At 32.1% G+C, this 144,179-nt stretch overlaps 2 protein-coding genes, 1 long non-coding RNA gene and 1 pseudogene across 3 annotated transcripts; 1 reads left to right on the top strand and 3 right to left on the bottom strand.

Moving 5' to 3' along the window:
• The first annotated feature begins 28,651 nt into the window (after nucleotides 1–28,651).
• LOC140954873 (uncharacterized) lies at nucleotides 28,652–114,339 on the top strand. The gene is made up of 2 exons (XR_012168492.1): nucleotides 28,652–28,967; nucleotides 113,986–114,339. It is a non-coding gene; the product is annotated as an uncharacterized lncRNA (long non-coding RNA).
• On the bottom strand, nucleotides 56,706–58,995 carry LOC118042739 (receptor-like protein kinase FERONIA; annotated as a pseudogene).
• On the bottom strand, nucleotides 77,465–78,431 carry LOC140954878 (uncharacterized). Its single transcript, XM_073405860.1, has 2 exons — nucleotides 77,878–78,431; nucleotides 77,465–77,786 (listed from the first exon to the last, which is right to left on the bottom strand). Exons 1-2 carry the CDS (start codon nucleotides 78,429–78,431, stop codon nucleotides 77,465–77,467), a joined length of 876 nt encoding a protein of 291 aa, XP_073261961.1.
• Nucleotides 102,379–105,293, bottom strand: LOC118042697 (receptor-like protein kinase FERONIA). The gene has a single exon (XM_035050415.2). It carries the CDS (start codon nucleotides 105,196–105,198, stop codon nucleotides 102,496–102,498), a length of 2,703 nt encoding a protein of 900 aa, XP_034906306.1. The 5' UTR covers nucleotides 105,199–105,293; the 3' UTR covers nucleotides 102,379–102,495.
• Nucleotides 114,340–144,179: the final 29,840 nt, after the last annotated feature.

The following is a 144,179-nucleotide window of genomic DNA, read 5'->3' as shown; positions in this document are numbered from 1 at the left end:
TAAGTCATTTTTGTTATTTTTCGTAAGTTTTGTGGGATTTATGATTCAATTTCGTTTTTTTATTTAATTTTCTTTATGATTTTGGATTTCTAGTTATTTCCTAGTAGATGTAGGGTTTTTTTAATCTATTTATAGATGTTGTAAACATTTAAGAAAGCAGACTTTATTAATTTTATTTTTAGATAAATAAATTATGAATTTATAGTTTATATCTAATCTTTTTCGATGCTTAAATTTATCCTTATAGTTCCTGCCTGCGTCAACCATGCTTTGAGTTGGCTAATTATTATTTTGTATTTCATATTAAGTATAAACAGGTAGAAAGTGAAAGGGAAATTAAGAATTATGCAAAGTTGAACAAAAAATAAAGGGTCAATTTTTAATATAGGATGCCCACTCCGGCGTGGAAACTGGAATATGAAAGGCAAATAAATGTTGTTGGCAAAGTTCCAAGCCTTAGAAATGTCTAATGCACGTTATGAGGCAACAAATAGAGGGGACCAGTTGGAAATGGAAGAAGACCTTTGAAAGGTCGTCTTGTCTGTCTGTGCTGTGTAGCAGTGACCTTTGAAAGGCATCAAAGACTTCCAAGTCGTTGGCGTTATGCAATCAATAGTTTGGTGACTTTTAAGTCATCATAATCATACTTCTGTATATTTCCTTAGAATTGTTTTTTTTTTTTTTTTTTTTAAAAAAAAAACAAATGATGGAAATATATTGGTAACGTTCTGGAAATGAGACGTCAGATTTTTCGTCCTTAACATGTGGACCTTTCTTTATTGATTTTAATAAATTTAGATATATATAACTAGTAAATTCACGTTGTTTTATCTTATTAATTTATACAATCATTTTAATTATATTCTTATTTAATTTTTTTTCTTATTTTCTCTACAATATCACTTGATAAGTTGGCAAGGATAATGATGTCCAATATATTTCTGAAAATAATAACATGAAAGTCTTACAATGTTGTTATCAATTTACTATTTTACTATTTTACTAATACCATATATATATATATCTACATGCAATAAATATATTTTTTATTTTTTTTTTATTGTGTGTAAAGAAAATTTTATGGTGCTCAGAAAATAACTATTAATATTCTATTAGTTACTTCTTGAGTTGATCTTTGAAAAAAAAATTAACCAAAAAAAAATCACCATTAAAAAATATTTTATTAAACTAAATAGAAAATAATAATAATAACTAAGAAATTTTATTTCCATAAAAATCCTCGGCATCAACAATAATGTTGTTGAAGGTGCATTTTAGGATTGAACGAACAAGGGTGTTTGAAGAGATTAAGAATAATTTATAAGGTAGGAGTGTGGACTAGGTGACGCTGATGAAAGGATTCAAAATTGATTATTTGAGGCAATTAAAAACTAGCCTCACAATAGGAGGTCATAACCTCCTTAAAATATCTTGAATGCTTGATGTTGTGGCTTGAATGGTTTTAATGGTGTAAGAGTATATGATTCTTTTGACTTCTTGACTGAGATGCTCGTTTTGAGCCTAGTAAAGACTCTTTAACTTCTTTTATGAATTCAATCTTGAAATCAGATTTTGATATATTATCTTGTCACTTGACAAAGATTTGTTTTGACACAATATTTTCTTTTTTCTTTTTTTCAACAACATATTTACAGTTTGACAATTTATTCGTGAAAGAAATTTTTAAAAAACAATTCATCTTGAAAATATTAGATGCATAAAAGAATTAATAAAATTTTCTTTTTAATAGTTGAATGATTTTCTCGAGGAACTAACCAGATACCCAAATAATATTGTACTATATGTTCTTGATTTTAAAAATTTTGTTTGAGAATACTCTTGTAACCAATATCAAAGACATCAATTTCAACTATAAAAAAATCTCTAGAGTAGGAAGCCTTAAACATGAAAAACTCTTGAGTCGACTTTTAAGAGTTTTCACAATTTTGATCATTCCATGATTCTAGGCTGAAGAGTTTTTCTTAAGTCTTTTGTACAAAGGTTGTCATATGGTTCTAAGATTTGTAAAAATATCTAAAACATAATTGAGGCATCCCATAAACCTTTAAAGCTGGGTTTTACCCTTCGTTTTTATCTATGGATTTATTAATAAATTTTATTTATCTAATGATAAGGGTTATTGATCCTTAATATATATTTGTACCTTAAAAAAAGTATTTTTAATTGACATCATCTTTAAGGTCGAGACAACTAATTCAATTTATTTGATGATATTTAGAAACTTTTGTAAGTTGTTGAAATGTTTGGTTATTGATTTTAAAAATAAAAGGGCATTATCTATGTATACAATCATAAATTTTGAATACGAATTAAAGATATCATTCATGATGGTCTGAAGTTTTGAATGAGTATTTTGTCATGAATAAATGTAACAGTGAATGTTGTTTTGTAATGATGTTATTTATTTATTAAATTAGACTTGTTAGAATCCGGATTTTATATCAAATTTTGAATATATTGAAGCATTTTAAAGTCTCTTGATAAGATCTCTCTTATTGTGTATTATTGGATATTTAATATATTGAAGCACTTTGTTGAGAGGCTTGTGATTCTTGACATGTCTTAGTGCAATTATTTCTATTTCAGCTTTTACTAGGGCTTATAAGACACTTTTTGAGAAATTCATTAATTTAATTTTTTTTTATATAATATGTTAGTATTTTTTTATTCATTTGAATTGGTCTTTCCTTTGTAGGATTTTCTTTTCATTAAAACCTTTTTCATAGCAATCAAGTTCATTATAAAAAAAGTAGATAGATGATTGCTATTAAAAAACTCATTTTTTTAAACTGGGAAAAATAATTACTATAACTACTTATTTCTTGCATCGTAAAAAATAAACATCCATATTTCAATGTTATGGTTTTTTACTAGTGAATGAAAATATTGATCTATTAATACTAAATAAACATAAAGCGAAATCGTTACTTATTTTCAATCATTCTAATTAATATTCTTTATCCAACTAGAACAAAATATTAAGAAAGAGAAAAATCATGGTGAGGAATAGCAACAAAAATCAACATGCAACCACAATTTCAAGAAATTACAAAAAAGAAATAATAAAAGAGCTTGGTTTTTTACTATGCATACACTCTTATTTCATCGTGGATTTGCACAATAAAATTATTTTTTTTTCTTGAGAGAAAAACTCATTTAACTTGGTCCTAAAAGTAGGAAGGTATTTTCTATTAGATGTATTAGTCATTATCATTTTGAATAAGAGCAAGTAAGTCTTTTTACATTTCAAATGAATAATTTAATGACTTACATGCTCTTAAAAGTTATAAAAAAAAATACGGAGAAGGGCTTTGTAGCTTTTTTGCACTTTAAATGCATAGTAAAAGAATTATAATAGAACTCATGTTTGGGGACACTTGGGCCTTTTCAACATAGTTATTTTATAATTATCTATTTAGATGGAAGACAATTAAGTCTTTGATCATATATAAAATTAATTTTAAAAAAGGTGGTTGGTGCATGCCACTCACACGCCAGCAAGTAGGAGGTATTCGTGTTTTTTAGACGGCACATATAGCACCTTGCATTGGTGAATTGTCATTGTCCGCTACAATGTGTAAGTCAGAGCATTGACATTTTCATAGTGATAGGGCATGTATTCACGATGGAGGTGAGGTTAAGCTCCGATGAACCTTTGTTTCTTCTCTTTCTTTTCTCTCTTCTAGCCTCAAAATTTGCACCAGCCCTTTCAAAAATTAATTGTGTCCTCCAGATTGTATTTATATCAATTTTGGTTGTATTTATTTTATCTTATCTTTTTTTTTTTCAATTTTCAATTTTTATGCTAGATTTGGTCCTTATTTTTTTATTATTATTGATATTTGTTTTGTTTATCTAATTTTGGATGATTATGGATTTTGCTTGGTATTTTTTAGAGTTTGTCGTCTATGGTTTAATCTTGATATCATGACTCAGGTCACTAATTTCGAGAATTAGCCCGATTTAACTTTGATATTTTTTATGTTGTTTTCTTAAAATTTATTATTTTTCAATTTTATCATTTCATTTTAGGTTACTGGATCTTGAGTTTCATGGTTTTTTCCACTTTTCTTGTTCTATTTTATCCTAGGTCATGAGTTTGCTAGGTGAACCCAGATTCATTCGAGTTTTAATTTTTATTTAGTCTTGAGTTTCATGGTTTTTATTTAATTTTTTTATTTCATCATTCGACATTAAGTTATTGGGTCGTGATCTTTGTAGTTTATTCCTCATTCTTTTATGTAAGTTTATCTCGATCTCATATCACATGCCTTAGACTTTTTTATGGTTTTTTTAATTTTATTTTTTTATTTCATCATTTGAAATTATATTATTATGCCTTAAGCTTTGTGATTTCTTTTTATTTTTCTTTTTGTGGGGTTATCCTGAGTTTCAGGTTTGTTAAGTTAACCTGAGTTGACTTTGGGTTTTTTTTTATATTCCTTTTATTTTTCTTTGATCTTTTTTTCTAGGTCCTTTTTATTTTAAATAATTTTTTTATCCCGATCACATTCTGTGAATTGCGTGTTAGTTGAGTGAATCAACGCTATCTCAATTTTTTTTACATTGTTTTTTTTTAATGATTTTGTTATTTCAATTTAATTCTTTGACATTAGATTGTTGGGTCATGATCTTAGTGATTTTTTCCACTTTCCTTTATATAAGGTTGGCCCAAGTTATGAGTTAATCAAATTAACCTGGTTTAAATAAGGTTGACCCAAGTTATGAGATAATCAAATTAACCCGGGTGGACTCAATTGTCTTATTGGCATTCACTTCGATTTTTTTTAAGGTTTTTTTAATTTATTTTTTTATTCTGATCTCATATCGAGGGTTGCAGGTAGTTGGGTGAGCTCAGGTTGACTCGTGTTTTTTCTTTGATGTTTTTATTTTTAAATTTTATTTTTCAAGTTTCATTTTTTGATATTAGGTTATTGGGCATTCACTTAAAAGAGAAAGGGGGGAGTTCATTGGAATCTAAAAGTAAGTTTGACATATTCATGATGAATAAAAGTACAAAATTAGATTAATTGAAATATTATTAGTTTAGTTATATAAATATAAATATTACGTAAAGTTCGATGTCATTTATCCACGCACAAAAAAAAATCTAAAATCTCGGTAGATTAGAAATTTTTTTTTTTACAGCACAAATTTTTTTTTTTTTGGCTAGAAGTGGTAAAAAAGAGATATAGAGAGGAGATGAGATTAATCACCACCTTTTAATATGTAGAGATTCATACCACTGATGTAATCGAGCTTATAATAATTAAAGGTTCTGAGCAATCGGGTAAAGATATGATACAATAAAATAGGGATTTTATACAACTAGATAGGGATCTGACCTAGACAAACTATATGGATAGCCTAACATATGTTTTTTATGAATAAATGAGACACATGTTTAGACCTAAGAGAAGGTTTTGTCACGTCAGATTAGGTTAACACATTAAGACTACGTCTCTTATCAGAATCTCCTAGAATTACACTACCAAAAATTCATTTAATAGTAACGGATTTACCGATAAAATATTTTAGTCGGTAATTTGAGGTCAAACTTACCGATGAAACTTTTTCCATCTGTAATTCAGTCGGTAACTACCAATGGACACTTTTTGTCGGTAGTTACCGACCAAATTACGAACAGAAAGTTCAGAATTAAAAAAAAAAAAAAAAAAGGTTCACTGACGTGGAGGTTTTTACAGGTGATTTTTACCGACGGAATCATCGATGGATTTAAAATGACAGCTCTGTACAGTGACGTGACCGGTTCACCATTTAAAATGCCAACGGAATTACCGAGGGATTCAAAATGGCAGATTCGTAGGGTGACATGTTGATTTTTCCATCAAAATATCTGACGGACACACCAACGGATTATTCCGTCGGTAAAACCGTTAGAAAAAGTTAATATATGCCCTCTCTACCAACCCTCTCCTCCCCTATTTCTCCTTTTTCTTCCTAATCTCAACTCTCCCCATCTGTAAACAACTAGCCCCCCCAAACAAAAATCTCCCTCATCTAAGCACAATAAGTTATATTTCTTTAAGTTTTGTGGTCACATCATCCGTGTTCCGATTTACCGATGAATTTTATCAATTTTTTTTAAGTAATTCTATATTTTTAAATTTTAACATTTAAATGTTAATTTTATTGTTTTTTAGTATATGTATTTTGTTAGTAGATGTACATGTTTTATTGTTATTTCTCAAATAAATGTTTTATTGTTATTTCTCAAATAAACTTGTAGTATATGAATGTATAATTTTATACCTATTATGGTTTGTTTTAGATTTTATAATATTGTATTTGTTTGTAAATTGTTAAAACTTGTTTAATGGGTCCGTTTTAATACCGAATTACATGTGCTGTTTTGAAATAATTAATAGCTTGTTTAATGGGTCCGTTTTAAGTTTTATTAATGGTATTGTGGAGTGGTAATTTCTGTAAATTTATATATATTAATTTGTATGGACGTTGATAAATGATAATGAATATTTAATATTTATGAGAAGTTGTGATTGGTTTGTTGAATAATCTCGAGGTAAACCAATATTTTTGCAAGTTTATTTACCTAACTTAGTTAATTAAAACATGATATCATCATAATTTTATAGAGGTTCTATATAAGTCATGGATGATCGTTCATGGATGTATCGAGATTCACCCTAAGGATTGCGGAGGATGGATTATTGTAATGGGGTTCAGGGTTTTATTAATTTTGCAACATCTATTCCCATAAATTTTTCAGGAGGCGGTATTAGGTGTCTATGCAAGAAGTGTCAAAATAAAAAGTATTTGCATTCAGATGTTGTAATGATGCATCTTCTACACAAAAGGGTTCATGGAGAATTACCAATGTTGGTATGCACATGAGAAGTATTTGTTAGTAAAAGGAGAATGGGAGAAACGATGGTTGGGTCAACTTCTAGTGCTAGCAACGTGCATGAAGCGACAAATGACAACATTAATCCTTACATAAATATGGTTATGGATACAATGAGAATGAATCAAGTTAATGTTAGTCAATGTCCAATTATAGAAGAAGAGCCTAATGCAGATGCATCTAGGTTTTTTGATTTGTTGAAAGATTCTGACAAACCTTTATAGGATAGCTGTACAAACCATAGTAAATTATCGGTCGTAGCACAGGTGTTCACCATCAAGTCAGATCATGGGTTGAGTGAGGCTAGGCATGACAAAATTATTGAATGGGCGAGAAGCATTTTACCTGAAGGGAACATGCTGAAAGAGAACTTCTATACTGCAAAGTCCATGATGAAACCTCTAAGTTTAAGATACCAGAAAATTGACATGTGCCCTAACTTCTGCATGTTAGATTACCTTGAAAATGCTGAGATGATGGAGTGCATGATATGTGGGCATTCCCATTACAAACCCAGAACTAGTAGGGGAAAGACTGTAGTGGTATATAAAGAACTTAGATACTTCCCAATCACACCTAGACTGGAGAGGTTATTCATGTCACCAAGGACTGCTGAGCACATGACATGGCACCAAGCACATGATGCGGTTGATAGAGTGATGATGCTTCCTTCTTACGGCGAAGCGTGGAAACTCTTTAACAGTGTGCATCCTCACTTTTCAGCTGAATCAAGGAATGTGCATCTTAGGTTGTGTACAAACAGATTCAACCCATTTGGGTCATTTGCTGCTCCTTATCCTTGTTGGCCGGTCATACTCACATTTATAACTTGTCACTGGGAATGTGTATGAGGCTGGTGTTCATATTTTTATCTACTATCATACCCAGTCCAAGCAGCTCAGGATAAAATATAGATGTTTGTCTTCGACTGTTGATTGATGAGTTGGCGCAGTTGTGGTCCTCCGGAGCTCTAATTTATGATATATCGAGGAAATAAAATTTCCTTATGAGGGCAGCTTTAATGTGGACTATCAATGATTTTCCAGCTTATGGAATGCTTTCTGGTTGGAGCACGTATGGGAAACTAGCATGTCCATACCATATGGAAAACAACAAGGCATTCACGCTAGCAAACGGAGGTAAAGCTTCTTTTTTTTACTCTCACCGTTGCTTCTTGCCACTTAATCACAGGTACAGAAAGAACAAAAAAGATTTCTTTGTTGGCAAAGTTGAAAAAGATGTTGCATCCCCGCGTCTTTCTGGTGAAGAATTGCATAATGTTGTATTAGAGTATAATGACATTGTGTTTGGCCTTCAATTAGGTAAGCAAAAGTTTCCTGGTTTTGGTTTGACCCATAATTGAGTAAAGCAAAGTATCTTTTGGGAGCTTCCTTATTAAAAGACCAAGTTGTTCCGCCATAACCTTGATGTCATGCACATTGAAAAGAAAGTGTTTGAGAACATTTTCAACACTGTCATGGATATGAAGGGGAAGACAAAGGACAACATCAAAGCTAGATTGGATATAGCTTTATACTGTAACCATAAAAATATGGAGTTAGTTTATATGAGTTACAGGTCACAAAACCAAAAGCAAGCTTCGTGTTAGAGAAAAACACACAACTGTTAATCTACAAATGGCTTAAGAGTCTGTGTTTTCCAGATGGACATACATCGAACATATCAAGGCTGGTTAATATAGAGGATTGCAGATTATATGGAATGAAGAGTCATGACTGCCATGTGTTTATGCAAACACTCATCCCATTAGCTTTTCGTGATTTGTTGCCAAATGGAATATGGGATGCACTCACGGAGATCAGTCATTTCTTTAGAGATATATATGCTCCAGCAAGTTAAATGTTGAGCACATTGAGAGGTTTCAAACGAATATCATCGAGATACTATGCAAACTTGAGATGATATTCCCTCCATTATTTTTTGACTCAATGGAGCATCTCCCTATACATCTACCGTTCGAGGCAAAAGCTGGAGGACCAGTCCAGTATAGATGGATGTACCTATTCGAACGGTTAGATATTATAGTTGTAATTTAATTCATATATAAAAGTATTTTCTATGTTTTTCTTAATTGAAAATACTTGATTAATTCAATGCATGTACCTCTTTAATCTCAAGAAAAAGGTTAAGAATAAGGCGCATGTTGAGACTTTGGTATGTGAGGCCTATATTGATGAGTAGATCTCAATATTTATCTCGTATTATTTTGAACCTCATCTGAGAACGAGAATCAATCGCGTTCCATGATATGATGATAGAGAGTAATCAAAAATTTTGGTGCGAAATTAAAAAATTATAGATGGATTTTTGACACTTCACCGACGGAATAAATTAAAATTAATAATTATTTTATATTCCATCAGTGAATCCATCGGTAAAATTACACTATAAATCCCAACGACCACCCTTTTAGTTCATTTTTTTCCTCTCCTCTCAGTTCTTAATTTCCCCTTCCCTCTCTTCGATTTTTTCGTGGCATTTCCTTAATATTTCTTGCAAAGGTTACTAGTTTTTTGTTTTAATCTTCATCAATCTAAAAGGTATATGTTTCCTCTATTTCATTTTACTTTAAGGATTTTTTTTTTTTTAGCTATTTTATTGTTGTTATGCCTTTTGTTTTGGTGTATTTTTGTAATTTAGATAAAGTCTTGAAATAAACATATTATTAAGGTAAGCATATTTCATTCCTAAAGTCTATAATTTTTTTTTTTGAATATATTTTATTGTTGCATTAGCATAATTATTGAATAATTTGTTGAATTGTAATTGTTAATGTTGAATTTACCTTAGAATTAGTAATTGAATATGTTGGAATAATTAGTAATTTTACTTTATTATTGCATGATTTATGTTTAATTATTTCCATTGATTTTAATTGTTAGTCTGGAGTTTTTTTTTAATTTATTGAATATATTTTATTGTTGCATTAGCATAATTATTGAATAATTTGTTGAATTGTAATTGTTAATGTTGAATTTACCTTAGTATTAGTAATTGAAGATGTTGAAATAATGAGTAATTTTACTCTATTATTGCATGATTTGTGTTTAATTTTTACATTTATTTTAATTGTTCTAGATTTTTTTTTTTGAATTTATAGAATATATTTTATTGTTGTATTGGCATAATTATTGAATAATTTGTTGGATTGTAATTGTTAATGTTGAATTTACCTTAGAATTAGTAATTGAATATGTTGGAATAATTAGTATAGATTGGGTCAATTGGTTGTTTGGGTCAATTGGCTATGGCTATTGTTAATATTTACATGTTTGTGGATTTGGGTAGTATCCAGTATAGGGGAAGTGCTGTCAAATTTAGTTTTTAACATTTGAATTTAATTATATAATTAATTGTATAAAATTATGTAGATGCGTAGAATAAAAACCAGAGCTGGTCGCTCACGTATGGTCGCAGCTAGTTCATCTAGCAGCGAGGATGATATTTTCTTAGATGCCTCTCAAGAAAAGGCACCTACACCACCTGCGCCGTCAACCGATGATGCCTCTTCCAGCGGTAGTTCACAACGTAGAGACGGCGTGCCTTCACAGCAGAATCAATTTATCCTCAAGTATGAGGCATAGTGGAAGGACGACCTTTCAATGTAAGTTTGTTAAGGTTTTAGTTTTTTTTTTTTTTAAAAAAATATATATATATATATATAACATAATTTATGAAGTAATCACTATTTCATTAATTTCATTTATTTTCAGGTTCAAAAACATTGAGGTCGCCGAGTAATATTATCGGCGTTTAAATCATTGATGGAGATTCCATTGTTTCAATGGAGTCAGATATCCATGCATCCTGAATGGATGCCTCAAATCAATGCATGGTTTGACAGATTTGAGGTTAGTGTTAATTTATAATTTTCAGCTTATTACTAATAAATTATTAATATAATTGTAAATAAATTATTATTTTTATTTAAAATTAATTATTTATACATATGATAAATTCTGCTGGGACATTAAGCATAACACTGTTGTGAGAAGGGTGTGAAAAAATCACACGGCAACTAGGTAACATGAAAAACAATACAAGATTTTTTTAGACAAAAATTTATGTTTCGAAATGTAATTTTTAGTTGCGTGAAGTAGGTTACATAATCTTTGGTATGAAGCACAAAAAAGGTCAAAAACAACTGCGAGAGATAGGGGTTTCCAAGGCTGGAACAATGTTGTAGTTTGGAAGGACTTCAAACCGATATACATCCCGGAAGATATATGGCTTCACTATCTTGAGCACGTGACATCTAAGCGGTTCACATGATGCTCACAGTCCAATGCTGGCAACCGGAATCAACCAATTCATGGCTCGGTGACAACACACACCTGCGGCTTCATTCCGTTTGCTGCACATGCGAAATGGATGCTAAGATTAATTTAAATGAAATATATTGTTAAACTAATTTGTTGTTAATAAATCTTTTTTCATTATAGGCTACGTCTCTTGGACGTGAGCCGAGCCCGATTGAACTATTTATGGAGACACACGTGCGGAGTGAAGACCGCCAAAAGGGGGCGCAACAGTTCGTTGACAACCGTGCTCAACATTTCGTGGTATGTTTGTTCAACCATTTTATTTTGTAAGTTATTATGTTTATTGAATTGAATATGATGATTACTTTATTTATTTTCAGGAGACCTATAATAATCGGTTGAGGGAGAGATATGGGGACGATCTTTTGACCCATCCGGAATTTGATCTGGATTTGTGGATGGAGGTTGGATTGTTTGGTGGACCCGATAAAAATCGGGTTTATGGGCTCTCCAACACTACGGCCGACAACTTGCGATCGGCCCATAGTGTTTCAACCGTTGGGAGCTCCCAATCAATATCGAGCTCCCAATCTAAGGGATTCATGGCCTTGCAACAACACATGGCTCAGCTCACCAAAAAATACAACCATCTATCAGTGGAGTACGCACAACTCAAAGCGGCTCATGCACAACAAAGAGCGAAGTATGCACAACAAAAAGCGGATCATGAACAGCTTCGCGAAATGGTCATGAACATAGCATCACAGAGTGGAGCATGTGCACCTAATCCTTTTTGGCCATATGACCACCAGTCTCCTCCCCCTCCTCCTCCAACTCCACCTTTATAGTAATTTGTAATAAATATTATTTACTTTTAAAATTTCATTTAATATGTTTTTTGAAACACATTCAATTTGTAATGAATATTATTTAACTTTTTTTTTTGTTTTTGATGTTTAATAGAAAATTTTATTTGCATAATTGGGTTTTATTACCATTAATTTATATAATTTTATATTATCTATTTAAATAATTTTTTAAAAACAAAATTTTAAAAAATATATTACAAAGGGTTTTACCGACGGAATGAATCCGTCGGCATTTGACAGTAGCTGCCACAAGTACCGATGAATTTACAGACGGATATCTTCGGTCGGTATTTCAAGCACTCACCGATAAATTTACCGACAGTATATGGCCGTCGGTAAATCACACTATCACCGATTGAATAAAATCCTTCAGTATATTTCAAGTGAGAAATTTTTTTTTTTTGGTGTACAAATTCCGTCTGTAAAACCATCGGCAAATAGTTTTTTTGTGTTTCCGACCGATATAGCGACGGAATGTGGAATTATCGATGAAAGGAAAGCCGGCGGATGTATTCCGCCAGTGACGACGTTAGTAAATAAATTACTAACGAACTCGTAATCACAAACTGACAAAATATTTCTATCAATAAGACTATGAAATCTTGTAGTGAGAATTGTAAGTTGTCCTTCTTGAGATGGAGTTGATGGGGATGCTTGCAGCTATGGAGTTTGATGAGATTGTAGCAGAGCATGAGAACAAGCTTGAGTTTTTCTGAATTGGGTCCATCATTTGACTTTGATTATCCTCGTGACATCTAAAGAGTAACCAATATCTTCATCTACATCATTTATTATAATGAACTCCCAAGATAGCATGGGATACCAAAGGTTGAGATGAAATAAAAAGAGGCAGGGATTGAATTCAAAGGTATTTTTGTTGTCAACAATTCCTATCTTTATATGAATTTTTAGGGAGAATCTTACTTATTGAAGAAAAATATTGCCACCAATTGTTTGAGAACTAAGTTGGAAAATTCTTTGGACAATGTTTTATCAAAACGAATGAATGATGAATGGTCATAGTTTTTTTAGAAAAAATGATTTAAATCAAGCTTATTAATAATCGAAATAACTGGATCTTTGAAGTTGGTAGTTTTGAGAAAATCTTTTAAGGTGCAGAGGTTTTGATTCATGTCTTGAAAGGTTAAAATCTTTTAAATTTTTATTTTTGAAAAAATAGGATTGTTTACATCTTAATTATGAGTTATTTTAATAGAGTCAATGTCAACGAGAATAAACTCATAACATATTTTCTAAAATAAATTGAAAATCGAGAGAGCGAAATATAAAGAATGATTATATTTAGATCTTCGTTGTAAAAATTATTTTTTAATTGGACAAAAAAAAGAAGATAACAGTTTCTTAACTTGAAAGGGTTAAAGCGTTTTTTTAAGGAAGATTTGGAGGGTAATTAACACAAGTGAAAGTACAAGCAATAGAACAATAACAAGAAAAAGAAAATTAATAGTTAAAATAGGGTAGAGCATAAGAACCCTAATTTATAGTTTTATTAATGAAGAGAAAAATTCATTATTTCTTTTGAATTCTTTAATATGTTTACAACTCTTTATATAAGCTCAAAAACCAAACTAAACAAACTAGGAAACCCTGAAATAAAGAAAATGTAATAAAATTTCTAAACAAACTAAGAAAGCAGACTTTATTAGTTTTATTTTTAGATAACTAAATTATAAATTTATAGTTCATATATGTAATCTTTTTTCTATGCATAAAATTATCCTTATAGGTCACGATCGGCTGCATCAACCATGCTTTGAGTTGTCTAATTGTTATTTTTTTTTTCATGTTAAGCATAAACAGGTAGGTAGTGAAAGGGAAATTAAGAATTATGCAGAATTGAACAAAAAATAAAAGGTCAATTTTTAAAATTGGATGCCCACTCCGGCGTGGAAACTGGAATAGGAAAGGCAAATACATGTTGGTGGCAAAGTTCCAAGCCTATGGGCCCAGTTTCATGTAAACATTAGGCAACAAATAGAGGGGACCAATTGGAAATGGAAAAAGACCTTTGAAAGGTCGTCTCGTCTGTGCTGTGTAGCAGTGAGTAGTGACCTTTGAAAGGCATCAAAGACTTCCAAGTCGTTGGCGTTATGCAATCAATAAAATAAAATAAAAATAAAAAATAAAAAATAAAAATAAAAGAAGAAGAAGTTATGCAATCAATAATTCAACATTAAAAAAAAATCCGCACTTTCCAAGAAAATTAATTTTTAAGACATCAGAATCAGACTTCTTTATATTTCCTTGGAATTGTTTTTTTTTTTAAAAAAACAATTATGGAAATATTTTGGTAACGTTCTGCAGGAAATGAAACGTCAGATTTTTCGTCTTTAACATGCGGACCTTTCTTTATTGATTTTCATAAATTTAGATATAACTAACTTCTTAATTACTAAGCATTCACTTGTTCATATTGTTAGCTTGAAAGAGTAGTGATGTTGCGGCTGAGTGGCCAAATAACATGAAAAATTGGTTCCCCTTAATGCTGAATATGCAGAGTGCTCCGGAGTGAAAACTGAAAAAATTGCTTGAAAATTAAAATTCAATGACCAAATTGAATGGTCCAAAAACCCAAGACTGTTGTGTAAAAAGCGCTATAACTCAAGGATTCAATTGAATTTAATCCAAGGGCACAATTAGAAATCAATTATTTCTGATTAGGGTCCCAATTGTTAAGTTTAAACTGTCTAGGGACTAAAGTGAAAAACAGCCATGCCCAAGGACACAACGGCGCCGTTTTGGAAGCATTGTTCATCGTCTCCTACGCTTGCGCGGATGAAGCCAAGGGGGGAGGGGCCATCAACCAGCAGACCTGGTGCTTAGACCACCATCATCTTTGTCTTGAACAGAGAAGATCGGGCAGAGGAGCAAGGGGAAGGAACAGGGAAGAACAACCAAGAACATAGAAGAAACAAAAGGATGATCATTTTTAGCAAAAAGATCCCCTTTATTCAAGATTCAGCAAAAAAAGCCTCCTTTCACATTCTTTTAGACCCAATGTATCAATTAAACTGAAAGAGAACTGATCCATCAAAAACATGCAAGAGATGATCAAACCAAGAACACGCAACAAGATCATGGATTCAAATTTAAGACTTGTACAATCTAGAGCAAACAACAATAAAAACTAAAAAAAAAAAACCGATGATTGTTCAATGAAAAACCAAAACAGAAAAACCCCACAAACATTTATCTTCATAAAGCACAACAGAAAAACAAACAAAAAAGGAGATTTCATTACCATTGTTTTGGTCTCTCTGTGTGAGATGCAGGGGTTCCTCTTTTCTAACAAGGAGAAGACTTGTCGCTGGTGGTTGATTTTAGAGGTGAGATCTGACACCGAACAGCTGTCTCATACAGCAAACTAATTGAATTAAAATTGTGTTAATTGTTTTTTAATTGCCTTCATCTGTTAGAGCTAATAGGAGGGAGATACGTGGCAGCAACATTGAATTAAAATTTCAAACGGAAAAACTCGTTCAATCGGTGGTGAAATCACGATTTTATGTGATTTTATTCAATTTTAATAATTTTATCTAATTTTAACCTGATTTTACTCATTTTCGAGTTTTATATATGATTTAACATATAAACCCTATATTAACTCGTAAAAATATATAATTTTATGAGTTAAATCGGGATTTTAACAACTTTGACAGTGACCTTTGAAAGGACAGCAAAGACTTCCAAGTCTTTGGCGTTATGCAATCAATAATTCAACATTAAAAAAATCCCAAGTCCAACGCACTTTCCAAGAAAATTAACTTTTAAGACATCATAATCAGACTTCTGTATATTTCCTTGGAAATGTTTTTTTTTTTTTTTTTTTAAAAAAAATTATGGAAATATATTGGTAACGTTCTGCAGGAATTATGGAAATGAAACGTCAGATTTTTTCATCCTTAACATGTGGACCTTTCTTTATTGATTTTTCATAAATTTAGATATAACTAGTAAATTCACGTTGTTTTATCTTATTAATTTAGATATAACTAGTAAAATTCACGTTCTTAGGGAAAGAAAATGAAATATTTGGTAAAAGAAATAACATACCACCAATAGAAAAATCATATATCATCCTATTGATGATTTTTATTTGTCCATTAGTATTTTTTTTAAGTGAATTTGACATATAATCAAAGAAACAGATTATCTGTTATTCTGTCTGTGAATAAACAATGATAATAACAATTGTAATAATTTTTTTCTAACTCTTTAGAATATACCGATGAACATAGACCATCAGTAACCCCGTTAAAAATAATTTAGATTTTTTAATATTAAAAAAATAGAAAATCAATGGCATTTGTAGTAATTCTTTTCCAATTTTTTGGAATATACCAATAAACTAAGCCTGTCGATAACCCCCGTCAATAATAATTTTAAAATATATTTTAAAAAAAATCTATTGAAATAAATTAAATTAATATCAAATGAAATATTTAATTACAAATTTAAACATTTATAAGTTCAAATACAATCAATCTAGAATAGAGGAGCTGAAGGAGAAGGAGGAGGGGGCGGGTCTTTGTTGGAACCGTGGGGCGAATAAAAGGGAGCACATGTACCACTCATCTATGATCTTATCTCCATTACTAATCGATAAAGTTTAGTTATCTCATCTCTGAGTTGTTCATAATTAGCAGCAAGAAGGGTTGTTTAAGCCTGAACTCATTGGTCTAAAATCACCTTAAACTCTGAAGTTTGAGTGCTCAGAATCAATTGCGAGCATCTAATGGTTGAAACACTAGGGGTCATCAACAAGTTCCTAGTCTTATTGTTACAGATACCATACACATGATTTCTGTAGGGTCCACCAATAATTTTTCTTCCAACCACAAATCCAAATTGAGATCCAGATGGGTCGAAAGATTGTCACCATACATCTCCTTCAATAAGGTGTTATATGTATCCTAGAAAAACAAAACTTAAGAAAACAAATAGTTGAAAACCAACATACCATAAAATGCTGAGCCCGACTATCCACGAGCTGCTGCACCACTTTTTGGTTGTCATTAATCCGCATGTGCGTTTCCATAAAAAGCTCTATTGGGCTTGGCTCGCATCTAAAAATCGTTGCATGTAAGAGAAAAGTATTGTTAGTTAAATCTATTTATAAAAAATGACAAATAAAAAAATGGATGTAATTGATACCATCCAGTTCGCATGTAAAATGAACAGAATGGACCTATCGATGTACGTGGTAACGGAACCGTGAACACACCGATTATAGTTCTCCGTACCGAGGGTAATCGTCACAAGAAATGTTTGGACAACACGAGCTGAATATATTTTGCCCACACGGCCTCCGATACATACGGTGGTCTAAAATCCTTCCAAACTGCCACCTCTTTTCAACCTGGAAGCTTTCGTTCTTTCATATATTTTGTAGCTTTTCTTTGTACCTTATACCAAAAATCACGCAATTTATATGGTACAAATGAATTATCTATTAGTTAATAAAAAAAATGAATAAAAGGATTAAAACCTTTCATCTTGATTCCAATCTTACCTAGTTATAATGTGATTATCTCAAACCCTCCTTGCAATAGCTTTATTAACTCTATCTCATTCAAAATTTTCCTTGAAACAATGACATTTCTATCTACGATTTCATCGTTGATGTTACGGTTATGGCAGACTCAATGTGTGTAATCCTAAAATCACATTTGTTAATTGTATGTAATTTTCATCAATGATTTCCTTGTCATTTAATAATAAATTAACATCACAGCCACTACATTAAAGTTAATTTAGTTTGGAAATATTACATTATAAGTTATGGCATTATACATTCGTATGGTGCAAATTAATTGTGTTACACATCTCCATTACGATCTTCTATGTTGATTTCGTTGTTATCATCATCTTCATTGATTTATGTATGTCTGTTGGTTCTCAAAACATCATTTAACTCCTCAACATCAACATCAACCAAAGTATTCTCGGCAACGTGAAAATCTAAGTTTTCTTTTTAAGTTATTAGATAGAGCTGCTCGATATGGATCAAGTAACTCATCAAGTTGAAAGACATCATCTTCCGTAATTAATTCATCGTTGCTATCTTGAACAACTTGGACATGACCCCTGAGTTTGGTTTTTACTATGAATAACCAATTAACTTTTGAACGATCATTTCTAAAAAAAGGAGTATATGTGTCATAAACTTGTTGGCATTTCATAATGAAAATAAATACATTATCGACATTTCAGAGTCTAACCTTTGTATTAATTTAATTAATTATTTGTGTATAAATAATAATTTGTCATAAATTAATTTCTGAATGTATTTTGTATTTTATTTTCTCATGCATTTACAATAACAAAGAAAGTCCTCTTTTAGAAAAATTATACTAAATATTCACCATAGAATTCAACATCATGGTTTAGAAATTCTTTGCAGTTCTTATAACGTTGGTAATAATATCTAAGATTTTTCTTAATTGATTTCATTATTATTTTTCGTTGGTTAAATATTCTTAATAGATTATTTTTAAAGTTAAAGAAAAAATAGATCAACTTCTTGTATTTTATTTGAATCTGAGTATGCATGTCAAAAAAGGATTTTGAAAATCAAACCTTTTTTATATGTTAGACATAGAAGATGATAGACATTGCTGTAAATTTTCATATAATAGTTGTAGAGGAATGAGTTAGCTAACATTTGGCATTGGCCTTGCTTTAATGGGAGTCATAGAACTCTAAATATAGGCAAAATACTGTTAAGAGGTCAAGTTGTTCGTAACAGAATAGTTTGGTGATCAAAATTAAAACTATTATTAGACATAGAAGATGATAGCAATTGATGTAACATTTCATATAAAAGTTGTAGAGGAATGAGTTAGCTAACATTTGGCATTGGCATTGTCTCAATTGGAGTTATAGAACTCTAGTTATAGGCAAAATACCATTAAGTGGATAAGTTGTTTGTAACATGACAGATTTTACAACCTGACTTCTAACTAGTTTTATAATAGATGAATAACTGAATTTTGGGCAACCTTATACATGAAAGTTGTACTTAATGATGTTAAATTTCACTAGGATTTGTCCTCACCTGAATTGAAACTCTAGAATTCCATTTAGGGACTAAAAACTATAGACTGGTCATATTGTGAATTGATGGATAGATTTACATGTGTGTAAAAGACGAGTGATTTTAGGCATGCTAATAATTCATGTTGAAATTAATTCTTCCAAATCATGGGAGATGTATATGTCAACATTAAAAAAAAAAACATATAAAAGGGTCTAGACGAAAATAGATGTTGAAATTCATTGACGCAAAACTGAGTTATAGATACTGAAATATTGTTGATGCAAAACTAAGTCAAGGACACTGAAATTTTGTTGATGTAAAAAAAAACTAAGTCATGCAGACACTTTCATATTGATATACTAACTCTAAAAATATACTTGATACGTATATGTATGTTATGATAAGAAAATGAACATGTATAGAAAGTATCATATGTATAATAAATGAATATGAATTGCCTATAACATTTAACTTGAAGGAATCATGACCAAATACTTCTTTGTGATTTAAGAGGAGCGACTAGGATTGGATCTTCTGTTGGAGAAAGTTACGAGACATGTGGAGCAAGTACGTGGTTTCCCTCTCCTTTACAATTATGCAATTTAAAATCTTCATGATGAATGCAATTACCCTGATGTTATATTCAATATAAATAATGTCTGGTGTATTAGTGAGATTAGCTTCGACTAATGACATCGGATTACCGGGAAATGAATTACAAAATTAGCTTTGACTAATGGCATTCGTGATAGGATTGCCAATAAATGAATTACAAGATTATCTTTGACTAATGGTGTCCACGTTGGGACGCCCAAGAATTATCGATAAGGCTCGATTTGTAAAGGGTATCCGTGGTTGGATGACCTGGAAAAATTGATAAGTATAATTGCCTAAAAATATCCAAGTTGGACTATGCAAAGTTGAATATCTAGTAAAACCAATTAAACAAAGTTACTAGGTTCATGTAAGAAAATAAGAGTGTTAAATTAAGAACACGTAAATGATGTGTAATTGAGTTTTAAATGATTCCTGAGACATTCATAAGTTGCTTATTAGAATTCCTAGGAAACCAATAGAAAACTTATGCTTTATTTGTATTCATTACATGATCATTTATAATTTTACTGTCAATATAATGGTATGTTTATTAAGTTATTTTTGTAACAGATCCATCTAATACCTAGAGAGCTCATTAGTTTTTAGGACTCTACTTTATTAAGCTTATGTAAAAATTTAACTTAAGCATAATAGTAATAACTAGATCATGCAATGTGCTTTTTGTGTAAACTCAGATATATATTGTATGAACCAGAACTCCTTAGTTATCCGGTATTTAATCCTTTTGAAACCTTTAAGAATACTTATGTTATGTTTTAAATTCTCTTGTTACATGTTAGTATCCCTTTTTCTTTTAGACTTTATAATATGATACATGGGCTATGTTTATTTTGATTTTGTTTGTAAGGCATATATATATATAAATTGATTTTGTTTTAAAATTGATTTTTTTTCATAAAAATAGAAACACAAAAAGAAAAAACAAAAGCAAAGGTCACGCGTTACTAGACATAACAAGCTAACTCAGACTGCTTGGCCTATTTTGTTAGGGCCCACACGTACTGATCTTATTTTTTTGTTGCAAATTGTGTATGAAAAACAAATAAGATGATGAGTTGCTGCGGGTAGAATATATATATTTTTTTCTCTTACAAAAATGTTATACATGCATGCTTTTTCTATGCATTTTTGTACATAAAAAAATTTTAAAGTTTAAATTAAAAAGTTCATGCATACATGTGATCAAATAAATCGACAACTATGTGAATTAAAAATAGAAAAAAAAGGTATGGATGATAACTAAAAATAAAATTAGAAGATTCAGATGTGTTAATAAACAAAATATTTATTTGGTTGTGTTTTTTTTTTAATTTTTTTTATTAAAATCAAATGATAATAAAAATAAACACACATATTAAATTGATTTAAAAGTAGAAAAAAAATATTATGCAAGGTTATACATATAATGTTATTTGAAAATAAATATATTTTTTATTTTTTAAAATAAAGTTCTTGTATACAAAAAGATAAAATAAAAATTGTTAATGAATTAAAATGAGTTTTCAAAAATTAAATACGAACAACACCATAAAAAAATAAAATCTAATAAAAAAAGAAGTTAAATCAACAAAAGAAAACCACAAATGAGGGATATTAACTGAAATATAAATTTTTAAAAAAGACACATAAAAAATACGAAAAAAAAGCAATTTCTAAAACAAAATTATTTGGTTGTTATGGCTTAATTCGTTAAACTCATGACTTAGACCATAAACTTAACCTGGTTCAAAAGTTTTTCCCCTTAAATATATATTCAAATTTTAACAAAAAAAAAAAAAACTCTTGTCACCCACACCATGACCTTAACTGGACTTAATATTTATTTCACTTAAAGTTTTTTTAAAAAAATCCTTCACTCAAACCATGAACTTAACATCATTTAAAAAAATTTCCCTTAAATTTATATTCATTGTTTGGAAAAAAAAAAAATTAAAAGCACATAACACGATTAAAAAAATATATCAAAAAAACGTTAAAAAGTAAAAAAAAAAAATCACAAATAAATAATATTAAATAAAATATAAATTCAAATTATCTAAAAAAAGATACCAAAAAAAAAAAAACAATTATTATCCACTTATTGTAATTTAACTCGCTAAACTCATCTTTCTGGAACTTAATTAGATTCAATATTTTTCATTTACATTTATATTCAATCTTAAAAAAAAAAAAAAAAATTAAATCCGTGACCGGACCTACAGCTGAAACAGGTCAAGTATAGTCTTATCTCCTTGTGATGTCATGTAATTTCATATAGAGGAAAATATGAGCTAACCAATCAATCATTGCCACATTCCTCATCTTATCTCCTTCAACACCGCCACCCTATCCCATATATTTGTATAGAGAGTTAGATGCTTGCTTTTATATATATTTGATTAGATAGACAGCGTTAAGAAGAGCTAGCTAAAAATAAGAGAGATACCATGAAGAGCCTTTCCTTGTCAGCTCTAACATTGTCGTCGTTGTTGTTGACGATGATGCTGCTCAACACAAAAAGTTGCGGTGCTAGTATTTCACTGCCGGAAATGGACGGTGATGTCCCCTCGTACACCATAGCTGATTCCAACATCGATTTGGAGTTCATGATGGATTCTGAAATTAACAGGATTCTCACCAGCTCTCGCGCTGGCGGCACAACCGGAGGTACTCTAGATCGTTTTAAAGCATTGTTTGCTTGCGGCCGAGGCAACCGATACTGCGTGCCGGGATCTGATGGTAAACTGATGTGCCGGGATCTGCACAAACGCGACTGCTAGTAGTTTCTTTCATCTACTAGCAGTTATTCCATGCTCATGTTATGTACGTATTTAATTTTTAGGGAGCTTGTTAATTCCCTTTCTACTACTGTCATTATTATCTATTGGAATCGAGTGGGTGTCGAATTTAATCATATAAGTTTCTCTACAATGGGTAATATTTATATTTTATTTCCCTTTAATATTATTTTTTATTTAATATAATTAATTGTTAATACATGTTTACATGGAGGGAGCTTCATTCAAGTTAGTTTTAAAATGATATATCATGTTAGTTTAATTTTAGCCCTTCGAATTATTAAATCAAGGGCTAGGAATTTAAGAGACAATTTTCTCCTGCCTAACTCAATTTTTTTCCTTTTATGTTTCAATTAAATAAAAAATATATATTTAATGTATAATTTGTAAAGACAAAAACCTTCTCCCATCTCATGCGTTAAGGAAAAAAAAATCTTCTTTAACCATTCAAATTAGTATGGAAACCTCTTCTGCCTGTGAAAAACCCAAATCCAATAAAATATATAATTTTTGATATTTTGTCCTGTATATTCCCGAATAATTTATCTTTTGAGGTAAATTTGTTATTAGGTTGATATTTTGATTATTTTATATTTGATTATATATTAGAGTGATAATAAAATTCAATATTTATAACAACAACAACAATAATGCAAGGTAAATGAGCTTCTTGAATAAAAGTCATGGGCCATTCTTTGGTGAACTTGAGAAATTCCCTTAGGATGGTTTTATTTGTTGCTTGAAAAATCCAATGGCCTTGATGCCTTTTAGTAAGTCAGTCATTTTTTCTATAAAAAAGGGTATACGATCATTAGAAAGCAAGAGAAAAGAGGGAAAAAGTAATTGGATAATATTACTACCACTAGAGAATGATTGTGATATTGAGAAAAAAAAAATACGGTTTGTGTGTCTATTTTCCCTATATCTCGGATAAGAGAAAGACAATGAGGGTATACAACCATTAGGAATCCATTGATTCAAAGCTACTTCAACTATATTTTGCTCTCCAATCTAGGTATAATCTTTATCACTGCCTTTTACTTCAAGTGTCATTTTGAATAATGATGATGTCCGTTGTTGTGTATAAACCTTAGCTATTAATATGGCATTACCATATGTACGTAAGAATGTTTAAAGTTGTCATTTTTAGTAATCTTGAGTTTGTTGTTGTGTGGGTTTAAGCTTGAATTTGATTTGTTGAGACTTTAGGGTCATTTGTTTGATTTATTATAGTTGTTTAATGCCATTCATGTCTTAAAAAAAAAAAAATGTTTTGAGGTTGTGATAAGATGTCATGAGCAGTGTCATAATTTATTTTTGAGTTATTTTTTAAAATTCATTTTTTTTCAAAATAAAAAACAAAAAATAAAATAAAAGTTGGCGATGTGGAGAAAGAAGGTCGGGGAGAATGCCAAAATAATATATAAAATCAAGCTGTAATTTTGAAGAAAATTTGAGGTCTAATTGTACCTCATTATGCCTAAAAATAGAGAAATAATACAAATTCAAGGTTAAATTAAATTATTATTGGACGGATTTGCATAAAACTAAAGTCCAAGAACATAATTAAATTTTTAAGAGGCCAATTTAATTTAATCATGGGCCAAATTAAAGTTTAGTTATGTTTAAGAATTAATTTGGGTTCAATTGAAGGATTTAATTAAGTGCAAGGACTTAATTATACTTAAATGGGTCAAATTAATTTTATTAGGGGCTTAATTGATGAAAAATTAAGTTTGTGAGCCCAATTTGACCTTAATTGAGAATATTGGAATTTAAGAGATCAAATTTAATTTTTACCAAGTTAATTGATTGAAATCAGTGGCAAAATTGCAAGAAAATTAAAATTTTAAGGTCAATTAGGGGTCAAATTAAAAACTTTTGCAGCCAATGATCATTTTGCAAAAGACGTTGAACTATAGGGGCTTAATTGACAAAAAACAAGGGTGAAATTAAAGAAAATTGAAAGTTTCATGGTCAATTGAGGGTCAAATTGCATAAATCCAAAACCAAGAATCAAAGTGTAAAAGCCGCTGAAATCTGGGGTTCAAATTGAAGTTCGGCAGGAGCTAAATTGTATTAAAGTAGAAATTTAGGGTCAATTGCGAGTGCAATTAAACTAAATTAGTTTTTTGGAGGACTACATTGAACTTTGGCAAAAAATGAATCAGATGACGTGTCATCTGATGCACTGTTTATTATCTTCTTCTTTTTTACACAGAAAAGCTGCTCAGGTTACCTACTTTGCATGTGCATTTAATGCTTCTAACATTCACCAAATTTGACAAAACGTGCATGCAAATAATCACCTGACATTTCCTTTCAACCCGGAATGGTTCGTTCAAGCTGATTAACACCACAACGGTTGTGGTGCCGGCCTAAAGTGTCCACCCTAGAATGGTCTGTTCAAGCTGATTGAAACCACAACCGTTATGGCGCCGGCCTAAAGTGTCCAACCGAGAATGGTCTGTTCAAACTGATTAACACCACAATAGTTGTGGCGTCGACCTAAAGTGTCCAACCCGACTAGTCATTTTCCTGCAGATTTGACAGCTCACGATGCACACTTTTAACTAACGGTTGGGATCATTTTCAGCCGAACCAAAGGCCACAATTTGGCATAGTTAAGTACAAAATGTTCCTCTTCCACCCCTTATAAATAAGGGTGGATTTCATGGCTTGAAAAAGAAGAACATTTGGTATAAAGTCAGCCAAAAATCAGACCCTCTTGGTTTCTGCACATTTTTTCTCTCCCTCTCTCTCTATTGTTCTAGTCGCCAACCAACGCCACCAAAAGCTTGTCCGTCACAAGCTCCACCATAGACCGCTGGCCCTACCAATTACCGCCTACTGGGAGCCGTCGCCACTCACTTCCTCTCTCTCTCTCTCTCTCTCCCCTACATAGTCGTTTCTTCTTTTTTCTCCCTCTACCTCCGACTATCAACTCCTCCATCAATGCCGCCACCAACCTCACGCCAGCCCCTCCTCGTCACGACTAGTTAGACCTACAGCAAGGCATTCTGGTGCCATATAGTGCAGCCCCTCAATTGCTGCAACCGGGTTATTGAATATAGAATGAGAATTCGTTCTGCATGCAACATAATTAATTAGCATGCTTGTTAAGTCGGGCGAGCAACCATGCAAGCCTAGGCTGGAACTGTTTTGGTCCGGCTCGACCTAAAAAAGAGAAAAAAAAGATATGTTAGATCGAGATCAGCCCAACCCAACCTTTTTTGGGCTGAGTTCAGCCTAGTTATCTGGACCGACCCAACTCATATATTTTATAATAATAAAAAAAAGTGAAACAAATCCAAAAAAAATTCAAAAATCCTTTCAAAAAAATTGTGATTTTCTCACATGTTTTTCTACCAATTTTGGATAATATCAGGTTGTATATTTACATTGTAAGATATAAATCTAGTATTAAAATACCCGGTTTTCTTTGAAATATTTCTAAAACAAAATTCAAAAAAAAAATCAAAACTTTTAAATTAATTTCTCTTTTTAGAAAACAAAAAAAAAATGTTTTGTTTCCATGCATATGACCAAATCCTAAAATGTTTTCCATTCTGGTGCCATGTAGTGCAGCCCTGCTGCAACCAGGTTGCTGAATATAGAATGAGAATTCGTTTTGCATGCAACATAATTAATTAGCACGCTTGTTGGGTCTGGCGAGCAACCATGCGGGCCTAGGCTGGAACTATTTTGGTCCGGCTCGGCCTAAAAAAGAGAAAAAAAAGATATGTTAGGTCGAGATCAGCCCAACCCAACCTTTTTTGGGCTGAGTTCAACCCAATTATCTGGACCGACCCAACTCATATATTTTATAATAATAAAAAAAGTGAAACAAATCCAAAAAAAATTCAAAAATCCTTTCAAAAAATTTGTGATTTTCTCACATGTTTTTCTACCAATTTTGGATAATATCGGGCTGTATATTTACATTGTAAGATATAAATCTAGTATTAAAATACTCGGTTTTCTTCAAAATATTTCTAAAACAAAATTCAAACAAAAAATCAAAACTTTTAAATTAATTCCTCTTTTTAGAAAACAAAAATAGAAAAAAATGTTTTGTTTCCATGCATATGACCAAATCCTAAAATGTTTTCCATGCATATTTTCATTTAAAAATTTGTTTTTTTTCTCATGTTTTAAAATGTAAATTGGATATTATAACCAGTTTATGATTATCTATTAGGATTTAGCCAACATGTCAAAACCTCTTTACCAATCATTTTTTTTAGGGATTTTGATATAGACTTTAATATCTGAAAGTGTAAAACTGCACAGTAGAGTACACTCTCAAGAACTAAAGATACAAAGTGTACAATAAATGCGATGGTAAAATTTTAGATTTTAGAATGGTTAGAATTTAACCTGATAAAATAAAGACTCACACAGAGGAAGATTTACCTTGAACCTTAGACGAGAGCAATGAATAGAAACTTACCTAGAAAAATAATCAAACAATAATGCAGTTTACCTTAGATATATTAATACTAGATAGTAACACCTGAATCTTAATCATAATTTTATTATTAAATCCAAAATCTTTTCCTTCCCAACAGCACACACCTCTTTAGGAGGCACAATAAACCTCATTGTTGCCTCTATTGTCACGTTGCACCCATGACAAGCAGCAAGGAAAGGACTTAAAATGTTTTTGGCTGCAATATTCTAATACTAATGTTGGATGACCTTACGTGTATGATATTGTTCTTGCTTTGTGTAGGTTGCTGGTGTGGGTGTGGAGACTAAATTACACATTTTTAGTATCCTATGTTCATAGTGATAAGGTTTGGAAGCCATTACTGGATCTTATAGTTGTTTGTTTCATTTAATTGTGTTAATGTGTTTGTGCTGCACTGGTATGGTTTAGTTTGTTTTCTTCAAGTCATCCATAAAACCAACTAAAGCAGGTCTTCTCAAAGATCTATATTTCACCATGTCCTGTATTTTCCAAATTGTTTTCTTTTATTTTCAAAATTGCATCTGCTCAATACCTATAGAATAGTTTTCATCTTGTATTTTGATGTGTTTTTAATAATTACTAGTGTTGTTTTAGCTTGACAACATCTTATTTCCTCCTATATTTCATTCTTGCCTAGGAATCTACGTTTTGTCTTATTTATTTTTTCAATAAAAATAATCAAGACCAGCGTATATTCATTTTTAGGCTTTAGAACTAGTTTGCAAATTCCAATCGGTCTCAATCCACTTCAAAAAGGCTTATTGAGATGACATTCCATATCAAAACAATAAACTCTCTTTTATTTTTAAACTGTGTCTAAAAATCAAATGTATTTGATTATTTTTTTCGTAGTGTTTTGGGTTGTCTTGAACACTAATAGAGAGTAACACCTCTTGTCTTGGCTTTTAAAATTAAGAAATAAGTTACCCAAGTCAATAGGTCTAATATTCATCAGTGGCACTCAAGTGTTAATTGGGAGCATTGTTTAATGAACCTAAATGCATAAAATTAGATAGATATATTTATTATCAATTCAATGAGCTATTAAATAAATATAATTAATGTTTTGGATTGATGTTTATATATCAGTTGTTAAGCACAATCATTGACTCTTAAGAATTGTCCTTAATCTTTTATTCTCTTCAACATAAACTTTTAAATAACCTCTTATAATAGTGAAATAAAAAGGAACATCAAATTTAAATTGTATTGTTCTAGAAAATAATCTAAATCTCTAACTCTTTATAAAATAAGAAGAGAACTCATTAATTATAACTATTTTTTTTAGTATTTGTCTTCATTCATTCTAATTATAACCTATTGCTTTAAGAATTTTCACATTTTGATCTCCAGATTCACTCTTCTCTTTATCTACATTCATCATAAAAAATAAAAATATTTAACCCGTACGTAGCGACGTATATTAATAGCTGATCTAGAACACTGTTTAGAACCTTTCGTTTTAGAACACAGTACAGTGCCTTTCGTTTTGTCAAGAGAAATTAATTGTATAGTGCTGTTGATCCACTCAATTAATTGTATAGTGCTGTTGGTCCACTCAATTAGAGCATGAAAGGGATCTCTCGTGATGTCATTTTTTATATATGAGCTAACCAATCCAGCGTTGCCACATTCCTCGATCATCTTATCACCTTCAACACCTCCGATCACTGCCACCCTATCCCATATATACAGTGTTAGCTGCTCGCTTTTATCATAGATTAGCATTGAAGAGCTAGCGAAACATAAGAGAGATACTATGAAGAGTCTTTCCTTGTCAGCTCTAACATTGTCGTCGTTGTTGTTGATGATGATGCTGCTCAACACAAAAAGTTGCGGTGCTAGTATTTCACTGCCGGAAATGGACGGTGACGTCCCCTCGTACTCCATAGCTGATTCCATCTTAGATTTGAAGTTCATGATGGATTCTGAAATTAACAGGATTCTCGCTGGCTCTCGCGCTGCCGGCACAACCGGAGGTACTCTAAATCCTTATAAAGCATTGTATGGTTGCGGCCGAGGCAAACGATATTGCGTGCCTCATGGTCGTTTTAAAAAGGACTACTTGTCGGTGTACAAACGCACCTGCTAGTTTCATTAATCTACTAGCAGTTATTCCATGCCCAAGCGTGATGGAGGGAGGTCTCTCTCTAATATGTACTCTTTTTTTAGGGAGTTTGTTAAATTCCCTTACTACTACTGTTATTATTAGCTGTTGGATCGAGTGGGTCTTGAATTGAATCATATAACTCTCAAGCTAGAATAAATTGGCGTTAAACTTTAAATTACGTTAATTGTGGTTGAGAATTCAATCTCGTACCCCTAATTTTAATTTTTTTATGTACAAGGTTTTGGTTTTGAATTTCTTCAATTTATCTTTAACTAACCCCTAAACTTTGATTTGCTTGTAATTTCACCCTTGATTTCATCTTATTAATCTTGTAAAAATTAAGTCTGGTCTTTCAAAATTCCAATCTTTTCAATTAAGCTTTCAAACTTAGTTTTTCACTAATTAAGTCCTTCGTAATATTAAGTTGACCTATTAAAAGTATAATTAAATCCTTGCACTTAATTAATTTTTTTAATTTTGGTCTAAATTAATTTATAAACTTAATTCAACCTTTAATTAGACCTATGATTAAATCAAATTAACTTATTAAAAAATCTAATTAGGTTCTCAGACCTAATTTTTATGTAAATGTTTCCAATATTCATTTAAGTTAGCCTTGAATTTGCATTACTTTTCATATTTAGGTCTTTAAATGGTGCAATTGAGTTTCTAAAAAATTTCAAAGATCCAGTTTGGTTCCTCCATCTCTTATGTATACATGTAGATCCCCTTCTTTATATATATATATATATATATATATATATATATATATATATATATATATAAAAGATAATTTTAAGGTACCTAAAATTGGGTTGTGACACAAACCATTCAAAAATCTTGTCATTGTAAACTTTTAATCATCCACAACATTAGCTATAACCAATCAATGTTCATCTTCTTGTGGTAATCCTCTATACTTTTATGCCCTTGAGTTAAACTCTAGAATCTCTGGAATAATTATCTATAATAATGTCCAAGAAAACACCTTTTTTTGTTTTCATGATTGTTTTATCTCATCCCAAGTTTATACGGGTCTCTCTTAACTCCTTCTTCTACCTAAAACAATTTGATCCAACAACATAATAGTGTCGCACGTCAGAAAATCCGCGCGGCATCGGCTGATGATTTTTTGTTGTTGTTGCGTTTGCTTTGATTGGTTCATTGGAGTCGCCACCTAGTAATTTATTGAAGGCTACTAGGAAACCGAATATACTGGTCTTGTCAGAGATTCCCGGGTAAGGGACTGATTATGGTTAGGGAAGGTATTAGCACCCCTAACGCACCCTACCTGAGGTAAGCTGCTTTGCGAATTTCATGTGTTAAAGAAGTTTTAATAATTGTCTTTTCATCGGATATTAGAAATACAACTTACGTATAAGTTAATAATTCTTGACCATGACACAATCAAAATATTAAATTCTTCTTTAATCCTTACACTTTAATCATAAAAAAATATATATATAAAAAATAAAAAAAATACAACTCACCCATTCACTTTTACTATATTTTTTCTTTTCTTTTCTTTTCCTTTTTTTGGTTACATCCACATTTACAAAATACAAAAAGCCTAAAAATAAACAAATATTACATTAAACAATTTGGAAATTACAAAATGACCCGGAATAGTGCTGGAAACCTCTAAAAAATCATAGAATCTGCTGGGAACGTTTCTATGAAGCCATGGACACCAGGAACAGTGGCAGCGCATCCTCTCCACGTGCCACCGTCACTGGCGGCGCGTGGGTTCACGCGCCGCCATGAAGTGCAGGCAACAGGGGGATTCGAAACAGCCGCCTCCTCTCTTCTCTTCCTCGCCGGCGGTGACCTGTAAACAAGAAAAGAGAACACACGCAACAGTTGATTTTAATTTTTTTTCCTTTAATTTCAATCTATTTTTGTTCTTTCTTTCTTCTCCGTTTTGGATCTGCTCCCCTCTCGGTTTCGCCTTCTTCTCTGTGGGTGTTCTCTGGTGGTTGCAGGTCTTGCTGTTGATTCTCGGTGGAAAATGGGGTCGCTTCTGTAGGCGCCGCTAGAGGAAGAAGGATTGTTGTTGGCTAGCTGTTGTGGGGAGGAGCTATTGCGGGGTCGTCTTTGCTGCGAGAGGCAGAGGACGAGCAGATTTGTGGTGTCGGCCAGGTGAGGGAGGAGAAGGAAGGCGCTGCTGCTGCCACCGCTGGGGGAACAGCTGGAGGAGGGGAGCTTGCCCGGTGTGGGAGATGACAGTGGAGATGGGGAAAGAACCATGGCTTTCCTCCTTTGTAAAGGTTGGGGTCGCCGGCTGGGAGAAGGAAATGAGGGCAGAGGTCAGAGGGAACTGGTGCAAGCTGGGGAAGAAGAAAGGAGAAAATGAGGGTTGTGTGAAGGGGACGACTGCTCTGTGTTGATGAATGGAGGGGAGCTAGAGATGAGAGTGTGCGGCTGGAAGCTGTGGGAAAGAAAAAGAAGAAAAAATGGCCAGAGGAAGGGAGGCGGCTGCTGGCTTTTGGTTTCAAAGGGAGAAGGAGATGGTGGGACTGGCCGGGTCAGAAAAATGAAAGCCACTGGGGGGGTTGTGTGCAGAGAAGAAAAAAAATTTCTAGTAGGCGGCGGTAGCTGGGTTTTAGGGTTTCTCTTTTTTTTTGTCAAAATTGCCCCCCCTTAAGTGTGTGTTGAAGGCTGCTATTTATAGGCAAAATGTATGCTTGTGCCTCAAAATTGGTCCCTCAATTTCTTTGTTTTTGTAAATTTGATTTTTCTTAATTTTTTTGTATTTTTTAAAAACAAGCAATATCAACGTCGACTCGATGAGGAAAATCAATGATTTAAAAATGACGCATGAAAAAGTCGAACGCGTTTGAAAGACCCTTAAAAATTTAAATTCTTTTTAGACGACGTTGAAAATGCTAAAATGACGAGAAATATATTAAAAAAAAACATATTTTTGGATTTTCATTGTTTTTCTCTATTTTTGGACTTTTTTTTGAAAATATATCAAAAATAGGTCAAAAATTGGGGTAGCAACAAATAGCATAGTCAAAAATCCCAATAACAAGTGTGGAGTGCGTCAAGGAGACCCATTGTCTCCGTATCTTTTCATATGCTGCATGGAATATTTTTCAAGGATGCTCTCCCTAGCATCTCAGCAGGATGGGTTCAGTTTCCATCCCAAGTGTGCGATTCAAGGTATCTCTCACCTTGCCTTCGCTGATGATGTCCTTCTTCTTTCTCGCGGGGACCTCTCTTCAGTCTCTTGCTTTCTCCAGCAGCTTAATCTCTTTGGCCAAATTTCTAGTTTACACATTAACCCACAGAAATCGTCCATCTTCTTTGGAGGTGTGGGCACAGAGCAAAAGCATTCTATTCTTTCAGCCACTGGATTTAGTGAAGGGCAGTTTCCTTTTACTTACCTTGGAGTCCCTCTTAGCCCCCATAGACTGCTAGCAAGCCAATTCACTCCTCTTCTGCAGGACCTGAAATCGTTTATCCAAGGCTGGATGGGTAGATATCTTACCTATGATGGGCGCTTGGAGCTCCTTCGATCGGTTTTATTTGGGAAGGTCCAGTTCTGGTTGAACATATTCCCTGTCCCTGCAATTGTGCTCAAGCAAATCATTAGCATATGCAGAAATTTCCTCTGGACTGGTGATGCATGTCGTGGTTCCTCTGCTATTGTTGCTTGGAAGACTGTTTGTCTTCCTAAAAATGAGAGTGGCTTGGGTTTGTTTGATCTCTTTGCCCGTAATAGTAGCTTTCTCAGTAAGTAGTTGTGGCACATTCATCTCAAAAAAGACTCGGTTTGGATTCGCTGGATACATCATTTCTATTTGAGCAGTGGCTCCATCTGGTCAGTCCAGGTGCATCACTCTTCTTCCCCTCTGTGGAAGGCCATCATCAATGTTCGGGATGCTATCTCTCAACATTGTGGGGGATCAGAGGAGGAGTGTGTATCCTTGATGCGAGCCTGGTCTACTTCAGCTGGTCCTTTTCTTGCTCATGCATATGATTTCTTCAGGCCGGTTGGTTCAATTGTCCCATGGGATCGGGTTGTCTGGGAGCAGTGGTCCCTTCCAAAATACAGCTTTATATTATGGTTGGCGGTTTTGGGAAAACTCAAAACTCGAGATAGGTTGTGGTTCATTCCGCTTGACCCCTCTTGTGCCTTCTGTAGGTGTGAAGCTGAGTCCCATGCTCATTTGTTTTTCGCTTGTAGCTGGACGGGCAGGCTGTGGGGAAGGATAAAAGATTGGCTTCGAATTGGTAGAAGGATGTTGTCCATCAATAGTGCTCTTCGTGGGTTATTCCCTAAGAGGTCCAATCTTGTGGCTCGCATGCGCAGAGTCTCCTTGGGTATCTCTGTATATCTTATCTGGGAAGAAAGAAATAATCGGGTCTTTGATGACAAATCTAGGGAGGTTGATGTCATTTTCAGGAGATTTCAAATTCTGTTTTATACGGTGTTCCATTTTCATGAAAAGGATCACCTCCAATTGGCTGTAGGGTGATTGTCTGGCATCTTAAGGTGCCCGGTGTTGTGCATTTGAGGTTTCCTGCTCTCTGTGTTGCTTTGCATGGCTCTTTGGGGTGCATTAATTTCCTGCATGCTTTATGTCGGGCCCTCCACTAAACTCCTGTGGTGCATGTCCCTTGCTTTTCTATCTTTGGTTTCTCAGCTGCGTTGGTTGCATGTCCCATGTAGATGATGTTCTCGTGGCCTTCAGCTATGGGTATGATGCCACGTTGCCTTGTCTATTTCCTGTTGCATTGGCTCTTGGCTTTCTCGTGGAGTCCAGCTTATGGGATCGTTGCCTTGCTGTCTTCTTCTGTCGCCGTGCTCTCGGTTTCTCCTTCTACTGCTGCATGGCTCACGCATTACTTCACTTCTCTTTGCTGGCTGTTGTATTTTGTTGGCTTTTGTGTTTGGCTTGCTAGGTTCTTGGCTTGCTTTGTTGGTTTGTCGTTATTCCTGTAATAACTGTTGGCTTGGCTTTTATTTTCTTTTGGTTTTCTTTGTGCCGGTTGGGAGCCTGTTCCCCCTGGCTTGCTTTGTACAGTTGTTGTATTGGCTTTCTGGTTTCCAGTTAGTCTAACTTTTTGATCTATATATTTCTAACATTTGATCAAAAAAAAAATCACAATAACAATAAGTTTTACCTTCATTTTCTCATAGTAATGGCAATAATAAAAAATCAACTATCTTTTTTTCTCCTATTTCAAATGTATTTGAGAATCGTTTTTACCCTGAAAAGTCAAAATCTTTATTTTAATTCAAATAAGCATGAAAACCATCCTCCTTATCTGCTTTTCTATGGTTGGAATAATCTTGTGGTCGAACTACCACATGTTTGTGAGTCTTATATTGCCAAAACCTAGCACATGCCCATTATCAAAATCTTCAACCTCCTCATCTATATTTTTTGCTATGGACTCCTTTGAAGGTGAAATAGCTCATCTCGCCAGCCTTCTACCCTCAATACCTCTATAAATTGTCCCATTTTGAAGGCTAACTACTTTAGTTCTCAATCCAACCATCATATTCATAACTTCTCCAAACCTAATTTTTATTATCTACAATTTTTGTTACATAGCCAAATAATCGCATTCTAAATTATTATTATCCTTTGATTGTGATTGTCATACCAGGACATCGTGGTGATCGATTAAAAACTTTTCATGGAAAAAAATAGATATTATCACCCCTTAAACGTGATTCTATGGTACGAGACTAGTTACATAAAAAAAAAGAAGATATTATCACCCCTTAAACGTCTTACCTAAGACAAGCTGCATTGCTTGTTTTGTTTAAAATTGTTAAGAATTTGTTTTCCTCTTTGTTTTTTTTTTCGTCTTCCTACAATGTTCCTGACTCTGGCGTCCATGGACATTTACTTACAAATATTTCCAACTCTAGCATTGGTAAATATTGCACAACCCAAAAGTGTGGTACTCCTTACTATAACGCTAGTAAATAAATCCACAAGATTTGAATTTAAATGAAGAAGAAATAATTTTTCTATGCATTTTTTTTTACCTTTTTTTCTATTTTTTATTGTTTCTCTTTTTAGACAAGAAGAAAAAAATGCATTGCATAACAAGTTTCCGTTAGCAGTAAAGGTTCGTAGATTGAACGTGAAATGAAAAACAAAATATGCAAAGAAAAAAAATAAAAGAAAATGCGAGGGGCTCATAAATAAATCAATGAAGATCCCCAAATTTATCTCGTTTGATCAGATATCAAAACAAAAAATGAATAAAATACCATGGGCAATCCTTTGTTAGTATTCTGAAAGGGAACCCAAAAGGTCCCTTGTTTTTTCGGTTTTAGTTTTGTCTTTTTTTTCGTCCCTTTTTCTTTCTTTCCTTTACCTTTTATAGGGTTGCCAACTACTTATCTCCCCAGGACAATGATGAGGCCTGGGGACATTGTATTTCAGTCAGATTAGGGCACCAACAGTCCCGCACATGTCGAACTGTTGGTGGCGGTTTCCTCGGTGTTTTAATGAAGTTGTGTGGGACAAAAGAAAACCGAAAACACTGAGTAAGCTTGGGTGTGTTTTCTGGTAGGATGGGGACACCCTCATTTCTCCCTTCTTTCTTTCTTTTTTTGTTGCAGACAGGCTTCCAGTTTCAGAGGAAGAAGAAGAAGAAGAAACAATGTGTGTGGAAACCACGTTGTTTTGGACTTGGGAATGACCATTTTCAATTTGGTCCTTAGAGTTTTGAATTTTCTAAACAAGTCCCTGATCTTTTAACCCCCTAAAATTAAATTAAAAGCAAATGGGTTAAAAATTAGATTATGACAGTGATGGTCATCTTTTGGTTGACATCTACAAGATCTTGAAATAACATTAATATTAATAGAAAATATATCCTCACTCTCTCACATGTTTACACTTAATAAATATCAATCCTCTTATGCTTCATATAAATTTTTGGTTGTTCATTATAACAAGCTTATATTTCACTTTTTACCATCTAATCTAAAAAATTTTAGTTTTTTAAGAAATTAATTCCCAAAAAAAAAATAAAGACTTAGTGAATCAATTCAAAATAATATATAGTCCTAAGAACCAAAAAACAATTATCAATACAAAACTATAAATACAAAATCATGAATAGAAAAACAAATTCTTATGTAATATAAATGATATTAAGACAACAAATAAACATTAAAAAATTATGAAAACTAATGAAATAAGATTTAAATAATTCAAACTAAGTAAATACACTATTTTTAGACTGATTTTTATGTATCAAACTTGAAATCAATAACAAATTTTTTTCCCTTATGTGGTTTCATTTATCTTTTTTTTTTTCTTTTTCTTTAATTGTATTCAACTATATCAAAAATAATCTTCCTCTTTTTTTCTAATTTTTTCTACAACTAGGTTCTATATGCGAGGGACAACGATGAAATAACACAGAAACAAAAAGATAAAGAGATATAACATGATTTTAGCACTTACTCTGATACCAACTAATTTGAACTCCATAGATATAAAGATCCAAAAAGTCATAGTTAAATCGACCTTTTCTAAAAAAATTAAATTTACGCTTGTAATTGAACACAATGATATTCTATATTAAAACACCAAAACTAAATCTAAACTAAATAATCCTATTTATAATTCTTATTTATTTCTTCTCTTCTCTCTTACTCACTCATCTATTATCACTATTGCTTTCTTGATTTTTCTTTGGTCAACATAAATATAAGCTCTCCTATCAATATATTTATAGCAGCATCCCACAAATAATAGCTCTCCTATTATTTGTGCAATAATTAGTGGGGTCCAGTTCCTCTATAGATGAAAGCGAGCGCCCAAAGCATCAGAGGTCGTCTAAGACACTTGAATGGATTTTTTTTTGAAATTTTATTAAGGATTTCCATTTAAGAAAGTAAATTTATCTTTTTTTTTTTATTTGAATATAATTTTAAAATGTTAATTTTTTATTGCATATTTTTGTAGTATATGTATTTTGTTTACGTGTTTACTTGTTTTTTTTTTTTTTCAAACAAACTTGTTGTATGGATTTATGATTTTTGTACATGTTATGGTTTATTTTAGATTTTATAAAATTGTATTTGTTTATAAATTGTTGAAACTTATGTCGAATTACCGACTTAGATGTGCTGTGATGAAATAAATAATGGCTTGTTTAACGGGTCCGTTTTATATTTTGTCAATTTTATTGTCGAATTGTAATTTTTGTAAAAGTGTACAAATTTGTATCTATTTAGATAATTGATAATGAATTAAGAGAAGTATTAAAATAGGCTGAATAATCTTGAGCTAAACCAATATTTTTGCAAATGTATTTAGTTTTACATAGTTAATTAATACATGTTTTCATTATTATTTGATATAGGTTTGATAGAAGTGATGGATGATTGTTCATAAATATATCAAGATTCACCCCAATGATTGTGGAGGATGAATTATTGTAATGGAGTTTAAGGTTTTATTAATCACACAATATCTACTTTGAGAAATATTAATGGAGGTGGTATTAGGTGTCTATGCAAGAGGTGTAAAAATAAAAAGTTTCTCGATCCAAATGTTGTAACGATGAATCTTCTATTAAAATAGTTCATGGAGAAAAACTTGTATTGGTATGCACACGAAAAACCAATTGTTCCTCAAGAGACTATGATAGAAAGGATGATTAAGTCAATTTCTAGTTTTAGCAACGTGCATGGAGTTGTAAATGACAACAATAATCCTTAAAGGACAATGGTTTTAGATGCGATGAGAATGAATCATGACCACATCGATCAATGTCACGCACGTACCAGCAATTGAGAGGCATTCACGTTCTTCAAGCGGCGGGTGTGGCACCTCCTAGTGGTCAAATGTTGTCGTCCATTACAGCGTCTGAAGCAGAGCATCATCTTTTTCGCAATGGTGGGGCATGTATTCACGATGGAGGTGAGGTTGGGCTCCGATTAATCTTTTTCTTCTTCTTCTTTTTTTCTCTTGCCTGACCTTAAAATTTGCACCAACAGGTTATATTTTTATCAATTTTAGTCATTATTTTTTTTTATTTCTATTTGCTTTAGCTTTTAATGCTTTTTGAACTTTAGTTTCTTCAATTTATTCCCTAATAATTTTATTTCATTTAATTTTTATATCCAATTTTGGTCCTCATTATGTGATTGCTATTTTTTTTAGTTTCTTAATTTATTTTAATTTTCAATTTAGTCCCTTATTGTTTTTTTTTTCATTTAATTTTTATGCCAGATTCAATTCTTATTTTTTTATTGTTATTTTGTTTTGTTTTTCTAATTTTAGATGATTAGAGATTTTGCTTGGTATTTTTTAAAGTTTCCATTCTATGGTTTAATCCTGGTCTCATGACTTAGGTCACTAGTTTTAAGGATTAGCTTGATTTAAATTTGATATTTTTTTATTTTCTTTTCTTAAAATTGATTATTTTTCAATTTTATCATTTAACTTTAGGATATTAGGCTTTAAGTTTCACGGTTGTTTTCATTTTTTTTTTTTATGGAGTTATCTCGGTCTCTTATCCTAGGTCATAGGTTTGTTGGGTGAACCCAGGTTCATTCGAGTTTTTTTCTTATTTATTTATTTTATGTTATCCTTTGACATTAAGTTATTAAGTCTTGAGCTTCGTTATATTTTCCACATTCCTTTATGTGGGTTTCTCTCTATCTCATATCACAGGTCTTAGACTTTTTTATGATTTTTTTTATTCTTTTTTATTTCATCATTTGAAATTACATTATTGGACCTTGAGCTTTATGATTTTTTTTCATTTTTCTTTCTATAGGGTTATCCTGGGTCGCAGGTTTGTCAAGTTAACACGGGTTGACTTTGATTTTTTTCAATATTCCTTTTATTTTATTTGGGTTTTTATTTTTTTATCCCGATCATATTTTGCGGGTTGCGAGTTAGTCAAGTGAACCTCGGCTGACTCAATTTATTTTTTACATTTTTTTTAAAAATGATTTTTTATTTCAATTTAATTCTTTGGCATTAGATTGTTGGGCTATCATCTTAGAGATTTTTCCACTTTTCTTTATATATGGTTGACTAGAGTCACAAGTTTGTCAAGTTAACTCGGGTGGACTTAATTGTTTTCTTGGCATTTTATTTATTGATTTAACTTTGGTCCCTTTTTAAGTTTTTTTTAAATTATTTTTTTATTATAATCTCATATCAAGGGTAGCGGGTATTTGGGGGTGAGCCCAGGCTGACTTGTGTTTTTTCTTGAACGTTTTTATTTTTGAATTTTATTTTTTGAGTTTCATCTTTTGACATTAGATTACTGAGCCTTGAGTTTTATTATTTTTTTTCGTTTCTTTTCTATAGCATTATCCTAAACTTTTATCCTGGATCATGAGTTAGTCAAGTTAACCTAACTTAACTTAGATTATCATCACCTGATTTTTTTTTTCCATATGTGATGTAGCGTGGGTCACCGTACTAGTAAAATAAAAGAGAGAAATGAGTACCAAATTCTTTTATTTGTCATGCATATATATATATATTGGAGAACATATTCATGATTAATAAACGTACAAAATTAGATTAATTTAAATATTTTTATTTTAGTTATATAAATATTACATAAATTTTGATGTCATTCATCCACTCCAAAAAAAAAAAAAAAGCTAAAATCTTGGAAGAGATTAGAAAGGGAGATATATAGAGGAGAGGAGATTAATCAAATACTTTGAAAGTGATTCAAAGGATTGATGTAATCAAATTTGTAGTAATTAAAGGTTATGAGCATTCAGATCAATATAATATATAATTAAATTAAAATTTTATATAACTAGATAGAGATTTGAACTAGATACACAATGTGGAAGGCCTTACATATGCTTTTATGAACCAGAAAAAACACGTCTAGATTTAAGAGGAGGTTTTGTCACGTTAAATTGGGTTAACACATTAAAACTGCATCTCTTATCAGATTGTTGAATCTTTTGGGATTAGGAGTCGAGCCTGGATGTTGTTGTTTGGGTTAATTTTGTTATTTTTCCTGGGTTTTTTTTTTTAAATTTTATTATTTAATTTGATTTTTTATTTTAATTTCCTTTGTGCTTTTGGATTTCTAGTTTTTTTTAGTAGATGTAAAGTTTTTTGTAATTAAAGAACTCTAAAACGCGTGGGGAAAGTACTGTAACTTTCCCCGCGGTTTTCCCCTGCCATCGTCTTTGCATTATTATTGGATGTCTTCCTCGCTTTCCCACGAAATATATTATCACTGTATAAGTTTTAAAAAAATGGCATCATGATGGTGTCTTAAATGCTTTGAAAAATTAGGTTGCAGTTGTTTTTTTTCCCTGTACTCGGGTCTTCTTTTCCTTGAATGCTGAATTGTCTGCCATCTTATCACCTTTAAAATAATTAAAAGGCTTAGAGAATGTCAAGTCAGCCACTCTTTTCAATGCTGCATTAAATACTTTAAGGTTTCGTTTAGATAAAGTGGCCAATCTTCTTAGTGGTGTATTAAATAAATGTGGCGTTGACATCATTATACATACATGCTTGCCTTTCCATTTTCATTGTTTCCTGTTCCATTTTGGTTGGCATTTCTGTTATTTGAGCATATTGTTACGTCTCCTTTTCCCCAGCCAAAAGCCACACTAGCAATCAACATCCACCGTTGTTTTTCTGCCTTCTCCAGTGGCTGAAGTGGATCACCAGCAGCTCCATCGTGGATCACCATCCTTACGACAGACCAGCAACAACAGCAAGCACCTCCCGCAAGCTAGGTAGCTTCTTCTCTTCTTGCTTTTCCACGTAAATCATGCATCTCTCAACTCCCACCTCTCTTATAATATTTGAACACATTGTCACCTCTACTCTTCACCAGCCAAAAGCCACACTAGCAATCAACATCCACCGTTGTTTTTCTGTCTTCTCCAGTAGCTGCAGTGGATCACCAGCAGCTCCACCGACGACCACCAACAGCTCCATCGTGGATCACCATCTTCACGACAGACCAGCAACAACAGCAAGCACCTCCCCCAGGCCAGGTTGCTTCTTCTCTTCTTGCTTTTCCACGCAAATCATGCATGAATACTGTAAAAAAAAAAAAAAAAAAAAAAAAAAAAAAAACCTGCAGAATACATGAGTAATTAATTACCTGTTGCTTGCAACCTGCTTTGCCAAAGGAAATAGCCATTTGGTTAATTATTAATTTCTAATTATTATTAGGAATTGGTTACATATATTTGGTGCTCCATTTCTCCCTTTTGCAATCCGGCTCAATGTAAGATCATTTAATTCCACTGATTAGTCTCCAAGGGGATTTTCATAAGCTCTGCCGATGCAAAAAGTCTGCTTGAAGTTGTGTTTTTTTATTTCGTTAGGCATCGAGTGTCTTTGCGTTTGTGTCTGATTCTGCAGTTTGGTGGTGCATCGTTTGTGGCTCTTTTCATTGTTTGTGTCTTCTTTCTGGTTTCGGCACATAGCTGTTATGCTTATAAACTATCACATATTAGAATTAATCCTAAAAAAAAAAATTCAACTCCAGAGGGAGCAGACTGCAAATTCTTCTACAGTAATAAACTTTTAAAAATCTGTTCTCAAACTCGGTTCCTTCTCCTCCTTCGCAGATCGTCGCCTTCGTCTACCAATCAAAATTATTAATAAATAATAAAAAAAAAACTCTTTAAAAGAAGATGAACTTACCTTGACAGTGATGTCGTCTTTGCGAGTTTTCAAAGCGATGGAGACGACTTTCGGTGGATCATCTTCCTCAACATGAGGTAGCCACGCATCAGGGTTCTTGAAGCAAAGGAACACGTTTCTGTCATAAGGACCAACAGTTCCAGCGAGGTCGCCCTTGTGGAAACATTCTCCATCTTCTCCATCGAAAATTGAAAGACACGTCGTGGTGGTCTCTCGGTTGCTTTTGAAGTCAGAGAGTGAAAAGAGAGGTTTTGCTAGTGGAGGTGAAGATAAATTGAGGGATAGACTAAATTAGCTAGGAAAAGCTAGTGGTATCATGCTCACGAAAGCTGAGGCAGGAATCAGTGATAAAAGCAGAGCAGAAGCGGCTTATGATTTATTCTACTGAGTTATGCATGATTTCGAGTTACATGAGTTGTAAAAGAAAGACCTTTCTCTTCTGGGAGTGTTTCACTCTCAGAAGTGATCGAGCCCACATCTCTCTCGGCGTTGAGTCGTGGTCCCTGCATTATTTGCATGAGAGATAAAAGAGAGAGAGTTGACCGAAACATGGTCTTCGATGTTGTTGATGGGTTATTTGAAACAGAGCAATTTGGTTATTGGCGCCAATGATGATAAGAGAAATTCAACGTATGAAAACGAAATTAAATTTTAGTGGAAATTTTACTTCTTTTGATGCAGGATTGGGACGAGATAGTGGGCTGTCTCCCATCATGCATTATTTATATTTCCCATCGAGCAATGAGCCAAAACAGTGTTATCTTGATAACAGCCCCACAAATAGTCCCATGATATAAGTTAGCAAGAGATTGGGTGCACATTAGCACTGGCCAGGACACACAAAGCAATAAATTTAGATTGCCCCATCCCTGGTCTCCTTGCCAAGTTGCTAAAAATTACACCAAGCACTTATTTTTTGATCACAATAAACTTTCCGCTTTCTACCAAACAACAACTCATAAAGTTTAATCTTTCAAAGGCAAGCTACAAAAAGCATAAAGCAAGGTGTCCATAATTTAGAAAAATGGAGCTCGGTAAAGAAACAAAATTTAAGATTAAAGAAATTTAGATTTTAACACCCGCAAAAAATTTGAAAGAAAAAATAGACTAACAAAAATTACAAAGATTATAGCCCTTATTCTTTGCAGCTTAAAAATTAATTTTTTTAATATTTTAAATTGTTTTGATGCATTAATATTAAAAATAATTTTAAAAAATAAAAAATTTATATTATTTGAATGTATTTTCAAGAAAAAATATATTTTAAAAAACATTATTTACTACACTTTCAAACACTCACTTTAATTATATGAAATATAAATATATTTATTTATTGAGGTAAAAAAAATTACAAAGATTATAGCCCTTATTCTTTGCAGCTTAAAAATTAATTTTTTTAGTATTTTAAATTGTTTTGATGCATTAATATTAAAAATAATTTCAAAAAATAAAAGGCTGTTAAAAAATAATAGGTATCTGTAAAATTTAAATTATTCAACTCTACCAACTCATTAAAGTTAATTATATAGATATTATAAATAATAGTATATCAAATAATTTAATAAATACATATCATAGATCAATTTAAATATTTAAAATCCATTTAACCCAACATAACCAGTATAACTTGCTAAATATACGTAATTCTAAAATGTTTTTATATTTTTCTTTTTCCTCACCGCAGCTACTTATTCTTTTCCTTTCAATTCTCTCCTTCAAACTTCAATAACTTCCATACTTTAAATATGTTGAATGCTTTTGCTTCTATCCAGCTATTCCTTCCATCTCTTCTTATGGTGTAATCAGAGCAGGGAATGTAGGCCATGTCAGTTTATTTATATGCAGAGTTTCCAACATGTTTTTTTACATTAAAAAACATTAAATGTTAATAATAATATTAATGTATATATTTAATAAAATAAATTCAAAATTATATACAACAAAAAATTTTGAGCGATAATTACAAATTAAAATATTTAATCATGATGAGTTTAATAATTTTATTTTATTACAATCAAATATCTATTTAACTAAACGGTAATAAAAATATATATTCAAAGTAAAGCAATTAAAAAGAATAAACATAAAAGGAATCCTTGCTAATATTATAAAAAATATATATAATTTTATTTGAAAATCAAGTAAAAATAAATGATTATATATATATATATATAAAACTATCATAATTTTTTTTATTAAATTATTGTAATTCAAATTGATTAGCCGGCATGCATATTGGGTATATAGGACATCCCACACATGTATTTAAATAATTTATTTTAATTAAATTAAAAAAAAAACTAAAGTAAAAAAAAAAATCAGATGCCTAGGCCGCCCACCATGATTGGCTTATTCTTTTCTCTTTTTTTTTAAAAAAAAAAAAAAAAAAAAAGCCACTCATTTAGGTTTACAAGGCCAGGTCAGCGTGCGGTGGCTTTTCTTCTTCTTTTTTTTCCTCTAGAAAAATAATTGGATGGCATCTTTTTTGCAAAAACATCCTAAAGCTAGGAAGAAACTCTCCATAGCTCATGCCACAAGCTCGATAACGTCTGTAGAGAGCTGCACTTATTCAGCATAATGAATGACTAAGCTGAAAGGCAAATAGGAATTGATAGTAAGAATTATGGGGTGCCGTTACGAAGCAGTGGCTGGCGTTCCTTATGTTTTCATTTTTTGGGTTGGTAAGAAGAAGAAGAAGAAGTTTAGTGAAAATTAGGAGTAGCAAAAACAATCTGATTTAGGACAGGTTCCCTGATAGATAAGTTTAATTAAGCAGTTTTCATTGTGCCCTGATCGATAAGTTTAATTAAGGAGCTTTCATTTCTTTACTTTACCTATAGTAAATTAATATACGGAAGAGAGACTAAAATATAAGAGATTTGGTAATTATTTGAGAATAATATAAATTATATTTTGAGATTTTATTTAATAGATTAAATTATTGAATTGAAGTGAAATGTAAATATATTTATTTATTGAGATAAATATAAAAATAAAATTTATATAAAATAATTCTAAAGTAGATTTTTAAATTTTCAAAAGCAAAAGATACATGGAGTTCATTCTATCTACATTTCTACATTGTTTTCATTTTGCTTTTCTCAAGTATATCCAAACTCCATATACTAAGAGATAAAAAGCTAGAAAATTATTATTATTTTGAATATATTAAATCGATATAAAAAAATTAAACTCTTAAAATTATTTAAAAAATATATTTAATTTAATATACTATTTCAGAAGAATTGAATTTTGATATAGTCAAGCAATGTAAATGCAATTGAAATGTATAGAACTTATATACCTAAGAATAATATGCATAAATTAAATAATGTAATGATATATTAAGATTGGTATTTACATAAATTAATTAATGGTTAACTATAACATAAACCAACAAAATGAAAATAATTTCTTTTTTTAAAAAAAGATTTAATTCCTTAGAGTGTTACAACATTCATTGAAAAATATCAAAATTAATGTATGTGACATAACAAAATATGGTTAACTATTATGTACTAAAACATACATGGTATTCTTTTAAATAAAGCTTTTCAAGATTTTAATTATATGATTTGTGGATTTATTTTCCATATTTTTATTTTTATTTTTTATCATTAAAGAAAATATTTAGTTTGTTTTAGTGTTTCAAAAGTGTTTCTAAAAAAATTAAAAAAATTGTATTTTTTTTCATTTAAAATTAATATTTTTTAATTATTTTTGATATACTAATTTCAAAAAACAATTTTGAAAAAAAAATATTTAATATATTTTAAATAAAATATATTTTAAAAAATAATCATAAATATAATCTCGGGACATAAGTCGTATATTGAAGGCTTGCTCAAGAATTAATGGAAGCACTTGGACTTACGTAAAAATCGATAAAATTAAATAACACCTTATTGTTAAAAAAAATAAAATAAAAAATGAAGGGTGAAGATAAGAGGTCTTCTAAGTTGTAATTGCATTTACCAGGATTGTGATAGATTGTGGAAATTATTGCCCTTATTCTTTGCAGCTTATACCATTTTGTTCTGGTTTTCTTACCCTTTTTTTATTTGTGTTTTTTGGAGCACTTGCTTGAGTTGTGATACTAATTTCTTTTACCTAAATATGTTGCCTCATCTTTTATTTTAATTTTTGTTTGTTCTTTCATGCCTGATTCTCCAGATCTTATGCCCCATGTCTGTTTATTTTTATCCTTGCACATATTAATCAGAATTTAACTTTGTTTTTAAGGTCTTTTGATCAAAAAAAAATTACAAATATTATAACCCTTATTCTTTGCAGCTTATACGATTTTGTTTTGATTTTGTTACTTTCCTTTGTTTTTTTCTTTTGCATTTACCAGGATTGTGATAGATTGTAGAAATTATTGCCCTTATTCTTTGCAGCTTATACCATTTTGTTCTGGTTTTCTTACCCTTTCTTCATTTGTGTTTTTTGTAGCACTTGCTGGAGTTGTGATACTAATTTCTTTTACCTAAATATGTTGCCTCATCTTTTATTTTAATTTTTGTTTGTTCTTTCATGCCTGATTCTCCAGATCTTATGCCCCATGTCTGTTTATTTTTATCCTTGCACATATTAATAAAAAATTAACTTTGTTTTTCAGGTCTTTTGAAGTGGCTACTTTTTTTTATCATCAGTATTTTCTCAGGTTTATTTTATGCATCTCTCTTATTTACTCTATCCATTTCTATTTCCTTGCATGCTTAATCATGATTATGGTATTTCTATGTTTAGCAACATATAATGTCTTTTTTTAATCGCTTAACATTTTATTGTTGTATCTTCATCCTTTCCTGAACCAAAGAGTTATGTTTTTAGCTAAGCCTACCCTATCATCATATCTTATGATATATCAAACATTTCAGTTTAATATCATTCCTTCACCTTCCAAGATAGTTAATCTTTGGCCAGCACCTAATTTCATTTTTTTTTTAAATTATCCCTGTGTTTACATGGTTTCTTTAGAAAGTGCATGCCATTAGCATTTTCTCTATCCCTGTGTTTTCCTTCACGTAGCCATGATCCTATACTAATCATGGTTTTTTTGTGTTTTTCTTTCATTTACTTTGGTGTTTTATTTGCATGGTTTATTTAGAGCAACAACATGACAAGTCCTCACGGACATGTTCAACCGGATGAGAATGTGCCATCTTCTCCATACTCACAATTTGTCTTGAATGACTACGAAACCCCTGTTGATAGAATCTTGCTATCCGATAACCCGAGCTCTTCAAATACACCATCTGCTCCACAACATACTCAAGGGGTTGGCACTTTGGTTTGTTCACGCCAGCACATAGATATACAAACCACCTTCTCTTTATCAAGCAACATAGTGCAAACTGAAAGTAATGAAATTAATGCAGCAAAGTTATCCAATCCTCCACAGTCTACCGCCCTTGCTTCATCTCACTGTAATGAATCTGAAGGATTCTCTGAGCAAACCCTTAATCATCAATCTACTATAAGCCAGGCATCATATCAGAAAAAAAAAAAAAAGCGTATGTAATCCAATCATGTACCTTTTGTATCCATTTCACCTGTATTTATGATTGCCTCTTTTATATCATTCGTTCAACTCTCTTAACTTTATTTTTTACAGGTTATTTAATTGAATACATTGATTTTGGGGATAAAACATACAAGTGTAACCATTGCAATGCTCTTTTTTGGTTGCAAGAACGCTTGGCCCGTTCAACCAAAACAAACCCATGCTTTACACTTTGTTGTAATAATGGGAAGGTGGTGCTTCCTGCTCCACAAGAAACACCTAACTATCTTGATAACCTCCTTAACCCACACATTGGTTCATCGTCCAAAAAGTTTCGACGTCAAATTCGTGCTTATAACTCAATGTTCGCTTTCACGTCCAAGGGGGCTATGGTAGATCATTCTGTTAATTCTCGGCCTGGATCTTATGTTTTTAAGGTCAATGGATATTGCCACCATCTTATGGGTTCTCTTCTTCCCATGGATAATAGAGGCCCCAAGTTTGCACAACTTTATATTTTTGATACAGATAACGAGGTTTCTAACCGGCTGCAACCATTCTGCAATGAAAATTTTCAATCAAGCTTGGATAGTCAGATTGTTGTTGGTCTAATCAATATGCTTGATTCATCTAATCAATTGGTTCGTTTGTTCCGTCATGCTGGGCAAAGGTTTAGGGATGTCGAGGTTCCAGAATTCAAACTTCGGTTAATTGGTAAAAGAGATGATGACTCAAGGCAATACGATGATCCTTCTTTAAATGACATTGGTGGTTTGGTTGTTGGGGACATTGGTCATTGTCGATCTGATCAGGACATAATTATTGATAGTTTATCCGGAACACTTCAGAAGATCTCAAAGCTTCATCCAAAATTTATGTCCCTTCATTATCCACTTCTTTTTCCATATGGTGAGGATGGTTTTCATACTGATATTCCATTAACTCATCAAGAGCAGCAACCACCTAAAAAAAGGCAAAAGGTTTCAATGAGAGCCTATTACGCTTATCTCATTCATGAAAGAGAAAAACAAGAAAGCACTCTCATAAAAGGCAGACGATTGTACCAGCAATTTTTGGTTGATGCATTTGTTAATGTTGAAGAGGAACGTTTGGATTTTATACATGCAAACCAAGAAAATCTTAGAAGTGAGCATTACAAGGGAATACATGATGCTGTTACTAGAGGTGATATTGATGGATCAACTACAGGGAAAATTATACTTCCATCATCTTTAACAGGAAGCCCTCGGTATATGGTTAATAATTACCAAGATGCTATGGCCATATGTAGGTGTTATGGGAATCCTGATCTTTTTATCACATTTACCTGCAATGTTAATTGGCCTGAAATTCGCCGAGAAATTAAAAAAACAAGGAGCTATCAACCTGAGGACAAACCTGACATCATAGCAAGGGTATTTCATTCCAAGCTAATTGATATGATGTCATTCATCAAGTCCGGAAAACCTTTCGGACGGACAATTGATGGTATTTCTATTTGATTTCTTAAATTTCAAGTTTCTATTTTTATCCTTCTACAAACATCCATTTTTACTTCTTTACTTGCATTTTCTCTTTTTAGATGTGTCTTTGCGTTTGTGTCTGATTCTGCAGTTTGGTGGTGCATCGTTTGTGGCTCTTTTCATCGTTTGTTTAGAGGCGAGGAGCTTCGTATCACTTTATGGGGTGACATTGCTCGAAGCTTTGACGACGCTTCTTTAGCAGAACAAGATTCTCCTCTTATCGTTGCTTTTGCTGGTTTTCGTGTCTCTGAATTTAAAGGTTTCCTTAGTTCTATCATCAAGCCTACCATCATTCAATGTTATTAGATTTTCGGTTCAAATTTCATAACCTCTTCACATTAAATATACACCGATAAATATGTGGTTGTTACATTTTTTATAGGATCTGTAAATCTAATTGGCACCGCAGCTTCAGTTTGGTATTTTAACCCGGACATACCAGAATTATTAGCATACAAGCATTAGTAAATTTCTATATTCTTCGAACCTTTTGCATTTGTTAAAATCCAATTTATGTATTAATGTTTAAATTAATTCTCAACACCTTTTTCTTTCTCTTTTTGTAGCTATGCTCAAATGGCTGTTGACTTACACCAGCTGCCTCCATCATCAGGAGCTGTCCTCTCATTGGAAACTCAGATAAATGAAAATAGAAGAACAATAAGAGAGATCCTCTGTATGGACCCATACGAACACAAGGTATCTATTATGTTATTCTTTAAATGTTACTTATTGCAATTCATGTCGTGATGCCCAAGCCCAGCAATTGTCTGATAAAGATAGATCGTCAAATATAGTGTCTAGGATCAAGAATCATGACATAGAAGTTAAGGCCTATAATTTTATATTTGATGGCTGGTTCCAGACCCCTATAATATTATGATTACACTGTTGTTGGCAATCACCAACACTGCATAGCCTTCATTTTTATGGAAAAAAAAATGTATGACTTTGTGCTTTAATTGACACCTGCAGAATGAAAGATTTACATGTAAAGCTTTCATAGTTGATTATGATCTCTTCAAGGGATGGTGGTGTCAAAGCTGTCCAGATTGCAACAAGCCACTCTCTGGACTCCCTAATAATTTGCGATGCATGGAGCATGACTATCCATCCTCTGCACCAGTCCCATGGTTCAACTAATATGCATACCAAAACATCCTTGAATTTTCAGCTGAAACATATATTAACCCATGCTTTTATTTCATTCTTAACTGGAGCTCTTTTTCATATCTTTTAGGTTCAGACTTAACTGCATCGTCAGCGATGGTCAAGATGTCACGAATTTTCTTCTCTCTGGCAAGACAGCTGAGTATTTTTTTCAATGCTTCAGCTCATCATTTGGTGTTCGACAAACAATTCACTGACCCATTTACTGTTCCACCTCAAATGATTGAGAAATTAAACAAGACAAAAATATTTCAGCTTCGATTTGGAGCATACAAATCTGTTCTCGGCAGATGTGAGATATATGTTTGCAACATCTTTGATGAAATACCAACTGAAGCATCTGTTAGCCCACCTAGCCCCATTAAAAACATTGACACGCCAGCCTCAATAACCTTTGCTGCTGGAAGTTCAAGGACTTTCACCCCTCCAACACCAAACGTTGCAGATCCCTTGGATGTAGATCAATCTCAGATTCAGACTCCAGCTTCACAGCAGGACTCCTCTCCACAAAAAAGACACGTTCCATGACAGCTGACATCGCCAGTCAAAAAGAGCACTAACCTTCAATGATGCTGAGCCACACGACAGGTTTGCTTTGCCTCCCCACACATAACAAATAATTCCAGTGCAAACATGACACACCAGCGGAGGCCACTATCTCATTTCTTTGATATGCATTCCTTTAGTAATTATTCATTGCCTGATCAACAACTTTATAAATACTCTTCCCTTTCATTCTTAATATCTTATTTGGCATGCAAATATCATCCCGTGGAATCTTTTTTCAGCTATATCATTATTTTTATTCTTATTTTTTGATTTCAAGATATTAACTTCCAAGACACCACTATCTCATATTTGCTCTACATTCATCCTATGAAAGTTATTACTTAATTGTTTTACTAATAAATAAATTGTTTTGTCTTTCATTCACATTGTTTACATTTCCCATTCCTTAAGTACTTCCTTTCAACATATGATTCAGCACCCAGCTTCCCCACCCAAAACCCTTCAACGAAGACTCATCAAAGGAGCATCTCTACAAAAATAATGACAATCCTGCACCTCAACTTTCAAAGAAGCAGCGCCTCTCCGTTTCATAACCTGAAAAAGTAAGCATCTACTTCTAATTAGTTTCCCTTCTTTATGAACTCACATGCTCAACAATAATGACATCTTCATTTCTCATTACTGATTTATCTTTAAAAAAATTTAATATTTGTTGCTGTATAAAATTTATAACTTACAGTTACACTGATTTTTTTCAATAGGAAACCAATTAACATTGGGTTAGTCAATGCTTGCTTTTCCAACATCACAACCTGATTGGGCGTCTTCATCATCTGCGTTGTTGATACAGCTTGCTGCTCATTCACGTCCAATTCTCTACCTATATGTATAAAATATTTACCTCTCGTTGTTTTTGTTATGCTTGAACTAACTTTTGCAACTAACTTTGTTAACTATCAGAACTTGACTTTTGCAACTAACTTTGTGAATATACTATCTATTCCCATATAACATGTGCAAAAAAAATTATTACAGATTTTGACACCTGCGGCATCGCGCGGGTATCAAGACTAGTCTATTTATAAGTCTTGTAAACATCTAAAAAAACAGACTTTATTGGTTTTATTTTCATATAAATAAATTATAAATTTATGCTTCATATCTTGATTCTTTTTCCAAGCTTAAATTTATTCTTATAGTTCTTGCCTGCGTCAACGATGCTTCGAGTTGGCTAATTATTATTATTTATTTCATATTAAGTATAAACAGGTAGTGACAGGGAAATTAAGACTTTTTTTTTTTTGGTAAGCTAGGGAAATTAAGACTTACGCAGAATTGAACAAAAAAAATTAATATAAGTCAAATTTTAAAATAGGATGCCCACTCCGGCGTGAAAAGTAGAATATTAAAGGCAAATACATGTTGATGTTGTTGGCAAAGTTCCAAGCCTTTGGGCCCAGTTTCATGTGAACACCTGATGCACGTTATGAGCTGATTGGAAATGGAAGAAGTGACCTTTGAAAGGTCCTCCGTATTGGGTAGCAGTGACCTTTGAAGGCATCATAGAATTCAAGTTAATTTTAAGGGATAGCTCAATTAATTATATTTTGAATTTTTTTTAATAATTATAAATTTAAATATTTTCAGATTATTAGAGGATTTATATAATTATTAATTTTAAAATTTGTAATATTAATTAAATTAAACACAAGCTCATCTAAATCCACGTCAAAAAAAAAAAAAAAAAAAGACTTCCAAGTCGTTGCTGTTATGCAATCAATAATTCAACATTAAAAGAATCAGCCCTTTCCAAGAAAATTAACTTTTGAGACATCATAATCAGACTTCTGTATATTTCCTTAGAATTTTTTTTTTTTTTTTAAATCATGGACATATATTTGGTAACGTTCTAGAAATGAGACGTCAGATTTTTCGGCCTTAACATGTGGACCTTTCTTTATTGATTTTCATAAATTTAGATATAACTAGTAAATTCATGGACCTTTCTTTTATTCATGAAAAAGATTACATAAAGGTTGTGAGAAGAGTGGGAACATAACATAAATTATAAGGAAGGAATTTGTTTTTTATTTAAAATATAGGAAAGACTTATTTATAATAGGGCTTTTCGACACCCATATATATCTGTGAAAAGTTATTCTAATGTGGTTTTCATTAAAAAAAAAAAATTGAATTAAACATACCATGATAGGAAAAAAGAATTTTTATTTACAAAAAAAAGTCGACTCTTCTTTTTTGGTCTTCAAAATAAACATTTAAAAAATATCTTCTTAATCTCTTAATTTATTTTCATGCCAAGATCGATTGAACATCCCTAAATAACTTTTTTATCGTAATTACTTACTTAAATAAAGTACTGGCTCAATTAGTTAGCACTTGCAAATATCTCCAGCTTGAAGGAATAGGGATGTTCATTCGGGAAAAAAAAAAAAAAAAAAAAAAAAAACAAAGAAGAAGAAAGAATGGGGAATAATGATGTTGCAGCCGAGTGGCTAAATAAAAAGAAAAGTTGGTAACCATCTAGCAGGTGTAAGCTTGGGACTAAAAAAATTTGCTTCTTATTTGATTTTAGATTTAAGTCATGTAGTTGCTAATATTATAATCACTAAAAGATTATATATTTATTAATTTTAGGATCCATAAAATTAGTTAAAATACACGCAAGTTAGTTTGAATATTCATATTAATAAAAAAAAAAAGTTGTTAGAATCAATGCAACTCATGCTACAAACTTTTTGGAGTTAATGATGTTGTACTTCATTATCAAACAAGTAGAAAGATGAGGATGATTTTCGTTAAAAACTCATTCTATAAAACTGGGAAAACAATTACGATACTTATTTATTGCATTGTAACAAATATTATTTTAAAGGATCCATATTTCAATGTTATGATTTTTTACTAGTGAATGAAAATATTGATCTATTAATACTAAATAAACATAAAGTGAAAACGTTACTTATTTTCAATCATCATAATTAATATTCTTTATCCAACCAGAACCAAATATTAAAAAAGAGAAAAATCATTGTGAGGGATAGTAACAAAAGTCAACATGCAACCATAATTTGAGGGATAGTAACAAAAGTCAACATGAAACCATAATTTCAAGATATTACAAAATAATAATAATAAAAAAGCTTGGTTTTTTACTATGCATACACTCATATTTCATCATTGTAAAACTATTATTTTTCTCTTAAAAGAAAAACTCATTCACTAGGTCTATTAGATTTATTAGTTATTATCATTTTGTATGGGTGTAAGTAAGTTTTTTTACATGGAAAATAAATAGTGTAATAGCTTACATGCCCTTAAAAGTATATAAAAAAAATACCAGGAGAAGGGATTTCTAATCTTTTTGCACTTTGAATGCATAGTGAAAGAACCATTTTGTCTTTGTAAGAGAAACTCATGTTTAGGGGCACTTAAGGCCTTTTCAACATGGTTATTATATATATATTTGGATGGGAGTCAATTAAGTCTTTGACCATATATAAAAATTAATTTTTTAAAAAAGTAGTTGGTGTTGCCACATACACCATCAATTAAGAGACATTCATGTTTTTTAGACAGTGTGTGTAGCACCTTCCAATGATCAAATGTTGTTGTCCGTTACCGTGACTGAAGCAAAGCATCATTCTTTTTGCAATGATAGGGCACATGTTCATGATGGAGATGAGGTTGGGCTTCAATGAACTTTTGTTTTATGCTCTTTTTTTTTCTTTTTCCTAACCTCAAAATTTGCAACATGTTGTATTTTTTTTAATCAATTTTAGTCATATATTTTTTAATTATTTCTATTTGTTTTTTCTTTTAATGCTTTTTTAACTTTACTTTTTTTCAATTTTTCCTCTAAGAATTTAATTTCATTTAATTTTTATATCCAATTTTGATCCTTATTCTGTGATTGCTATTTTGTTTTATCATTTTCTTAATTTATTTTAATTTTCAATTTAATCCCTCATTGTTTTAATTTTTATGCCAGATTTGGTTCTTTTTTTATTATTATTAATATCTGTTTTGTTTTTCTAATTTTGGATGACTAGGGATTTTTGCTATGTATTTTTTAAAGTTACCCTTCTATGGTTTAATCTTAGTTTCATGATTCGAGTCACTAGTCTCAAAGATTATCCAGATTTAACTTTGATATTTTTATGCCATTTTCTAAAAATTGATTATTTTTCAATTTTATCATTTAATTTTAGGTTATTGGGCTTTGAGTTTCATTGTTGTTTCAAGTTTTTTTTTTTTTTTAAGTTATCCTGGTCTCTTTTCCTAGGTCATAGGTTTTTTTCAATATTTTTTATTTAAGTTTTTTTATTTTATCATTTGACATTAAGTTATTGGGTCTTTAGCGTCATAGTCTTTTCCGCATTCCTTTATGTGGGTTTCTCTTGATCTCATATCACAAATCTTAGATTTTTTTATGTTTTTTTAATTTTTTTATATCATCATTTGAAATCATATTATTAGGCCTTGATCTTTGTGATTTGTTTTTTATTTTTCTTTTTATAGGATTATCCTGGGTTACAAGTTTGTCAAGTTAACCCGGGTTGATTTTGGTTTTTTTCGATATTCCTTTTATTTTGCTCCGATCTTTTTTTTCTATGTGCCTTTAATTTAAAATAATTTTTTTTTTTATTTCGATCACATTCTGCAGGTTGCGAGTTAGTCAAGTGAACCTCAACTAACTCAATTTTTTTCATATTTTTTTAAAATAATTTTTTATTTCAATTTAATTCTTTGACATTAGATTGTTGGGATGTGATCTTAGTGATTTTTTTCACTTTTCTTTATATGAGGTTGACCTGAGTCACAAATTAGTCAAGTTAACCCGAGTATACTCAATTGTTTTCTTGGCATTTTATTTATTGTTGGGCTGTACCAAATTCTTTTATTTGTCATGCATATATATATATATTTGGAGACCATAAGTAAGTTTGACATATTCATGATGAATAAAAATACAAAATTAGATTAATTAAAATATTATTAGTTTAGTTATATATGAACATTACGTAAAGTTTGATGTCATTCATCCACACACACATACAAAAAAAGAAGCTAAAATCTTGGTAGAGATTAGAAATCCTATTTTTCTTAACACAAACAATTTTTTTTTAAAAAAATAAAATTCATATGAATTTATGATTCACATATGTAATTTTTTTTGCTCATTAAATTTTGCTGCGTCTCCTATAATATTGTTATTATCCTTATAGTTCTCTCCTGCATCAACGATGCTTTGAGTTGGCTAATTATTATTTTTTATTTCATATTAAGAATAAGTAGGTAGTGAAAGGGAAATTAAGAATTATGCAGAATTGAACAAAAAAATAAAAGGTCAATTTTTAAAATAGGATGCCCACTCCGGCATGGAAAATGGAATATGAAAGGCAAATACATGTTGCTGGCAAACTTCCAAGCCTTTGGGCCCAGTTTCATGTAAACATTAGGCAACAAATAGAGGGGACCAATTGGAAATGGAAGAAGACCTTTGACAGGTCGCCCCGTCTATGCTGTGTAGCAGTGACCTTTGAAAGGCATCAATGACTTCCAAGTCGTTGGCGTTATGCAATCAATAATTCAACATTAAAAAATCCGCACTTTCCAAGAAAATTAACTTTTAAGACATCAGAATCAGACTTCTGTATATTTCCTTGGAATTGTTTTTTTTTTTTTTTTAATTATGGAAATATATTGGTAACGTTCTGCAGGAAATGAAACGTCAGATTTTTCGTCCTTAACATGTGGACCTTTTTTTTTTTTTTTTGATTTTCATAAATTTAGATATAACTAGTAAATTCACGTTGTAATTTTTAATTAATATTTTTTTTCTTATTTCTATACAATATCACATGATAATTTGGTAACGTTGTAATTCTTATTTAATATTTTTTTCTTATTTCTCTACAATATCACATGATAATTTTTAATTCAATCAATATTTTTAGTCTTTCATATTTTTTTTATAATTCATAAGATGATAGTATTATAAGCTAAAATCTTCAAGTATCAATTATCAATAATAAGAAGCCTTGTTTTTATAATTAGTAATTAATTATAACACTACTAGAATTTTTAGATTTATTAATGAAATTTTATATTGATATTTATACTCACAGTCTATCAACACAAATAGAAATAATCGGTCAAAAAAACTCTAGTCGTTAATTTATGATCTATCAATAATAATTTTACCGATTGATTTACTTACAGAAAAAGCATAAAAAAAAAATTAACCTATTTTTTTCCATCAAAATTTCCATCAGATTTTTGAACACACAATACCTCGAACACACAATACCTCGAACAACACAACCCCAAATGAATAGACATCAGATTTTTCTGTCAATTGCTGGCGTTGACAATATTCGGGATCCAAGTACCCTATGCTACCTTTCACAACGGTGCTCACGTGGCCCTTCGATGTGCTCGTAGGGCCTGTTTTGGACAATCCGAAATCCGAAACTTTGGCCACCCATTTCTCATCCAGCAAGATATTTGTTGTCTTCACATCACGATGAATGACAGTGTTCTTGGCACCTGTGTGAAGGTAATGCAACCCACGGGCAGCACCGATGCAAATCTCTAGGCGCTGAGTCCATGAAAGTGGAGGATTATCAGTTCTGTAGAGATGATCACGAAGCGTCCCCCGAGCCATATAATCATACACCAGGATCATCTCATTATTCTCATTACAGTAACCAATTAGAGAAACCAAATGGCGGAATCTAAGCTGGGAGAGCATCTCAATCTCTGTCCTGAACTCGGTTGCACCCTGCCGTGAACTTGGATTCAATCGCTTGATCGCAGCACGATTGACTCCACCATCAAATAATCCTTTGTACACGTTACCAAAGCCACCAACACCAATAATGAATGAATTGTCGAAGTTATTTGTAGCTGCTATGATCTCAACTAGCGAGAAACGGTAGCATCGATCAGAAGGTAGAGATGGCCTATGGGTCTTTGTTGACTTTCTTGAAGAGGAAACAAGAGGGCTTAAGTTTGAAGCTGCATCACCAGAAACCAAGTCCTTGAGTTTTTGGACTCTTTTCCAGAAAATCAAGAAAAATAGGACAGAGACGACAACAATGCCCGAAACAGCAGCACCAATAATGGCGACTGTTCTTCTTAGACCATGATTTGGCTTTATTGATGTCGGGCTAGGAGGAGTATTACTAATGGGTCTATCCTGATATACACCAGGATTTGGTCCGGAAAGACTGTCTGATTTGCTCAATTTGATGATTTCAACTCCATTCAACATTGCATCAGAGAAAGTAAATGACTGTGGACTAGGGTGCAATGCAATCGACAAATTCCGTACCTCCTCGATTCCTCGGGCATGCATCATCACTACGTAATCTTTGTATATGGGAACCCCATTTCCATCAGCCCAAGAAATTATATCTGCGTAAGGCTCGGCAGTTTGATTAGCGATATATATTTGAAAGATTAGATCGCCTTCCCGCAATACATTCGGCATAAACTGAGAGAAATGAAGCCTAACAAGATAGGTGAATCTGGAGTGGACCGGAAATTCCCAAGTCATATTGTATTTATCATTTACAGTAGAATTGGGTCCCATGGTCCTCCCAGTTCGATAGAGTACGTCAGGTGCAGCATAGCGAGTGTGGTTATTATACTGAAGTTGAATAGTGTCATTATATTGAAAAGCGCTTGGTCGAGCATCCGTCAAGTAATCGACATCGTTTAACCAACTTCGAAACATGCCATTGTCGTCGGGCGGTGTGATCTCTTTCCCAGCCACATTTACTCGGTACATGATCTCTAAAGCAGTTTCATTTTGAAGGGGAAGATAGGCCTCCTGGTCAAAACCATACATCCCTCGGTCATCTCCTGCAGTGTAATAAAGATTGGTGGGCATGGATACGATTTCAATCCCGTTGATGAAAGCATATGCATCAGCTACATGAGGGCTCGGCGTGAACGTTATGCTCAGATTTTTCTGCTCATCTTCAACATTTAAGATGAATTCTCTGGCGTAACCTCCTTGTTCACCACGAGGGTCAGTGTAATGGATGCCACTGAAGTTGCTAAGTAAGGTATAGCGACCGGATGTGACAGAAAAAGATGCTTTAGACCTGTTGAAACCAGTGAAAGAAGCAGGATTAAAATGGAGGCGAACAAACTTAGGTCCCGTTGTATTGACACGAAACGTGTAGGTGAATTGGGAGAGAGAGACGCGAGCAGCATAATAAGGTACAAAGCTAGTGGAGGCAACTTTTTCTGTGGGATTTGTTAAGGAGCTGTCTTGATCTAGAAGGGCCACTTTTGAGTTGATGTCTGCAGTCCAGTGCCTACCGTTTCCAGAACTGTCGTAGGATGAACCACAATCAAGCGCTATGCTATCGAGAGGGACGTAAGGTGGTGGTAAATCCCCGGTTACAAGGATGGTGAGATGGAGGAACAGGAAGGAGAGGTGCAGTGCAGAGGTGTTAATAAAGTTAAGTTTGTGAGAGAGAGATATTTGCTGCTGCTGCTCCTCATTTTGTTTTTGGCCAGAGGAGGAGAGATGAACAAATCGAGAGGAGAAGCTACTTTTAATTATATGCAGAGAGGTGTAAATTTAAGTGGAGTTGACTGATTCTAATTTTTCTCTTAATCACTCATTTATTATTATTATTATTGCTTTCTTCATTTCTCTTTGGTCAACACCAATATAAACTCTCCCATCAATATATTTAATTACAAGTTGAAAAGTCAAGACCAAGACCAACACGGCAACGTCTCATACATGAAAGCTCTCCTATAATCCTATTATTTGTTTGATATATATATATATATAGTCTATTGAAAATTTAATACGGTTTCTTTTGAATTTAGTCCGTATAAAGTTATCAATCATCGCAATTCGCAATGCATTTATCAATCATTATACTTCCTTTCAACATTAATTTAGCTTTAGAATGCATGTCGAATACTTTATGTATATAACACAAGTCATAGTAGACAAAAATTACAATAATTTAGAAGATTAAGTTCACATGTACATTAAAGAGAACATCCAACGTTTTACAGGACAAGGATAAGGTTCCTAATATTATCGTAGATTAAGAACTACTAGAAATTCAGTTACATGCACAAACAATTGTGTCTATTCCAATGTCATTATATTACATAAACAAAAGATGAGCCTGAAAACATATTTACTATACAAGATGTAATTAAATTATAGAATAATGAATCCAACAATTTTGTATGTTATTTAAGATTAAGGATAAAAATCCTTTCAACATAGTAATTCTCAATGATTTCATAAGAACTATTTAATCTTGATTAATTTATTAATTTTTTATTCCCAATTATCTTTAATTTTGTTGATCGTCAAACATATTAACACTATTTGTTTCCAATCTTGAAAGTAGTCGATTCAATTTAATTTTTTCATTTGACAATAACTACTCGTTTCATCATTAGAACTAGTTAATTTAATTTTTCTCGATCATCAAATATATTGATGTTATTAATTTTCATTTCAGAAACCAATCAATTTAGTTTTTCTATAGTTAAATATACCAGCATCACTAATCTTTATTATGAAAACTAGTCAATCACACATCTTTTTTAGTTTTTCACAATCAATCTATTAAGAACTTATGATAAAATCAAAGAAATTATAACATCGTATTATTAAGAATTTGACATGATTAATTAACAAAAATATAATGCACCTAACTGAAGTATGTACTAGAGTGAAAACTCCTTATTGTTATACTGAACTCGCGACCTCTCTTATGTCATAGGAGTAACTCATCACATATAATTTGATTTTTTATGAAAATATTATTCAACTCTCAATCTAAACTTAAATTCCAAACCATGGTAAGAAACACAACAATTCTTTTCATGTTCAATATTCTCATGTCATTTCATAACCACTAACATACGTACCAATGCCATTGGATTTTTTTTCCATAATTTATTCTTAACAATCACAATAATACATTTCCTTATACAAAATCATACATCAATTTAAATTCTGTCTTCTTCCTCCTTTTGGTGTTCATTTGGCCGAACCTCATCTAATAAAAAAGAGGGTGTTCGTTTTTTCTTTTCTCATCAATTTTCTTGTCTCTCATTGTATCAATAACATGACATAGATCTACTCATTTGATTAGTCTAATCCAAAACAAAGCCCTTATTTGGTTAAAACTTCCTCTTAAAATGACTTGTCTTATTTCACATCATCTACCCATACAACAATGCATTCTCTTTACCCTTAATTAGTTCCTTTAATTAATACTATGGTTGCTATACCTATCCAACTCTTTAAATCTCATCTTTCTTAACTTCATTTTGACCGAAACATGTCTAAGGTAAAGCACTAAGGTTTTTCTTCAATCTCTTCCCTCTATTCACCATTAATAAATTCTTCTTCCAAGCAAATACACATATTCATATGCTTACATACTTCTATTTGAAACCATCAACAATATTTATTCTCATATCATCAGTAAGCTATTTCTACATCATCACTTTTATTTATCAAGAGTTATTCCTAAATCAAGAAATTTTCCTTTGGAATCACCAAGTTCAATTTCTTCCAAGTTCTTTCATTCCAAGCACTTCATTTTCTCACCATAATCTCACGTTTAAAATATGTAAGCTCAAGATCCAAGAATACATAACACCTTGGAAAATTCATTTTTAATCATTTATTTCTCTTGAGAGTGCTAGTTCAAGCTCTAAACATTGAAGATTACAATTCAATTTCTATTCCTCCTTCATGCTCAAAGGTGGCCGACCCTATGTTTAGGTTTCCTCTTGATATACTTTAATTTTCTTTGTTATTCACTTGAGTTTTTGTTCCTTTGCTAATTACTTCTATTTGTTTCATTAGATTCCATAAATCAGCATATACAAAAAAACCCCTAGTTCTTCACATTTAAGGGGGTTTCATCCCTTCCAACAATATTCAATCAAAACAAAGATGAAAACAAGAAAGATTTTCTTACCACTTGAATTTGAACAAGATTTAAGGATGTTTCTTTAACGATTTATTCTTCTTCTTACTCTTCTTAACTTGGTTCTCTTCCAATTGTTTCTTCTCTAACCGAACTTCTCTCTATGTCTACACCTCTAAATGTTGGTTTCCATCCTCACACAGTCACACTCACTTATTATTCTTTCAACCATCATTTTTTAGGGACATGCAAGAGGTTTGATGAAGAAAATGCAAGAAAGAGGAAGGTGGACACTGTTAAGGAAGGGAAGAATCACTCGTATACCTCCTCTTAAATGACCTTAGGCCATGTTTAATTTTATTCCAACTTGTATTTTAATATTCTTACATTATTAAAGGATGAAATTCTTTATTTTTTTTATCCTAATATTTGGTACAGTTTTTATTATCTATAATTATTCATTCGATACACATGAATATTTATTTTATTATAAAAATAGTATACTTCCATTAAAATTAACATCAATTGGAAATAGTATACACGCAAAATTTTTTAGTGGCACAAACAAAATAAAATAGAAAAAAATAATTTAATAAAAATAAATAAAAAAATTAGAAAAACCTATCATTGGTTTAAGATCCGAAACCTAATACTTACAATACCAAACAAAATATAAAACTACAAATTATAAGCAAATAGCATGCAAGAGATATGACACCTATAAGTTAAAATAGCCACCCGGTTTCCTCATAGCGATTGGCCTTTTATTTGCTGGCTTGTTTATATTTCTATGCACACAAGAAATGGTTAACTTAGAGCTAGCTTCATTAATGACCAAATCGGTTCCTTATGACTTTTTATATGAAAATAAATTATGATACTATTAGTATATTTGTCATTCTTAATCCCATAATAATAATAATAATAATAATAATAATAATAATTTACAATGAAAATAACTAAAAAACTAATAAAATATTCCATATCCCGTATTAGCCTTAATAAATCATCTTTTATGCATATAATGCACATAAAGATCATATCAATTGAGTTGAAAACCTTTTAAATATGTTATTGGGCGCATGAGGTACATGTCCAAAAGACGTCTTCAATCTGCGCTTCAAGCATGTGCACAGCTTTAAGAGGTTTTTTTTGAAAAAATAATAATTTTTTTTTTATTTTAAATTATTTTTTTATATCTTTAAAAAAAAATTCCGTGTTAAAGTTTCAATATTTAGAATTTGTTTTTAGAATAATAGAAGTAATAGCAATATATACTTCTATTTGAAACCATCAACAATATTTATTCTCGTATCATCAATAAAGCTATTTCTACATCATCACTTCCATTTATCAAGACTTATTCCTAAACCATCAACAATATTTATTCTCATATCAGGTTGTATTTCTATTAATTTTAGTTATTATTTTTTTTATTTCTATTTATTTTTTTATTAATGTTTTTTTTAGTTTTATTTTTTTCAATTTTATCCATAAATATTTTATTTTATTTAATTTTTTAATCAGTTTGGTTCTCATTCTTTTAATTACTATTTTTTTTTAATTTTATCCCTCATCATTTTATTTTATTTTATTTTTATATCCAAATTTGGTCTTCATTCTTGGATTGTTTTTTTCATCATTTTCTTATTTTATTTTAATTTTCAATCTAGTCCCTCGTTATTTTTTTCATTTAATTTTTATGTCAAATTTGGTTTTCATTTTCTTTATTACTATTTGTTTTGTTTATCTAATTTTTTTATTATTAGTAATTTTGCTTAGTATTTTTTTAGAGTTTGTCTTCTATGTTTTAATCTTGATCTCATGACACAAGTCACTAGTTTCGCGGATTAGCCCAAATTTAATTTTGTTTCTCTATTCTCTTTTTTTAAAATTGATTATTTTTTCAATTTTATCATTTAACTTTAGGTTATTAGGCCTTGAGTTTCATGATTTTTTTCACTTTTCTTTTTTTGTCTTATCCTAGATCATAGATTTGTTGGGTGAACCAGGTTCATTCAAGTTTTTTTTTTTATTTCATTATTTGATATTAAGCCATTGGATTTTGAGCTTCATGATTTTTTCCACATTCTTTTATGTGGGTTTATTTCGATCTCATATCACGAGTCTTTGATTTTTTTTATGGTTTTTCAAATTTTATTTTTTATTTCATCATTTGAAATTACATTATTGGGCCTTAAGTTTTGTGATTTTTTTCATTTTTTAATGGGATTATCCTGAGTCACAGGTTTGTCAAGTTAACTCGGTTTGACTTTAAGTTTTTCAATATTCCTTTTATTTTACTTTGGTCTTTTTTCTAGGTCCTTTTTATTTTAAATAATTTTTTTTATACAGATCACATTGTAGGTTGCGAGTTAGCTAAGCGAACTTCAACTAACTCAATTGTTTTCACACATTTTTTTTAAATGATTTTTTGTTTCAATTTAATTCTTTAACATTAGATTGTTGGTCCATGATCTTAGTGATTTTTTCCACTTTCCTTTATATGAGGTTGATTCGAGTCACGAGCTAGTCAAGTTAACCCGGGTGGACTTAATTGTTTTCTTAACTTTTTATTTATTGATTTAACTTCGATATTTTTTTAAGTCTTAAAAAAAAACTATTTTTTATTTCTATCTCATATCGAGGGTAACGAGTAGTTGGGTGAGCCCGAGCTGACTCATGTTTTTCCTTTGATGTTTCTACTTTTGAATTTTATTTTTCTAGTTTCATCTTTTGACATTAGGTTATTGAGTTTTGAGTTTTTTTTTTTCTTTTTTTTTTTCTATAAAATTATCCTACTATTTTATAATGGATAATAGGTTAGCCAAGTTAACCTGACTTAACTTAGGTTATCATCATGCGACCAAATTCTTTTATTTTTCAACACACACACACAGACATATATATATATATATATATATATATATATATAGAGAGAGAGAGAGAGAGAGAGAGAGATTATTGAAGTCTAAAAGTAAGTTTGATGTCATTTATCTACACAACAAAAAATTCAAAATTCTAGTAAAGATTATATAGAGAATTTTTCCTTGACAACACAAACTCTTTTTTTTTTTTTTGGCTAGGAGTTGTAAAAAAAAGATATATAGAGAAAATGAAATTTATCAGTAATATGCAAAGAATGATTCAAACTATTGATATAGTTGAGCTTATAGTAATTAAAGGTTCTGAGTATTGAGATAAAGATATTATACAATTAAATGAAAATTTTATACAATTAAATAGAGATCTAATCTATAAAGATTACGTGTGTTATAACCCAATTTTTGACCATTTTATTCTAATTATTATTATTATTTTATTTACTGAAAATGATAAAAAAAAATGATGATGAAAAAATAATAATGATGAAAAAATAAGTAAAATGAAATAAATGAAAGATGAATTAAAATTTGGGTTAATGGCAAAATGATTGAAAGTTTTGGGGTTTAATTAAACTTTGAAATTAATTTAATTAAGCTTGGAATTAATTTAATTAATCCAATTAAGGGTTTAATTGGAGAATTGATAAGTTTTGAGATTTAATTAAGCTTGAAATTAATTTAATTCATCCAATCGAGGATTTAATTGGAGAATTGATAAGTTTTTAGACTTAATTAAGCTTGGAATTAATTTAATTAAGCTTGGAATTAATTTAATTAATCCAATTAAGGGTTTAATTGGAGAATTGATAAGTTTTGAGATTTAATTAAGCTTGAAATTAATTTAATTCATCCAATCGAGGATTTAATTGGAGAATTGATAAGTTTTGAGACTTAATTAAGCTTGGAATTAATTTAATTAATCCAATTAGGGGCTTAATTGGAGAATTGGTAAGTTTTAGACTTAATTGGACTTGGATTTAATTAAATTAATGAAATCAGGGACTTAATTGAAGAAATATTAACGTTTGGGGCTCAAATTGCGTAATTAAAATCCAAGGATCACATTGGAAAAGGCGCTCAAATGCAGGGGGCCAATTACAGTTTAGACCAGGGGCTAAAGTATAAGAATTTTAAAACTGCATGGGCTAAAACGTAAAATGGCCGTTTTTATCTCCCAAACGGCGTCGTTTTGAAGACGTTGTCAGCTGTTCTTCTTCTTCCTTTAAGCCAGTAGCCGTTGCCGCAGTAAAGGAGGCAGAACGTTGCAGCAGTAATGGCCGTCCGTTGGCTTCAGTTATGGCTGCCTTAATGGTGGTCTATCTACCCTCAGCCTACCGCCCGTTACCACCCGTAGAAGCTTATATAAACCGAGCAACACCGAGAGCAAGGGGCTGGGGTTGGAGAGTTAGAGAGAGAGAGAGGGACGAACAAAAACCTGAAACGAGATCGACCCAAATAGACCAGAGGGACTCCTAAGTTTTTTTGTTAATCCCATACCAGAAGTGAACGTTTCCCCTTACCAGTACCGGCTTCAAAACAACTGAAACCGAAACAAACCAAAGGAGAATAGAGGGATTTTGAAAAACAGAGCACGGGAGAATTTTACAGAGGAGCAAAGAAGAAGCAGAGGGCAGGAAAGCAGAGGTAGAAGGAGGGTTTTCGGTTTCATATCAACGGGCGCCACCACTGATTTGAGACCAAAACGTTAACACTCCGGCGGAGTAACTTGCAGCAAAGAACAGAACGCACGCAGAACAGAGAGAACGAAAAAACACAGGGGAGAACGAACGGACAACCAGAAGTAGAGGGGAGACGAACGACCGAGAGAAGAAGAAGCAGAGGGCAGGAAAGCAAAGGGTAGAAGGAATTCCAGTTTTCCAGCGAGGAACGCCTTCACTGATCTTCGCCCAAAAAAAACGCTAACGCTCCAGAAGAGCAATCTGCAGCACGGTAAGCTTTCTTTTCCTTTTCATTCTTTTTGAATCTTCAGCGCATTTAGCACTGTGCGAAGGTAATTAATTACCTTCGCACTGTGCCCATGCACGCGTGAACAAGTTCACGCGTGCTTTGCCCAGCTGGGTCCAGCCCAGCCCCCTATGGGCTGAGCTGGGCCCAACCCAAAAATAAAATATATGATGGGCTGGGATCGGCCCAGCCCAGCCCCAAAAAATAAAAAAAATAAAAAAATAAAAAGCAGAAAAATAAAAAAATAAAAAATATGTATGCATGAATAAAAATAATGTAAATTTATTGGTTTATTCACTGACGCCAGAGTCAGGAATAAAAATACCAGTTTAAATTTATATTATTTTTATTCGTTGTATTTTTATTTTGTTTAGCTAGAAAGATAAAAAAAAGTGTGCATGCGTAAAAAATAAATTTATTTTTATTTATTTATTCACTGGCGCTAGAGTAGGGAATAAAAAAATATATTGATCTAATTTTTGTCGTAGCTATGAATTTTTACCAACGCCAGAGTTGGAATTATTCGAGCTCGAATATTCACTGGCGCCAGAGTCAGGAATATTGTAAACAAATCATCACAGCATAAATTAATAAATATTTAGCAATTTAAGACAAAACCAACAATGCAGTCTGCCTTAGGCAGAACGTTTAAGGAGTGATAATATCTTCCCTTTTACGTAACCAATCCCGAGTCATAGAATCTCTGTTGACCAGTTAGGGTTCCTAGTGACCATAATACTAGGTGGCGACTCCTCAAACAAGACATTTTTTTCCTAAAAGAACCGGATGCCAGAATCTGTTCTTTTTCCATAATTAATTCAAGAGAATTATTTTTTAGGGCCGCCGCGATGTCGGGTGCGACAGAATGGCAACTCCACTGGGGACTTAGGATTAAGCTTTGTCTTTTGTCTTATTATTGCTATTTTTTATTATTTATTTGTTTTTTGTTGTGTTTATTTGTTTATTTTTCCTGCATTTACTGCTTTAGCATGCATCCTTGTTTATGTTGCCATGCATCACTTTGAGAGCACACACTTTGCAACCTAGGATAAGTGGGAAAGTAACGGTACCCCAATGGCTTTAGCCTGGGTAAGACTCGTGAAACCATCCAACTCTCGCTTGATTGTTTACTTGGAAGTGGTTGATATGCCAAACTGATATTACTCAGGACCTCTATCTTCACACTACTTGTAAGCCTCATATTGACCTTTCATGGACGATCACTGAGCATGCGAGAGACCCTTTGAAACTAGATAATGACCAACCCCTTGATGCACTCAGTAATTAGGATCTTCCAATTAGGTTTTCACCCTGTGAAGGGCAAGTTCGCATTTCATACGTATTTTTTTTTATTTTTTTTATTGCTTTAGCATTTTTGCATAATTGCATGATTTATATTTAGCAGGTTGAAATATAGGTCCCCCATTGAAACTCATTTATAATACTCGTTCGAGGAAAAGAGAAATGGAAAACGAAGAAAGAGCCCAGTTGGAAGCCCAATATCAAAAAGAGGTGGACAATCTTAAGGAAGAAGTCGCAAGGCTTACTAGTCTACTCGAGCAGGCCTTGAGAGATAAATCCGGAAAAGCAACACTTATAGCTCAGCCTGAAGATATACATGTAACTCATTTTGATCCACAGAATCTGGGGGCAAATAGGGTGTCATCTAAATTTCAACAAGCTATGCATTTCCAGCCAGCATACCCCTCAATAATTTCGTCTACCATTGATTCTATAGAGAAAGAATCTCAAAAAGGCAAGATGGTGAGAGAAGAGGGTTTAGAAAAATGGACTACCCTAGAAAAGAGGATAAGGGCAGTTGAGGGAAACCATTTATGTGACCTGGTGAAAGTGGTCAATATGTGTTTGGTGCCCAACGTTGTCATTCCCAAAAAGTTTAGAGTGCCAGAATTTGTCAAATATACGGGAACTCAATGCCCTATAACTCATCTCAAAGCATACTGCAACAAAATGGCTGAGGTGGTTGGTGATGAAAAATTGCTGATTCATTTCTTCCAAGACAGTTTGAGTGACGCTGCCCTCACTTGGTATATGCGGTTGGACAATACCAAGGTTAAAAAATGGAAGGACTTAGTTGATGCCTTCATGAGGCAATATAAGTTCAATATAGACGTGGGCCCTGATCGGTTAAGCTTGCAAGCTATGGAGAAGAACAACAAGGAGTCCATAAGAGAATATGCCCGAAGATGGAGTGAGGTAGCTGCACAAGTTAATCCTCCCATGTTGGAAAAAGAGATGATCAGTTTATTTTCCAATACATTTAAAGCTCCGTACTTTGAATACTTGGTTAGAAGCTCTGCACAACATTTCACTGACCTGGTTATTATAGCTGAGAGGATTAAACAAGCCATTGGGTTAGGTAAGATTGCTAACCCGACTAAGAAGAACAGTTTCACTGAAGGTGGTTGTCAAGACACTTATCGTTCCTATAGCTAATTCCTTCACACCGACTCCTAGAAATCAACTATTTTGAAGATAAAGCTATGGTGATAATAGGTCGAGAATGGTCTACATGTGACTGAAACTAAGTGTTGAAGAGATGCCCTTTTGTCAATGAGAATGAATGATTGAAAGATTCCTGAAAATTTCAATGAATGATCGCTAAATGTTTAGCCCTTTTATGTGTTATCATGCCAATATTCATGTTGGCATAAGTTCTTTGTTGTTAAACTTCGTTTCCAAAGTTTCAATGAAATAATGAGTTTCTCATTCAATCGTGTTTACGACCAAGCATTATTCATCTTCTTAAGAGAGTTTTCTTATAAGAACTCATGAATACACCTTTGAAGCCTCGCGTGATCTTATAGATGCAATTCATCTCTTGTACCAAAATCCATTTCCCTATTGGAGTTCTGAAAAATTGATCTGGTATTTTGATTTCAAAAAATAATTTGATGTTCTTTCAAAAATGATATTTTTAACATTCTACTTGTAGAATGACAATTGAATCAAGCAACTCCATCATTGAGGTGACTAAATTATAAACCAAAAAAAAAGAAAAAACAAATGAATAAACACCCTTACCCATGACTCTTGAATCATTTGTTTTTAAATGTATTGGTTTATTCACTGACGCCAGAGTCAGGAATAAAAATACCAGTTTAAATTTATATTATTTTTATTCATTGTATTTTTATTTTGTTTAGCTAGAAAGATAAAAAAAAAGTGTGCATGCGTAAAAAATAAATTTATTTTTATTTATTTATTCACTGGCGCTAGAGTAGGGAATAAAAAAATATATTGATCTAATTTTTGTCGTAGCTACGAATTTTTACCAACGCCAGAGTTGGAATTATTCGAGCTCGAATATTCACTAGCGCCAGAGTTAGGAATATTGTAAACAAATCATCACAGCATAAATTAATAAATATTTAGCAATTTAAGACAAAACCAACAATGCAGTCTGCCTTAGGCAGAACGTTTAAGGAGTGATAATATCTTCCCTTTTACGTAACCAATCCCGAGTCATAGAATCTCTGTTGACCAGTTAGGGTTCCTAGTGACCATAATACTAGGTGGCGACTCCTCAAACAAGACATTTTTTCCTAAAAGAACCGGATGCCAGAATCTGTTCTTTTTCCATAATTAATTCAAGAGAATTATTTTTTAGGGCCGCCGCGATGTCGGGTGCGACAACGTGGATAAGCTAACATATGTTTTTATGAATCAATGAGACATGTGTAGGTCTAAAATGAGGTTTTGTCATGTCAGATTGGGTTAACACATTAAGACTACATCTCTTATTAGACTGTTGGATCTCCTGGAATTAGAAATCAAGCCTAGACATTATTATTTAGGTCAATTTTATTATTTTTCCTAGGTGTTTTTGAGATTTATTATTTAATTTGATTTTTTATTTTAATTTTCTTTGTGCTTTTGGATTTCTAGTTGTTTCCTGTTAGATGTAGAGTTTTTTTTTTAATCTATTTGTAAGTCCAGTAAACATCTAAGAAAGCAGACTTTATTAGTTTTATTTTTAGATAAATAAATTATAAATTTATAGTTCATATATGTAATCTTTTTCTATGCATAAAATTATCCTTATAGGTCTCGATCGGCTGCATCAACCATGCTTTGAGTTGTTTAATTGTTATTTTTCTATTTCATATTAAGCATAAACAGGTAGGTGGTGAAAGGGAAATTAAGAATTATGCAGAATTGAACAAAAAATAAAAGGTCAATTTTTAAAATAGGATGCCCACTCCGGTGTGGAAACAGGAATATTAAAGGCAAATACATGTTGCTGGCAAACTTCCAAGCCTTTGAAATGTCTAATGCACGTTATGAGGCAACAAATAGAGGGGACCAATTGGAAATGGAAGAAGACCTTTGACAGGTCGTCTCGTCTGTGCTGTGTAGCAGTGACCTTTGAAAGGCATCAAAGACTTCCAAGTCGTTGGCGTTATGCAATCAATAATTCAACATTAAAAAAATCCGCACTTTCCAAGAAAATTAACTTTTAAGACATCATAATCAAACTTCTGTATATTTCCGTGGATTTTTTTTTTTTAAATATGGAAATATATTGGTAACGTTCTAGAAATAAGACGCAAGATTTTTCATCCTTAACATTGTGGACCTTTCTATATTGATTTTCATAAATTTAGATATAACTAGTAAATTCACGTTGTTTTATCTTATTAATTTATACAATCATTTTAATTCTTAATTTTTTTTTCTCTACAATATCACTTGATAAGTTGGCAAGGATAATGATGTCCAATATATTTCAAAAAATAATAACATGAAAGTCTTATAATGTTGTTATCACTATATTACATACATGAAAATCAATTTACTATTTTACTAATACCATATATCTACATGCAATAAATATATTTTTTATTTTTTATTGAGTGTAAAGAAAATTTTATGGTGCTTGAAAAGTAATTAGTGTTAAAAAAAATTAAAATCACATAACACGATCAAAAAAACAATTTATATCAAAAAAAGATACCAATAAAAAAAAATTATTATTCACTTATTATAATTTAACTCGTTAAACTCATCTCTCCAGAACTCAATTAGATTCAATATTTTTTTATTTACATTTATATTCAATCTTAAAAAAAATAAAATTAAATCCGTGACCGGACCTACAGCTGAAACAGGTCAAGTATAGTCTTATCTCCTTGTGATGTCATGTAATTTCATATAGAGGAAATATGAGCTAACCAATCAATCATTGCCACATTCCTCATCTTATCTCCTTCAACACCGCCACTCTATCCCATATATTATATAGAGAGTTGGATGCTTGCTTTTATATATATTTGATTAGATAGACAGCGTTAAGAAGAGCTAGCTAAAAATAAGAGAGATACCATGAAGAGTCTTTCCTTGTCAGCTCTAACATTATCGTCGTTGTTGTTGACGATGATGCTGCTCAACTCAAAATGTTGTGGTGCTAGTATTTCACTGCCGGAAATGGACGGTGACGTCCCCTTGTACTCCATAGCTGATTCCAACTTAGATTTGGAGTTCATGATGGATTCTGAAATTAACAGGATTCTGGGTGATGGCTCTCTCAATAAAGCATACGATGCTGTCCACAAAGGGGCACCACCGTTTAATTGCGGCAAAGGTAATCGATACTGCGTGCCGGGTCCTGATGGTAAACTGATGTGCCGGGACATGTACAAACGCGACTGCGAGAAGTAATGGATACAACGTGGCGGGTCCTGATGGTAAACCGACGTGCCGGTCGCCGTACAAACGCGGCTGCTAGCAGTTATTCCATGCCAGTGATATGTACCTATTTTTAGGGAGGTTGTTAATCCCCTTTCTACTACTGTCATTATTATCTATTGGAATCGAATGGGTGTCGAATTTAATCATATAATAACACTACAAGATTTCACAGTTTTACCGACGGACATATTCCGTCGGTGTGTGACAGAACGTTCGTCGGTAAATTATTTACCGACTATATTACCGACGGAATACTTCCGTCGGAATACCTTTTGTCGGTGATTCCACATTCCGTCGCTATATCCGTCGGTAATAAAAAAACACATTTACCGACGGTTTTACCGACGGCCGGTGCGCGCCAAAAAAAAAAAGTTTCCCGCTTGGAATATACCGACGGAATACATTCCGTCGGTGTTATTTAAATACCGACGGAGTAACTCCGTCGGCAAAAGTGTCGGTGATATTTCATACCGACCGAATAAATCCGTCTGTAAATTCGTCGGTATTTTTATACCGACGGAGTATGTCCGTCGGTGAGTATGTCGGTGATGGGATGGCATACCTCAAACACTGTCCAATGCCGACGGATTTATTCCGTCGGTAAATCCCTGTGTAATTTTTTTTTTTAATTATTTAGAAAAAATAAATATAAATTAATAGTAATACAAACCAATTATGCAAATAAAATTTATATTAAGCAACAAAAACTCAAAGTTAAATAATATTCATTACAAAATGAATGTGTTTTAAAAAAAAAAACAATTAATATAAAGGTGGAGGAGGAGGAGGAGGAGGAGGGTGGGGGTTAGGCGGCCAAAAAGGATTAGGCGCACATGTTCCGCCTTGTGTCATGTTCATGACCATTTGACGAAGCTCTTCATAGGCCGCTCTTTGTTGTTCAGACTCTGCTCTGCGTTGTTCGTCCGCCAATCTGTGTTGTTCGTTTGCCAATCTTTGCTCTTCTTTGAGTTGTGTGTACGCCTCTGATAGGTGGTCGCAACCTTTGCTGCAAGGCCACAAACTCCTTAGATTGGGAGCTCGATACAGATTGGGAGCTCCCACGGTTGAAGCAGTACCGGTCGACCGCAACTTGGCAGCGGTAGTGTTGGAGAGCCCGTAAACCCGATTTTTATCGGGTCCACCTGACGATCCAGCCTCCATCCACAAATCCGGATCGAATTCCGGATGGGTCGAAGGATCATCCCCGTATCTCTCCCTCAACCGATTATTATAGGTCTCCTGAAAAAAAAAAAATCATATTCAATTCAATAAACATAATAATAACTTACAAAATAAAATGGTTAAACAAACACACCACAAACTGTTGAGCACGGTTGTCAACGAACTGTTGCGTCCCCTTTTGGCGGTCATGACTCCGCACGTGCGTCTCCACAAACAGCTCCATAGGGCTCGGCTCACATCCAAGAGACGTAGCCTATATATAATGAAAAAAATGTATTAACAACAAATTAATTGAACGATATATTTCATTTAAATTAATCTTACCATCCGTTTCGCATGTGCAGCAAACGGAACGGAGCCGCCGGTGTGCGTTGTAACCGAGCCATGAATTTGCCGATTCCGGTTGCCGGCACCGGACTGTGAGCGTCGAGTGAACCGCTCAGACGTCACGTGCTGAAGATAGTGCGGCCATATATCTTCCGGGATGTATATTGGTTTGAAATCCCTCCAAACCGCAACATCGTTCCAGCCTTGTAACCCCTTATCCCTCGCTGTTTTTTTTGCTTTTTTCTGGGCGTCATACCAAAAATCACGCAACCTAATTCACGCACGAAAAAATTACATTTCAAAACATAAATAATTATGTAAAAAAAAAGTCGTATTGTTTTCGATGTTACCTAATTGCCGCGTGATTTTCCCACACCCTCCTCACAACACTGTCATGTTCATCGTCCCAGCAGAATCGATGCTGTATATAAAAAAATAATTTTTTTAAAATGTTAATAATTTATTTACAATTATAATATGAATTTATAATTAGAAATAAGCTGAAAATTATATATTAACACGAACCTCAAATCTACGAAACCATGCATTGATTTGAGGCATCCATTCAGGATGTCTGGATATCTGACTCCATTGAAACAATGGAATCTCCATCGACGCTTTAAACGCCGATGATATTAATCGGGCGGCCTCAATGTTTGTGAACCTGAAAGAAATGAAAATTAATTTGTGATTACTTCATAAATTATGTTTTAAATTTGTTTTTTTTATATAAAAAAAACTAAAACATTAACAAACTTACATTGAAAGATCGTCCTTCCACTGTGCCTCGAACTGGCGGGTAAATTGATTCCGCTTTGAAGGCATGCCGCGTCTGCGATGTGAAACATCGCTGGAAGAGGCAGCATCGGTTGACGGCGCAGGTGGTGTAGGTGCCTCTTCTTGAGAGGCACCTAAGGAAACATCATCATCACTGCTAGACGAACTTGATTCGACTGGACGACCAGTTCTGGTTTTCATTTTGCGCATCTAAACAATTTTATATTAATAATTGTAAAATAAAATTCAAAAGTTAAAAAAAAATCGGATTAATTTGTTGGATTTTATATCTAAACAATCTATACTAATTATTCCAACATATTCAACTATTAATCCTAAGATAAATTCAACGTTAACAATTACAATTCACAAATTAATCAATAATTATATTCAAAACAATAAAAAATATATATAAAAAATAAATTCAATAAATGCAACAAATTATACTTCAACAAATTAACAATTACAATTCAACAAATTCAAAAATTCAAAAAAATTCAAAAATTCAACTTTAACTAATTCTAAGTTAAATTAACTAATAACAATTCTAACAACACAACAACAAAAAATATTCAATAAATCCAACAATTAAATTCAATTATTCAACAATTAAATTAACAAATATTCAACAAATTCAAAAAATATTCAAAAAATTCAACTTTAACTAATTCTAAGTTAAATTACCTAATAACAATTCTAACAACACAACAACAAAAAATATTCAATAAATCCAACAATTAAATTCAATTATTCAACAATTAAATTAACAAATATTCAACAAATTCAAAAAATTCAAAAAATATTCAAAAAATTCAACTTTAACTAATTCTAAGTTAAATTACCTAATAACAATTCTAACAACACAACAACAAAAAATATTCAATAAATTCAACAATTAAATTCAATTATTCAACAATTAAATTAACAACTATTCAACAAATTCAAAAAATTCAACTTTAACTAATTCTAAGTTAAATTACCTAATAAAAATTCTAACAACACAACAACAAAAAATATTCAATAAATTCAACAATTAAATTCAATTATTCAACAATTAAATTAACAAATATTCAACAAATTCAAAAAATATTCAAAAAAAAAAAGGAACGAAATATACATACCTTAATAATGTGTCAAATTCAAAACTTTATCTACATTGCAACAAAAAACACCAACACAACAAAAATAAAAACAACTAAAAATAAAATAAAATAAAATAAATTAGAGAAAAAAACACATACCTTTTAATATAATGAAAGATTTACAACACCAAATCTTGCTAGAGATTAAAGGTGAAAGTGTTTAAGGATTGAGGGGGAAAAAAATGAAAAATCTAGGCTGAAAAACGCAGGAGAAGAGAAGAAGCGGCGGGGAGAAGAAGAAAAAATGAGGCGAAGCGGCGGGGGTGGAACTTATAGGTCAATTTTACCGACGGAATCCCCGACGGAATTAACATCCGTCGGTAAAAGGTTACAAATCCGTCGGTAAAAGGTCAAAATTCCGTCGGTATTTTTCGAATTTCACCCCGAATTTTTAAAAGCCCTCCAAAATTTTCGCAGTCCGTCGGTGATTCCGTCGGAAAGCTGACAAGTTCAGGGGCGCATTAATTAACGCACTTTGGGAAACGCGCGGTCCGTCGGTAATGCTGTCGGTAAAATGGGTAACCGACAAATTACCGACGGACCTACGCCGTCGGTAATACCGTCGATGGTGGTGTTATGTTTTCGAGCTTACTGTGAGATGCTGACGGAGGGCGATTCGTCGGCATAGCCGTCGGTGATTGTGGCATTTTGTTGTAAATATTTTCGAACTCTCTGTGAGATACCGACGGATGGCGATCCGTCGGCAGGGCCGTCGGTGATTGTGGCATTTTGTTGTAAATATTTTCGAACTCTCTGTGAGATACCGACGGACGGTGATTCCGTCGGTATGGACGTCGGTAAGTTTGCATTATGCAGGAAAGTTTGTCTTTGTATTGCCTGTTTACCTTCCTGCAGAAACTTAACTAATAAACTGTCCATCACATAAACACAACAACCACATTGCTTAAACAGTAAATATTTTGTTTTACAAAATACATCATCAATAATCTAAATTACATGAGACAAATGTTTTTACATAGGGCTTCATGTTCATAATTAGTCGGAATTTTCTTCTTCTTCCTCGTCAATTGAATTGTCATCATCTTCATCGCAATCTTCAATATGGATATCATCTTCTTCATCGACATTTGGTTGTCCGCTAGAGCTGAGAACAACATTCAACTCCTCTCCGTCAATATCAACAAGACTATCATCGAGAACTCGAAAATTTGAATTTTCTTCCAATTCAATCGAAGGAGCAACTCGATATGGTTCAACCAACTCACGAACTTGAAAGACTTCATCTCGCACACTTGTGTCTTCGTTCTCATCCTGAACAACCTCGACACGACCCCGTGGTTTCGTTTTTTAAAACGGACAACCAATCAACTCTTGAACGATCCTTTCTAAATGAAGGGGTGTATGTGTAATAAACTTGTTGACATTGCTTTGCGAAAACAAAGACATCGTTTATGTTGCGGAGTCTAGCTTTTGAGTTGATTTCGACCAGACCATGGTGCGGATCAAACTCTGATTCCTCTGTCCGTCGTGTCATACCAATAGCATTTGAATAAAAACACTTTATTCTGCTCGCTATGAATATTGCAGTTCGACGACCTCTTCTAATCTACCATAGTAGTCAACTTCTAACTGGCTACTTGTGGATCCCTTAACACAAACACCGCAGTTGTATGTCTTTCTTCCTTGCCCGTATTCTTCAGTATGGAAAACATATCCATTGACAAAATACCCGTTATAGCACTTAACTTTTCTTTCAGGGCCGAGGCTTAGTGAAGACAATGACTTGGCGCACTCCTTCCCATTTGATAAACCTTGTAAATATATGTAATTAAATGTACATCAATACACGGTAAATGAACGAGAATCTCGTAATGACATGCATACGTTACAATGAGTTTGTGATAGTGCTTACATGTGTTCTGAACCATGTGGCAAATTGTTCATCTTGTAATTGAAAGATCTGGGATTCGGTCAGCTGCGAGTTATTGGAGAGCAAATATTGTCGATGTTGCCTGCAAGTGATAATGAGTGTATGATATTACAATATATAATTAACAGTATATTACTGACAAAGTTTAATTACTATTACACATATATAGACTTACTGAATAAATGGTCTCAGCTCATCACAGTTAAATAGAACATAGTTGTGTGCTTGTTTGAATTCTATTTCCGACAAATATCTTCCTCTTACGGCATTTTTAGGTGTGGGTCGTCCAGTATTGGAGAATATTGACAAGTTCCCACTGGAAGGCACTTCACCGCCATCGTCATGCCGTGGAACGCGATTGATTCTTGTTCTCATATGAGGTTCGAAATAGTACGAGATAAATGTTGATATCTCTTCAACAATATAGGCCTCAGATATCGAAGCCTCAACATGCGCCTTGTTCTTAACCTTTTTTTTTAGATTAAACAAGTACCTGCATTGAAGTACAATTCAAGTATTTTCAAATAAGAAAAACATAGAAAATACTTTAAGATATGAATTCCATTGCAACTGTAATATCTCACCGTTCGAATGGGTACATCCATCTATACTGGACCGGTCCTCCAGCTTTTGCCTCGAACGGTAGATGTATAGGGAGATGCTCCATTGAGTCAAAAAATGAAGGAGGGAATATCATCTCAAGTTTGCATAGTGTCTCGATGATATTCGTTTGAAGCATCTCAATGTGCTCAACATTCATCTTGCTGGAGCATATATCTCTGAAGAAATGACTGATCTCCGTTAGTGCATCCCATATTCCCTTTGGCAACAAATCACGAAAAGCTAATGGGATGAGTGTTTGCATAAACACGTGGCAGTCATGGCTCTTCATTCCATACAATCTGCAGTCCTCTATGTTAACAAGCCTTGATATGTTCGATGCATGTCCATCCGGGAAACGCAGACTCTTAAGCCATTTGTAGACTAGCAGTTGTGCGTTTTTCTCTAACACGAAGCTTGCCCTTGGTTTTGCAACCCGTGACTCGTCATAAACCAACTCCATATTTTTTCGGTTACAGTATAAAGCTATATCCAATCTAGCCTTCATGTTGTCCTTTGTCTTCCCCTTCACATCCATGACGGTGTTGAAAAATATTCTCAAACACGTTCTTTTCGATGTGCATGACGTCAAGGTTATGGCGGATAAGATTAGTCTTCCAATACGGAAGCTCCCAAAAGATACTTCGCTTTACCCAATTATGGGTCAAACCAAAAACCAGGAAACTTTTGCTTACCTGATTGAAGGCCAAACACAATGTCACCGTACTCTGATACAACATGATGCAATTCTTCACCAGAAAGACGCGGGGATGCAACATCTTTTCAACTCTACCAACAAAGAAATCTTTTCTGTTCTTTCTGAACCTGTGATTAAGTGGCAAGAAGCGACGGTGACAGTTAAAAAAAGAAGCTTTACCTCCGTTTGCTAGCGTGAATGCCTTGTTTTTCCATGCAGTATGGACATGCGATTTTCCCATGCGTGCTCCAACCAGAAAAGCATTCCATAAGCTGGAAAATCACTGATAGTCCACATCAAAGCCGCCCCTCATAAGGAAATTTTGTTTCCTAGATATATCATAAGTCAGAGATCCGGAGGACCACAACTGCGCCAGCTCATCTATCAACGGTCGAAGACAAACATCTATATTCCGCCCCGGGCTGCTTGGACCGGGTTATGACAGTAGATAGAAACATGAACTCCGGCCTCATACACATTCCCGGTGGCAAGTTATAAATTGTGAGAATGACCGGCCAACAAGAATAGGGAGCAGCAAATGACCCAAATGGGTTGAACCCGTCTGTACACAACCCAAGTCGAACATTCCTTGATTCAGCAGAAAAGTCAGGATGAACACTGTTAAAGCGTTTCCACTCTTCGCCATCAGAAGGATGCACCATCACACCATCAACGACATCGTGTGTTTGGTGCCATGTCATGTGCTCAGCAGTCCTTGGTGACATAAATAACCTCTGCAGTCTAGGTGTGATCGGAAATATCTAAGTTTTTTTATATGCCACTAGAGTCTTCCCCCTGCCAGTTTTGGGTTTGTAACGGGAATGCCCGCATGTCATGCACTCGTCATCACAGCATTTTTCAAGGTAGTATAACATGCAGAAGTTAGGGCACATGTCAATTTTCTGGTATCCTAAACCGAGGGTTTCATCATGGACTTCGCAGCATAGAAGTTCTCTTTGAGCCTGTTCCCTTCTGGTAAAATGCTTCTTGCCCAATCAATAATTTTTATCATACCGGCCTCACTCAACCCGTGATCTGACTTGATGGTGAACACCTGTGCCACAGCCGATAATTTACTGTGGTTTGTGCAGCCATCCCATAATGGTTTCGTCAGAATCTTTCAACAAATCAAAAAACCTAGCTGCCTCTGCATTAGGTTCTTCTTCTACGATTGGACATTGATTGACATTATCTTGATTCATTCTCATTGCATCCATAACCATGTTTCTGTAAGGATTAGTGTTGTCATTTGCCGCTTCATGCACGTTGCTAGCACTATAAGTTGACCCAAACCACCGTTTCTTCCCATTCTCCTATTACTAACAAAATACCTCTCCATGTGCATACCAAACACTCGTAATCCTCCACAAACCCTTTTTGTGTAGAAGAGATGCATCAATTACAACATCTGGATGCAGATACTTTTTATTTTTGACACTTCCTGCATGGACACCTAATACCGCCTCCAGTAAAATTTCTGGGAATAGATGTTGCGAAATTAATAAAACCCTGAACCCCGTTACAATAATCCATCCTCCGCAATCCTTGGGGTGAATCTAGATACATCCAATGAACGATCATCCATGACTTCTATCGAACCTCTATAAAAAGGACCCATTAATTAAGCAAGCTCTTAATTATTTCAAAACACAAACATGTAATTCGGTAATTCTACAAATTAAATTTTAACAATTTTCAAAAAAATACAATCTTACAAAATCTAAAACAAACCATAACAAGTATAAAATTATACATTCATATACTACAAGTTTGTTTGAGAAATAACAATAAAAACATGTACATCTACTAAAAAAAATAATACATATACTAAAAAAAACAATAAAAATTAACATTTAAATGTTAAAATTTTAAAAGATAGAATTACTTACAAAAAATGATAAAATCCGTCGGTAAATCAGAACACGGATGCTGTGACCACAAAACAAATACAACTTGTTGTGCTGAGATGAGCAAAATTCTTGTTTTGGGGCGAGGGGGGGCTGGTTATTTTGCAGATGGGGAGGGTTAGGATTAGGAAGAAGAAGGAGAAATGGGGGAGAGAGTGTCGGCAGAGGAGCCATATATTCACTTTTGCCGACGGACTTACCGACGGAATAAAGCCCGTCGGTGAATCCGTCGGCAAGACCGTCGGCAATTCTAACGGGCAATCGACACGTCACCGCACGGACCTGGCATTTCAAATTCCTCGGTGATTCCGTCGGTATTTTTAACGGTGCACCCGTCACATCACCGGTACGGATCTGGCATTTCAAATCCGTCGGTGATTCCGTCGGTATTTTTTGACGGTGAATAGGTCCCATCACGCGTACGGGCCCCAGTTTTTAATTCCGTCGGAAACATCACCCGCCAAAACCTCCGCGCCACTGCCCGCCCTTTTTTCATTAATTCTGAATTTTCGGTCGGTAATTCGGTCGGTAATTACCGACGGACGGAGTCCGTCGGTAATGACCGACCGAATTACCGATGAATATTGTCCGTCGGTGATTTCGGCCGAAAAATACCGACAGAAAAAATTCCGTCGGTATGTCCGTTTGTATTTAGCGATTTTCTGGTAGTGTAAGTTTCTCTACAATGGTAATATTTATATTTTATTTCCCTTAATATTCTTTTTTTTAATATAATTAATTGTTAATACATGTTTACATGGAGGGAGCTTCATTCAAGTTATTGTTAACATGATATATCATGTTTGTTTAATTTTAGCCCTTCGACTTAAATCAAGGGCTGGGAATATTTTAATAGACAATGTTCTCCCTGCTTAACTAAAGTTATTTCCTTTTATGTTTTTAATTACATAAAAAAAATATTTAATGCATAATTTGTAAAGATAAAAAACCTTTCCCATCGCATGCGTTTAAAAAAAAAAACTTATTCTTTAACCATTCAAATTAGTGATGGAAACCTCTTCTTTCTGCTTGTGAAAAACCCAAATCCAATATATATATATATATATATTATATATATATATATATATATATATATATATAGTTTTTTATATATTTTCCTGTATATTCCGAATAATTTATCTTTTAAAGGTACTTAAATTTGTTACTAGGTTGATATTATGATTATTTTATATTTTTGATTATTTTATGAGAGTGATAATAAAATTTAATATTTATAACAACAACAATAATGCAAGGTAAATGAGCTTCTTGAATAAAAGTCATGGACCATTCTATAAAAAAAGGTATAATGTTTAGAAAGCTAGAAAAAAAAAAGAGGGAAAAAGGAATTGGATATATAATATTATTACCACTACAGAATGATTGTGATATTGAGAAAAAGAAGAAAAATTACGGTTTGTGTGCCTATTTTTCTCTATATCTTGGATAAAGAGAAAGACAATGAGGGGTATACAACCATTAGGAATCCATTGATTCAAAGCTACTTCAACTATATTTTGCTCTCCAATCTAAGTATAATCTTTATCACTGCCTTTTACTTCAAGTGTCATTTTGAATAATGATGATGTCCGTTGTTGTGTATAAACCTAAGTTATTAATCTGGCATTACCATATGAAAGAATGTTTAAAGTTGTCATTTTTAGTAATCTTGAGTCTTGTTGTGTGGGTTTAAGCTTGAATTTGATTTGTTTGAGACTTTAGGGTCATTTGTTTGATTTATTATAGTTGTTTAATGCCATTCATGCCTTAAAAAAAAAAATGTTTTAAGTTTGTGATAAGATGTCATGAGCAGTGTCATAATTTATTTTTGAGTTATTCTTTAAAATTCACTTTTTTTCAAAATCAAAAACCAAAAAATAAAATAAAAATTGGTGATGTGGAGAAAGAAGGTCGGGGAGAATGCCAAAATAATACATTAAATCAAGCTGTAATTTTAAAGAAAATTCAAGGCCTAATTATACCTTATTATGCCTAAAAAATAGAGAAACAATGCAAAATTCAAGATCAAATTAAATTATTATTGGACAAATTTGCATAAAACTAAAGTCCAAGAACATAATTAAATTTTTAATAGGCCAATTTGATTTAATCATGGGTTAAATTAAAGTTTAATTATGTTTAAGGATTAATTTGGGTCCAATTGAAGGATTTAATTAAGTGCAAGGACTTAATTATACTTTAAATGGGTCAAATTAATTTTATTAGGGGCTTAATTGATGAAAAATTAAGTTTGGGAGCCCAATTTGGCCTTAATTGAGAATATTGGAATTTAAGAGACCAAATTTAATTTTTACCAAGTTAATTAATTGAAATCAGCGGAAAAATTGCAAGAAAATTAAAATTTTAAGGTCAATTAGGGGTCAAATTAAAATTTTTTGCAGCCAATGATCATTTTGCAAAAGACGTTGAACTATAGGGGCTTAATTGACAAAAAACAAGGGTGAAATTAAAAGAAAATTGAAAGTTTCATGGTCAATTGAGGGTCAAATTGCATAAATCTAAGACCAAGGATCAAAGTGTAAAAGCCGCTGAAATCTGGGGTTCAAATTGAAGTTCGGCAAGAGCTAAATTGTATTAAAGTAGAAATTTAGGGTCAATTGGGGGTGCAATTAAACTAAATTAGTTTTTTGGAGGACTACATTGAACTTTGGAAAAAAATGAATCAGACGACACGTCATCTGATGCACTGTTCATTATCGTCTTCCTTTTTACACAGAAAAGTTACTCAGGTTAACTACTTTGCAGGTGCATTTAATGCGTCTAACATTCACCAAATTTGACAAAACATGCATGCAAATAATCACCTGACATTTCCTTTCAACCTGGAATGGTCCGTTCAAGCTGATTAACACCATAATGGTTGTGGCGCCGGCCTAAAGTGTCCAACCTAGAATGGTCCGTTCAAACTAATTGACACCATAACTGCTCAGGTTACCTACTTTGCAGGTGCATTTAATGTCTCTAACATTCACCAAATTTGACAAAACATGCATGCAAATAATCACCTGACATTTCCCTTCAACCCGGAATGGTCTGTTCAAGCTGTTTGACACCATAATGGTTGTGGCGCCGGCCTAAAGTGTCCAACCTAGAATGGTCCGTTCAAACTGATTGACACCACAACTACTCAGGTTACCTCCTTTGCAAGTGCATTTAATGCCTCTAACATTCATAAAATTTGACAAAATATGCATGTAAATAATCACCTGACATTTCTCTTTAACCCGAAATGGTCCGTTCAAGCTGATTGACGCAACAACGGTTATGACGCCAGCCTAAAGTGCCCAACCTAGAATGGTCATTTCAAACTGATTGGCACCACAACTGCTTAGGCTACCTCTTTGCAGGTGCATTTAATGCCTCTAATATTTACCAAATTTGACAAAACATGCATGTAAATAATTGCCTGACATTTCTCTTCAACCCAAAATGGTTCGTTTAAGCTGATTGACACAACAACGGTTATGGCGTCGGCCTAAAGTGCCCAACCTAGAATGGTCCGTTCAAGTTGATTGAAACCACAACAGTTATGGTGCCAGCCTAAAGTGTCCAACTTGACTAGTCATTTTCCTGTAGATTTAATAGCTCATGATGCACACTTTGAACCAACGGTTGGGATCCTTTTTAGCCGAACCAAAGGCCACAATTTGGCATAATTAGATACAAAACGTTCCTCTTCCACCCCTTATAAATAAGGGTGGATTCCATGGCTTGAAAAAGAAGAACATTTGGTACAAATCAGCCAAAAATCAGACCCTTTTGGTTTCTGCACATTTTTTCTCTCCTTCTCTCTCTATTGTTCTAGCCGCTGACCAACGCCACCAAAAGCTTGTCCGTCACAAGCTCCACCATAGACCGCTAGCCCAACCAATTACCGCCCACCAGGAGTTGTCGCCACTTGCTTCCTCTCTCTCTCTCTCTCTTTCCTATAGAGTCGTTTCTTCTTTTTTTCTCCCTCTACCTCTGACTGTCAACTCCTCCATCAATGCTGCCACCAACCTCACGCCAACCCCTCCTTGTCACGACTAGTTAGACCTACAGCAAGGCATTTTGGTGCCATGTAGTGCAGCCCCTCAATTGCTGCAACCGAGTTGCTGAATATCGAATGAGAATTCATTCTGCATGCAGCATAATTAATTAGCACGCTTGTTGGGTCGGGCGAGCAACCATGCGGGCCTGGGCTGGAATTGTTTTGGTTCGGCTCGGCCTAAAAAAGAGAGAGAAAAAAAAAAGATATGTTAGGTTGAGATCAGCCCAACCCAACCTTTTTTGGGCTGAGTTCTGCCCAGTTATCTGGACCGACGCAACCCATAAATTTTATAATACTAAAAAAGTGAAACAAATCCAAAAAAAATTCAAAAATCCTTTCAAAAAAATTGTGATTTTATCACATGTTTTTCTACTAATTTTGGATAATATCGGGCTATATATTTACATTGTAAGATATAAATCTAGTATTAAAATACTCGGTTTTCTTTGAAATATTTCTAAAACAAAATTCAAAAAAAAAATTCAAAACTTTTAAATTAATTTCTCTTTTTAGAAAACAAAAATAGAAAAAAATGTTTTGTTTCCATACATATGACCAAATCCTAAAATGTTTTCCATGCATATTTTCATTAAAAATTTTGTTTTTTTCTTATGTTTTTAAAATGTAAATTGGATATTACAACCAGTTTATGATTATCCATTAGGATTTAGTCAACATGTCAAAACGTCTTTACCAAACATTTTTTTTTTAGGGATTTTGATATAGACTTTAATATCTAAAAGTTCAAAACTACACATTAGAGTACACTCTCAAGAACTAAAGATACAAGGTGTAAAATAAATACGATGCTAAAATTTTAGATTTTAGAATGATTAGGATTTAACCTAATAAAATAAAGACTCACACAGAAAAAGATTTACCTTGAACCTTAGACGAGAGCAATGAATAGAAACTTACCTAGAAAAATAATCAAACAATAATGCAGTTTACCTTAGGTATACTATTACTAGATGGTGACACCTGAACCTTAATCATAATTTTATTATTAAACCCAAAACCTTTTCCTTCCCAACAACACACACCTCTTTAGGAGGCACATTAAACCTCATACGTTGCCTCTATTGTCACATTGCACCCATGACAAGCAGCAAGGAAAGGACTTAAAATGTTTTTGGCTGCAATATTCTAATACTAATGTTGGATGACCTTACGTGTATGATATCATATTGTTCTTGCTTTGTGTAGGTTGCTGGTGTGGAGACTAAATTACACATTTTTAGTATCCTATGTTCATAGTGATAAGGTTTGGAAGCCATAACTGGATCTTATAGTTGTTGTTTGTTTCATTTAATTGTGTTAATGTGTTTGTGCTGCACTGGTATGGTTTAGTTTGTTTTCTTCAAGTCATCCATAAAACCAACTAAAGCAGGTCTTCTAAAAGATCTATCTTTCACCAAGTCCTGTATTTTCCAAATTATTTTCTTTTATTTTCAAAATTGCATCTGGTCAATACCTATAGAATAGTTTTCATCTTGTATTTTGATGTGTTTTTAATAATTACTAGTGTTGTTTTAGCTTGACAACATCTTATTTCCTCCTATTTTTTCATATATACATTTTTAGGCTTTAGAACTAGTTTGCAAATTCCAATTGGTCTCAATCCACTTCAAAAAGGCTTATTGAGATGACATTCCATATCAAAAACAATAAACTCTCATTTATTTTTAAACTGTGTCTGAAAATCAAATGTATTTAATTATTTTTTCGTAGTGTTTTGGGTTGTCTTGAACACTAATAGAGAGTAACACCTCTTGTCTTGGCTTTTAAAATTAAGAAATAAGTTACCCAAGAATATTCATCAGTGGCACTCAAGTGTTAATTGGGAGCATTGTTTAATGAACCTAAATGCATAAAACTAGATAGATACATTTATTATCAATTCAATGAGCTGTTAAATAAATATAATTAATGTTTTGGACTAATATTCATATATCAGTTGTTAAGCACAATCATTAATCCCTAAGAATTGTACTTAATCTTTTTTTCTCTTAACCATAAACTTTTAAATAATCTCTCATAATAGTGAAATAAAAAGGAACATCAAATTTAAATTGCATTGTTTTATGAAATAATCTAAATCTCTAACTCTTCATAAACTAAGAAGAGAACTCATTAATTATAACCATTTTTTCTAGTGTTTGTCTTCATTCATTATAATTATAACCTATTGCTTTAAAAAATTTCACATTTTGATCTCCGGATTCACTCTTCTCTTTATCTACATTCATCATAAAAAATAAAAATATTTAACCCGTACGTAGCGACGTATATTAATAGCTGATCTAGAACACTGTTTAGAACCTTTCGTTTTAGAGCACATTACAGTGCCTTTCGTTTTGTCAAGAGAAATTAATTGTATAGTGCTGTTGATCCACTCAATTAGAGCATGAAAGGGATCTCTCGTGATGTCATTTTTTATGTATGAGCTAACCAATCCAGCGTTGCCACATTCCTCGATCATCTTATCACCTCAAGACCGCCGATCATTGCCACCCTATCCCATATATACAGAGTTACCAGCTCGCTTTTATCATAGATTAGCATTGAAAGAGCTAGCGAAACATAAGAGAGATACTATGAAGAGTCTTTCCTTGTCCGCTCTAACATTGTCGTTGTTGTTGATGATGATGCTGCTCAACACAAAAAGTTGCGGTGCTAGTATTTCACTGCCGGAAATGGAGGGTGACGTCCCCTCCTACTCCATAGCTGATTCCATCTTAGATTTGGAGTTCATGATGGATTCTGAAATTAACAGGATTCTTATTACTGGCTCTCTCAATAAAGCATACCATGCTGTCCACAAAAAGGGAGCAGTGTTTGGTGACGGCCCACATCGATACAGCTTGTTTCGTTGCGGCCGAGGCAACCGATATTGCGTTCCTCATGGTCGTTTTAAAGAGAACTGGATGTCGGTGTACAAATGCACCTGCTAGTTTCATTAATCTACTAGCAGTTATTCCATGCCCATGCGTGATGGAGGGAGGTCTCTCTCTAATATGTACTCTTTTTTTAGGGAGTTTGTTAAATTCCCTTACTACTACTGTTATTATTAGCTGTTGGATCGAGTGGGTCTTGAATTGAAGCATATAACTCTCATGCTAGAATAAATTCGCGTTAAACTTTAAATTACGTTAATTGTGGTCGAGAATTCAATCTCGTACCCCTAATTTATTTATTTTTATGGACAAGGTTTTGGTTTTGAATTTCTTCAATTTATCTTTAACTAACCCCTAAACTTTGATTTGCTTGTAATTTCACCCCTAATTTCATCTGATTAATCTTGTAAAAATTAAGTCTGGTCTTTCAAAATTCCAATCTTTTCAATTAAGCTTTCAAACTTAGTTTTTCACTAATTAGGTCCTTCGTTATATTAAGTTGACCTATTAAAAGTCTAATTAAATCCTTGCACTTAATTAATTTTTTTAATTTTAGTCTAAATTAATTTATAAACTTAATTCAACCTTTAATTAGACCTATGATTAAATTAAATTAACTTATTAAAAATCTAATTAGGTTCTCAGACCTAATTTTATGTAAATGTTTCCAATATTCATTTAAGTTAGCCTTGAATTTGCATTACTTTTCATATTTAGGTCTTTAAAGGGTGCAATTGAGTTTCTAAAACATTTCAAAGATCCAGTTTGGTCCCTCCATCTCTTATGTATACATGTAGATCCCTCTTTTTTATATTTGTATAAAATAAAAGATAATTTTTAAGGTACCTAAAATTGGGTTGTAACACAAACCATTCAAAAATCTTGTCATTGTAGACTTTTAATCATCCATAACATTAGCTATAATCAATCAATGTTCATCTTCTCGTGGTAATCCTCTATACTTTTATGCCCTTGAGTTAAACTCTAGAATCTCTAGAATAATTACCTATAATAATATCTAATAACAAACCTCTTCTTTTTTTTTTCATGATTGCTTTTATCTCATCCTAAGTTTCTACGGGTCTCTCTCAACTCCTTCTTCTACCTAAAACAATTTGATCCAACAACATTGTATAGTCAAAAACCACAATAACAATAAGTTTTACCTTCTTTTTCTCATAGTAATGGCAACAATAAAAATCAACTATCTTTTTTTCTCCTATTTTCAAATGTATTTCAGAATCGTTTTTACTTTGAAAAGTCAAAATCTTCATTTTAATTCAAATAATCATGAAAACCATCCTCCTTATCTACTTTTCTATGGTTGGAATAATCTTGTGGTCGAACTACCGCATGTTTGTGAGTCTTATATTGCCAAAACCTAGTACATGCCAATTATCAAAATCTTCAACTTCCTCATCTATATTTTTTGCTATGGACTCCTTTGAAGGTGAAATAGCTCATCTTGCGAGCCTTCTACCCTTGATACCTCTATAAACTGTCCCATTTTTGAAGGTTAACTACTTTAGTTCTCAATCCAACCATCATATTCATAACTTCTCCAAAACCTAATTTTTATTATCTATAATTTTTGTTACATAGCCAAATAATCTCATTCTAAATTATTTTTATCCTTTGATTGTGATTGTCATACCCGGACATCGTGGCGATCGATTAAAAAATTTTCATGGAAAAAAAATAGTTATCTAACATCTTTTTTTTTTTTTTGAGAAAAGGTCTAGTTCAAGGAGTCGTCACCTAATATTATGGTCACTAGAAACCCTAATTGGTTAACAGAGATTCTATGGTACGAGACTGGTTACACAAAAAGAAATATATTATCACCCCTTAAACGTCCTACCTAAGGCAAGTGCATTGCTTGTTTTGTTTAAAATTGTTAAGAATTTGTTTTTCTCTTTGTTTTTTTTTTGGGTCTTCCTATAATGTTCCTGACTCTGGCGTCCGTGAACATTTACTTACAAATATTTACAGCTCTAGCATTGGTAAATATTGCAGAATCCAAAAAGTGTAGTATTCCGTACTCTAACGCTAGTAAATAAATCCACAAGATTTGAATTTCAATGAAGAAGAAATAATTTTTCTATGCCTTTTTTTCTATTTTTTTATTGTTGCTCTTTTTAGACAAGAAGAAAAAAATGCATTGCATAACAGGTTTCCGTTAGCAGTAAAGATAGATTGAACATGTAATGAAACACAAAATATGCAAAGAAAAAAAATAAAATAAAGCACAAGGGGCTCATAAATAAATCAACAAAGATCCCTAAATTTATCTTTTTTGACCAGATATCAAACAAAAAATGAATAAAATATATGGAAAAGACATAAGGGTGTATTTTGCCAATCATACCCTTAACCAAAAGTAGCTTGGGTCGAATAGGGCTGAGGCCTAGACCTGACCCACTTTTTTTTTTTTTTACTGGGCTGGATCTAGCCTAGCAGGGTGGGCAAGATCCAGCAACCCAGCTCGGCCACTGGCCCAAGCCAGTGACCCGTCTGGCTTAGGCAGCAGCACGCATGACTTGTACAGCACAGCACAGCAAAGAGTTAATTATTATTCACAGCAACAGTGCTAGTGAATTATAATGCAGTGGGAGAAATCGAAGACGGTGGCTTGCTTTGGTCTCTCTCCTCTGTGTCTGCTCGTTATATTTGTGTCCTTTTTTTTCCCTTGCGTTCGCTTCCTGTCTATCCCTTTTCGTCTTTTCATCCTTAGTTCTCTGTGTTGATTTTTTTTTTTGTGATGTGTTGTTCTCCCCTATTCTCTCTTGGTCTCCCTGTCTTCTTTTTTCCTCCGTATATAGGTTTAGTGATTTTTTGTTTAAAAGACCATGGGCAATCCTTTGTTAGTATTTTGAAAGGGAACCCAAAAGGTCCCCTGTTTTTTTGGTTTTTGTTTCGTCTTTTTTTCCATCCCTTTTTCTTTCTTTCCTTTACCTTTTATAGGGTTGCCTGCTGCTTATCTCCCTAAGACCATGATGAGGCCTGGGGACATTGTGTTTTAGTCGGATTGGGGCACCAACAATCCCACACATGCCAGACTATTGGTGGCGGTTTCCTTGGCGTTTTAATGGAGTCGTGTGGGACATAAGAAAACCAAAAACACTGAGTAAGCTTGGGTGTGTTTTCTGGTAAGATGGGGACACCCCCACTTCTCCCTTCTTTCCCTTATTTTTTTTATTGCAGACAGGCTTCCAGTTCCAGAGGAAGAAGAAGAAACAATGCGTGTGGAAACTGCGTCATTTTGTACTTGGGAATGACCATTTTCAATATGGTACTTAGAGTTTCAAAATTTTCCAAACAGGTTCCTGATCTTTTAACCCCCTAAAATTAAATTAAAAGCGAATGAGTTAAAAATTAGATTATGATAGTGATGGTCATCTTTTGGTTGACATCTACAAGATCTTGAAATAACATTAATATTAATAGAAAATATATCCTCACACTCTCTCACATGTTTACACTTAATAAATATCAATCCTCTCATATTTCATATAAATTTTTGGTTGTTCATTATAACAAGCTTATATTTCACTTTTTACCATCTAATCTCAGAAATTTTAGTTTTTTAAGAAATTAATTCACAAAAAAAAAAAAAAATTATCAATACAAAACTATAAATACAAAATCATGAATAGAAAAACAAATTCTTGTGTAATATGAATTATATTAAAAACACAAATAAACATTAAAAAATTATGAAAACTAATGAAATAAGATTTAAATGATTCAAACTAAGTAAATACACTATTTTTAGATTGATTTTTATGTATCAAACCTGAAATCAATAACAATTTTTTTTTTCTTTAAGTGGTTTCATTTATCTTTTTTTTTCTTTTTCTTTAATTGTATTCAACTATATCACAAATAATCTTCCTCTTTTTTTCTAATTTTTTCTATAACTAGGTTTTTATATGCAAGCGACAACGATGAAATAACACAGAAACAAAAAGATAAAGGGTTATAACATGATTTTAGCACCTTACTCTGATACCTACTAATTTGAACTCCATAAATATAAAGATCCAAAAACTCATAGTTAAATCGACCTTTTCTAAAAAAATTAAATTTACACTTGTAATTGAACACAATGATATTCTATATTAAAACACCAAACTAAATCTAAACTAAATAATCCTATTTATAATTCTTATTTATTTCTTCTCTTCTCTCTTAGTCACTCATCTATTATCACTATTGCTTTCTTGATTTTTCTTTGGTCAACATAAATATAAGCTCTCATATCAATATATTTACAGCAGCATCCCACAAATAAAAGCTTTCCTAATATTTGTGCAATAATTAGTGGGGTCCAGTTCCTTTATATATGAAGGCGAGCCCCCAAAGCATCAGAGGTCGTCTAAGACACTGGAATGGAATTTTTGTTGAAATTTTGTTAAGGATTTCCTTTTAAGAAAGTAAATTTATCTTCTTCTTTTTTTTAATTTGAATATAATTTTAAAATTTTATTTTTTTTATTGTATATTTTTGTAGTATATGTATTTTGTTTACGTGTTTACTTGTTTTTTTTTTTTTTTCCAAACAAACTTGTTGTATGGATTTATGATTTTGTACATGTTATGGTTTGTTTTAGATTTTGTAAAATTATATTTGTTTATAAATTGTTGAAACTTATATCGAATTACCGACTTAAATGTGTTGTGATGAAATAAATAATGGCTTGTTTAACGGGTCCATTTTATATTTTGTCAATTTTATTGTCGAATTGTAATTTTCATAAAAGTGTACAAATTTGTATCTATATAGATAATTGATAATGAATTAAGAGAAGTATTAAAATAGGTTGAATAATCTTGAGCTAAACCAATATTTTTGCAAATTTATTTTGTTTTACATAGTTAATTAATACATGTTGTCATCATTATTTGATATAGGTTTGATAGAAGTGATGGATGATTGTTCATAAATATATCAAGATTCACCCCAATAATTGTGGAGGATGAATTATTATAATGGAGTTTAAAGTTTTATTAATCACGCAATATCTAATTTGAGAAATATTAATGGAGACGGTATTAGGTGTCTATGCAAGAGGTGTAAAAATAAAAAGTTTCTTGATCCAAATGTTGTAACGATGCATCTTCTATTAAAATAGTTCATGGAGAAATATTTATGTTGGTATGCGCAAGGAAAACCAATTGTTCCTTAAGAGACTATGATAGAAAGGATGGTTGAGTCAATTTTTAGTTTTAGCAACGTGCATGGAATTATAGATGACAACAATAATCCTTAAAGGACAATGGTTATAGATGTGATGAGAATGAATCATGACTATATCGATCAATGTCACGCATGCACAAGCAATTGGGAGGCATTCATGTTCTTTAAGCGGCGGGTGTAGCACCTCCTAGTGGTCAAATGTTGTCGTCCATTACAGCATCTGAAGCAGAGCATCATCTTTTTCGCAATGGTGAGGCACGTGTTCATGATGGAGGTGAGGTTGGGCTCTGATGAATCTTTTTCTTCTTCTTCTTCTTTTTCTCTTTCCTAACCTCAAAATTTGCACCAACAGGTTATATTTTTATCAATTTTAGTCGTTATTTTAATTTATTTCTATTTGCTTTAGCTTTTAATGCTTTTTGAACTTTATTTTTTTCAATTTATTCCTTAATAATTTTATTTCATTTAATTTTTATATCCAATTTTGGTCCTCCTTATGTGATTGTTACTTTTTTTAGTTTCTTAATTTATTTTAATTTTCAATTTAGTACCTTATTGTTTTTTTCATTTAATTTTTAAGCCAGTTCAGTTCTTATTTTTTTATTGTTATTTGTTTTGTTTTTCTAATTTTGGATGATTAGAGATTTTGCTTGGTATTTTTTAGAGTTTCCCTTCTATGGTTTAATCCTGCTCTTATGGCTCAGGTAACTAGTTTTGAGGATTAGCTCGATTTAATTTTGATATATTTTATGTCCTTTTCTTAAAATTCATTATTTTTTAATTTTATCATTTAACTTTAGGTTATTGGGCCTTGAATTTCATAGTTGTTTCCAAAATTTTTTTTATGGAGTTATCTCGGTCTCTTATCCTAGGTCATAGGTTTGTTGGGTGAACCCAGGTTCATCCAAGTTTTTTTCTTATTTATTTATTTTATGTTATCCTTTGACATTAAATTATTGAGTCTTGAGCTTCGTGATATTTTTCACATTCCTTTATGTGGGTTTCTCTCTATCTCATATCACAAGTCTTAGACTTTTTATGGTTTTTTTTATTCTTTTTTATTTCATCATTTGAAATTATATTATTGGACCTTGAGCTTTATGATTTTTTTTTTTAATTTTTCTTTCTATAGGGTTATCCTGGGTCTCAAGTTTGTCAAGTTAACACGGGTTGACTTTGATTTTTTTCAATATTCCTTTTATTTTACTTGGGTTTTTATTTTTTTTTTATCCCGATCACATTTTCCGGGTTGCGAGTTAGTCAAGTGAACCTCGGCTGACTCAATTTGTTTTTTACATTTTTTTAAAAATGATTTTTTTATTTCAATTTAATTCCTTGGGATTATATTGTTGGGCTATCATCTTAGTGATTTTTCCACTTTTCTTTATATATGGTTGACCCGAGTCACGAGTTTGTCAAGTTAACTCGAGTGGACTTAATTGTTTTCTTGGCATTTTATTTATTGATTTAACTTTGGTTCTTTTTTAAGTTTTCTTTTAAATTATTTTTTTTTATTATGATCTCATATTGAGGGTACCGAGTATTTGGGTGAGCTCAGGCTAACTCATGTTTTTTCTTCGACGTTTCTATTTTTGAATTTTATTTTTTGAGTTTCATCTTTTGATATTAGATTACTGGGCCTTGAGTTTTATTATTTTTTTTTCGTTTCTTTTCCATAGCATTATCCTAAACTTTTATCTTGAATCACGGGTTAGTCATGTTAACCTAACTTGACTTAGATTATCATCGCCTGATTTATTTTTTTTTCATATGTGAGGTAGCATGGGTCACCGTACTAGTAAAATAATTAAAAGAGAGAAATGAGTATCAAATTCTTTTATTTGTCATGCATATATATATATATTGGAGAACATATTCATGATTAATAAAAGTAAAAAATTAGATTAATTTAAATATTATTATTTTAGTTATATAAATATTACATAAATTTTGATGTCATTCATCCACTCCAAAAAAAAAAAGCTAAAATCTTGGAAGAGGTTAGAAAGGGAGATATACAAAGGAGAGGAGATTAATCAAGTACTTTGAAAGTGATTCAAAATAATTGATGTAATCGAATCTGTAGTAATTAAAGGTTATGAGTATTCAGATGAATATAATATATAATTAAATTAAAATTTTATATAACTAGATAGAGATTTGAACTAGATATACTATGTGGAAGGCCTAACATATGCTTTTATGAATCAATAAGACACGTCTAGATTTAAGAGTAGGTTTTTGTCGCGTCAAATTGGGTTAACACATTAAAACTGCATCTCTTATCAGATTGTTGAGTCTTCCGAGATTAGGAATCAAGCCTAGATGTTGTTGTTTAGGTTAATTTTGTTATTTTTCATGGGTTTTTTTTAATTTATGATTTAATTTGGTTTTTTTTTTTTAATTTCCTTTGTGCTTTCGGATTTCTAGTTTTTTTTAGTAGATATAGAGTTTTTTTTTTTTTTTAATCTGTTTATAAGTCTTGTAAACATCTAAAAAAATAGACTTTATTGGTTTTATTTTCATATAAATAAATTATAAATTTATGCTTCATATCTTGATTATTTTTTCCAAGCTTAAATTTATTCTTATAGTTCTTGCCTGCGTCAACCATGCTTCGAGTTGGCTAATTATTATTATTTATTTCATATTCAGTATAAACAGGTAGTGAAAGGGAAATTAAGACTTATGCAGAATTGAACAAAAAAATTAATATAAGTCAATTTTTAAAATAGGATGCCCACTCCGGCGTGAAAAATGGAATATTAAAGGCATATACATGTTGATGCACGTTATGAGCCGATTGGAAATGGAAGAAGTGACCTTTGAAAGGTCCTCCGTATTGGGTAGCAGTAACCTTTGAAGGCATCTTAGAATTCAAGTTAATTTTAAGGGATAGTTCAATTAATTATATTTTGAATTTTTTTTTAATAATTATAAATTTAAATTTTTTCAGGATTATTAGAGGATTTATATAATTATTAATTTTAAAATTTGTAATATTAATTAAAATAAACACAAGCTCATCTGTATCCACGTCAATAAAAAAAAAAAAAAAAAAACTTCCAAGTCGTTGCTGTTATGCAATCAATAACTCAACATTAAAAGAATCCGCCCTTTCCAAGAAAATTAACTTTTGAGACATCATAATCAGACTTCTGTATATTTCCTTAGAATTGTTTTTTTTTTTTTTTTTAAATCATGGAAATATATTTGGTAACGTTCTAGAAATGAGACGTTAGATTTTTCGTCCTTAACATGTGGACCTTTCTTTATTGATTTTCATAAATTTAGATTTAACTAGTAAATTCATGGACCTTTCTTTTATTCATGAAAAAGATTACATAAAGGTTGTGAGAAGAGTGGGAACATAACATAAATTATAAGGTAGAAATTTGTTTTTTTATTTAAAATATAGGAAAGACTTATTTATAATAGGGCTTTTCGACACCCATATATATCTGTGAAAAGTTATTCTAATGTGGTTTTCATTAAAAAAAAATTGTATTAAACATACCATTATAGGAAAAAAGAATTTTTATTTACAAAAAAAAGTCGACTCTTTTTTTTTGGTCTTCGAAATAAACATTTAAAAAATAACTTCTTAATCTCTTAATTTATTCTCATTCCAAGATCGACTGAACATTCCTAAATAACTTTTAATAACTTTTTATCGTAATTACTTAAATAAAGTACTGGCTCAATTAGTTATCACTTGCAAATATTTCCAGCTTGAAGGAATAGGGTTGTTCATTCGAAAAAAGAGAAAAACAAAAAAAAAGAAGAAGAAAGAATGGGGAATAAGGATGTTGCAGCCGAGAGGCTAAATAAAAAGAAAAGTTGGTAACCATCTAGTAGGTATAAGTTTAAGATTAAAGAATTTGCTTTCCATGTGGTCTTATATTCGAGTCCTGTGATTGTTAATATTATAGTCATTAAAAACTTATATATTCATTAACTTTAGGGCCCGTAAAATTAGTTGAGATACTCGGAAGTTAGCCTAGACATTCATGTTAATAAAAATATCCGCATTAATAATAAAAAAAAAAATTAGTTTGTGCTACAAACTTTTTGGAGTTCATGGTGTTGTACTTCATTATCAAACAAGTAGATAGACGAGGATGATTTTCGTTAAAAACTCATTCTATAAAACTGGGAAAAACAATTACGATACTTATTTCTTGCATTGTAACAAATATTATTTTAAAGGATCCATATTTCAATGTTACGATTTTTTACTAGTGAATGAAAATATTGATCTATTAATACTAAATAAACATAAAGTGAAAACGTTATTTATTTTCAATCATCATAATTAATATTCTTTATCCAACCAGAACCAAATATTAAAAAAGAGAAAAATCATTGTGAGGGATAGTAACAAAAGTCAACATGCAACCATAATTTCAAGATATTACAAAATAATAATAAAATAAAATAAAAAGCTTGGTTTTTCACTATGCATACACTCATATTTCATCATTGTAAAACTATTATTTTTCTCTGAAGATAAAAACTCATTCGCTAGATCTATTAGATTTATTAGTTAGTATCATTTTGGATGGGTGTAAGTAAGTTTTTTTTACATGTCAAATGAATATTGTAATAGCTTACATGCCCTTAAAAGTATAAAAAAACAAATTAGGAGAAGGGATTTCTAGTCTTTTTGCACTTTGAATGCATCGTGAAAGAACCATTTTGCCTTCGTAAGAGAACTCATGTTTAGAGGCACTTAAGGCCTTTTCAACATTATTATTATTATTATTATTATTATTATTATTATTATTATTATATATATATATATATATATATATATATATATATATATATCTATTTGGATGGGAGGCAATTAACTCTTTGACCATATATAAAATTAGTTTTAAAAAAAGTAGTTGATATATGTCACACATGCACCAACAATTAAAAGACATTCATGTTTTTTAGACAGCACGTACAACACCTCCCAATAATCAAATGTTGTTGTCCATTACAGTGACTGAAGCAGAGCATCATTCTTTTTGCAATGGTAAGGCACATGTTCATGATGGAGATGAGGTTGGGCTCCAATTAACTCTTTTTTTTATCCTCTCTTTTTTCTCTTTCCTAACCTCAAAATTTGCACCAACATGTTGTATTTTTATCAATTTTAGTCATATTTTTTTTAATTATTTCTATTTGCTTTTTCTTTTAATGCTTTTTTAACTCTCTTTTTTCAATTTTTCCCCTAAGAATTTTATTTCATTTAATTTTTATATCCAATTTTGATCCTCATTATGTGATTGCTATTTTGTTTTATCATTTTCTTAATTTATTTTAATTTTCAATTTAGTCCCTCATTGTTTTCTTTCATTTAATGTTTATGCCAGATTTGGTTTTTATTTTTTTTTATTAATATTTGCTTTGTTTTTCTAATTTTGGATGAATAGGGATTTTGATATGTATTTTTTAAAGTTGCCCTTCTATGATTTAATCTTAGTTTCATGACTCGAGTCACTAGTCTCAAAAATTATCCTGATTTAACTTTGATATTTTTATGCTATTTTCTTAAAATTGATTATTTTTTAATTTTATCATTTAACTTTATGTTATTGGGCTTTGAGTTTCATTGTTGTTTCTAGTTTTTTTTTTTTTTAAGTTATCCCGGTCTCTTTTTGTAGATCATGGGTTTGTTGAGTGAACTTAGGTTCATTCAATATTTTTTATTTAATTTTTTTATGTTATCACCTGACATTAAGTTATTGAGTCTTTAGCTTCATGGTCTTTTCCGTATTCCTTTATGTGGGTTTCTCTCGATCTCATATCACAAATCTTAGATTTTTATTTTTATGTTTTTTTATTTATTTTTTTACATCATCATTTGAAATCATATTATTAGGCCTTGATCTTTGTGATTTTTTTTTTATTTTTCTTTTTATAGGGTTATCCTAGGTTACAAGTTTGTCAAGTTAACCCGGGTTGACTTTGGTTTTTTTTTTTTTATATTCCTTTTATTTTACTCTGTTCTGTTTTTCTATGTGCCTTTAATTTAAAATAATTTTTTTTTATCTCAACTAACTCAATTTTTTTTTTACATTTTTTAAAAATAATTTTTTATTTCAATTTAATTCTTTGACATTAAATTGTTGGGATGTGATCTTAGTGATTTTTTTCACTTTTCTTTATATGAAGTTGACCTAAGTCACAAATTAGTCAAGTTAATCCAAGTGGACCCAATTGTTTTCTTGGCATTTTATTTATTGTTGGGCTGTACCAAATTCTTTTATTTGTCATGCATATATATATATATATATATATATATATATATATTGGAGACGAAAAGTAAGTTTGACATATTCATGATGAATAAAAATACAAAATTAGATTAATTAAAATATTATTAGTTTAGTTATATGAACATTACGTAAAGTTTGATGTCATTCATCCACACACACGAAAAAAGAAGCTAAAATCTTGGTAGAGATTAGAAATCCTATTTTTCATGACAACACAAACAATTTTTTTTTTTTAAATAAAATTCATATGAATTTATGATTCACATATGTAATTTTTTTTGCTCATTAAATTTTTGTGTTTCCTATAATATTGTTACTATCCTTTTAGTTCTCTCCTGCATCAACGATGCTTTGAGTTGGCTAATTATTATTTTTTATTTCATATTAAGAATAAGTAGGTAGTGAAAGGGAAATTAAGAATTATGCAGAATTGAACAAAAAAATAAAAGGTCAATTTTTAAAATAGGATGCCCACTCCGGCATGGAAAATGGAATATGAAAGGCAAATACATGTTGGTGGCAAAGTTCCAAGCCTCTGGGCCCAGTTTCATGTAAATATTAGGCGACAAATAGAGTGGACCAATTGGAAATGGAAGAAGACCTTTGACAGGTCGTCTCGTCTGTGCTGTGTAGCAGTGACCTTTGAAAGGCATCAAAGACTTCCAACGTTGGCGTTATGCAATCAATAATTCAACATTAAAAAAATCCGCACTTTCCAAGAAAATCAACTTTTAAGACATCATAATCAGGCTTTTGTAGATTTCCGTATAATTTTTATTTTATTTTTCAATGATTATTTTTTTATAACTAGATAAATCAAATCATATATCTATTATATTTTTATATTATAGTAATTATATATGATTCAATTATTATCTCCTTGATATATTGCTTTCTTGATTTTAGCCAAACATTATTATGATATTTTCTGATCAAGTTCCTATTTTTTCAATCCCTTCAATGAAACCAATTACTTTCGAAAGTTTAAAATTGGTCTTTAATTAAACTGATAAATTCTTGAAACATTAAATCGGGTCCTTTAAATCAAACCGGCAAACTCAGGTCAGGATCCTTCTCACCGTAGGATTCTCTATTTTCATGCTAGATATTTAAACAGGAATATCTTGAGCTTCTGATATCGAAATTAGGCATTTCAAATACCAAAATTCATCTACACGTTCAAAACTACAAATTTGATGAAGGATTAGAAGTGAGATAAAATTGTTTTGAATAACAGAATTGCAACCAAACTTGGTTGGATCATGCTAGATTTCAAACAAGAATATCTTGAGCTTCTGATATCGAAATCAAGCGATTCAAAAGCCCAAATTCATCTACGCGTCCAAGACTACAACTTTGATGAAGGATTGAAAGTGAGATAAAATTATTTCAGAGAACAGAATCTAACAGCAACCTGGTTAGTCAAAAAGATTTCCTGATCTGATTCAGGAAACTAACAATGTCTTCTCAAGCACCTAGGGTCTAAAATTGAGTAACAACAGTTGTTTTCATTTTTTTTATGGAGTTATCTCAGTATCTTATCCTAGGTCATAGGTTTGATGGGTGAACCCAGGTTTATTCGAGTTTTTTTCTTATTTATTTATTTTATGTTATCCTTTGACATTAAGTTATTAAATCTTGAGCTTCATGATATTTTCCACATTCCTTTATGTGGGTTTTCTCTCGATCTCATATCATAGTTTTTAGACTTTTTTATATATTTTTTTTATTCTTTTTCATCATTTGAAATTATATTATTAGACCTTGAGCTTTATGATTTTTATTTTATTTTTCTTTCTATAGGGTTATCTTGGGTCGCAGGTTTGTCAAGTTAACCCGAGTTGACTTCGATTTTTTTATATTCCTTTTATTTTACTTGGGTCTTTATTTTTTTATCCCGATCACATTTTGCGGGTTGCTAGTTAGTCAAGTGAACCTCGACTGATTTAATTTTTTTTTTTTTACATTTTTTTTTATGATTTCAATTTAATTCTTTGACATTAGATTGTTGGGCTATGATCTTAGTGATTTTTCCACTTTTCTTTATATGTGGTTGACCTGAGTCACGAGTTTGTTAAGTTAACTCGAGTAGACTTAATTGGTTTCTTGTCATTTTATTTATTGATATAACTTCGGTCCTTTTTAAGTTTTTTTTTTAAATTATTTTTTTATTTTGATATTATATCAAGGTTAGCGGGTATTTGGGTGAACGTTGACTCGTGTTTTTTCTTCGACGTTTCTATTTTTGAGTTTTATTTTTTCAAGTTTTATTATTTATTTTTGCTTTCTTTTCTATAGCATTGTCCTAAACTTTTATCCTAGATCATGGGTTAGTCAAATTAACCTTGACTTAGATTATCATCACCTGAATGTTTTTTCATATGTGATGTAGTGTGGGTCACCATATTAGTAAAATAAAAGAGAGAAATGTGTACCTAGTTCTTTTATTTGTCATACATATATATATATATATATATATATATATATATATATATAGTATGCCCACTCCGGCGTGAAAAATGGAATATTTCACATCTAATGCACGTTGTGAGGCAGCAAATAAAGTGGACCAATTGGAAATGAAAGAAGTGACCTTTGAAAGGCATCAAAGACTTCCAAGTCGTTGGCATTATGCAATCAATAATTCAACATTAAAAAATCCCAAGTTGTTGCCTTTGAAATGTCTAATGCACGTTATGAGGCAACAAATAGAGTGAACCAATTAGAAATGGAAGAAGACCTTTGACAGGTCGTCTCGTCTGTGCTGTGTAGCAGTGACCTTTGAAAGGCATCAATGACTTCCAAGTCGTTGGCGTTATGCAATCAATAATTCAACATTAAAAAAAAATCCGCACTTTCCAAGAAAATTAACTTTTAAGACATCAGAATCAGACTTCTGCATATTTCCTTGGAATTGTATTTTTTTAAAAAAACATTATGGAAATATATTGGTAACGTTCTGCAGGAAATGAAACGTCAGATTTTTCGTCCTTAACATGTGGACCTTTCTTTATTGATTTTCTTAAATTTACACGTACGACTTGAGTTTGATTTTCATTACAGATAATTAATCAATTCTTAAACAATTATTTTTTTTAAAAAAATGTAAAAACAAAGACATTATTAATATTATGGAATCTAGTCTCTGAATTAATTTGATCAATTGTAAATTTAATCAATTATTTGTGTATAAATAATAATTTATCATAAATTAATTTATGAATGCATTTTGCATTTTCTTTTCTCATGTATTTACAATTAACGATGAAAGTGAGCCGAATTTTGAATCAGATAGCTTGAGCATCCCTAACTTCTTAATTATCAAGCATGCAATTGTTCATATTGTGAGCTTGAAAGAGTGGTGATGTTGCGGCTGAGTGGCCAAATAACATGAAAAATTAGTTCCAATTAATGCTGAATATACAGAGTGCTGCAATAAAATCATTCTATCAGACACACTAATTATCACTAACAAAATTATTCAAACAAGTAATGCATATATATGCATCGATAGGTATTTCAGCTAGAAACCTTTGTCTTGAGGCCTATACTAACGCAGCATGCTAACTAGCTTGCTTCTCATCGCCCCTCTGGGTTCATGATCTCAGAGAACACAGCACCAGACATCATTTTCTCCGACTCGTTGCTTAGAAAACTTTGTCCGTCGCTGCTGCTTGTTGTTGCCATTTCCAAAATGCGGGAATTCACAACTAGTTCACTGCCAGTACTAAACAAATCACTGCTGTCATCGATTGAGGAGCCTTTCAGAGGAGTCTCTATGTTAACTTCTTTCTCAGTTTGGGCCACTTTGACATTCTCTTCCGCGCTCTCTTGCAGTTGTAATGCAAACTCAAGGCCCCAAACCACATCCGTCATCGATGGCCTTTCGATTCCATTCTCGAGCAAGCATCTCACTGCAACATCAACAAAGTTTTTCAGACAATCTGGTGAGATCTTTCCATCCAGATACGGATCAATGATTTCATTAATCGTTCCGTTGCTGTGGCTTTGTCTAGCCAACTCTGCTAGACTTGCTGGCACTGCTGATCGGTTTATTGCTGGTCTAGCACACAATACCTCGAACAACACAACCCCAAATGAGTAGACATCAGATTTTTCTGTCAATTGCTGGCGTTGACAATATTCGGGATCCAAGTACCCTATGCTACCTTTCACAACGGTGCTCACGTGGCCCTTCGATGTGCTCGTAGGGCCTGTTTTGGACAATCCGAAATCCGAAACTTTGGCCACCCATTTCTCATCCAGCAGGATATTTGTTGTCTTCACATCACGATGAATGACAGTGTGCTTGGCACCTGTGTGAAGGTAATCCAACCCACGGGCAGCACCGATGCAAATCTCTAGGCGCTGAGTCCATGAAAGTGGAGGATTATCAGTTCTGTAGAGATGATCACGAAGCGTCCCCCGAGCCATATAATCATACACCAGGATCATCTCATTATTCTCATTACAGTAACCAATTAGAGAAACCAAATGGCGGAATCTAAGCTGGGAGAGCATCTCAATCTCTGTCCTGAACTCGGTTGCACCCTGCCGTGAACTTGGATTCAATCGCTTGATCGCAGCACGATTGACTCCACCATCAAATAATCCTTTGTACACGTTACCGAAGCCACCAACACCAATAATGAATGAATCGTCGAAGTTGTTTGTAGCTGCTATGATCTCAACTAGCGAGAAAAGGTAGCATAGATCAGAAGGTAGAGATGGCCTATGGGTCTTTGTTGACTTTCTCGAAGAGGAAACAAGAGGGCTTAAGTTTGAAGCTGCATCACCAGAAACCAGGTCCTTGAATTTTTGGACTCTTCTACGGAAAATCAAGAGAAATAGAACTGAGAAGACAGCAATGCCCGCAACAGCAGCACCAATAATGGCGACTGTTCTTCGACTATGCTTTGGCTTTGTTGAGGTCGCGCTAGGAGTATTACTAACGGGGCTGTCCGGATACGTGGCAGGATTTGGTCCGGCAAGATTGTCTGATTTGCTCAATTTGAAGATTTCAGCTCCATTCAACATTGCATCCACGGTTTTAGTAGACGGAATAGGGTGCAATGCAATTGATAAATTCTGTATCCCTTCGTTTCCTCCGGCATCCATCATCACTACGTAATCTTTGTATATGGGAACCCCATATCCAGCAGCCCAAGAGATTATATCTGCGTAACGCTCTGCCGTTTGATTAGCGATATATATTTTAAAGACTAGGTCGCCTTTTTGCAATATAATCGGTATAAACTGACAGAAATGAAGCCTAACAAGATAGTTGAACGTGGAGTGGACCGGAAACTCCCAAGTCATATTGTATTTCTTATTTACAGTAGAATCGGGCCCCATGGTCTTAGCAGTTCGATAGAGGACGTCAGGTGCAGCATAGCGAGTGTGGCTATTATACTGAAGTTGAATAGTGTAATTAAAATGAAAAGCGCTTGGTCGAGCATCCGTCAAGTAAACGACATCGTTTAACCAACTTCGAAACATGCCATTGTCGTTGGGCGGTGTGATCTCTGTCCCACCCACATTTACTCGGTACATGATCTCTAAAGCAGTGTCATTTTGAAGGGGAAGATAGAAATCCTGGTCAAAACCATACATCCCTCGGTCGTCTCCTGCAGTGTAATAAAGATTGGTGGGCATGGATACGATTTCAATCCCGTTGATGAAAGCATATGCATCAGCTACATGAGGGCTTGGCGTGAACGTTATGCTCAGATTTTTCTGCTCATCTACAACACTTAAGATGAATTCTCTGGCGTAACCTCGTTCACCACGAGGGTCAGTGTAATGGAAGCCACTGAAGTTGCTAAGCAAGGTATAGCGACCGGATGTGACAGAAAAAGATGCTTTAGACCTGTTGAGACCAGTGTAGGAAGCTGGATTGAAATAGAGGCGAACAAACTTAGGTCCCGTTGTATTGACACGAAACGTGTAGGTGAATTTGGAGTGAGAGACGCGAGCAGTACAATAAGGTACAGAGCTAGTGGAGGCTCCATTTGCTTTGAGATTTGTTGAGGGGCTGCCTTGATCTAGAATGACCACTTTTGAGTTGATGTCTGCAGTCCAGTTTCTATCGATTCCAACACCATCGGCGGATGAACCACAATCGAGCGCTATGCTATCGAGGGGGACGTAAGGTGGTGGTGGTGGATCCCCGGTTACAAGGATGGTGAGATGGAGGAACAGGAAGGAGAGGTGCAGAGGAGTGAAGAGAGATAAGTTTGTGAGAGAGAGAGATTTGCTGCTGCTGCTGCTGCTGCTACTCATTTTGTTTTTGGCCAGAGGAGGAGAGATGAAGAAATCAAGAGGAGAAGCTCCTTTTAATTATATGCTGAGAGGAGTTTAAGTCATGCTATAGTTGACTGATTCTGATTTTTATTCTTTTTTATTATTATTATTATTTATGTAAAATCGTTTTCAAGTATTAGTAATTATAAAAGTCTCATGGAGTAGTATCAATGTAGCATTTGGCAAAGGGGGCAATATATGGAAGACCTTTGAAAGGTCTTTGATAGTACGAGTGGGGCATGAAGGACTTCCAAGTCGTTGGCTGTATTCTATCAACTTTAGAGATTTCCGTGCCTTTAGATTTTTCCATTTGATTAGATTGAATAAAAATCCATCCATTTCTTATTTGATATATGTTTTTCTTCTTTTTTTTTTAGGAATATATAATCGTTAAAGATGTTGCTCAATTTAAGAAATTTGGTATTCCTTTATATTAAAAGCAATCTTAGATAATTTCATGATTAAAATAATATGTTTATATAGATATCTCAGTATCATTAAAGATTTTATATGGTTATTAACTTTAAAATCTATGTTAATTAAAAAAAATAATCTAGATAATCTAGATATAATCCAATATATAATAGAACTAAAATTAAAATAAACTAATAATAGAAAAAAAAGAAATAGATTGACAACTAAATATTTGAAAATAAAATAAAATAATATAAGGTTTAACGAGGTATATTTAATAATAAAAATACCGTTCAAGACTAGTAAAACACCTAACTTTGTAAAATATGATTGATCAATGGTTACCACAATTTATCAATATTGTGAAATATATTTTGACAAATCTTTTTTTTGTAGGGTTGAGTAAGAAAATTAAAAAATTAATTAAATTGAGAAAATTAAAAAAAAAATAATTAAAACAATCGAACCGTGAAAAAAAATCAATTAAGCCACTTAGAATAGTTAAAAAACTGACATGTTCGATTCGGTTTCGGTTTTATAAGCCTGAAAAAGAAAAACCAAACCAAACCAAAAATAATAACCGAGCCAAACAGATAAAAATCGAGCCAAACCAAAACCAAACCCATTAGAAATTACAAAAAAAAAATTAAAAGAATATAGTTTTTTATTTTTAATATAAAATAACCAAACCAAACCTGAAACCGAACCGAATTGAAACCAATCGATTGAGTTTTGGTTTTTGTTCTAAAATAACCGAACTTAACCGAAACCGGTCGGTTTGAACTGGTTCGTTTCAGTTTTTTTTTTTAATTTAATTTAGTTATTTTTTTTAATTTGATCTTTGAAATTAGTTAGCACATTCAAAATATTTCCAGCTTGAAAAGAAAAGGGAAGTTGATTCGAAAAATATAAAAAAGGAAAAAGAAATAATAGGGAATAGGGATGTCGCCGTCGAGTGGCCAAATAAAAAGAAAAATCGGTTCAGATCAATGTTGATTGTGCTACTGACGCCCTGGTGGTGCGGTGAATCCTCAAAACTTATGGTGTAGACTTTCTGGAGTTCATGCTGTCGTACTTCATTATCAAACAAGTAGATAGATTGTCGTTGAGGGAAAGTTCATTATGCAAAAATACGATTGGTTGAACAAAAAAAATATATAAAGGGTCAATTTTTAAAATAGGATGCCCACTCCACCATATACAAGTCGCTGGTAAAGTTTCATGTAAATATCCAATGCACGTTATGAGGCAGCAAATTGAGTGGACCCATTGGCCATGGAAGACCTTTGAAAGGTCCTCTGTATTGTGTCGTCGTGATCCAGGCATCAAAAACAGTTGATATTTAGATTAAGTGGAATTATATGTGTTATTAAGTGGAAAAAAAAACTATAAACAATAACTAAAAATAAAATTAAAAAAAAATATATAGATTAAAATATTTAATTTTATAAGACGAGACATTTATATGATTGTGTTTGCTAAATTTATTGATTAAAATAAGCTTTTTATTCAATCAAACGATAGTAGAAATAAATATACACACATTAAATTGATTGAATAAAATAAAAGAAAAAAAAAATAATATGCAAGGCTACATAAATTAGAAATATTATTTGAAAATAATTTTTTTTTTCAAAAATAAAATTCATCTACACAATTAAAAAAAATTATAGATAAATCAGAAAAACCTCCTCAAAAATTAAATGCATAATTCAAAAATAATTGTCATTTCAAAGAGGTTCTCTAAACAACATAAAAAAGAGGGTATTAATCTAAATATAAATAAAAACAATATTAAAAATACATATAAAAAAAGAATTACTTTTAAAAAATAGAAACATAAAAAACAAAAACAAATGCAAAGGTTAGGCGTTGCTGGACCTAGCAAGCCAAGTCAGCCTGCTTGACCCATTTTGTTAGGGCTCATGCATGTTAACTCTTTTTTTTTTTGTTTCAAATTGTTTATGAAAAAAAAATAAGATGATGTGTCGCCAATGGGCTATATTTTTTTTTTCTCTTGCAAAAACATTGTACATGCATGCTTTTTCAATGCATTTTTTACATAAAAATATTAAAAGTTTAAATTAAAAGGCTCATGCATACATGCAATTAAATAAATCAACAACTATGTGAATTAATAATCGTAAAAAAAGATATTGATGATAACTAAAAATAAAATTAGAAGATTTAGATGTGTTAATAAACGGAATATTAACCGAGTTGAGTTTTTTGAATTTGTTTATTAAAATTAATATTTTTATTCAATCAAATAATATTAAAAATAAATACACATATTAAAATAAAAGAGGAAAAAAAATATTATGCAAGGTTATAAATATTATGTTATCTGAAAATAAATATTTTTTATTTTTAAAATAAAATTCTTGTATACAAAAAGATAAAATAAAAAATTGTTGATTAATTAGAATGAGTTTTTCAAAAATTAAATACGAACAACACTATAAAAAATAATCTCTATCCTAAAAAAATAAAATTAACAAAAAAAAACCACAAATGAGGGATATTAATTAAAACATAAATTTAAAAAATATTTAAAAAAAGACACATAAAAAATACCAATAGAAAAAAGCAATATAAAAAAAAATGTTTAGTTATTGTGGCTTAACTCATTAAACTTATGACCCGAACAATAAATTTAACTTTATCAGGTTTAATAGTTTTTCCCCTTAAATATATATTCAACTGTTAACATAAAAAGATTAAACCCGTGACCTGGACCATAAACTCAACCGGGCTTAATATTTGTTTCCATTAAATTTTAGAAAAAAACTAAACCCTTTATATGGACCATGAACTCAACTGGATTCAATAAATTATTTTCCTTTAAGTTTATATTCAACCTTTAAAATAAATTAAAAACACACAACACGATTAAAAAACAATTTATATCCAAAAAATAAAAAATAAAAAAAATTACAGATAAATGATATTAATTGAAACATAAATTTAAGTTATCTAAAAATATATATATAAAAAATACCAATAAAAAGAGGCAATATCAAAGAAAAAATATCTAATTATTATGGCTTAACTCATTAAATCCATGTTTCAGTCTATAAACTCAATGCAATATTTTTTTCTTTAAAATTTATATTTAACTTAAAAAAAGAAAATTAAACCCGTGACCCGGATCCCATCTGAAACAGGTAAAGTATAACGCTGTTGATCCACGCTAGCATGAAATTGATCTCTTGTGATGTCATTTAATTTCATGTATAGGAAAATATGAGCTAAGCAGTCAACCATTGCCACATTCCTCACCTTTCTTAGCTGCTTGCTTTTATATTTGATTAGATAGACAGCGTTAAGAAGAGATAGCTAAAACTAAGAGAGATACCATGAAGAGCCTTTCCTTGTCAGCTCTAACATTGTCGTCGTTGTTGTTGACGATGATGCTGCTCAACACAAAAAGTTGCGGTGCTAGTATTTCACTGCCGGAAATAGAGGGTGACGTCCCCTTGTACTCCATAGCTGATTCCAACATCGATTTGGAGTTCATGATGGATTCTGAAATCAACAGGATTCTTAATGCTGGCTCTCGCCCTGTTGTAGATGGTGCTTTCGATCCAGAGAAACCAGTGTTTGGTGGCGGCCCAGGTAATCGATACAACTTGGGTAAGGGTCCTGATGGTAAACCGAGTTGCTGAATCCGTACAAATGCGACTGCAAATAGTTTCTCTCATGTACTAGCAGCAAGGTTGTCAATTCTGTTTTGATAGGTATTTTATTTTTCTAATTAGAATGGAATATTTCAGTTTTGAAGTATTTTAACGTGCTGTTTCGGGGTTGTACTGTTTATATATATAATTATAATTCAAATTCAAGATAAATTAATTATAAATTATGCAATACAAATACAATGCTAAACAAATATAATTTTAAAATTTAAAATATTTCTAAATAGTCAAGATTAAATAGATTTTTAACTTAAAGTAATTCAACTTAAACAAAATATCAAAATATTATGAAAGTAAAATATTTTAACAAAAATATTTTAAATATAAAGTTAGGTCAATATCATCAAGTGGCTAATGAAATCTAAAACATCTCTTGTTTTGCTCAAATTCATACAAAATATAAACATGAAAAAAACAACATGAATATAAACCATATGTATTAGTGATAAATCTAATTGTAAAAAATTAATATTATTGTTAATGAAAATAGTAATAATAATTTTCAATATTATTATTAATATCATTGCTATTGAAAATAGCAATGAAAAAAAGTTTTTTAATAATCGGATGGTTTAATTAATGAAATTAAGCAAGGTTCAATTTGATTCAATAGCTTTTCAAGAGCGAAACGGAACATGTGGAATGAAACCGGAACTTTTCGGGCGGAATTTAACCGAAAAATCCGGAACGAACCAAGATTTAAAATGAGATGAAATTTGTTCCGTTTTATTCCATTTTTTGAATTGGTACAGAATATTTCAGCCATTCCGGACGGAACGGAACGGAATTGACAATCTTGACTAGCAGTTATTCCACGCCTATTTAATTTTTAGGGAGCTTGTTAATTCCCTTTCTACTACTGTCATTATTATCTATTGGAATCGAGTGGGTGTCGAATTGAATCATATAGTACTCATGGTAGATTATATTTTGCGTTAAACTTCAAATTACGTTACTTGTGGTTGAGAATTCAATATATAGATATAAAGAAAAGTGTTGTCATGGAGAAGATATAATCACACACAAACCCTTGCAGAGGCTAGGGAGACAGGGGGCCATGGCCACCCCTGAAGCTTAAAAAATATGTTTCTCTCATTTAAAACAATTTTCATTGCTCGATCACTAATACCAACTTACTGTAAGTTGTCATCCATGGTATGCAATTATCATGAATATTATTCGGTCTCTTTTGCAGCAGAATTGGTGAAATTCTAGGGTAATAAACCTTCCTAGAGAATATAATTTTTCAAAATGAAACCCAATGAAAACATTTATGAAATGCACATTAGATTCATTATCTTCGTTAATGAACTAATTAGCCTAGAAAAAAAGATCAAAAATAAGAAAATAATTGGTAAAATTCTAAGGTCTTTGCCTAGGGCTTGGAACCCAAAGTCACAGCCATAGAGGAGGCCAAAACACTCAAAACACTTATAAAAATCAATTAATCATCATGAGGATATAAATGGATATGATGATGATATAGTCATTATTGCCAAAAGATTCACAAAGTTTTTAAGAAATAAAAAGTATGACAATCAAAGAATTTTTATAAGATAAAAGGATGATAAAGAAGAATCAAGCAATAGAGACACTATAATTTATTATGAATGCAAGAACCTGGATAATGTGAAGCATGGTTTCTATAATATAAAATATAAAGCTAAATTTTTTCAAAAAAATAAAAAAACAATGAAAGCAACTTGACGAGGATAATAGTGTTACCTCTTTAAAAGATAATGACTAAGTCTTGGAAAAATTAACCAATTAATGTTTGAATGACTCAAAAATTCATTCAAAAAACATTAACTTGTTGTATTTTTGATGGAATTGCTATAGAATTTTTGTTATTTATTTTTATCTTTTCCATTCTGTCAAAAATTACTAATGAAAGAAATTTCATCACAATTTCTATCTGTAATTGTCAACAAAAATATTTATATCACTATTTATATCAGAAAATACCAATGTAATATTTTTTACTGATATTTTCATTGTTATTTATTAATTTTTTATTGTAGTTAGAATGAACTGCTATATATCATATCGTAAATTTTTTTATTTTTTATTTTTATTTATTTTATATTGATAATTTTTAAAAAAAATCATTTCAACTAAAAAAAATTTAAATTATTAAGTATGAATCGATTACGAGATCAACGTTGAACTAAATCACTAAAAGAGACCATTGTATTTTAGAATAAGGAAGATCAAAGGAGATGCTTGGGGGACCAAACACATGGAAGGTACGTTCACTAAATAGCATATAAAAGAAAATAGATGGCATTATTTGGTTTGGAGGCAAGACAATGCATACAATGTAATATGAGATGGTACACGAGACAGAACACTACGGGTGGAACATAATTTTTTATCTCTGCCTTTGGATGATACAATAAATACAATAAATATTTGGGATATTTTGGTTGTAGCACATAAAACTTAAAATTTTGATATAATAACACAGCTTCAAAAATAATTCGTGAAATAACACAATTTAGTAGATGTCATGTTTTGAAAAACATGATATTAAATATATGTTGCATTTTAGAACTGAGATAGCCTTTAAAATGCATGAAGTTGCTAAAATATTCGGGTAGCCGAAGTAATCTGATTATTTTCTAGAAATTCTAGAATGTGTTCAACATCTTATAAAATGCATTTCCTTTTCATATTCAAGGACATATGGATGCATCACAACATCCTTTGGCATATCAGTATCCAAATATATCATCATAATATCATAATTTTTACCCTTTTTGACATGTTTGTTTTCTTATAATTTATGTGGTTTTAAAGTAGCTTGTAAATAAAATTTCTTTTGAATTTATAAGGAATTATAACAATTGTTTAATGGTTATTTGGTTTATTAATCATATAATTATTTGGTTCATGACAACTATAAATCCAAGAACTCATCAATATTTAAATTAAGATTAAACTCACCATACAATCTTCTTATCTTGTTGAGTTTAATTTTAATTTAAATATTGTTGAGTTCTTGAATTTTCATAGGATGTTGTGATGTATGCATATGTCCTTGAATACAGAGAAAATGCATGTTATAAGATGGAGAACACATTCTGAAAATTCTAGAAATTTTAGAAAATGGTTAGACCATTTTGTAAAACTATTAAGCACATTGGATGATTTGTCACTATACAATAGCTAGATGTCATGATTCTTAAATATAATATCCTTAAATGTCACAATTATAAATAGTGAAATATACAAATTATATTATTTTACCTATTGTTTGTCAAATTATACTATTCAACCAATATTTTTAATTTATTATGCTAATTTTTTTAAAATCAAATTTTTATTGTGTTTTTATATGCATTTTTATGCGTGTTATGTTTGATACATGGTTTTGAGACTTCTTTCATTATATTATCTTTAATTATTTATATTGTTTCCACTCAAAATGAAAAATACTCAATACATTATGCATGATTTATATTTTTTTTATTTTTGATAAAAATATTTTTTCCCTTGAAATCCATAAAAGTTTAATATCAAATTTTTAAATAATTTAAGAAATTTATACAATATTTATGATACATTTTATAAATTAAAATATTAAATTAAATTAAGTAATTAAATCATAAAAAAATCTCATGACAAAAAAAAAAAAAAACACAAATAGGCCATAGAGTTGAGCCCAGGCACGCTAGGGCCAATGTCCATGCACGCCTAGGTCTTTCTCCAGGCCCAGTAGCCTTTTAAAAAACAAAGACATAGATGGGCGATCTCCTTGCGTTCTGGTCATGGCTGTCAACAACATTTTTGAATCCTTATTTTTGCATATTCAATGGTTACAGATTCATACAAAATTAACGGTTGAGATTTGAAAGTGTATGACATTTTTTTGAAATCTTCACGACGATAGATTTACACCAAAATTTCATAATGATTCTTGTTCTGTAATTCATGTATCTTCCAGCACATTAATTTTACTCCTCAACTAATGAAAAAACTAATATGCAAGCCTGCACATATTAGAAATATTATTTGAAAATAATTTTTTTTATTTTCAAAAATAAAATTCATCTATACAAAAGATTCAAAAAAAATTATAGATAAATCAGAAGAACCTCCTAAAAAATTAAAAAAAATAATTAAAAAATAATTTTCATTTCAAAGAGGCTCTTTAAACACATCAAAAAAAGGTATTGATCTAAATATAAAAAAAAAAAAAAAAAATTAATTTTAAAAAAATAGAAACTCAAAAAATAAAAACAAAAACAAAGGCCAAGCATTGCTGGACCTAGCAAGCTAGGTCAGCCTGCTTGGCCCATTTTGTTAGGGCCCATGCGCATTGACGTTTTCTTTTTTGCAAATTGTTTATGAAAAAAACAAATAAAATGATGCGTCATTCGTTGGTTATATATTTTTTTCTCTTGCAAAAATGTTGTACGTGCATGCTTTTTTGATGCATTTTTTACGTAAAAAGTTTAAAGTTTAAATTAAAAAGCTTATGCATTCATGTAATTAAATAAATCGATAACTATGTGAATTAATAATTGAAAAAAAGGTATTCATGATAACTAAAAATAAAATTAGAAAATTCAGGTATGTTAATAAATGAAATATTTACTTGGTTGTGTATTTTTGAATTTGTTTATTAAAATTAATATTTTTATTGAATTAGATTTGGAGTTCATGATGGATTCTGAAATTAACAGGATTCTTAGTGCTGGCTCTCGCACTGCCGATACAACCGGAGGTACTCAAAATCCTTATAAAGCATTGTTTGGTTGCGGTCGTTTTAAAAAGAACTGCTTGTCGGTGTACAAACGCACCTGCTAGTTTCATTAATCTACTAGCAGTTATTCCATGCCCATGCGTGATGGAGGGAGGTCTCTCTCTAATATGTACTCTTTTTTTAGGGAGTTTGTTAAATTCCCTTACTACTACTGTTATTATTAGCTGTTGGATCGAGGGGGTCTTGAATTGAATCATATAACTCTCATGCTAGAATAAATTTGCGTTAAACTTTAAATTACGTTAATTGTGGTTGAGAATTCAATCTCGTACCCCTAATTTTTTTTTTTTTATGGCCAAGGTTTTGATTTTGAATTTCTTCAATTTATCTTTAACTAACTCCTAAACTTTGATTTGCTTGTAATTTCACCCCTGATTTCATCTGATTAATCTTGTAAAAATTAAGTCTGTCTTTCAAAATTCAAATCTTTTCAATTAAGCTTTCAAACTTAGTTTTTCACTAATTAAGTCCTTCGTAATATTAAGTTGACCTATTAAAAGTCTAATTAAATCCTTGCACTTAATTAATTTTTTTAATTTTGGTCTAAATTAATTTATAAACTTAATTCAACCTTTAATTAGACCTATGATTAAATCAAATTAACTTATTAAAAATCTAATTAGGTTCTCAGACCTAATTTTTATGTAAATGTTTCCAATATTCATTTAACTTAGCCTTGAATTTGCATTACTTTTCATATTTAGGTCTTTAAAGGGTGCAATTGAGTTTCTAAAAAGTTTCAAAGATCCAGTTTGGTCCCTCCATCTCTTATGTATACATGTAGATCCCTCTTTTTTATATGTGTATACAATAAAAGATAATTTTTAAGGTACCTAAAATTGGGTTGTGACACAAACCATTCAAAAATCTTGTCATTGTAGACTTTTAATCATCCACAACATTAGCTATAATCAATCAATGTTCATCTTCTTGTGGTAATCCTCTATACTTTTATGCCCTTGAGCTAAACTCTAGAATCTCTAGAATAATTATCTATAATAATGTCCAAGAACAAATCTTTTTTTTGTTTTCATGATTGCTTTTATCTCATCCCAACTTTCTGCGGGTCTCTCTTAACTCCTTCTACCTAAAACAATTTGATCCAACTACATAATAGCATAGTCAAAAACCACAATAACAATAAGTTTTACCTTCATTTTCTCATAGTAATGGCAACAATAAAAAATCAACTATCTTTTTTTCTCCTATTTCAAATGTATTTCAGAATCGTTTTTGCCCTGAAAAGTCAGAATCTTTATTTTAATTCAAATAATCATGAAAACCATACTCCTTATCTGCTTTTCTATGGTTGGAATAATCTTGTGGTCGAACTATCTCATGTTTGTGAGTCTTATATTGCCAAAACCTAGCACATGCCCATTATCAAAATCTTCAACCTCCTCATCTATATTTTTTGCTATGGACTCCTTTGAAGGTGAAATAGCTCATCTTGCTAGCCTTCTACCCTCGATACCTCTATAAATTGTCCCATTTTGAAGGCTAACTACTTTAGTTCTCAATCCAACCATCATATTCATAACTTCTCCAAACCTAATTTTTATTATCTATAATTTTTGTTACATAGCCAAATAATCTCATTCTAAAATATTATTATCCTTTGATTGTGATTGTCATACCCAGACATCGTGGCGATCGATTAAAAACTTTTCATGGAAAAAAAAAAGATATCTGGCATCCTTTTCTTTTGGAGAAAAGGTCTAGTTCAAGGAGTCACCACCTAGTATTATGGTCACTAGAAACCCTAACTAGTTAACAGAGATTCTATGGTACGAGACTGGTTACATAAAAAAAATATATATATTATCACCCCTTAAACGTCCTACCTAAGACAAGCTGCATTGCTTGTTTTGTTTAAAATTGTTAAAAAAAATTTTTCCTCTTTGTTTTTTTTTTTTTCGTCTTCCTACAATGTTCCTGACTCTGGCATCCGTGGACATTTACTTACAAATATTCCCAACTCTAGCGTTGGTAAATATTGCACAACCCAAAAAGTGTGGTACTCCTTACTATAACGCTAGTAAATAAATCCACAAGATTTGAATTTAAATGAAGAAGAAATAATTTTTCTATGCATTTTTTTTTACCTTTTTTTCTATTTTTTATTGTTTCTCTTTTTAGACAAGAAGAAAAAAAATGCATTGCATAACAAGTTTCTGTTAGCAGTAAAGGTTTTTAGATTGAACGTGAAATGAAAAACAAAATATGCAAAGAAAAAAATAATAAAAGAAAGCACGAGAGGCTCATAAATAAATCAATGAAGATCCCTAAATTTATCTCGTTTGACCAGATATCAAAACAAAAAATGAATAAAATACCATGGGCAATCCTTTGTTAGTATTCTAAAAGGGAACCCAAAAGGTCCCCTGTTTTTTCGGTTTTCGTTTCGTCTTTTTGTCCATCCCTTTTTCTTTCTTTCCTTTACCTTTTATAGGGTTGCCAACTACTTATCTCCCCAGGACTATGATGAGGCATGGGGACATTGTGTTTCAATCGGATTAGGGCACCAACAATCCTGCACATGCCGGACTGTTGGTGGCGGTTTCCTCGGTGTTTTAATGGAGTTGGAGTTGTGTGGGACAAAAGAAAACCGAAAACACTGAGTAAGCTTGGGTGTGTTTTCTGGTAGGATTGGGACACCCTCATTTCTACTTGGGAATGACCATTTTCAATTTGGTCCTTAGAGTTTTGAATTTTCTAAACAAGTCCCTGATCTTTTAACCCCCTAAAATTAAATTAAAAGCAAATGGGTTAAAAATTAGATTATGACAGTGATGGTCATCTTTTGGTTGACATCTACAAGATCTTGAAATAACATTAATATTAATAGAAAATATATCCTCACACTCTCACATGTTTACACTTAATAAGTATCAATCCTCTTATGCTTCATATAAATTTTTGGTTGTTCATTATAACAAGCTTATATTTCACTTTTTACCATCTAATCTCAAAAATTTTAGTTTTTTAAGAAATTAATTCCCAAAAAAAAGAAATAAAGACTTAGTGAAACAATTCAAAATAATATATAGTCCTAAGAACCAAAAAACAATTATCAATACAAAACTATAAATACAAAATCATGAATAGAAAAACAAATTCTTATGTAATATAAATGATATTAGGACACAAATAAACATTAAAAAAATATGAAAACTAATGAAATAGATTTAAATAATTCAAACTAAGTAAATACACTATTTTTAGACTGATTTTTATGTATCAAACTTGAAATCAATAACAAATTTTTTTCCCTTATGTGGTTTCATTTATCCTTTTTTTTTTCGTTTTCTTTAATTGTATTCAACTATATAAAAAAATAATCTTCCTCTTTTTTTCTAATTTTTTCTACAACTAGGTTCTATATGCAAGCGATAACGATGAAATAACACAGAAACAAAAAGATAAAGGGGTATAACATGATTTTAACACCTTACTCTAATACCAACTAATTTGAACTCCATAGATATAAAGATCCAAAAACTCATAGTTAAATCGACCTTTTCTAAAAAAATTAAATTTACGCTTTTAATTGAACACAATGATATTCTATATTAAAACACCAAAACTAAATCTAAACTAAATAATCCTATTTATAATTCTTATTTTATTTCTTCTCTTCTCTCTTACTCACTCATCTATTATCACTATTGCTTTCTTGATTTTTCTTTGGTCAACATAAATATAAGCTCTCCTATCAATATATTTACATAAGCATCCCACAAATAAAAGCTCTCCTATTATTTGTGTAATAATTAGTGGGGTCCAGCTCCTCTATAGATAAAAGCGAGCCCCCAAAGCATCAGAGGTCGTCTAAGACACTTGAATGGAATTTTTGTTGAAATTTTATTAAGGATTTTCATTTAAGTAAATTTATCTTCTTCTTTTTTTAATTTGAATATAATTTTAAAATGTTAATTTTTTATTGTATATTTTTGTAGTATATGTATTTTGTTTATGTGTTTACTTGTTTTTTTTTTTTTTTTTTTCAAACAAACTTGTTGTATGGATTTATGATTTTGTACATGTTATGGTTTATTTTAGATTTTATAAAATTATATTTGTTTATAAATTGTTGAAACTTATGTCGAATTACGAACTTAGATGTGCTGTGATGAAATAAATAATGGCTTGTTTAACGGGTCCGTTTTATATTTTGTCAATTTTATTGTCAAATTGTAATTTTTGTAAAAGTGTACAAATTTGTATCTATTTAGATAATTGATAATGAATTAAGAGAAGTATTAAAATAGGCTGAATAATCTTGAGCTAAACCAATATTTTTGCAAATTTATTTAGTTTTACATAGTTAATTAATACATGTTTTCATCATTATTTGATATAAGTTTGATAAAAGTGATGGATGATTGTTCATAAATATATCAAGATTCACACCAATGATTGTGGAGGATGAATTATTGTAATGGAGTTTAAGGTTTTATTAATCACACAATATCTACTTTGAGAAATATTAATGGAGGCGGTATTAGGTGTCTATGCAAGAGGTGTAAAAATAAAAAGTTTCTCGATCCAAATGTTGTAACGATGCATCTTCTATTAAAATAGTTCATGGAGAAATACTTGTATTGGTATGCACACGGAAAACCAATTGTTCCTCAAGAGACTATGATAGAAAGGATGGTTAAGTCAATTTCTAGTTTTAGCAACATGCATGGAGTTGTAAATGACAACAATAATCCTTAAAGGACAATGATTATAGATGCGATGAGAATGAATCATGACCATATCGATCAATGTCACGCACGTACCAGCAATTGAGAGGCATTCACGTTCTTCAAGCGGCGGGTGTGGCACCTCCTAGTGGTCAAATGTTGTCGTCCAATACAACGCCTGAAGTAGAGCATCATCCTTTTCGCAATGGTGGGGCATGCATTCACGATGGAGGTGATGTTAGGCTCCGATGAATCTTTTTCTTCTTTTTTTTTTCTCTTGCCTGACCTTAAAATTTGCACCAACAGGTTATATTTTTATCAATTTTAGTCATTATTGTTATATATTTCTATTTGCTTTAGCTTTTAATGCTTTTTGAACTTTAGTTTTTTCAATTTACTCCCTCATAATTTTATTTCATTTAATTTTTATATCCAATTTTGGTCCGCATTATGTGATTGCTATTTTTTTTAGTTTCTTAATTTATTTTAATTTTCAATTTAGTCCCTTATTGTTTTTTTTTTTTTCATTTAATTTTTATGTCAAATTCAATTCTTAGTTTTTTATTGTTATTTTGTTTTGTTTTTCTAATTTTAGATGATTAGAGATTTTGCTTGGTATTTTTTAGAGTTTCCATTCTATGGTTTAATCCTGGTCTCATGACTCAGGTCACTAGTTTCACTACCAGAAACTCGCTAAATACAAACGGAATCCCTGACGAAATATTTATGTCGGTATTTTTCGACCGAATTACGGACGGAAAGTTCAGAATTAATGAAAAAAGGGCGGGTACCTGAGGCGGAGGTTTTGGCAGGTGATTTTTCCGACAGAATCACCGATGGATTCAAAACCTGGGACCTGTTCGGGTGACGTGACCGGTTCACCGTTAAAAATACCAACGAAATCACCGACGGATTTGAATGCCAGATCCGTACGGGTGACGTGACAGGTGCACCGTCAAAAAATATCGATGAAATCACCGAGGGATTTGAAAAAGTAGGTCCTTGCGGTGACGTGTCGATTCGCCGTCACAATTAGCGACAGAGTCACCGACGGTGTTATTCCGTCGGTGAGTCTATCGGAAAAAGTGAATATATGGCCGCCCTGCCGACACTCTCCTCCCCCATTTCTCCTTCTTCCTAATCCTAAGTCTCCCCATCTGCAAATAACCAGCCCCCCCTCGCCCCCAAACAAAAATCTTTCTGATCTCAGCAATTGTATTTCTTGAAGTTTTGTGGTCACAGCATCCGTGTTCTGATTTACCGACGGATTTTATCAATTTTTGTAAGTAATTCTATCTGTTTAAATTTTAACATTTAAATGTCAATTTTTTTTTTAGTATATGTATTTTTTTTAGTAGATGTACATGTTTTATAGTTATTTCTCAAACAAACTTGTAGTTTATGAATGTATAATTTTATACCTGTTATGTTTTGTTTTAGATTTTGTAAGATTGTATTTGTTTGTAAACTGTTAAAACTTTGTGGAATTATCGAATTACATGTTATGTTTTGAAATAATTAATAGCTTTGCTTAATGGTTCCTTTTTAAGTTTTATTAATGGTATTGCAGAGTGGTAATTTCTGTTAATATATATATATATATATATATATATTAATTTGTATGGACGTTGATAAATGATAATGAATATTTAATATTTATGAGAAGTTGTGATTGGTTTGTTGGATAATCTCGAGGTAAAGTAATATATTTACAAGTTTATTTACCTAACTTAGTTAATTAATATATACATGATGTCATCATAATTTTATAGAGGTTCAATAGAAGTCATGGATGATCATTCATGGATGTATCTAGATTCACCCCAAGGATTGCGGAGGATGGATTATTGTAACGGGGTTTAGGGTTTTATTAATTTCGCAACATCTATTCCTAGAAATTTTACTGGAGGCGGTATTAGGTGTCCATGCAGGAAGTGTCAAAATAAAAAGTATCTGCATCCAGATGTTGTAATGATGCATCTTCTACACAAAGGGTTTGTGGAGGATTACGAGTGTTGGTATGCACATGGAGAGGTATTTGTTAGTAATAGGAGAATGGGAGAAACGGTGGTTAGGTCAACTTCTAGTGCTAGCAACGTGCATGAAGCGGCAAATGACAACACTAATCCTTACAGAAACATGGTTATGGATGCAATGAGAATGAATCAAGATAATGTCAGTCAATGTCCAATCGTAGAAGAAGAACCTAATGTAGAGGCAGCTAGGTTTTTTGATTTGTTGAAAGATTCTGACGAACCATTATGGGATGGCTGCACAAACCACAGTAAATTATCGGCTGTGGCACAGGTGTTCACCATCAAGTCAGATCACGGGTTGAGTGAGGCCGGGTATGACAAAATTATTGATTGGGCAAGAAGCATTTTACCTGAAAGAACAGGCTCAAAGAGAACTTCTATGCTGCGAAGTCCATGATGAAACCCCTCGGTTTAGGATACCAGAAAATTGACATGTGCCCTAACTTCTGCATGTTATACTACCTTGAAAATGCTGAGATGACCGAGTGCATGACATGCGGGCATTCTCGTTACAAACCCAGAACTGGCAGGGGAAAGACTCTAGTGGCGTATAAAAAACTTAGATATTTCCCGATCACACCTAGACTGCAGAGGTTATTCATGTCACGAAGGATTGCTGAGCACATGACATGACACCAAGCACATGATGCGGTTGATGTTGTGATGGTGCATCCTTTTGACGGCGAAGCGTGGAAACGCTTTAACAGTGTGCATCCTGACTTTTCAGCTGAATCAAAGAATGTCCGTCTTGGGTTGTGTACAAATGGATTCAACCTATTTGGGTCATTTGCTGCTCTATATTCTTGTTGGCCAGTCATACTCACAGTTTATAACTTGCCACCGGGAATGTGTATGAGGCCGGAGTTCATGTTTTTATCTACTGTCATACCCGGTCCAAGTAGCCCGGGGCGGAATATAGATGTTTGTCTTCGACCATTGATTGATGAGCTGGCGCAGTTGTGGTCCTCCGGAGCTCTGACTTATGATATATCGAGGAAACAAAATTTCCTTATGAGGGCGGCTTTGATGTGGACTATCAATGATTTTCCAGCTTATGGAATGCTTTCTGGCTGGAGCACACATGGGAAACTCGCATGTCCATACTGCATGGAAAACAACAAGGCATTCACGTTATGAAATGGAGGTAAAGCTTCTTTTTTTTACTGTCACCGTCGCTTCTTGCCACTTAATCACAGGTTCAGAAAGAACAAAAAAGATTTCTTTGTTGGCAAAGTTGAAAAAGATGTTGCATCCCTGCGTCTTTCTGGTGAAGAATTGCATCATGTTGTATCAGAGTACGGTGACATTGTGTTTGGCCTTCAATCAGGTAAGCAAAAGTTTCCTAGTTTTGGTTTGACCTATAATTGGGTAAAGCGAAGTATCTTTTGGGAGCTTCCTTATTGGAAGACCAATCTTATCCGCCATAACCTTGACGTCATGCACATCGAAAAGAACGTGTTTGACAATATTTTCAACACCATCATGGATGTGAAGGGGAAGACAAAGGACAACATCAAGTCTAGATTGGATATAGCTTTATACTGTAACCGTAAAAATATGGAGTTGGTTTATGAGGAGTCAGGTCGAAAAACCAAGGGCAAGTTTCGTGTTAGAGAAAAACGCACAACTGCTAGTCTACAAATGGCTTAAGAGTCTGTGTTTTTCGGATGGACATGCATCGAGCATATCAAGGCTTGTTAACATAGATGACTGCAGATTGTATGGAATGAAGAGTCATGACTGCCACGTGTTTATGCAAACACTCATCCCATTAGCTTTTCGTGATTTGTTGCCAAAGGGAATATGGGATGCACTGACGAAGATCGGTCATTTCTTCAGAGATATATGCTCCAGCAAGTTGAATGTTAAGCACATTGAGAGGCTTCAAACGAATATCATCGAGACACTATGCAAACTTGAGATGATATTCCCTCCTTTATTTTTGACTCAATGGAGCATCTCCCTATACATCTACCGTTCGAGGCAAAAGCTGGAGGACCGGTCCAGTATAGATGGATGTACCCATTCGAATGGTGAGATATTACAGTTGCAATGTAATTCATATCTAAAAGTTTTTTCTATGTTTTTCTTAATTGGAAATACTTGAATTGTAATTCAATGCAAGTACTTGTTTAATCTCAAGAAAAAGGTTAAGAACAAGGCGCATGTTGAGGCTTCGATATGTGAGGCCTATATTGTTGAAGAGATATCAACATTTATCTCGTACTATTTTGAATCTCATATGAGAACAAGAATCAATCGCGTTCCACGGCATGACGATGGCGGTGAAGTGCCTTCCAGTGGGAACTTGTCAATATTCTCCAAAACTGGACGACCCACACCTAAAAATGCCGTACGAGGAAGATATTTGTCGGAAATAGAATTCAAACAAGCACACAACTATGTTCTATTTAACTGTGATGAGCTGAGACCATTTATTCAGTAAGTTTATATGTGTAATACTAATTAAACTTTGTCAGTAAAATATTGGTAAATTATATATTGTGAAATCATACACTCATTATCACTTGCAGGCAACATCGATAATATTTGCTCTCCAATAACTCGCAGCTGACCGACTCCAGATCTTTTAGTTACAAGATGAATAATTTGCCACATGGTTCAGAACACATGTAAGCACTATCACAAACTCATTCTAACTTGCAAAATTACTGTACGTATGCATGCCATTACGAGATTCTCGTTCATTTACCATTTATTGATGTACATTACATGTATACAAGGTTTATCAAATGGGATAAAGTGCGTCTAAGTCATTGTCTTCACTAAGCCTCGGGCCTGAAAAAAAAGTTAAGTGCTACAACGGGTATTTTGTCAATGGATATGTTTTCCATACTGAAGAATACGGGCAAGGAAGAAAGACATACAACTGCGGTGTTTGTGTTAAAGGATCCACAAGTAGTGAGTTAGAAGTTGACTACTATGGTAGATTAGAAGAGGTTGTTGAACTACAATATCATAGCGAGCAGAATACAGTGTTTTTATTCAAATGCTATTGGTATGACACGACAGACAAAGGAATCAGAGTTGATACGCACCATGGTCTGGTCGAAATCAACTCAAAAGCTAGACTCCGCAACATAAACGATGTCTTTGTTTTCGCTAAGCAATGTCAACAAGTTTATTACACATACACCCCTTCATTTAGAAAGGATCGATCAAGAGTTAATTGGTTGTCCGTTTTAAAAAAGAAACCACGGGGTCGTGTCGAGGTTGTTCAGGATGAGAACGAAGAAACAAGTATGCGGGATGAAGTCTTTCAAGTTAGTGAGTTGGTTGAACCATATTAAGTTGCTCCTTCGATTGAATTGGAAGAAAATTCAAATTTTCGTGTTTCCGATGATAGTCTTGTTGATGTTGACATAGAGGAGTTGAACATTGTTTTGAGCTCTAGCGGATAAGCAAATGTCGATGAAGAAGATGATATCCATTTTGAAGATTGCGATGAAGGTGATGGTTATTCAATTGATGACGAAGAAGAAGAAGAAGAAGATAATTCTGACTAATTCTGTTTAAAACCCTTTTCTTAATGTAATTTACATTATGGATGATATATTTTGAAACATGAAATATATATTTATCGTTTAAGCACTGTTGCTATTGTTTTATGTGATGGACAGTTTGTCATTGAATTTTTTTCAGGAAGGTAAACAGAAAATACAAACACAACACCTAATGTACATTGAAAATTACCGACGGACCACTGTCCGTCGGCATCTCACAGAGAATTTGAAAATAATTACATCGAAATGCCACAATCGCTGACGTTTATACGGACGACTTTAGCGACGTCTTCACCAAAGGACTGTAGTCCGTCGGCATCTCACAGAGAGTTCGAAAATAATTACACTGAAATGCCACAAGCACCGACGTCGTCACCGATGGAAATGATTCCATCGGCATCTCACAGAGAGTTCAAAAATAATTACACAGAAATGCCACAATCACCGACATCCATACCGACGGATAGTCGTCCGTGGGCATCTCACAAAGAGTTCGAAAATAATTACACTGAAATGCCACAATCACTGACGTCTATACCGACGACTTTATCGACGTATATACCGACGAAATTTGTCCGTCGGTAAGTTGTCGGTGGGCAAATTTTATCGACAAAAATACCGACGGAATGCGCAAATTCCAAAGGGTGCGAATAGAATGCACCTCTAACCGGGTCATATTACCGACGGACCGTGAAAAATTTGGAGGGTAATTAAAAAATTCGGTGCGAAATTCAAAACTTAATAATATTTTTTAATATCCGTCGGTAAATCTACCATATAACTTCCAGCCCTGCCGCTTCGCTTCATTTTTTCTTCTCCTTCGTTTTTCTTCTCCTTCGCTGCCCTCCACATTTGATTTTTTGCTCTAAATATTTCACGGCTCCCACCTTCAATCTCTAGCAAGATTAGTTGTTGTTTTCATCATATTAAAAGGTATGTGATTTTTTCTATTTAGTTTATTTTCTTTTATTTTAGTTTTAGTTGTTTTTATTTTTGTTATTTTATTGTTTTGGTGTATTTTTTTGTAATGTAGGTAAAGTTTTGAACTGGACACATTATTAAGGTATGTATATTTCGTTCCTTTTCTTGATGTAGTTTTTTTTTTTTGAATTTTTTGAATATTTTTTATTGTTGTGTTGTCATAATTGGTATTAGATAATTTATTAGATAATTGTTGTTAAAATTGAATTTAATTTAGAATTAGTAATTGACTATGTTAGAATAATTAGTAATTGTTAGTCAATATTTTTTTTTAATTTATTGAATATAATTTATTGTTGTATTGCCATATATAATTGTTGATTAATTTGTTAAATTATTATTGTTAATGTTGAATTTACCTTAGAATTAGTAATTGCATTTGTTGGAATAATTAGTAATTGCATATGTTTTTAATAGTTAGTTTATATATTTTTTTTAATTTATTGAATAAATTTTATTGTTGTATTGTCATAATGAATATTTAATAATTTGTTGAATTAATATTGTTAATGCTGAATTTACCATATAATTAGTAATTGAATATGTTGGAAGAATTATTAATTTTACTCTAACTTGATGATTTGTGTTTTAATTGTTTCTATTTTATTTTGAATTTATAGTTTTGTTGTATTGGCATAATTATTGAATAATTTGTTGAATTGTAATTGTTAATGTTTAATTTACCCTAGGATTAGTAATTGAATATGTTGGAATAATTAGTATAGATTGGGTCAATTGGTTGTGGCTATTGTTAATATTTGCATGTTTGTGGATTTGGGTAGTATCCAAGTATAAGGGAGGTGCTGCCGAATTTTTTTTAACATTTCAATTGAATTATATATTTATGTATATAAAATTGGTTAGATGCACAGAATGAAATCCAGAGCTTCACGTCCGGTCGCATCAAGTTCGTCTAGCAGTGACGAAGACATTTCCTTAGGTGACTCTCAAAAAGAGGCACCTACACCACTTGCGTCGTCAGCTGATGCTGCCTCTTCCAGCACTGCTTCACATTGCAGAAGCGGCTTGCCTTCACAGCGGAATTGATGGACCCGCAAGTACGAGGCATAATGGAAGGACGATCTTTCAATGTAAGTTCGTTAAGGTTTTTATTAAAAAAAAAAAAACAAATTTAAACAAATTTATGAAGTCACTATTTAATTAATTTCAATTTTTTTCAGGTTCACAAACATTGAGGCCGCCCGAGTAATATCATCGGTGTTTAAAGCATCGATGGCGATTCCATTGTTTCAATGGAGTCAGATATCCAGACATCCTGAATGGATGCCTCAAATCAATGCATGGTTTTTCCAGATTTGAGGTTCGTGTTAATATATAATTTTAGCTTATTTCTAATAAATTCTTAAATATAATTGTAAATAAATTATTAATATTTTTAAAATTATTTTTTATACACAGAATCGATTCTGCTAGGACAAGGAACATAACAATGTTGTGAGGAGGGTATGGGAAAATCACGCGGCAACTAGGTAACATCGAAAACAATACAACTTTTTTTTACAAAAAAATTTATGTTTTTAAATGTAATTTTTTATTGCGTTAAGTAGGTTGCGTGATTTTTGGTACGAAGCTCAAAAAAAGGCAAAAAAAACTGTGAGGGATAGGGGGTTCCAAGGCTGGAACGATGTTGCGGTTTGGAGGGATTTCAAATCGATATACATCTCGAAGGATATATGGCCGCACTATCTTGAGCACGTGACGTCTAAGCGGTTCACACGACACTCACAGTCCGGTGCTGGCAACCGGAATCGGCCCATTCATGGCTCGGTGACAACGCACACCGACGGCTCCGTTCCGTTTGTTGCACATGCAAAACGGATGGTAAGATTAATTTAAATGAAATATATCATTCAATTAATTTGTTGTTAATAAATTTTTTTCATTATAGGCTACGTCTCTTGGACGTGAGCCGAGCCCTATGGAGCTGTTTGTGGAGACGCACGTGCGGAGTCAAGACCGCCAAAAGGAGGTGCAACAATTCGTTGATAGCCGCGCTCAACATTTTATGGTATGTTTATTCAACCATTTTATTTTGTAAGTTATTATTATGTTTATTGAATTGAATATGATGATTACTTTTTTTATTTTCAGGAGACATATAATAATCGGTTGAGGGAGACATACGGGGACGATCCTTCGACCCATCCGGAATTCGATCCGGATTTGTGGATGGAGGCTGGATCGTCAGGTGGACCCGATAAGAATCAAGTTTACGGGCTCTCCAACACTAGGGCCGACAACTTGCGGGCGACCCGTACTGCTTCAACTGTCGGGAGCTCCCAATCAGTATCGAGCTCCCAATCTAAGGAGTTTGTGGCCTTGCATCAAAGGTGCAACCACCTATCAGAGGCGTACACACAACTCAAAGAACAATACACAGCAGAATCTGTACAACAAAAAGCGGCCTATGAAGAGCTTCGTCAAATGGTCATCAACATGACACAAGGCGGAACATGTGCACCCAATCCAAGTTGGCCGCATAACAGCCAGCCTTCTCCTCCTCCTGATCCTCCTCAACCTCCTTTATATTAATTTTTGATAAACATTATTTACATTTAAAATTTCATTTAATGTGTTTTTTGAACAATTTTATTTTGTAATGAATATTATTTATCTTTCATTTTTTGTTTTTGATGCTTAATATAAATTTTATTTGCATAATTAGTTTTTATTACCATTAATTTATATAATTTTATATTAAGTATTCTAAATAATTATATAAAAAAAATCAAAACAAAAATTATAAAGGGATTTACCGACGAACTAAATCCGTCGGCATTAGACAGTAGCCGCGACCATCACCGACAAATTTACAGACGGATAAATTCGGTCGGTGTTTTCATGACTCACCAACGGATTTACCGACGAAAAAATTCCATCGGTATTGTAACTTACCGACGAACTTACAGACGGAATATTCTGTTAGTATTTCAACAATTTACCGACGGAAAGTAACCATCGGTGAATTTGATATCACCGACGGAATAACAATCCGTCGGTATTTGTGAAGTGGGAAAGTTTTTTTTTTGGCGTGCAAAATCCGTCTGTAAAATCGTCGGTAAATATTTTACCGACGTACTATCAATCACACACCGATGAAATATTTCCGTCGGTAAAATTGTGAATTCTTGTTGTGTTTTGAGGATTAGCTCGATTTAATTTTGATATTTTTTATTTTCTTTTTTTAAAATTGATTATTTTTCAATTTTATCATTTAACTTTAGGATATTGGGCTTTGAGTTTTATGGTTGTTTTCATTTTATTTTTTTTATGGAGTTATCTCAGTCTCTTATCCTAGGTCATAGGTTTGTTGGGTGAACCTAGGTTCATTCAAGTTTTTTTCTTATTTATTTATTTTATGTTATCCTTTGACATTAAGTTATTAAGTCTTGAGCTTCGTTATAGTTTCCACATTCCTTTATGTGGGTTTCTCTCTATCTCATATCACAGGTCTTAGACTTTTTTATGATTTTTTTTATTCTTTTTTATTTCATCATTTGAAATTATATTATTAGACCTTGAGCTTTATGATTTTTTTCATTTTTATTTTTATAGGGTTATCCCAGGTCTCAGGTTTGTCAAGTTAACACGGGTTGACTTTGGTTTTTTTCAATATTCCTTTTATTTTACTTGGGTTTTTATTTTTTTTATCCCGATCACATTTTGCGGGTTGCGAGTTAGTCAAGTGAACCTCGGCTGACTCAATTTTTTTTTTTACATTTTTTTTTTAAAAATGATTTTTTTATTTCAATTTAATTATTTGGCATTAGATTGTTGGGCTATCATCTTAGTGATTTTTCCACTTTTCTTTATATATGGTTGACCAGAGTCACAAGTTTGTCAAGTTAACTCGGGTGGACTTAATTGTTTTCTTGGCATTTTATTTATTGATTTAACTTTGGTCCCTTTTTAAGTTTTTTTTAAATTATTTTTTTATTATGATCTCATATCGAGGGTAGCGGATATTTGGGTGAGCCCAGGCTGACTCGTGTTTTTTCTTCGACATTTTTATTTTTGAATTTTATTTTTTGAGTTTCATCTTTTGATATTAGATTACTAGGCCTTGAGTTTTATTATTTTTTTTTTCGTTTCTTTTCTATAGCATTATCCTAAACTTTTATCCTGGATCATGGATTAGTCAAGTTAACCTAACTTGACTTGGATTATAATCGCCTGATTTTTTTTTTTCATATGTGATGTAGCGTGGGTCACCGTACTAGTAAAATAAAAGAGAGAAATGAGTACCAAATTCTTTTATTTGTCATGCATATATATATATATATATATATATATATATATATATATATATTGGAGAACATATTCATGATTAATAAACGTACAAAATTAGATTAATTTAAATATTATTATTTTAGTTATATAAATATTACATAAATTTTGATGTCATTCATCCACTCCAAATAAAAAAATAAAAAGCTAAAATCTTGGAAGAGATTAGAAAGGGAGATATACAGAGGAGAGGAGATTAATCAAATACTTTGAAAGTGATTCAAACCATTAATGTAATCCAATTTGTAGTAATTAAAGGTTATGAGCATTCAGATCAATATAATAATATAATTAAATTAAAATTTTATATAACTAGATAGAGATTTGAACTAGATACATAATGTCGAAGGCCTTACATATGCTTTTATGAATCAGTAAAACACGTTTAGATTTAAGAGGAGGTTTTGTTGCGACAAATTGAGTTAACACATTAAAAACTACATCTCTTATCAAATTGTTGAATCTTCCAAGATTAGGAATCAAGCCTGGATGTTGTTGTTTGGGTCAATTTTTTTATTTTTTCCTGGGTTTTTTTGAATTTATTATTTAATTTGTTTTTTTTTTAATTTTAATTTCCTTTGTGCTTTTGGATTTCTAGTTTTTTTTTAGTAGATGTAGAGTTTTTTTTTAAAAATCTATTTATAAGTCTTGTAAACATCTAAAAAAAACAGACTTTATTGGTTTTATTTTCATATAAATAAATTATAAATTTATGCTTCATATCTTGATTCTTTTTCCAAGCTTAAATTTATTCTTATAGATCTTGCCTGCGTCAACGATGCTTCGAGTTGGCTAATTATTATTATTTATTTCATATTAATTATAAACAGGTAGTGAAAGGGAAATTAAGACTTATGCAGAATTGAACAAAAAAATTAATATAAGTCAATTTTTTAAAATAGGATGCCCACTCCGGCGTGAAAAAATGGAATATTAAAGGCAAATACATGTTGATGTTGTTGGCAAAGTTCCAAGCCTTTGGGCCCAGTTTCATGTGAACACCTGATGCACGTTATGAGCTGATTGGAAATGGAAGAAGTGACCTTTGAAAGGTCCTCCGTATTGGGTAGCAGTGACCTTTGAAGGCATCATAGCATTCAAGTTAATTTTAAGGGATAGCTCAATTAATTATATTTTTGATTTTTTTTAATAATTATAAATTTAAATATTTTCAGGATTATTAGAGGATTTATATAATTATTAATTTTAAAATTTGTAATATTAATTAAATTAAACACAAGCTCATCTATATCCACGTCAATAAAAAAGAAAAAAAAAGAAAAAAAAAGCTTCCAAGTCGTTGCTGTTATGCAATCAATAATTCAACATTAAAAGAATCAGCCCTTTCCAAGAAAATTAACTTTTGAGACATCATAATCAGACTTTTGTATATTTCCTTAGAATTGTTTTTTTTTTTTTTTTAAATCATGGAAATATATTTGGTAACGTTCTAGAAATGAGACGTCAGATTTTTCGTCCTTAATAACATGTGGACCTTTCTTTATTGATTTTCATAAATTTAGATATAACTAGTAAATTCATGGACCTTTCTTTTATTCATGAAAAAGATTACATAAAGGTTGTGAGAAGAGTGGGAACATAACATAAATTATAAGGTAGGAATTTGTTTTTTATTTAAAATATAGGAAAAGACTTATTTATAATAGGGCTTTTCGACACCCATATATATCTGTGAAAAGTTATTCTAAATGTGGTTTTCATTATAAAAAAAATAAAATTGAATTAAACATACCATGATAAGAAAAAAGAATTTTTATTTACAAAAAAAGGTCGACTATTTTTTTTGGTCTTCGAAATAAAAATTTTAAAAAATATCTTCTTAATCTCTTAATTTATTTTCATTCCAAGATCCATTGAACATCCCTAAATAACTTTTAACTAAATAAAAAGAAAAGTTGGTATCCATCTAATAGATGCAAGCTTGGGACTAAAGAATTTACTCTCATGTGGTCTCATATTCGAGTTCTATGGTTGTTAATTTTATAATCACTAAAAACTTATATATTTATTAATTTTAGGATCCATAAAATTAATTAAAATACACGTAAGTTAACCTAAATATCCATATTAATAATAATAATAATAAAAAAAAAAGCTGGTTCAGATCAATGCATGCTACAAACTTCATTATCAAACAAGTAGATAGATGAGGATGATTTTCGTTAAAAACTCATTCTATAAAACTGGGAAAAACAATTGCGATACTTATTTCTTGCATTGTAACAAATATTATTTTAAAGGATCCATATTTCAATGTTATGATTTTTTTACTAGCGAATGAAAATATTGATCTATTAATACTAAATAAACATAAAGTGAAAACGTTACTTATTTTCAATCATCATAATTAATATTCTTTATCCAACCAGAACCAAATATTAAAAAAGAGAAAAATCATCGTGAGGGATAGTAACAAAAGTCAACATGCAACCATAATTTCAAGATATTACCAAAAAAAAAAAAAAGCTTGGTTTTTCACTATACATACACTCATATTTCATCATTGTAAAACTATTATTTTTCTCTTAAGAGAAAAACTCATTCGCTAGGTCTATTAGATTTATTAGTTATTATCATATTAATGGGTGTAAATAAGTTTTTTTACATGTCAAATGAATAATGTAATAGCTTACATGTCCTTAAAAGTATATAAAAAAAATTCAGGAGAAGGAATTTCAAGTCTTTTTGCACTTTGAATGCATAGTGAAAGAATCATTTTGCCTTCCTAAGAGAACTCATGTTTAGGGGCACTTAAGGCCTTTTCAACATGGTTATTATATATATATATATATGGATGGGAGGCAATTAAGTTTTTGACTATATATAAAATTAATTTTAAAAAAGATGGTTGGTGCATGCCATGCATACATCAGTAATTAAGAGACATTCATATTTTTTAAACGGCGCATGTAGCACCTCCCAATGATCAAATGTTATTGTCCGTTACAGTGACTGAAGCAAAGCATCATTTTTTTTGCAATGGTAGGGCACATGTTCATGATGGAGATGAGGTTGGGCTCCAATGAACTTTTTTTTTTTATCCTCTCTCTTTTCTCTTTCCTAACCTCAAAATTTGCACCAACATGTTGTATTTTTATCAATTTTAGTTATATATATATTTTTTAATTATTTCTATATGTTTTTTCTTTTAATGTTTTTTTAACTTTATTTTTTTTCAATTTTTCCCCGAAGAATTTTATTTTATTTAATTTTTATATCCAATTTTGATCCTCATTCTGTGATTGCTATTTTGTTTTATCATTTTCTTAATTTATTTTAATTTTCAATTTAGTCCCTCATTGTTTTCTTTCATTTAATGTTTATGCTAGATTTGGTTCTTATTTTTTTTATTAATATTTGTTTTGTTTTTCTAATTTTGGATGACTAGGGATTTTGCTATGTATTTTTTAAAGTTGCCCTTCTATGGTTTAATCTTAATTTCATGACTCGAGTCACTAGTCTCAAAGATTATCTTGATTTAACTTTGATATTTTTTATGCCATTTTCTTAAAATTAATTATTTTTTAATTTTATTCATTTAATTTTAGGTTATTAGGCTTTGAGTTTCATTGTTGTTTCCATTTTTATTTTTTTTTTTAAGTTATCCCGGTCTCTTTTACTAGGTCATGGGTTTGTTGAGTGAACTTAGGTTCATTCAATATTTTTTATTTAATTTTTTTTAATTTATCATTTGACATTAAGTTATTGGGTCTTTAGCTTCATGGTCTTTTTCGCATTCCTTTATGTGGGTTTCTCTTGATCTCATATCACAAATCTTAGATTTTTTTTAATTTTTTTATATCATCATTTGAAATCATATTATTAGGCTTTGATCTTTGTGATTTGTTTTTCATTTTTTTTTTTATAGGGTTATCCTGGGTTTACAAGTTTTTTAAGTTAACCCGGGTTGACTTTTGTTTTTTTCGATATTTCTTTTATTTTACTCCGGTATTTTTTTTCAATGTGCCTTTAATTTAAAATATATATATATATTTTTTTTATTCCGATCACATTCTGTGGATTGCAAGTTAGTCAAGTGAACGTCAACTAAGTCAATTTATTTTTTTTTACATTTTTTTAAAATAATTTTTATTTCAATTTAATTCTTTGACATTAGATTGTTGGGTTACGATCTTTGTGATTTTTTTCACTTTTATTTATATGAGGTTAACCTGAGTCACAAATTAATCAAGTTAACTCGAGTGGACTCAATTGTTTTGTTGGCATTTTATTTATTGTTGGGCTGTACCAAATTCTTTTATTTGTCATGCATATATATATATATATATAAATAAAGGTAAGTTTGACATATTCATGATGAATAAAAATACAAAATTAGATTAATTAAAATATTATTAGTTTAGTTATATGAACATTACGTAAAGTTTGATGTCATTCATCCACACACACATACAAAAAAAGAAGCTAAAATCTTGGAAGAGATTAGAAATCCTATTTTTCTTGACAACACAAACAATTTTTTTTTTTTTTTTTAAATAAAATTCATATGAATTTATGATTCACATATGTAATTTTTTTTGCTCATTAAATTTTGCTGTGTTTCCTATAATATTGTTACTATCCTTATAGTTCTCTCCTGCATCAACGATGCTTTGAGTTGGCTAATTATTATTTTTTATTTCATATTAAGAATAAGTAGGTAGTGAAAGGGAAATTAAGAATTACGCAGAATTGAACAAAAAAATAAAAGGTCAATTTTTAAAATAGGATGCCCACTCCGGCAAGGAAAATGGAATATGAAAGGCAAATACATGTTGGTGGCAAAGTTCCAAGCCTTTGGGCCCAGTTTCATGTAAACATTAGGCAACAAATAGAGGGGACCAATTGGAAATGGAAGAAGACCTTTGACAGGTCGTCTCGTCTGTGCTGTGTAGCAGTGACCTTTGAAAGGCATCAAACACTTCCAAGTCGTTGGCGTTATGCAATCAATAATTCAACATTAAAAAAAAAATCCGCACTTTCCAAGAAAATTAACTTTTAAGACATCAGAATCAGACTTCTGTATATTTCCTTGGAATTTTTTTTTTTTTTAATTATGGAAATATATTGGTAAAGTTCTGCAGGAAATGCAACGTCAGAATTTTCGTCCTTAACATGTGGACCTTTCTTTATTGATTTTCATAAATTTAGATATAAATAGTAAATTCACGTCGTAATTTTTTAATTAAATATTTTTTTTCTTATTTCTCTACAATATCACATGATTATTTGGTAACGTTGTAATTCTTATTTAATATTTTTTTTTCTTATTTTCTCTACAATATCACATGATAATTTTTAATTCAATCAATATTTTTAGTCTTTAATAATTTTTTTATAATTCATAAGATGATAGTATTATAAGCTAAAATCTTCAAGTATCAATTATCAATAATAAGAAGACTTGTTTTTATAATTAGTAATTAATTATAACACTACTAGAATTTTTAGATTTATTGATGAAATTTTATGTTGATATTTATACTCACAATCTATCGACACAAATTTTCTCGACGCAAATAGAAATAATCGGTCAGAAAAACTCTGGTCGTTGATTTGTGGTCTGTCAGTAATAATTTTACTGATAAATTTATTGACGGAAAAAGCATGCCAAAAAAAATTAACCTATTTTATTCCATCAACATTTCCATCAATGAATTTAATATATCACCGACAGAAAAACCATATATCATTCCATTAGTGATTTTTATTTTTCCGTTTGGTATTTCCTTCGGTGAATTTAACATATAACCATCAAATAGACTGTTTGTTATTCAATTGATGAGTAAAAAGTGGTAGTAATTCTTTTCCAACTCTGTAGAATATACCGATGACCTAAATCCGTTGGTAACCCTGTCAATAATAATTTAGAATCTTTTTAAAAAAACATTAAAAAATAGAAATCAGTGGCATTTGCAATAATTAATCATGCTACTAATCTTCATTACAATCTTTTATATTGATTTCATCGCTATCATCATCTTCACTGATTTATGTATGTTTATTAATTATTCTCAAAAGATCATTTAATTCCTTAATATTAATATAAATCAAAGTATTTCTTGGCGACATGAAAATTTTAGTTTTTCTTTCTAAGGCCATGTTTGTTTTCCCGGAAAGTAGTTTCCGGGAAACTATTTTCCAAACTTTCCTGTGTTTGTTTGCCATTAGAAAAGTTGGTCAACGGAAAAAAAATTCCGGTCAACGGAAAACATTTTCGGTCAATGAAAAACACTTTCCGGTCAGCAAAAAACACTTTCCGGTCAAAGAAAAATTTGGCTTGGTTTTCAGGAAAGTGTTTTCCCTTTTAGGCCATGTTTGTTTCCCGGAAAGTAGTTTCCGGGAAACTATTTTCCAAACTTTCCTGTGTTTGTTTGCCATTAGAAAAGTTGGTCAACGAAAAACATTTTCTAGTCAAAGAAAAATTTGGCTTAGTTTTCAGGAAAGTGTTTTCTCTTTAGCTGTGTTTGTTTTTTGGAAAATTATTTTCCAAACTTTCTTGTGTTTGTTTGTCATTAGGAAAGTTGGTCAATGGAAAACACTTTCCAATAAAAGAAAATTTTGGCTTGGTTTTCAGGGAAAATGTTTTCCTGAAAAATTTGGACGGAAAACACTTTCCGGAAGTTGTGAAAAATTTAGAAATGTCATTATTTGCTGATTATATCAAATTTGGTCCTCAAACTTTTGATTGTTATATATATATATATATTTTTTGTTTTGAATATTTATTTTTTAATTTCATCTCTTAAAATTTTATTTTTATATTAACTTTGGTCCTTATTTTTATAATTGCTATTTACTTTTTCTTTATCATTTTTTTATTGAAATTTTTTATCTATCAAATTTGATCCTTATTCTTTTGATTGTTACTTATTTTATTTGAAATAATTTATCAAATGTTGATTATTATTATTTTAATTTCTTCATCTTTTATTTCTTTTTTTTAAAAAAATTAGATTTGATCTCTATTATTTTGATTATTATTTATTTTATTTGAGATAATTTATGAAATTATATTTTTTTTTTCAATTTCATTCTCATTCAACTTTTTAATTTGTAAGATTTGTTCCTTATTATTCTAATAAATTTGAGAAAAATAAAATATTAATAAGTTATTTTCCAGCTTATTTTTCATGACATAACCAAACACTGGAAAGTGTTTTCCAACTTATTTTTCATTACACTACCGAACATCGGAAAATACTTTCTCAGAATTCACTTTCCTCGGAATTCACTTTCCAAAAAAAAAATACTTTCCAGCAAACAAACGGGGTAAGTCATTAGATAAAGTAACTCAATATTGAACAATTAACTCATCAAATTAAAAGACATCATCTCTCATAATTAATTCATCGTTGTTACCTTGAATAACCTAAACACAAACCCTGAGTTTGATCTTCATTACAGATAATTATTCAACTCTTAAAAGAGTTTATTAAAATTACATACAATTTTTGGACTCTTCTCCGGAAAATCAAGAGAAATAGAACTGAGACGACAACAATGCCCGAAACAGCAGCACCAATATGGCGACTGTTCTTCTTCGACTATGCTTTGGCTTTGTTGAGGTCGCGCTAGGAGTATTACTAGCGGGGCTGTCCGGAAACGCGTCAGGATTTGGTCCGGCAAGATTGTCTGATTTGCTCAATTTGAAGATTTCAGCTCCATTCAACATTGCATCAAAGGCAATAGCAGACTGAATAGGGTGCAATGCAATCGACAAATTCTGTATCCCTTCGTTTCCTCCGGCATCCATCATCACAAAAAAATAAAAAAATAAAAAAGAATTAATTTTAAAAAAATAAAAACTCAAAAAATAAAAAAAAAAAACAAACGCCAAGCATTGCTGGACCTAGCAAGGTAGGTTAGCCTGCTTGGCCCATTTTGTTAGGGCCCATCACCACCAGAAATTCGCTAAATACCAACAGACATACCGACGAAATTTTTTCTGTCGGTATTTTTCGGCTGAAATCACCGACGGACAATATTCGTCGGTAATTCGGTCGGTAATTACCGACAGAAAATTTAGAATTAATGAAAAAAGGGCGGGTAGGTGGCGCGGAGGTTTTGGCGGGTGATTTTTCCGACTGAATCACCGACGGATTTGAAATGCCAGATCTGTACCGGTGACGTGACCGATGCACCGTTAAAAATACCGACGGAATCACCGAGGGGTTTGAATAGCAGGTCCGTGCGGTGACGTGTCGATTGCCCGTCAGAAGTACCAACGGTTTCGCCGACGGATTAACCGACGGAATAAAAACAGTCGGTAAGTCCGTCGACAAAAGTGAATATATGGCCACTCTGCCGTCACTCTCCTCCCCCATTTCTCCTTCTTCTTCCTAATCCTAACCCTCCCCATCTGCAAAATAACCAGCCCCCCCTCGCCCCGAAACAAAAATCTTCCTCATCTCAGCACAACAAGTTGTATTTCTTGAAGTTTTGTGGTCACAGCATTCGTGTTCTGATTTACCGACGGATTTTATCATTTTTTGTAAGTAATTCTATCTTTCAAAATTTTAACATTATTTAAATGTCAATTTTTTTTTTTTTAGTATATGTATTTTTTTTTAGTAGATGTACATGTTTTATTGTTATTTCTCAAACAAACTTGTAGTATATGAATGTATAATTTTATACTTGTTATGGTTTGTTTTAGATTTTGTAAGATTGTATTTGTTTGAAAATTGTTAAAAATTAATTTGTAGAATTACCGAATTACATGTTATGTTTTGAAATAATTAAGAGCTTGCTTAATGGGTCCTTTTTATAGAGGTTCGATAGAAGTCATGGATGATCGTTCATGGATGTATCTAGATTCACCCCAAGGATTGCGGAGGATGGATTATTGTAACAGGGTTCAGGGTTTTATTAATTTCGCAACATCTATTCCCAGAAATTTTACTGGAGGCGGTATTAGGTGTCCATGCAGGAAGTGTCAAAATAAAAAGTATCTGCATCCAGATGTTGTAATGATGCATCTTCTACACAAAGGGTTTGTGGAGGATTACGAGTGTTGGTATGCACATGGAGAGGTATTTGTTACGAGTGGTGGTTGGGTCAACTTCTAGTGCTAGCAACGTGCATGAAGCGGCAAATGACAACACTAATCCTTACAGAAACATGGTTATGGATGCAATGAGAATGAATCAAGATAATGTCAATCAATGTCCAATCGTAGAAGAAGAACCTAATGCAGAGGCAACTAGGTTTTTTGATTTGTTGAAAGATTCTGACGAACTATTATAGGATGGCTGCACAAACCACAGTAAATTATCGGCTGTGGCACAGGTGTTCACCATCAAGTCAGATCACGGGTTGAGTGAGGCCGGGTATGACAAAATTATTGATTGGGCAAGAAGCATTTTACCTGAAAGAACAGGCTCAAAGAGAACTTCTATGCTGCGAAGTCCATGATGAAACCCCTCGGTTTAGGATACCAGAAAATTGACATGTGCCCTAACTTCTGCATGTTATACTACCTTGAAAATGCTGAGATGACCGAGTGCATGACATGCGGGTATTCCCGTTACAAACCCAGAACTGGCAGGGGGAAGACTCTAGTGGCATATAAAAAACTTAGATATTTCCCGATCACACCTAGACTGCAGAGGTTATTCATGTCACGAAGGATTGCTGAGCACATGACATGGCACCAACCACACGATGGCGTTGATGGTGTGATGGTGCATCCTTCTGACGGCGAAGCGTGGAAACGCTTTAACAGTGTTCATCCTGACTTTTCTACTGAATCAAGGAATGTTCGACTTGGGTTGTGTACAGACGGGTTCAACCCATTTGGGTCATTTGCTGCTCTCTATTCTTGTTGGTCGGTCATTCTCACAGTTTATAACTTGCCACCGGGAATGTGTATGAGGCCGGAGTTCATGTTTCTATCTACTGTCATACCCGGTCCAAGCAGCCCGGGGCGGAATATAGATGTTTGTCTTCGACCGTTGATAGATGAGCTGGCGCAGTTGTGGTCCTCCGGATCTCTGACTTATGATATATCGAGGAAACAAAATTTCCTTATAAGGGCGGCTTTGATGTGGACTATCAGTGATTTTCCAGCTTATGGAATGCTTTTGGTTGGAGCATGCATGGGAAACTCGCATGTCCATACTGCATGGAAAACAACAAGGCATTCACGCTAGCAAACGGAGGTAAAGCTTCTTTTTTTGACTGTCACCGTCGCTTCTTGCCACTTAATCACAAGTTCAGAAAGAACAGAAAAGATTTCTTTGTTGGTAGAGTTGAAAAAGATGTTGCATCCCCGCGTCTTTCTGGTGAAGAATTGCATCATGTTGTATCAGAGTACGGTGACATTGTGTTTGGCCTTCAATCAGGTAAGCAAAAGTTTCCTGGTTTTGGTTTGACCCATAATTGGGTAAAGCGAAGTATCTTTTGGGAGCTTCCGTATTGGAAGACTAATCTTCTCCGCCATAACCTTGACGTCATGCACATCGAAAAGAACATGTTTGAGAATATTTTCAACACCGTTATGGATGTGAAGGGGAAGACAAAGGACAACATGAAGGCTAGATTGGATATAGCTTTATACTGTAACCATAAAAATATAGAGTTGGTTTATGACGAGTCACGGGTTGCAAAACCAAGGGCAAGCTTTGTGTTAGAGAAAAACGCACAACTGCTAGTCTACAAATGACTTAAGAGTCTGCGTTTCCCGGATGGACATGCATCGAACATATCAAGGCTTGTTAACATAGAGGACTGCAGATTGTATGGAATGAAGAGCCATGACTGCCACGTGTTTATACAAACACTCATCCCATTAGCTTTTCGTGATTTGTTCCCAAAGGGAATATGGGATGCACTAACGGAGATCAATCATTTCTTCAGAGATATATGCTCCAGCAAGATGAATGTTGAGCACATTGAGATGTTTCAAACGAATATCATCGAGACACTATGCAAACTTGAGATGATATTCCCTCCTTCATTTTTTGACTCAATGGAGCATCTCCCTATACATCTACCGTTCGAGGCAAAAACTGGAGGACCGGTCCAGTATAGATGGATGTACCCATTCGAACGGTGAGATATTACAGTTGCAATGGAATTCATATCTTAAAGTATTTTCTATGTTTTTCTTATTTGAAAATACTTGAATTGTACTTCAATGCAGGTACTTGTTTAATCTAAAAAAAAAGGTTAAGAACAAGGCGCATGTTGAGGCTTCGATATCTGAGGCCTATATTGTTGAAGAGATATCAACATTTATCTCGTACTATTTCGAACCTCATCTGAGAACAAGAATCAATCGCGTTCCACGGCATGACGATGGCGGTGAAGTGCCTTCCAGTGGGAACTTGTCAATATTCTCCAATACTGGACGACCCACACCTAAAAATGCCGTAAGAGGAAGATATTTGTCGGAAATAGAATTCAAACAAGCACACAACTATGTTCTATTTAACTGTGATGAGCTGAGACCATTTATTCAGTAAGTCTATATATGTGTAATACTAATTAAACTTTGTCAGTAATATACTGTTAATTATATATTGTAATATCATACACTCATTATCACTTGCAGGTAAGATCGACAATATTTGCTCTCCAATAACTCGCAGCTGACCGAATCCCAGATCTTTCAATTACAAGATGAACAATTTGTCACATGGTTCAGAACACATGTAAGCACTATCACAAACTCATTCTAACGTATGCATGTCATTACGAGATTCTCGTTCATTTACCGTGTATTGATGCACATTTAATTACATATATTTACAAGGTTTATCAAATGGGAAGGAGTGCGCCCAAGTCATTGTCTTCACTAAGCCTCGGCCCTGAAAGAAAAGTTAGGTGCTACAACGGGTATTTTGTCAATGGATATGTTTTCCATACTGAAGAATACAGGCTAGGAAGAAAGACATACAACTGCGGTGTTTGTGTTAAGGGATCCACAAGTAGCCAGTTAGAAGTTGACTACTATGGTAGATTAGAAGAGGTCATCGAACTGCAATATCATAACGAGCAGAATAAAGTGTTTTTATTCAAATGCTATTGGTATGACACGACGGACAGAGGAATCAGGGTTGATCCGCACCATGGTCTGGTCGAAATCAACTCAAAAGCTAGACTCCGCAACATAAACGATGTCTTTGTTTTCGCAAAGCAATGTCAACAAGTTTATTACACATACACCCCTTCATCTAGAAAGGATCGTTCAAGAGTTGATTGGTTTTCCGTTTTAAAAACGAAACCACGAGGTCGTGTCGAGGTTGTTCAGGATGAGAACGAAGACACAAGTGTGCGAGATGAAGTCTTTCAAGTTCGTGAGTTGGTTGAACCATATCGAGTTGCTCCTTCGATTGAATTGGAAGAAAATTCAAATTTTCGAGTTCTCGATGATAGTCTTGTTGATATTGACGGAGAGGAGTTGAATGTTGTTCTCAGCTCTAGCGGACAAGCAAATGTCGATGAAGAAGATGATATCCATATTGAAGATTGCGATGAAGATGATGACAATTCAACTGATGAGGAAGAAGAAGAAGAAAATTCCGACTAATTATGAAAATGAAGCCCTATGTAAAAACATTTGTCTCATGTAATTTAGATTATAGATGATGTATTTTGTAAAACAAAATATTTACTGTTTAAGCAATGTGGTTATTGTGTTTCTGCAGGAAGATAAACAGGCAATACAAAGACAACCTTTCCTACATCATGCAATCTTACCGACGTCAATACCGACGAATAGTGATCCGTCGGTATCTCACAGAGAGTTCGAAATTAATTACGCGAAATGCCACCAACACCGATGAAATTACCGACGGCTTCACCAACACATACACCGACGGATTATAGTCCGTCGGTATCTCACAGAGAGTTCGAAAACATTTACAACAAAATGCCACAATCAGCGACGGGTATACCGACGGATTCTACTCCGTCGGTATCTCACAGAGAGTTTGAAAACATTTACAACAAAATGTCACAATCAGCGACGGGTATACCGACGGATTATAGTCCGTCGTTATATCACAGAGAGTTCGAAAATATTTACAACAAAATGCCACAATGACCGACGGATTCACCGACAGATTTGTCAACGCTAATACCGACGGAATAGGTCCGTCGGTAATTTATCAGTCACACATATTACCGACAGAAATACCGACGGACCGCGCGATTTCCAAAGTGTGTGAATTAATGCGCCTCTGAACTTGTTATATTACCGACGGAATCACTGACGGACTGCGAAAAATATGGAGGGCTTTTAAAAATTCAGGGCGAAATTGAAAAAATACCGACGGATTTTTGACCTGTTACCGACGGAATTTTTGACCTTTTACCGACGGATATAAATTCCGTCAGTGAGTCCGTCGGTAAAACTGCCCTATAAGTTCCAGCCCCCGCCGCTTCGCCTCATTTTTTCTTCTTCTCCCCGCCGCTTCGCTTCTCCTCCGTTTTTCACCTCAGATTTTTCATTTTTTTTCCCCTCAATCCTTAAACACTTTCACCTTTAATCTCTAGCAAGATTTGGTGTTGTAAATCTTCATCATATTAAAAGGTATGTGTTTTTTTTCTAATTTATTTTATTTTATTTTATTATTAGTTGTTTTTATTTTTGTTGTTTTGGTGTTTTTTGTTGCAATGTAGATAAAGTTTTGAATTTGACACATTATTAAGGTATGTATATTTCGTTCCTTTTCTTGATGTAGGTTTTTTTTTTTTTGAATATTTTTTGTTGTTGTGTTGTTAGAATTGTTATTAGTTAATTTAACTTAGAATTAGTTAAAGTTGAATATTTGAATTTTTTTGAATTTTTTGAATTTGTTGAATATTTTTTAATTTAATTGTTAGTCTATATTTTTTTTAATTTATTGAATATAATTTATTGTTGTATTGCCTATATAATTATTGATTAATTTATTGAATTAATATTGTTAATGTTGAATTTACCTTAGAATTAATAATTGCGTTTGTTGTAATAATTATCGATTTCCAATTTAATTTATTTACTTTTAATTTATTTTTAGTTGTTTTTATTTTTGTTATTTTGTTGTTTTGGTGTTTTTTTTTTGTAATGTAGATAAAGTTTTGAATTTGTCACATTATTAAGGTATGTATATTTCGTTCCTTTTATTGATGTAGGTTTTTTTTTTTGAATTTTTTGAATATTTTTTATTGTTTTTTTGTCATAATTATAATGATTAATTTGTTGAATTATAATTGTTAATATTGAATTATAATGATTAATTTGTTGAAGTATAATTTGTTGAATTTATTGAATTTATTTTTTGTCATATTTTTTATTGTTTTGAATATAATTATTGATTAATTTGTTGAATTATAATTGTTAATGTTGAATTAAAATGATTAATTTGTTGAATTTATTGAATTTATTTTTTGTCATATTTTTTATTGTTTTGAATATAATTATTGATTAATTTGTGAATTGTAATTGTTAACGTTGAATTTATCTTAGGATTAATAGTTGAATATGTTGGAATAATTAGTATAGATTGGTTCAATTGGTTGTGGCTATT

This window comes from Populus alba, chromosome 17 (assembly GCF_005239225.2).
Source record: "Populus alba chromosome 17, ASM523922v2, whole genome shotgun sequence".
NCBI classification, from domain to species: domain Eukaryota; kingdom Viridiplantae; phylum Streptophyta; class Magnoliopsida; order Malpighiales; family Salicaceae; genus Populus; species Populus alba.
This window is presented reverse-complemented; position numbering and strand designations above follow the sequence as displayed.

Bases quoted from the DNA above. Each gene is read 5' to 3' on its own strand.
- LOC140954878 (XM_073405860.1), bottom strand. From the start codon at position 78,431: ATGGATGTGAAGGGGAAGACAAAGGACAACATGAAGGCTAGATTGGAT. The intron at 77,787-77,877 runs GTGAGATATTAC...ACTTCAATGCAG, and splicing joins TGGATGTACCCATTCGAACG to GTACTTGTTTAATCTAAAAA.
- LOC118042697 (XM_035050415.2), bottom strand. From the start codon at position 105,198: ATGAGTAGCAGCAGCAGCAGCAGCAGCAAATCTCTCTCTCTCACAAAC.